Source organism: Silurus meridionalis, chromosome 4 (assembly GCF_014805685.1).
Source record: "Silurus meridionalis isolate SWU-2019-XX chromosome 4, ASM1480568v1, whole genome shotgun sequence".
In the NCBI taxonomy this organism is placed as follows: domain Eukaryota; kingdom Metazoa; phylum Chordata; class Actinopteri; order Siluriformes; family Siluridae; genus Silurus; species Silurus meridionalis.
The window spans coordinates 35090869-35235047 of record NC_060887.1 but is presented as its reverse complement, the minus strand read 5'-3'; the positions used below and the strand labels follow the sequence as shown (position 1 = coordinate 35235047).

At 39.3% G+C, this 144179-nt stretch overlaps 6 protein-coding genes across 9 annotated transcripts in view; 4 read left to right on the top strand and 2 right to left on the bottom strand.

The window, feature by feature from the left end:
- Positions 1 to 7412, top strand: part of agtr1b (angiotensin II receptor, type 1b) — a 17443-nt gene extending 10031 nt beyond the window's left edge. For both annotated transcript variants that reach the window (XM_046846169.1, XM_046846170.1), the window contains exon 2: positions 2353 to 7412. In XM_046846169.1, the coding sequence (XP_046702125.1) occupies positions 2409 to 3557 (1149 nt within the window). In that variant the 5' untranslated portion in view covers positions 2353 to 2408 and the 3' untranslated portion in view covers positions 3558 to 7412. The remainder of the gene's footprint in view (positions 1 to 2352) is intronic.
- Positions 7413 to 9016: 1604 nt separating this feature from the next.
- Positions 9017 to 16784, top strand: cpb1 (carboxypeptidase B1 (tissue)). Its single transcript, XM_046846167.1, has 11 exons — positions 9017 to 9156; positions 9263 to 9338; positions 10932 to 11056; positions 11245 to 11344; positions 11422 to 11523; positions 12144 to 12248; positions 12539 to 12649; positions 13620 to 13710; positions 14490 to 14692; positions 15412 to 15496; positions 16516 to 16784. The coding sequence occupies exons 1-11, from the start codon at positions 9089 to 9091 to the stop codon at positions 16698 to 16700; spliced, it is 1251 nt and encodes a 416-aa protein (XP_046702123.1). The 5' UTR covers positions 9017 to 9088; the 3' UTR covers positions 16701 to 16784.
- Positions 16785 to 20342: 3558 nt separating this feature from the next.
- Positions 20343 to 38638, top strand: gyg1b (glycogenin 1b). The gene is made up of 7 exons (XM_046846176.1): positions 20343 to 20528; positions 24637 to 24772; positions 28377 to 28551; positions 29294 to 29456; positions 35244 to 35370; positions 37067 to 37283; positions 37760 to 38638. Exons 1-7 carry the CDS (start codon positions 20522 to 20524, stop codon positions 37904 to 37906), a joined length of 972 nt encoding a protein of 323 aa, XP_046702132.1. The 5' UTR covers positions 20343 to 20521; the 3' UTR covers positions 37907 to 38638.
- A 5575-nt stretch (positions 38639 to 44213) lies between these two features.
- On the top strand, positions 44214 to 54071 carry bdh1 (3-hydroxybutyrate dehydrogenase, type 1). Its single transcript, XM_046846175.1, has 5 exons — positions 44214 to 44493; positions 48900 to 49010; positions 51072 to 51213; positions 51637 to 51789; positions 53412 to 54071. The coding sequence occupies exons 1-5, from the start codon at positions 44278 to 44280 to the stop codon at positions 53876 to 53878; spliced, it is 1089 nt and encodes a 362-aa protein (XP_046702131.1). The 5' UTR covers positions 44214 to 44277; the 3' UTR covers positions 53879 to 54071.
- Positions 54072 to 64078: 10007 nt separating this feature from the next.
- Positions 64079 to 129601, bottom strand: nck1b (NCK adaptor protein 1b). Of its 3 annotated transcripts, none has more exons than XM_046846172.1 (5): positions 129485 to 129601; positions 91085 to 91136; positions 89277 to 89520; positions 65453 to 66171; positions 64079 to 64999 (listed from the first exon to the last, which is right to left on the bottom strand). In XM_046846172.1, the coding sequence occupies exons 3-5, from the start codon at positions 89500 to 89502 to the stop codon at positions 64799 to 64801; spliced, it is 1146 nt and encodes a 381-aa protein (XP_046702128.1). In that variant the 5' UTR covers positions 89503 to 89520; positions 91085 to 91136; positions 129485 to 129601; the 3' UTR covers positions 64079 to 64798. The 3 variants fall into 3 exon arrangements, with proteins under 3 accessions (XP_046702128.1, XP_046702129.1, XP_046702130.1); XM_046846173.1 differs by lacking the exon at positions 129485 to 129601 and adding an exon at positions 117530 to 117572; XM_046846174.1 differs by lacking the exons at positions 89277 to 89520; positions 91085 to 91136; positions 129485 to 129601 and adding an exon at positions 81257 to 81442.
- An 11933-nt stretch (positions 129602 to 141534) lies between these two features.
- slc35g2b (solute carrier family 35 member G2b) overlaps positions 141535 to 144179 on the bottom strand; it is a 5433-nt gene continuing 2788 nt past the window's right edge. The window contains exon 2 of the mRNA XM_046846168.1: positions 141535 to 143079. Within this exon, the coding sequence (XP_046702124.1) occupies positions 141807 to 143057 (1251 nt within the window). The 5' untranslated portion in view covers positions 143058 to 143079 and the 3' untranslated portion in view covers positions 141535 to 141806. The remainder of the gene's footprint in view (positions 143080 to 144179) is intronic.

The window sequence follows — 144179 nt, the reverse complement described above, 5'->3', positions numbered from 1 at the left end:
TTATACTGCCTAAAATGAGACGTATTACTGTTGCAATTAAAATGGATCACCGGGTCCTGAAATGGGACCAGTAACAGCAGCTTGATCTGTAGCTGGAATGGATATGGATTGACACCGGTATGCAGGGTAGAGAGGGAAAAATGTAGCGGAGATTAACATTAATATTACTAATAATATTGTGTTTTTGAAATTAGGGCTGAAGGTACAGTGTGGAGTGAGTTTCAGGTTCTCTGTAAAGCTGCTCAAGGCTGCACTCTTGTGTTGTTTATTAGTAGCACAAAGCACACAGGCTCTCAGTCTCCTTACTGCTGTATTCTTTTATACCTTTAACGAAATAACCAAAAATGCGTACTATTATTATTAGTAGTAGTAGTAGTAATAGTAGTAATTTTATTATTATTATTATTATTATTATTATTAATAATAATAATAATAATAATTTTGTAGTACTAGCAGTAGAAATATGTGTATTTAGTGTATGATTATTGAATATAGTAATGTTATTACTAGTAGTAATAATAGTAGTAGTAATGTTATTACTAGTAGTAGTAATGGTATTACTATTGGGTAGTGGTTAGTGCTTTTGCTTGTATTATTATGATTGCTGGTAGTGGTATCAGTAGCAGTAATATTATTAAAAATTGTATTGTTATTTTTAGTAGTAGTAGTGGTATTCATTATATTATTATTGTAGTATTGGAAGTAGTAGTAATATAAGTATTTATTGAATTATTATTATAGCTAGTATCAATAGTAGTAGTATAAATAGAAATAATACAGTAGTAGTTATATACTACTGTAGCAATATTGTTATTAATTATTATTATTCTATTCTATTAATATTATGTCATAATTGTATTATTATCATTATTGGTAGTGGTAGTAGTAATACTAATTGTATTATGATTCATTTGAAGTGGTGGTTCTGATTGCATTATTATTATTATTTATTATTATTTTTATTATTATTAGCATTATTATTATAGGTAGTTTTTCCTTGTCACAGTCGCCCCAGGGTGTTCATCACGGATAAATACACATCATTCACTTTAATTCTTAAGTTCTGTAAAGCTGCTTTGAGTTAATGTCCATTGTGAAAAGCGCTATAGATATAAACTTGAACTTGAAACTTGAATTTGAAATAGTAGTAGAGAAATAATTGTAGCAATAGAAATAGTAATATTAGTAGTAATAATAATAGTATTATGTAGTAATAGTAGCTGTAGTATTACAATATTTTTCAAAAAAAATCAATCATTTCTTTATAACCACCAAATTAGATTCATTGTGCTTTATGTGCTTTATGTTGAAGTTTAAGGAACTGTATTGGAACAATACAATGAGAGAGTCAAAATCATTTTCCCTTTTATTAGTGTGGTGATGAAGGAGCAGGAAAGCGCTAACACTTCACTCCAAAATCTCCCCTAGATGTTTCAACTGAGTCAGTATAAAGGCCATAGCGTATGACTAACATCAAAAATTAACAACAGAATCGATTTTAAAGGGCACTTGCCTAATACTTACAAATCTGAGTGATTTAATTAAAACCTAAATTACAATCATTGAGAAAAGGGCAAGGCCACAATAAACACCATGTTTAGTCCAATTAACGCTTATGTGAGAAATGTTACACATTTTTTACACATTTTTGCATAATGTCTTTTAACGAGACATCTTTAAAACAGAGCTGCAGGCTGACTCTCCATGGTAAACATGTTGGATTTTCTCACAAGTTTCCACAGTCCAGACCCCTGGTGACCTGTTGGTTTAGGTGTGCACTGATTAGAAGCTCACACGCTGAGGCCCAGCTTCCACAAATGTGGAAATGTCTGAAATGTGCCACACATCTCTTTTTTTACATGTATTTCTTCTCTCTCTTGTTCTGTTTCTGTCCTCTACCAGTCACCTAAACCTCAAAACATTTCATGGCGTCGTTATCCGAGAATGTTTGTAGCATGCTGTACTTCATTAGAGTGGCTCATAACATCATAATTAAACTGTCGTCTTTTTCCCAGTGGCTGCATCCATGGACGACTTCTTCCATAAACAGTGTACAACTTTACTGCTGCCTCTTACTACCTGGAAATGGGAGAAGCTGTGAAAGGCCAAACACAAGTTCCTTGATGGCCTATTTATCATGATTTCAAAGGCTATTCTGTCCATTAAGCTTTTGATGGTGTCTTATTTTGCAAAAAATATATAAACTCTGGTTTTAATGAGAATACGTAGCCTTAAAGGTTTTTCCTACAAGGCCTTTCGGGGCTAACTTTTACAACCCATGACTGTCGTAACAATCGTTCTCCTTTTTTTAAGGATCATGATTGACATTTTTGTTGTTTTGTTTTTTTACAGGAGACGAGGAGGCCTGGGAACTGTGGTGAAAAAAAGGGAATAGCAAGACACAACCCATGGACCCCATGGTTTCAAACATATGCTCTTATAACCTTCAAATCCATAAAACAGAAATGGAGAACCAAACAACAGAATCTAGCGAGGCTTTGCCACTAAAGTGCAACATGACCGGGAGCCATAGTTTCATATTCACCTTTGTACCAGTCGTGTATGCTAGCAACTTCGTAATTGGGATGGTGGGTAACAGCCTGGTGGTGGCTGTGATCTACCGCTACATGAAGCTAAAGACTGTGGCTAATGTTTTTGTGCTCAATTTGGCCATATCGGATCTCACCTTCCTCGTTACCCTGCCTATGTGGGCTACGTTTACTGCCTTGGGCTACCACTGGCCGTTCGGAAGTTTCCTGTGTAAGGCCAGTGCAGGGTTGGCTATCTTCAACCTCTACACCAGTATATTCTTTCTTACAGCGCTCAGTGTAGATCGATACATAGCCATCGTTCACCCTATGGGTTCACGCCGGCGGCGTACGCTGCTCTACGCCCGAATTACCTGTGTACTAGTGTGGGTCTTCGCCTTTGTTCTGAGCATGCCTACTGCTCTCAGCAGGGACATCTACAGGGTCACTGATCATCCCTCGACACTCTGTGGAATCTTGCAGAGCAACAAGCAAATGAATCTTTTGGTGTCCCTTAGCGTCCTTAAGAGCGTATTAGGCTTCTTTGTGCCCTTTCTGATCATCATCACTTGTGACTGCCTGATTGGTTGCGCCCTTATGAAAGCAAAAGGACTGCTGAGAAAGAGTGCACGTTCCCAGGAAGACGAGGTTCTGCGCATGCTCGTTGCTGCCGTCCTGGCCTTCTTCTTATGCTGGGCTCCTCATCAACTCTTTCACTTCATGGAGCTGCTGGCAATGCTCGGAGTGGTGAAGGACTGCCATGTTCTGGATGTCATTGACACAGCCATGCCCTTTAGCATATGCCTGGCGTACTTTAACAGTTGTGTCAACCCCATTCTGTACAGCTTTGTGGGCCACAACTTTCGCAAGAACCTACTGAGGCTGCTACACTGTGAGTCAAGACGTGTTGTGAGAAACTCCAGTATCAGCACCAAGATGACTGCTCTGTCCACCAGAGCTTCTCAAGTGCTACGCCTGTCTAACAAGAAAGACTCAGAGTATAACGCTAACAAAGTGGAAGAGCCATAGAACAAGACATAAAACAATCAGACCACTGAGAAGGTCATCTTTCTTGTTTCATCTCACTTGCATTTGAAGGACTGCTGAGTTCCAAAGACCATCAAACTGCAGAATTAAGGCAAATTTAATCATAGAAGCTAAAAATAGTGTTACTGATCCATTTCAGTGTAAGTGTAGGTTGTTCCCATATTGCTTCAATGACACTTAATCAGACACACGCTTTGGGGAATGAATGAAAGTCTTTATTGAACGTTAATAGTTTTACACTGAGGGCCAGATGTACTGCGTTGTTGGTGCTTGATTTCATGTGTTTATGTTTTGCAACAAAACTTTGCTACTTATAAATAAAACTAAACTATCCGTCTAAACACACTATGAAAGACCAGGCACACAAGCATCTATACAGTCCTTTCCCACATATGCATTCATGCAAAAAGATCACGAGAAATGGGAGAGAGTCCAATGTAGGCCAGTTTTGTGTTTGATTTTTCTCCTCTAAATCCAGGACAATACATGTTGCTCTAAACTTTGTACCCAGGGTTGCCAGCTGTATGATTTCAAAGCAAATCTCAATCGGTATAAATTAATAGGACATTTAGGAATATATAGGACCTTGGTGGAGAAAATGTAATATTGATTGTCTATTAGGATCCATCTGGCAATCTTGGTCATTACACCTAAGTAATACAGATCAGTTCAAGAAAACTCCAAAACATTATTTAGAGCTATTGTGAGATCTTTCTGAATGTCATGCACACTGTAGGAAGAAATAAGGAGTGCAGTATAACTGCATACTTATTCATTCATTTAAATGACTTAATTTTTTATTTCCAATATGATGAGAATTAATTTTAAGTGTCGCTTTTGCAGATTTGAGCTCCTGACCAACCCCAATCCAGTTACAGTCAGTTTAACTCGATGTCAGCTCAAGGAACAGATAACAGTGATATTGTTAAAATTGGTCAAATATAAAAGCTAAATTATCCTCTAAAACAAAAACTGTCCTGCATTTCAGTTGATCATTTTCTATTTTTAATGCAAGGTCATGCACACACACTGCCAGTCTATCAGTGTTGCCACTAATCAGCATTGGCTAACCTGTTGGAAGAATCAATGTTTGCAACATCCAAAGATTATTTCACTTTCTAGCTATTGAACTAAGGATTCATCTAATGCAAAGGTTTACAGCTCACAGGCTTAAAATGTAAGGACCTCTGTTGAAAATTAATTAGGCATCATTTTTTAAAAACAATGAATCTGATGAATTTCCTAGAGTTCCACAATTTCTTTTAGATTCTATGGAGACTTACTCAAACCTATTTAAAAATCTATTTTAGGATTTTTAAATATCACATATGTAGCCTATTTATAGTCAGTTTGTACTAAAGGATGTGTTCTTAAAGGTTGTTTAAGCTCTATGCTCTTTGGAGTCATTTATTAACTTGTTGACTCCAGCCAACAGAGTTCATACATCCTATTTTGCTAGCTAGCTAATTCTCCCTTATCTCATTTCCCATGTTCATGTATAATAAATTACGCTATAATCACAACCTATTATAGAGACCTGTGCATAATTTTACTGAACATTTTACAATGAGTCCGTTTCTCCATAATGGCAAATTAGCAAGTAAAGAAATTCAAATATATCAAGTATTTCCTAATTTTATCAAATTTTATTTGATTCATAATCTCATACTAAGAAATCAATATTCAGAAGATTTTACTTATCTAGATATGTACATCTTGGAATGGCAGCTCGGTTGTCCTCTTGTCCATCAAAGTAATATCATGTGGTGATGCTGCATGTTATGTTTTAGTTTTTACGCAGTGAAGATAATGACATCTATACCTTATCACTAGGATGTTAAAACAACCAAAGCGTCTGGCAGTAGTGTTTTTCATCCCTTAAGTTTATAACTCACACAGTTTAATCACTTTTTGATGCAAAGTGCTAGCTTCATGGCTAAGACTTCAGACTTCTTTTTAAAAGGGTTTTAAGAGATCTTGTTGTTCCTTGAGAAAAGCTGTTCAGTTGTAAAAATTAGATCATTATATGTCACTCTGTATAAGGATGTCAGCCAAATGCTGCAAATGTAATGAATATACCTTCCAGCATAATGTCAAACTTTTCTCACTTTTATGTGTGAGATTCATTCAGCCACAAGAGTATTAGTACAGTTAGAAACTAATGTAGTGTGAGGTCAGAGGCCTGGGGTGCAGTCAGTGTTCCAATTAATTCCAAAGATGTTCAATATGGTTGAGGTCTATAACTGGAATCTTCCACTACATCCCATGTAAATTTCATGGAGCTGGTCTTGTGCACAGGGGCATTGTCATGCTGGTAAAGGGTGATGGTCTCCTAGTTCAATCCTATAGAGTTATGGTCCTATGGTCAAGTGTCTACAAACCTTTTCTAGATGTACTGCAGTACAATGTTTTACACAATTTTAATAGACATTATAACACACTGTAAGCTTTCCAACAGAGGTCGAGGTAGTTCACTAGCTTGCATGAATACCTGTGTTAAAGATGTGACGTTTGATTTTAACAGCTTTTACTCCACTTAATTTAGCAAACATAAAAGATTAATTAATACCTAATTGAAAATTAATCAAACAGAATTGTACAGTTATTATTATATATGTACAGTATATAATCAATCAATTAAGGATTGTGCAACAATTTTTTATTTTTCTTACACCAACGATTTAAAATACTCCATCATTTATGGTTGTAAAGTAAAAAAAACATTTAAAACTGTAAACTTCTCTTTGTGCCCCTTCACCCTCCCCCCCCTTTAAAAAGAAAAAGAAAAAATGCGTTTTTGACAAATTATTAAGCAAACGATATGCACTGTCCACAAAGTAGAAAATGAAATGAAAAATTAAAAAGAATTGATAATGACAAAAATAGAAGCCCACTGAAATGTGTATATACATATAAAATATATAATAATAAAATTCTAAAAATAATAAAAAATATTAATGTACACAGGTCACACAAAAATAAGAAATATATCTATAGAGCTCTTAAAAGAGCTCACAATAAATAGATAAATAAATAAATAAATAAATAACTTTTCTCTTATCATTTAATGTGCATGAAACTGTACAGTTCTTCTGTCTCTAAATGAAATATTTTCCAATCTGAATTATTAGCTGCTAATAATCATGGTGTTTGACTTTCAAGACTACACACATGCACATACACCTGCACACACACACACACACACACACACACACACACACACACACACACACACACATACAAAATCTAATTTGTAAAATATATCATATTACAAATTCAGAAGGTCATATCAGATTCTGAGATTTTGACCGAACTTCAAAATAAACTCAACCTACATAAAAAACAGAAAATATTTAGAAAAAAAAATGAACAGTTAATATATTCACCTAGACATTCTCTTTACAACTTCTCGTTGCTCTTTTATCTTTCTAATGCTAGTTAAATTGTGATGTGGTATAGAGATTGTAAATAAAGTTCTGTGGTACAACTGATTGTTGAATTAGATGTTAAATATTTATCTTACATGTAAATAGTCTGATATTTCTATTTGTACTTGTATCTGAAGTATGCTGTATTAGAAATGTGTATTTTTTTATATCTCTGTTTCAGACATTTAACTAATTAAATTGATGATGAATGTGCTTGATGTCATTGGTGACTTTTTGTAAATAATATATTTGTCACAACCTGGGAAACTATGTTGAATATTCACATGCTGAATATTCTTTTATTTTTCACAACCATACACAGTACCATGTACAGCGAGATTCTGAGAATTTGTGACATTAAAATGGTGTGAAAATTCAATTTACAGAATAAAAATGTACATAAAACGGACATCAGCTTCTAGTCTCTAGTCCTGCATAAACATGATTAAGAAAATAAAAGTTACAGAAATATAATGTAAATTCGTTATTTGTTTGTGTATAATACTGTATGCAATATGTGCAAAATCAGGCTGCTGATATTCTTTTGACAATAGTGTTTCTCAACCACAAGCAAAGATCTATTAGGTCAAAATTCTGGATGGAGTTTTCTTTCAATTGGAAACGACTCTCTGCTGCTGAGGATGGTTCCACATGAACAGTGTAAAGATCCTTGTAGTTACTGTTAAGGGTTAAACTCAATGAACCTGCGGATGGATTTATACTGTAATTAATATAAACCGTAGCTACAATAGATAATGGCTGTGAACAGTTTTGTTTTCAAGAGTCCATCAGTGAACAGTTGATAATGAAGGAGCAATAAAGAATACAAATCCAGATGTATATGAAGAGAGGATGTTTTTTAAATCTGAGTAAAGAAAGGATGGCATGAATAAATGTGTGTTGCTGTCAGGGATCCACCAGCCACACCCTCACCAAACCCTCCTATCACCCCAAGCAGCTCTCCTTCTTACTAATCATCTACACCTGGCCCAAATCAGTCATCACGCTATATAACCTCCGTTCATACACAAGCTCATTGTTGGTTCTACAGCTTAGGTTTATGAACATAGTCGGACTACCCAAGCTATACTGTTTGGTTCTTTATTGTGTACAAGATTCTGTTTGTTTGTTGCTCTCTCTAAGTCACAGCTTTCACCTGGTTAGTTTAACCTGAGTTTTGTTGCGGTTTGCCGTTTTTCTGCCTTGCCCTTTTGTTCCTCATTAAAAAGACCTTTGTGGATTTCACTTCGGTTTCCGGCACGTTCTTTTCACCTGACAGTTGCATTGAAGCTTTTAATTTGCCTCTTTTATATTTATGTATATTTTGAATAAAAATAGTCAAACAGAAATGTGCGCTGCATTAATTGCGTGTAAAAAAAAATATTGCCGTTAAAACAAATTTGCGTTAACTCGTTAATTCCGACAAAGAAAATCAGTTGTCCAAATACCTGTTTTCGAGGATTTTGCTAGCAAAAGTTTAAACACAAAGCGAACTGACTTCCTGTATCTCTGTTCTCTCAAGTAAAACAGGTTACAGACATAAACCAGATTGTTTTTGTCTTTTTGTGTGACAGCCAGACATTTAAACATGTATATATAAAAAGTCCCTGATAATTAAAGCTTTTCTTTCTTTCTTTAAAACTGATAAAAAACAGACCATTTGTTGAGAGGAATACGTTGATTAATACATGATTAAATGATAGCAATAAATATATTGTTGCTAAAATGTACATATTTTTACATTAAACAAAAGAAATAACTTTTTTTTGTAAAAGCTCTCCCCATATTCTTGTGGACCCTCATTTTAATAATAACAGTCATCAAATCCATTTTTAACCAAAACCTACAAATGTTGTACTCTCACTATCAGATACGTGCCGTGTCCTTGGCTTAAAACTCGCATGATCTTTTTTTAGAGCGTCTGTAAATATCCTTATTCACATGTTAATCATTGTTTAAACCCTACAAGCTCATGGCTGAACAAGTCCTAGTACATCTTTGTGAAGGTCTTCAGGGATTGGATGGCTCCTGATGATTAGGATTTATAAAAGCCAGTGATGGAAAGTCACTAGCAGTCGATCAGGCATGATGAAGGTTCTTCTGCTTTTGGGACTGGTAGCAGTGGCTCTCTGTGAGCCAACCCACTATGTTGGGTAATTTAGATTTTTATTAAATTTTTTTGTGTGAAGATGTCATTGTTTTAATACAAGGGCAATGCAAACCATATTAAAATCTTTCTATCAAACATTTTCCTGACAGGGATAAAGTTTTCCGCCTGTGGCCTGTAAGCGATACACACATATCATTCATCAAGGAGCTGGAGAGCAACGTAAAGGTATGTTTATTTATTAAGACCTGACACTTCATGTAATAAAAAAGCAAATGTAAAGGTTCTGATTCAGGACTTATGAAAATGGTGTTAATAAATGTATTCATAGCGATAGATAGATAGATAGATAGATAGATAGATAGATAGATAGATAGATAGATAGATAGATAGATAGATAGATAGATAGATAGATAGATAGATAGATAGATAGAGACAGACAGAGGTGGCAAAAGTACACACATCCTTTACTTAAGTAGAAGTACAGATACTCATGTTTTAAAATACTCGGGTAAAAGTTGAAGTACTGATTAAACTTTTTTACTCAAGTGAAAGTAAAGAAGTCTCGGCTCTGAGATGTACTTAAGTAAAAAGTAGTTTGTGTCGCCATTATGAGGGAAAAACCCACAAAACGCCACCTAGAGGGTTAATTGTGTAAAACATGGCGGATTTGGTGTTTGATTTGAGACTTGGCGCAGAAATAAAACAAAAGTTTACTGATTAAAAATATTTTTATCTGGAGTTTAATAATTTATTTTATATCTAAGTAAAGAAAGGACGTCGTGGATAAATGTTTTTTTTTCCGAAGGTTTTAATTTCGCCTCTTTTATATTTATTTATTTATTTATGTATTTAAATTTTTTATAAAAATAGTAAAAACAGAAATGCGCGCTGAATTGATAGCGCGTTAATAACATTTAGTGCCGTTTACAATAATTTTAATTTTGACAGCCAAATATACATATATATATATATATATATATTAATACAAAACAAATTTAAAATGTTACCGAATGAATGTGTCCAGGCTGAAGATCCACATATATAACACAAGCAGAGAAAAGATGATAATGATCATGAATGTGTCTGATCTCAGTCATGTTTACGTCACTGACTCCCTCTGTCTCATCCACATTAACCCCAAACTTCTTACTGCCTTCTGCCTGCTGATTCTTAGCTTCGTAAAGAGTGAGAGTCAGGACTTTATACACCAGCGGATTGAAAAAGACACGCAATGACAGGAAATCTCCTCCTTGTTAAAAGTGGTATCTTCTAAAGTAGCGACTCCTTAAAAAGTGACATCTCCTCATGAAATCAGAGCTCCTTATAAAGTGATAGTTTATAAGCTGCCTTGTAGTGTTTTCACCATCAAACAAAGTTTTTTAACCAGACAAGAGTGAGTTGTTTATTTCATGACTTCATCAATTTGCATTTACTTCACGACTTTACTTTATTATTTTGCTTATAAAGCGACGATAAAGTCAATCTTCATGAAGATCTCACCAGGCTCCATAATGAACCATTTTACAGAGATGGCAGGAGCTTCAATTTCTGTCATTTTACCTTCATTTACAAATACTTGCATTTTATTTAAAGCACCCTTAAGCCCACAACAGCATTTTGTCTGGAGTTTGTACCACAAATGATATAAAGAATTAAAATTCAACAAAGAAATGTAGGATCCTAAACGATAATGTTGTTAGGAGGTGTGTTTGGGTTCATCCAATCTACAAGACCTCCTCAGAGGAATTCCAGGCTTATCCAAGTTAGATCTGCTTTGAAGGCATAATTACAATGTGGTGTGTGTTGTTCCTTCTGCAGGTGGACTTCTGGAGCCCTGACAGTGCTGACCTGGTCGCAGTTCACACTGATGTCGACATCCATATCCCTGCTTCATACATAGACATGGTTTCCGTCATGCTCCAACAGAGCGGCATGGAATACCAGTGAGTCCTCATGGGAACTTTTCCGCCTTATGTTTTATCTTTAGTTTTTTTTTTCCATTCCAAACTAGGCTTAGGCTTACTTCTGAGTAGAAATGTAAAAGAAGGAGTTACATTCACCCAAGTATGGACTATTTTGTCCACCACTGTGTGGATGATAAAGTGGTGTTTGTCTCATTTGTGTGTTACAGAGTGCTGATTGAGGATGTTCAGACAGCTGTAAGACAACAGTTTGACAACATCAGACAGACCAAAGCCCATGACTACATGAAGTACAACAGCTGGGAAAATGTGTGTATTGTTTTTTCTCTCAGATTGTATACATGCTGAATATGTTCTAACTGCATGTTGATCAATTTGATGGACAGGTCGAGGCCTGGGTTAACTCCATCACCTCAAGCAACCCTGCACTGATCAGCAGGTCGACGCTCGGGAAATCATATGAGGGCCGCTCCATGCACCTGCTCAAGGTAAGTACAATTGGTGAACCACAATAGCAATGAGACAGTGAGATACACAGTCACCAGCGGTCAGTTCTTTGTATGTGGATTATTCAGTTGGATTATATTTTTGATGATTTGACATGATCCAGGATTGTCTGATTCTTTAAAGCTTATCCTGTAGTTGTTCTCACAGCAACAGGCTTGAACCCCTGAACTGCTGATCAGTAACCCAGAGCTTTAACACTTAGCTAACACTTCCCTTGGACTAGAGTTAATAAGGTTTAAATGTGGTATCATAATGTTTTGCAAATTTTTCCTAACCTTTGAACAATAGCTCATTGGTTATTGTACATTAACCAGCCAATCACAGCGGTGCTAGTCATGAGTTTTAGTGTGTATTATACGAAACTACTATACAATAAAATACTTGATATACAATATCTAACAATAATCTAATAAACATGAGATGGATAACCTGCTGCAATAAAACTTGTTATCTGGTGTTGGTTTAAATCGAGTTCATTCGAGTGGATGAACATCCTAACCATTAATGAAAAAACAAACACTCTATCATACAGAGATCGCTATCTGGCTAAAAGGGGTGATTTTTCCTTGGTAATTACAGCGCTCACCTTTTTCCCTCACAGATCGGTAAGAACACCGGCTCCACCAAGCCCGCCATCTTCATGGACTGTGGAATCCACGCCCGCGAGTGGATCAGCCCTGCGTTCTGTCAGTGGTTCGTCCAGGAGGTGAAGCCAAACTCACTCACAGATCAACAGGGCTCTAAATAATTCATAGCAGTACTAAAAAAATAAATCAAATGTAGTAAAAATTCAAATATCAATTAAAATGCAGAGTAAAAGTTCCTCATAATGAAAATGCATGATAAAATACAGAAATTTGTTTAAGTACAATAATGAAGTAAAAATATTTTCTTATTGTCCACTACAGGCCATTATCATGTTTTCATCATACACATGTACTTGTATGTGTGAATGTTTATTACATTCTGTCACACTGTAATGCTCTTTTTTGTAAGGCCGTGTCCACCTACGGAAGCGACCCTCAGATGACCAGCTTGCTGAACAAGATGGATATCTTTGTGCTGCCTGTGTTTAACGTGGATGGATATGCACACACCTGGAAGAGTGTATGTTCTTTACTCCTTATGTCTCTCACTGTACACTGGGGCTCAACACTCTGACCACTAGCTTTATCAAAGAGCAAACTTTCTAATTGTGATGAAATATTGTATCACCCATGTAATATAATATTAATATACAGTGGAAATATATTTATGGATGTGATGCTGATAGTTTGTTACAGAAAGTTTTTTTTAAGTGAATAAATAGAATAAAAATATTTTTATAAACAAACCTAAATCTGAACTCATATTTGTGGTTTAAATGAACACTGTGCTGCATGTATATATAACGTGTGCCATTCATTTACTTGTTTGTTTGTTTGTTTGTTTGTTTGTTTAGTTGTTTATTTTTAGTAGTTGGTTGTTTATTTGTATGTCGGTTTATTTATTTAGCTAGTTATTTGTTTGCTTGTTTATTATTTCATTTATATATATTTATTTGTTCAGTTAATTAGTTTTTTGTGTTTGTTATGTTATCTATCTATCTATCTATCTATCTATCTGTCTGTCTGTCTGTCTGTCTGTCTGTCTGTCTGTCTGTTTCTGTGTTTATTCATTAATTAATTATTTACTTGGTTATAATAGTTTATTTATTTCATGTTAGTTATATGTTTGTTTGTTTGTTTGTGTGTTTACGTTGTTAGTTTTTTGGTTGTTAGTTAGTTAGTTAAATAGTTAAATAGTTAAATAGTTTTGTGTTTGGTTGGTTGTATATTTATTCATGTTTTGTTTTTATTTAGTTAAATACTTACATATTTAGCTAGTTAGTTAATTGTGTGTTTATTTGTTTGTTTAAGAAAATAGTAAACATTTGATGCGATTTTGAATCACACTAAACATTCTCTTAGTTTAGAAATTAGGAATTTCTTAAACATTTATTTTTAATAAAGTTTCTTCTTTCTGATCACTCGGCTGAAACACTGTGTATAATATGAGGATGAGTAGTGAGCTGTGTTGTTGTAATGTGGGTCTGCAGGACAGGATGTGGAGGAAGACTCGCTCTCGCAAGACCGGGTCCAGCTGCATTGGTGCCGATCCCAACAGGAACTTCGACGCCGGCTGGTGCAGTGAGTACAGCAGCGACATTATAAACCTTATACATTATTTATTCATCTGGCTTTTCATTCAACATTATCATTTTTACTATTACACATTAAACTGGGCTTTACTTCAACTTTTCTACTCAGATCCACTAAACTTATTTATTTCATCACATCACCACACATACGATACATGAGTTTATTAGATATAACCCAATAAATAGAAATTATAAACATTAGCATTTTACATAAAAGTCATAAAACATAATGTTCTCCATATTTACAAGTTTATTTATTTATTTATTTATTTATTCACTTACAGACAATTAATGAATTGCTCAAGAGATTTTTATATATGTATTATTTAATGAATTGACTGATTGATTAATTGATTGATTGATTGATTGACTGATTGGTTGATTGATTGATTTTTGCTAGTGTTTTATATTTAATGAAAGATTAGCTTATTTTTATTTATTCTTATTAGCTTCACTATTGTACTTATATATTATAAATATTTTTGGGATTGTTTATTAATTTCTTGTTGTTTTATTCATTAATGTTTTACATTGTAAAGCAACTCTGAGAATGTGGAAATTATAGAACATATCACTTTATTCCAGTTTATTATTATTATAATTATTATTATTATCATTATTATTGTGTTATAGTAAAGACGACTTTTTTATATATATTGCAAAATACACTGTATATATATAGTTAATATTATATTATTAGTAATGTAATTTTGATCTCTCTCTCTCTCTCACACACACACACACACACACACACACACACACACACAGCATTGGGAGCTTCCAGTAACCCCTGCAGTGACACGTACTGTGGATCTTCTGTGGAGTCAGAGATTGAGGTGCAGAATGTGGCAAACTTCATCCGCAGGAACAAGTCTATCATTAAGGCGTACCTCACCATCCACTCGTACTCTCAGCTCCTCCTGTTCCCATACTCCTACAAATATGATCAAGCCAAAGACCATGCCGAGCTGGTATTGCTCCACACACACACACACACACACACACACACACACACACACACACACACACACACACCTGAGTTTCTGAAAACAGGCACAGTAACTGAGTGGTTTGAAATAGACACAAGAATAACTCCAGAAACTCCAGTTGTCTTGACTGCATACTGTACAATGCAAACAATCACATCACACAGGTTTATATGAGCTGCTATATGCAAGTCCAGGACTAGAAATCATTACCGTAAATAAAATTGGAAAGCAAATTCTCTTTTGTTTCACTAGGGGGCAAAATAGAGCAATAACTTTTAAGTATAGTCTCTGCTGTCAAAATGTTCTCATGATATATAAAATGTATAAATGTAAAATTCTTTCATATTCCCACATGATTGTTTTGTTTCGTCGATGCTCAGTAACTTTCAAATGAATGAGCAAAAAGTCCCATTCGTCATTACGTTCATTTCGGATTAAGGTTGTAACCTTGAAAATGTTAAATATACTGCATGTATTTGCCAATATTTACTTTTTTTTAATATAAAAGGTTCTAATTATAGTACCTACATAAAGTATATTATGTTATTAGTATAATTTGTAGAATAAGTTTTAATTTCTTTATTATATATTGAATACCAAAATATAAAACCATTGCTTTTGGAATTCAAGTTAATCTCTGTGTGTGTGTGTGTGTGTGTGTGTGTGTGTGTGTGTGTGTGTGTGTGTGTGTGTGTGTGTAGATGAGCGTGGCAGTGTCTGCATCAGAAGCACTGCGCAGTCTGTATGGCACTCGCTACACCAGTGGCCCTGGAGCAACCACCATCTGTAAGTCCACACACACACACACACACACACACACACACACACACACACACACAGGGAAACAAAAAAAAAATCTCCACCATCCATAAAATATAAAAAGTGATAAATCCATGGGATAAATAAGCCTTAAACGCTGCTTTATTATTTAGAATTATTGATATTTGTATTTATATTCGTCTTTAACCCGTATGATAAATGATTCTGCATCTACAGTGAAAAGAATGAAACCTACAGTAGATAAAACAGTGTATGTACAGGTTTCAAACTTTTTAAAGAAATCAAATCCCTCAGTGCAATTAAGAGAAATCCAAGTTCCAGCTACCCCATGTCCTATTTTTACTGGAAATTCGATTAATACTGATTTATACTGACTTTCTGTCTTTATTTTTTTTATTTTATTTTTTTACGATGAATCAGTGGAAGAGTTGAAGACATTCAGCACTTACAATGTGCTAAATTAGATATAATGCATAACTTTTTGGATTTTTTTTCCAACCCCAGAAAGAAAATCACAACACATCTCGATCGTTACCGCTTCATGATACTCGAATGTTAAATAATTTATGTTCATTGTCATTTCTATTTTCTTCACACCACAAGGGAGTTCCCAACTACTCTCCAAAACATAAACATTTTCGCCAAATGATCGTAAAGTGTGTGTGTGTCATGTATATGTATACATATATGGCGCCTCCTGGTGGTCTGGTGTCCCAAAATGACGATTAGACTAAGAAACAACATTAGAATTAACATTAAGGCATTATAACATTATGAGTGGTGAAGTGAGGAACACTGATTATCTCTTCATCATGGCACTTGAGATATTATTAGGCAGCAAGTGAACATTTTGTCTGTGTTAGAAGCAGGAAAAATGGTCTAGGTGGATTTGAGTGAGTTTGACGAGATTTTGACAAAATTGTTAAATGTTGGTTTATTCAACCTCGTGTGTGAAATACAGATAAGCAAACCATATAACATATGTGTGTGTGTGTGTGTGTGTGTGTGTGTGTTTTCCTCTGCAGACCCTGCTGCTGGAGGTTCTGATGATTGGGCTTATGATCTTGGTGTGAAATATTCGTTCACCTTTGAGCTTCGTGACACCGGCCGCTACGGCTTCCTGCTGCCTGAGTCCCAGATCAAGCCTACATGTGAGGAGACCATGCTGGCTGTCAAGTACATCTCTGACCATGTGCTTAAAAACCTGTAGTGAGAGAAAAATGTGCAACAATGCATGCATGCAAGTGCTGGAAAATAAAACATATAATAAAACAAAAGTGTAAGTTTGCCTTCATTTACTTTTTAAGACTTGCAATTTTTCTCAGTCGCTTCGGATCGTTTCTCAGATCAGAAATGAAATTCTCAAAACTACTTGTTCAGCCTCTACCTCATTTAGTCACTTATGCTCATCTTAAAAGAATTTTTTTGTTGCTTTGATCAAATTGCAAATGTTTTTGTATATCATTTAATTGATTGTGTACAAGTGACTGCTGTTTCCTACATCATCAGTTGTTTATGTTGATCAAAATATATTCTACTGGTTTCACCTGAATAGTCTTAAACCCCAAAACATCTCAGCATCAGTTCATTGTATACGTCATTAAATGCAAAATGGTTAAACCAGTTGTCATCATCTGTCATCTAAAATGTCTATTAAACTTTATTTATGTAAATGTGTTGAATTGATGAATCTTGAATGTCACTAATGAAGGCGAGTGAACGGCATCAAATCAACCAATGATCAACTGCTTCTCTAAAACAGGTCAAAGGTGAATCTCGTGAACCTTCAATTGGCAACAGAGCGAAACACAGAATTACAATTTCTGAAAATGAATAAACAACCAGGAAACGAACGAACACTATTACAGTACAGTTTAAGTGTGAATCCTGTCCGGTCTCAGGCATCAATACAAATCAAATTCTGTATGCAATCAAACAGAAGGAATTCAGTGCCGTGCATTTTCACTGCAACCAAAACCACAGTTTATATCAGGAAATACTGAAACTACACCTTCATACTGACAACATTAACAATAAACCAGTTGATCATTAGATGAACTACAGAACCAGTTGATCATTGGTTGATTTGATGCTGTTTACACTCCTTCACTAGTGAAGATTCGTCTGCACAATTCATCAATTCAACACATTTACAGAAATAAAGTTTAACAGATATTTTAGATGACAAATTCTGACTACTGGTTTAACCATTTTGCATTCAATGACTCCTGCAATAAACAGATGCTGAGATGTTTTGGGGGTTAAAACTATTCAGGTGAAACCAGTATAATATGTTTTGATCAACATAAACAACTGATAATGTAGGAAAAAGCAGACACTTGTACACAATCAATTAAATAAATGTGCCAAAGCATTCGCATTTTAATCAAATCAACAAGAAAATGTTCTTATGATGAGCACAAATGACTAAATGATGTGGAGGTTGAACAAGTACTTTTGAGAATTTTATTTCTGATCTGAGAAACTGCTCCAAAGCGACTGAGAAAAACTGCAAACCAACGAACTTCTGCTCAGATGTTAAACGTGATATCCACTGATCTGCTAGTGCTATTTGATTTGTCTAAGACTTGGAGAGTCTATAGACTGAAATATTATCATTTGAGTCATTTGGGTAGATATCAGATCAAATATGTCAGTAAATGTAATCATCTTTTCATAAACAAAGACCTGAGAGAAAAGAAAAGCAGGAAACTGTGTTTGCATGCTTGCATATGTGTGTGTGTGTGTGTGTGTGTGTGTGTGTGTGTGTGTGTGTGTGTGTGTATGCACGCATCTGTCCATCTGTCTTTGGGCCGGAATGGAATAATAATGGCTCAGTGTGCAGTTCAGCTACATCACTGTGCTGTTTTCTCGCTCTTTCTGTGTGTGTGTGTGTGTGTGTGTGTGTGTGTGTGTGTGTGTGTGTGCAAAAGCAGAGGAGGTTTTTCTGAAACCCTCTGTGAGCCTGGTGCAGGCTACGTGACAGTGGCATCGTATTCACTCCACAACCCACACACACACACACACGCACGCACACACACACACACACACACTTTCTCTCTCTCTCTTTCTCTTCCTCTTTCTCTGTCGTTCTCCCTCTTTTCTTTATAACAATGTATAAACATATATGGGAATGATGCTTGCTTTGTTCTCTGCTAGGACAGCTGTCAGCCAGCAGGAAGTGCTTTGGAGCAACACAATGTGACTCAGAAACACACAAACATCAGCAGGACAGAAAGGCACACAATCAGCACACTGTTATATAACGCTGTAATATGGGTCAGCTTACCCCCTTCAATTCGACCTGTAATTCAGAAAACTGACCACAAGGTGGAGCCAAATCACAGAGCGACTCTGAATAAACTTTCATAAACCCAAGTGTACTCAGTATAGATAGATAGATAGATAGATAGATAGATAGATAGATAGATAGATAGATAGATAGATAGATAGATAGATAGATAGATAGATAGATAGATAGATAGATAGATAGAATTTTATTATTATTATTATTATTATTATTATTATTATTATTATTGTCATTTTAAATGTTTGGATTTACACTTCCTAGAATTGAATATATTGTGGAAACAATTTACTACTACTTATAATAATAATAATAATAATAATAATAATAATAAAATAATAGTAATAATAATAATAATAATAATAATTAAAAGGAAAAGAAGAAAAACAAATGAAAACACTAATTATTATTATTATTATTATTATTATTATTATTATTTGTGGTGTGTATATATATATATATCACAGAACAAGGGACAATTTAATTTAATATAATTCAAGTCAAGTCAAGTCAAGTTTATTTGTATAGCGCTTTTCACAACAGACATTGTCTCAAAGCAGCTTTACAGAAATCAACAGTGATGGTGAATGGTGTGAATTTGTCCCTGATAATCAGCCGTGGCGACTGTGGCAAGGAAAAACTCCCTTAGATGTTATGAGGAAGAAACCTTGAGAGGAACCAGACTCAAAAGGGGAACCCATCCTCATTTGGGTGACATCAAGAGTTTGATCATAAATCTTTCAACAATACAGAACACTGGAGAGTGAGAACTAACATGATTACTGGAGTATAAGATTATAAGTAATGTTCTTTCTGCAGTCTTATACAGTCTATATGGTTAGTAGCTCCTAGTTTTATAAGCTCAGCATTTGTGATCATCACAGATCCAGCATCAGCTTCTCCATGCCAGAGCCTATAAACACTCCAGGAGGTCCAATGTCAAAACTCCACACATGTAGCGGGATCCAAATGGCACTGGTACGTCTCTAGATGGTTCAGGATGTTTGTGGGCATCTATTTCTTAGCGTAGCTGCTGTTCATGATATTAACAGCACAAGTTGATAATGTGCATGTGATCAGATGTTCTGGAGAACAAGGTTATGATGTGATGTGTGTTATGTATAGCTTTTGCTAAAAAGATATGTTTTTAATCTGCACTTAAACTGGGTGAGTGTGTCTGAACCCTGAACACTGTCAGGAAGACTATTCCAGAGTTTAGGAGCTTAATGTGAGAATGATCTACCACCTTTAGTGGACTTTGCTATTCTAGGAACTACTAGAAATCCAGAGTTTTGAGATCTCAGGGAGCATGACGGATTGTAGCGTGTTAGAAGACTGAAGAGATACATGGGAGCAAAACCATTTAGTGTTATGATATATATATAAAACATGTTTACATTTGTAATTATGATCAGCTGCATCATTATCCTTGAAGCCCAGGTTTGTGTCCACCATGTCCCCTGACTCTGTCCCTGTCTCTACACCTGATACACCTTTTTGAGCTATAAACGTGTAGAAAGGCGTGCTCACATGTCGATCCCACTGCAGAACGGAAGGCGAGTGGGCGTGTCAGATCACGTGACACCGGGAGGGGGCGGTATAAAAGCGTCTGCGCGCTCACGGTGTCTCTCCCTGAGTGTGTGTTGAGTGTGTGTACATGCGAGCTGTGGGTCCGAGCTCGGCGGCGGTGTGGCTTTGATCAGGCAGGAGGACAGAGACAGAGAATGGCAGGTAGGTGCGGAGGTTTGAGTGCGACACGGCGGATACACTGGGACACGCACATCAGTACAATGGTTCCGGTCCATCCTGGGCTCATCACATGCACACACACACACACACACACACACACACACACACACACACACCTGCCTGAAATCATTGTAGAATGTATCATGAACTTAATTGTAATTTCGCTCTTTTTTGTTGTCTCTTTAATCCAAGGCCTGTTTTTACCCCAAACACGGAAACTCTTTCTCCTGCACCGGGTTGTGTCCCAAACCGCTCTCTAGTGCACTTGATCACTCCTCCACTGCTTAAAGTTTTTACTGTTGAAACTGTGTCGCATCAATGTTTGAACCGGAAGTGACGTTTTTGCGCAATGCAAACTGTTTAAAATGGAAATAGAGTTATTTTATTGCCAGTTTCACGTAATGTGTAAGAACGTGATGGTTTAAATCGGTATCTCATTGAGGGGAAAAACGTGTATAGCTTAAAAAAACTAATTTTTAATACTTTATGGATTAGGAAACATTTTAATATTGTATTTATTGCTGGTAATTTTATACATGCGCACACGTGCCTACATTAATGAATGAACGTGTATGTTTATAAAAAATAATTTCAAATATGGCATTAAAATAAATAAATACAACGTAAAAACCATGCGTTCTGCTAATTGTAAAGAAAATTAATTTCTTCATATCTATCACATTATTTTGCCCAAAAATGTTGATTCCCAACCTTTTAAGGACACATTTATTTTTATACTACACGAGTTTTTCCATGAGTGGCTTTTATTTTGTTTTTTCACCCACTTATTGACACATTTAACATAGAAGTTTAACATAAAATTTAACTTAGAAGTGCATGGTGTTGAAGTATGGAATGGTTGCCATGTTGGTTCCTTTCACCTGGAATAAGTCTCCAACCTTCCCTGCTCTAAAACAACCCCAAACCATTAGCCTTCCACTTCCATGTTTGTCTGCCGGTGAAGCAGTCTGATCACATCTCTCCAGTTCTCCTTTTTGCACGATTTTTTTGTCATTCACTGTCCAATTCTTGTTTTTCTTTTAATTTGATGGTGTTTGTTGCAACAAAAGGCACATGCATGTGTTTCAGAAACAATAAGCAGCTCTGGACAGGTTCTGTAACTTCCATAAAGCAAGCGGGTTCCTGTTATCACTTGTTATAGCAGCTATGAGCTGTGATCACTTGTCTCTCAACATCCAGCCTGCCATGTTACAAAGAAACCCTCAAAATGCAAACTCGTTTGAGTTTCCCATAGTGGGAAAACTTGATGCTGGATATTTGTACTAAATGAGAAATGTCACTGTATTGATGAATTTGTTAGTAAATGACTCATGTTTTGTGTTAAATAGAAGTGTTTATCGTCCACAACAGAAAAGCCCAGGTGACTGTTGTTGCAATGGAAAAGACTCAATAGAAGCAGTGCTGCTGTTAGACGATCAGACGTCCATATCTATTTAGCTTTTATGCAAAATTTTGTAATTGTTTTACTTTTTTTGCATGTCTAAATTTAAGTTGTGCAGTACATAAAAAAATACTGTAGTTGTATATCTTTCAAGACTTGTACTTGGTTATTTTCTTCCCTTCAGATCTGCTTTGCTCAGTACCGTTTCATTTTATTTCTAAAATATTTTTTTTTGCTTTCGATCTGGATTTCTGTTAATCGTTTATTACCCAATCATGTTTAATCATATCCCTTGTGAAAGCAGTTGTCATTTAAGCAGGGATGTAGATTTCCTCCAAATAAAAAGGGGAAGAGTTCTAGGTTCAGGTCTGTTTTGTCTTTTAACAGCTGTTAAAATGCCTTCATTTAGGAAATTAGCTTTAATTTGAAAACATATAAATGAAACTAGCAAACTATAATAGCTAGTAGCTCAATATTCACTGCTGAATCGTAGTCCGTTTTATATAATGTTTATTTTTTTCCTGAATAAATTTTTAAGACCATAATGACATGGTTGCCATGGTGGTTGTCAACTGTTCAACTAGCAAATGGGGAAAATATATAACCATAATTTGTAGTAATTCAGCTTCTGAACAGAACTTGGAGAAGCTTCTCTTCCATCCAGGGTGGATATTTCTCCTCTTCATGGAACATTTTCTGTATGATTTGTAATATGTTGCTTTCATCTGTTTCCTTGGTTACGTCAAAAAATGCTCGTTTCTTAACTGATCAACTCGAGGTGATTATTTAGCGGATTGCTCAAAACTCTATAATCAGAGTAAAATCACTTCTCATTCACACAGTTTTAATTCTTGGAACTGCTCTATAAATCAGAATCACCAGATCTCAGCTGCATGTGAAGTTAAATGGTTTAGTAAGTAAAGTTAAAACCCTTACAATGGAGTGATTTAATACAATTCTCGCCTTTGTAATCTGTGTAGATTAGATGTAACTGATACTCCAACGGTGAATTTACCAAACTGTGCCTCATTCTTTCCTCCTTGGCTCGAGATTTTACTCTGCACTAAACCCTCAGTGATTTACAGAATGGTCCAGCACTCATGTGGTTGCCAAGATGACCCACAGCACAACCTGGCAACAAGAGCCTCTCAGGGCTCCTGGTGTTAACACATGGCTACTTCATAACTCAGAAATGAAGTCTTCAGTGTTGGTGCTTTGTAACAGCGTGTTCTCCGTCTTCACAGTGGAAGTTGTTTCTTAGATTCAAGACTAAATGTCACCAATGAAAAGTTTTGCTGTGAGCTTTTAAATTTCCTTTCTTTTAAATTAAGCCTTTTGATCCGTCATGTACAGCTGTAGTGCGATTGTGACAGGAAGTAGGTGGAGTTGGAAATCTTCAGACACCAGTATAACATCAGTTTTAGATCATCCAAATGATAGCCACCATGTTTTATCGCTTGGTTAATAACCGCCCTGTTTGCTCACGCATGTGACTGCTGCTATTTTGGATCGCCTATATATTTGGTTGCTCAAATGATTTGAAACCTTGTAACATGGCAGCTGATCACTTGATTACATCACCTGTTAGTCAGTCTCCCTTCATACAAATGATGGATGATTTATCTCCTTTTACAGTTGAGGTTTAAGGCCTTTGATCAAGGGCCCAGAAGCAGCACAATGATTGTGCTGGTATTTGAGCTCCCCTTCATTGTGACTGTGGTGGTCCCTTACTGTTGATGCTCAGGTAGAAAAGGCCTGAGTAGTTATTCACACTGTGTGAAATGGAGCCAGATAATAATGACTTTTTTTTTTTTTTCTTTTCTTTACACTTACTGGTATGAGTATAAATTCAGACCTCTCAGGGGTGTGAAAAGTTGCTGATTTATTGACTACAAAAAAGTGAGCGCATGGACTTTTTACAACAAAGGTGCTAGTAGGTGGGTTTATTTTTTTAGTAGACCTTTTCTCTTGATCAAGTTAAACTTCATAATACATTATATTCCCAAAAGTTAAGTACGGTATGTGCTTATTGAGCATCGCATTCCACATTTAGTCCCAATTTGCTCTTATTCTTCCACTCTTCTGAAGATGCTCCACAAGATTTTGGCTTGAACATTAGTGTTCATCAGACACCAGTGTTCGTAAAGGCAGGTACTGATAGACCTAAAGGTAGGTGAGGAGACCTGGGGTGCAGTTAGCATTCATTCATCTGAAAGGTGTTCATTAGGGATGAGCTCTATAGCAGGAGATCTTCCTTTCCAAACCATGTAAACCATATCTTCATAAAGCTGGCTTTGTGCACAGGGACACTGCCATGCTGTTACAGGTTCAGGTTTCCAAATTCAAGTGAATGCAAACTTATTATACAACATCCTTTACAATTGTGTGCCCCCAAACTTTGTAGTAAGTTTGGAGAAGAACCACATTTTAGGAAAGGTCAGATGTCCAAGTAATTTTGTCTTCATGTTCCAATGCAAGACTCTTATTCTGTGCTTTTAATAAGCTCTATATTAAATACAAGGGATACTTGTTCAATTCCCAGCTTTGCATGTTCTCAGAACTGGCACATCTCAGACCTAATTGGCCTTCAGTCATGGAAAACATTTCAGTTAACCAAAACAAGTCTGTACAAAAAGTCTTTTGTTTGTGAAATAGGTGTGATCGAAAATAAATATCTTCTCTTCGCAGACCAGGCATTCGTCACCTTGGCCACGAACGATAAATATGCTAAAGGAGCAGTGGTGCTGGGGAAGTCCCTGAGGAACCATAAGACCTCCAAGAAGCTAGTGGTGCTCATCGGACCTCACGTGTCAGAACCGTCCAGGTAGGCATCGGTCAGCGTGTTAATCATGAGTATTTGGATTTCTGGTTATGGATGTGTAAAATGCTAGAAAATTGGTAACGTGTCAACTTGTTCAATTCAGCCCCCTGTTCACCCATGAGCCCAACAAACCATATGACCAGAGCAATGATGCGCTTTGGTGTTAGACTGCGGATAATATTGATATAATTATTCCTGAATTGGTGTAGACTTTGTAAATGTACTGCTGGGGGGAGCTGGTTCCCTTACACTATTTGGGGAAATACTGAGCTTCAGGTTTCCCCTCCTTTAATAAATGTCTGAGTGAATTCATGGTGCAACTCTAGCTACTTTTCCTAGGAATAGGAATATAGGAATATATGGTGGCAGAAACTGATTTTCAAATTCTGACGTGTTGCATATTTAACCTCGTGTTTAAGTGCAAGCTCAGGTGTTTGCATCCCATGTGTTTATTAAAATGGGGTCATCAGACTAAAATTAGCAGAAGTTAGTGTAGCGTGAATCTTGGTTCCTGTGCTGAATTTTAACTTGTGCATTGTGGTGAAGTGTAACAGAACAGTGTACAAACTTGTGGTATTTGAAATTGGGCAATTTGGTGACTACTATATCCAACTTCCTGTTGATGGTTAATGGTAACATTTGGCAAGTCACTCCGCTGTATTAGCTTACACATTCAGTCTTAACACTGTTTTGGTAGCAATCATGCTGAAATATTCTACATTTCCATCTAGCTAGTCTTTCTTCCTTTGGCCCATATTTACAGTGCACCCTGAAGGTATTCACAGCATGTCACTTTTTCCACATTGTTGTTTTGTAGCACTGTGAATACCTTCCAGATGCACTGGAGGATGGTCTGTTTGGTAATTGTTTAAAATGGCTGAGCTAAATAACTTCAAACCTTACATGACACTAGCTTTTTGTTTATTTATTTATTTATTTTTTTTTTAAAGTGTAAGAAGTCCAGATGCTAAGGGTGTCTCTGAAATCTCAAGTCCTCACGTTTCAGTAGAATGGTCTAAAATAAAATAAAAAAATTGGTGAATGCCTTGTAACAAAGTACAAGCAGATGCAGTTAATCAATGTTATGCACTTGGGTCCTATCCGTCCTCTTCTACATAGATGAGCTCCTAGATGCCCATGACCTGCTAAGGGTTGTCGGTTCTTTCAATGGGGAGAGGGCAGTGGGGGCTCAGTGGTCAGTGTTGGACTGCTGGTCAGAAGGTTGAGCTCAAATCCCATCATTGCCAAGCTGCCTATGCTGAGCAAAGGCCTTATGAATGAGAGTCTGCTGTGGATAAATGCATCTGAAATATGGGTGGTTAAGACATTGGACTTGAGATCTGAAGGTTGAGTTCAAATCACAGCCACTTCCAATCATTAGCCCCTGAGCAAGACCCTTAACCCCATAGCTGCTAAAGTGTGTGAATGAGAGAAATGTCCTTTAATGTTTTTGAATCTTTTTTTTTTTTAAGGATGGATTTTTAGTGATTATACATTTTCATTTTATTCATTATTTTTATGCTTGTAAAACAAATACATACAGATACATAAAGATTATATGCAAGTCCCTCTGGATAGGGGCGTATGCCAAATGGCGTAAAGAATAGTGGGTGAGTGGTGCTTTCCTGGCCACTCAGAGTTTACAAATGGTAGTGGCCTTGTTGGGATTTGAGCTCTTAATCTCCTATTGTTTGCGGGTTTTTCGACGTGTGCTCATTTTAGAAATCTGACCATGAGGAACATAAAGCTTTGCAAGCAAGCTCAATCCTCGTAACACACCCTAGTCATTTCCCCTCCCTCAGTCATGAACTTCGTAACATGCAAGTTGCAAAAGAGGCCACTTTGTAAAGCAGGAGCTGGAGGAGAGGTTCATAGCTCCTGTTTTAAAAATTACCCATCCCCCACTTCGCAAACCTCTTCACACCAATTTTGCCAAATACGAAAGTACTTTTGGACAATTCAGCACCCAGCCAATGTTCGTGAATCCAGAGTACCCGGCGTCACCTTTTTATTCCGCTATAGTGCATGGTCCTGAGGCATTTCTGCTCCAGTGCTCGGTCAGGAATTAGTTTCACTCCAGTTTTCCGTTAGTGTACTTTTGCATATTAAACACACCACGATCCTTCTGCTCTGCAACCACTGCTCAACTGGGTCCACCATCTCTCTGGGTACTGGGAAGAAATCTTTCCAGACTCTAATCTGCTCAGGGGTGGAAATGAAATTCCAAATGATGCCCAAATCGCAGGTTCACTTGCAGATCTTTAGATGTCTAAAGCCCTCCACTTCCAGAGCTTCTTAAATTGGCACCATTGAATGTTACTGTAGATTTGTAATCACCTACTTTTCCTTATGTCCCATCAGTTATGTTGCTGGCAGGTTTTAGAGTAAGAATGTAATTGTATGGCAGGTTTCTCCTTCACCTATGACTTCAGTCCTGAATTGGTACACATTATTAGTTAATTGTATTGCTTTGCTTTAATTCAATTCTTTAAGATTTGCGTTTTGTTGCAGCAGCTTCCTCCTATTTCCCTGCGTTTATGGTGTACTGCTCAAATATTTGACTAATATTTGAAGGATGTTATGTGCAGTCTGCTGACATTAATCATGATTACTTTTGCCTATAGCTTTCGCAGTGACAAATCTGTATTGTCGCATTTAACCACCGCTGTAGGATAATCTCTAGGATTAATGTTCATCTGGATGCCGCAAAACGTCTCGGTTTAAACTCGGACAACACGATCTGATGATTATAAAACATTTAGTCTGTGTACTGAAGGTAAGCGAGCATAATCTTTCTAATAATGAGCAGAGGAAGATTATAAAGGCAATTCCTGACATCATTGACTTACTTAAAAAATTTATTTAATGGATGGGAATTAAACTTTATCATCTCAGGCTAATGCAAAAATTAAAAAGCACTTTATTTGGAGTTCTATTTATTTACTTCATTGATCTGTCTAAAATGAGGGTCACCATGACACTCAATTGTGTGGGTTTTATGGAATATTGGCAAAATGTCACTTCACAAAATCCTAATTTTGGTATAACCACTCAAGTATGCTTGCTTTTGTATAATTATATATTGGTGAGTAAAAAGTGAGATCTCTGTACACAATAATGTAATTTGGCTTTGCTGTTGGTTGTGTAGTTGTTGGTGGTGCAGGTTCCTGCTGGTTATTCCCTTTCCAAGACTTATTGTGTGTCTTGGCTCAAACATGGCCTAATAATACAGTTGGCACTAATTTGATGCTCCATGACATGCAGTTTAAAGTACATGAAGTGAGAGAAATAAGCGAGCAGACATTTGGACGATGCGAGAAGACATGCGTGAGTATCTGTGTTTGTGTGGGAGTGTTGTTCAACACGTATGCAGTCAAATCTCTGCTCTCAAGTCCTGACTTGTTCAATACAATATCGTTTTGACTCAAAATGACAGTTACATTTATATTCAGTGATCTTGTTTTACCTATTTAAGATCTATGGAGGTTTATGGCATTCAGCCATGTTATATTTTGAAAAGGCAGCAGGTTGTGTTATCAGATGTAAGCTTTGGATGATTAAAGATACCAGCATTACACTGACTCGTGTTTCCGCTCGTCTTCTTTAGGGCAGTGCTTCAGACGCTGTACGATGAGGTCAGGCTGGTGGACGTGTTGGACAGTGGGGACACCGCACATCTGGCCATGATGCAGAGACCAGACCTGGGAGTGACCTTTACTAAGCTCCACTGCTGGACACTCACGCACTACTCCAAATGTGTGTTTATGGATGCAGACACTATGGTAAGAGGCAGAGGGTTTGTGTGGAATGTGGTACATCACAGATCGTAGTATCTCAACTAAGGAATTTAATCTGCCATGTTTTCTGATCTCTGATCACGTTTACATGGTGTCCACATTGTCATTATACACTCTGTTGTGTCCATCGAGTGAGCAGCAGGTTCAGGGTGTTTTTTTTTTTGTAGAACACTTGGGGCTGCAACTAACTACTTTGGTAATTGATTAATTTGACGATTATATTCGTTTAATCACATTTTTAAATTAGTTTTTTTTGCTTATTATAACTTGAAAAATGAATTCAGGGTATTTATACAAGTGTACTTGTATAAAAAAAAAAAAAAAAAAAAAAAAAGCGAAAGCCACATTTAAACAACTGTTTAAAAAAAAAATCTGTAAATATAATGAAATTGTTTTGACACAGATTTTTTTCAGTTGTGAAGATATAGGCATCCAGTGTATATATAATTGTTATACATTGGTGTACAAAAATTTCGATTTTAGTTCTATAAACTTGTTTTTATAGAATTGTGAAAAATCGTATTGTATAGTGCATGAGTGTTCTTGGCGTATTTGTTGGTTTTGCTTGCAACATGGGTATAAAATGACTTGATAGTATTTCAGTGTCTTTAACTGTTAAATCATTGTATTAGTGAAACTCAAGGTGCTGTTAAAGTAATCAGACTATTGTTTGGATCTTCTTTTTGTTATAAGTGTTATGTACAGGTGTTTGTGATCTTGTGTTCAGGCAGTAGCGAACATTGATGAACTGTTTGACCGAGAGGAATTATCAGCGGCTCCGGATCCCGGATGGCCTGACTGCTTCAACTCGGGCGTGTTCGTCTTCTGCCCCTCCAACGAGACCTACGGAAAACTCCTTCAGTACTGTACAGAGCACGGCAGCTTTGATGGCAAGTAAACCCCTCTCCTTTCTTGCGTGCCTCTTCTGGATTGTAAACATGGTTTAGGACCTAAGCTCCACAGAGCCACTCTGTTTTTATATCCTTTATTACTTTGAGAGCTGAGCGAAGTGAAATTTAAAGAACGGATTCCAGGTTCAAAGCTGGAGAAACCTGTATACTAGCCGACTAGAACATTTTAAATGTTGGCAATAAAATGTAGACCTGCTGCAGACGTTCATAAAAGTTGTGGATTTGTGTTGCTTCAGGGGCTTGGCATCAGGAGTTTAACCTTTTTAGAGCTTTAAAGTGCTTAAGCAACAGGACTTTGTAGTTGATATGGGAAGATGAAGTCAGTGTAGTTTGATCAAAATTGAATGCTGATCTTTTCCTATATTTGAGACACTGCTGTTTGTGAACTAGCGAACATTTCTATGAACACACCATGCTAATCGGAGCTGATGTTTATGCAAGATATGCAAATTTCTTCTGAAGTTAGGCACATTCAAACTACGTTTAATTCTGAAATGGCATATTTTAATTGTAGTGCTAAATGGGCAATTGCGTCAAGATCCTTAATTCTCGACTTTACCTCTTTTTTTTTTTTTTTTTTTTTTTTCATATCTGGAGTCTAGGAGATGACTTGACTTGTAGACATGTCAGGAAATTTGGAATTGTATTTGATGTAATACACAGTGCCCTTGTGTCTGTTTCGAAATGTGAATAAAACCTTCCAAAATGCTTGAAACACCAATCGTATGAGAATGCGTTCATTGAAAACCCTGGAAAATTAGCTAGTGTGTCTTGGAAATGGTTTCTGCTCCTGGGCCAAAACTGTCAATCTGTCTTGTTGGGAGACTTTTATTGGTCTTAATGAGAAATTGGTCAGAAAATTAAACTAATCCAATATATTTCCCTGCTTTATCCATCTTGATTCAATCTATGACCTTGTGCAACAAAGAGTCTGGCAGATACCCAAATAATGACTAATACACCATATGGACAAAAGTAACCACCCACCCATCAGTATGTGCTTTTTGAACATCTAACAGCTTCCACTCTTCTGGAAATGTTTCGCTACATTTCTGAGTGTTGCTGGTGGAGATTTGTGCTCATTCACCCACAAGGGTGTTGGTTAAGTCAGTACTGATGTAGGTAAGGTGAGGAGGTCTGGGGTGCACTCGGTATTTACATTCATCCCAAATTTGTTTAATAGGGTTGAGGTCAGAGCTCTATAGCAGGAGATCTTCCACTCCAACCAATACATTGTACAATACAATTCCCCTCCCTGGACGACTAGTTGTCTAGTTAATTTCCAGGCGTCTTTCTATGTTTGGGAACCTGAATGAAACATTCTAAAACGGTAGAAACATGATGTATAATACATTTTGTTTAGATTTTTTTTTCTCAATATAAAGAAAATGTTGTACAACAAATCTTTTACTGTAGAAGTTTCCTTTTTTTGCCTTCACTAAGATCTGTGGCCTACAATTTGAGCCTTGTACAGATTTGGGAGCATCAGGTTCGACTTGTATCTTGATTTGTAAGTTGTTTAGGGGGTTGTATAGTGGATTACAGCACAAGTGGCCAAAAGAAATTACATTAATCTTGAGGAGTTCCAATGTATTTAGTCACACTTGATAAAAATGGGCTTGTGTGCAAGTGTCCTGGAAACAGCCGAAGTGTGAAGTGATCATGAACATGGCTTCATCATTGGCATTTAAAAAAATAAAAAAATAAATAAATAAATAAATAGTATGGCGAAAACCTTTAAATGTTTACCCAGTGTTGAATAGAGTTTTTTCAGGGTCTTTGCTGTGCCTGTGTCCAGCATTGGCATGTGGCCATCTTCTCCTTCCAGATTTATGTTCAGCCTGGGTGTGGTGGTTCTTTCTGAAATGGCTTATTCTCACCATGGACTAGAATCTCAGTGTTCTACATTCCTGCCATCTGTTCAAGCTGAAATCTCTCTGAACAGCTTTTATGCTTGGTGACCTAATGGGTTTTCTGTGTCTCATCCTGACAGGTGTAATTTTACTGTCCTGTTTCATTATGCCCCATTAATGTATGAAGCTTTTAAGTAAAGCTTTTTCCTCTCAGTGTTCCTTCTCCATGTGAGGAAATTGGACCAGAGTCAATGTGCAAACAAAAAGCCTTTTTCAGGCTGCTTCTGTACTGCTGTATTTAATGTAGTTGATTGTTAATGGGGTTAATAACCCTTTTATTGGTGTTTGTCTTGGCATAACTGCATGTTCAGCAGTCTTTTGTAAACTGAGCCAAAGGACAAAGCTGAGCTGCTGATCTAACTCTAACAATAGATATGGTAGGAACATTAAATATCTTGTTTTAAATCCAGTGTTCCTAGGCTAGGTTTTCTGTGTAAGGAGGTGGTAGCTCATTTGGTTAAAGAATTGGATCTTTTGATGGTTCATGAGTTCAAATCCCAGCACCAAAACATCTAAATGGAAGTCGGTTCAGGTTGTGATTGGATATTCTGCTTCAGGGGATCATCAACATAGGAGCTTTTATAGTTCAGAGCTTTACAAAATCCTACTTTATTTTAATCAGTGAAATGTGTTCGTGTAGCTTAAAATCACTGTTAACAATTTCACCAGTACACACGAGCAGTTTTACAGGAAAAGGTGGTCAAACAGGCAGCCAGCAACAAGTTACTGCAGATGTTTCTGCAAGGTTTCTATAGATATCAGGCACATGGTATGTACATACCCATTAGTCCACCTGCCTAATATTGATGCTTGATGGTTCAGGGCTGTTTTTGGCAGCAAAACGAGAACTAACACGAGCTCCTGTAGCTGAAATTGCTGAAGTCAGTCTGTTGGATCGGACCACACGGACCAGCCTTCGCTCCCCATGTGCATCAATGAGCCTCAGCCACCCTCAACCCCGTCACTGGTTCACCACTGTTTCTTCCTTGGACCACTATTGAGACTGACCACTGCAGACCAGTAACATCCCACAAGAGCTACAGTTTTGGAGATGCTCTGACCCATTTGTCTAGATGTCAATTTATCCCTCGTCGAATTTAAACAAGCGTAAGTGTAAGGGTTTGAGAATCAATTTCTTCTGCTTCTAAGCTTAACACAACCTTAATGTTAATGTAAGTTGAATCCTGGCTCTTCTGTGAACAGGAGCCAGTCTTGACATGGCAGTCTTGATGGACTCATGTTTTAATGACTTTCTCCTTCTTGTGGTTACAGATGAGTTTGTTTACTTTAAGTCATGGATTTGTGGAGTATCTGGTAACGGATACTTATGGGAATTAAACAAATATGGTCTGAAAGCATGTAAACTATTTTAATGGGGGTTTATTTTCAGTAGGATTGCTCTGTGGTATGCAAGATGAACACACTGACCTTTTTAAAGTTTTCTTTTCTTGCAATATTACCGGGTAGCGTGACGCTTACAGCTCGTTTGAAAGGAATCTTGCAATATTCTGTGAACCTGCACAATATTACCGTTGAGTCCAACATTTGACCTTTTTTGAGCCATTTCTCTGAAACCTGTGGATTTATTGAACTGCCAAGGGCAAGACAGGTGTGTGCATTTAAAGATTTCTGAGGTGATGAGTGGCAAAAGGGTTGGCTGTGTGTGTTTGGGCATGGGGGATTGACTAAACCCATGGAAAACCTGACCTCGAGGAGATTTTTGTTTTTCTTTGCTTATTTGCTTATAAGCGAAAGCTCTTGCGCTCATCCTCTGCCAGACTAAAGCGGCAGTTGGCAAGGTACATTCTTCCTGAACCCTGTTCATCCTCTCCAAATGAAGGCTGTAGCTTGTGTAATGTTTGTACAGCCTTGAGCACCCAGGAGGATTTTCTGAGCCGTGTCAAGCTTCTGATAGCGTGTCTATTTTAAACTGCAGGCTACACTTTACTGAGTGAATTATTAGCAAGTAGAACAAGCGTACACAGATGTAGCTGCTGGGGTGTGTATGCATCTCATAGTGGTCCTGTGGCATGGTGTCTGGCAAAGACTCTGCTTGTACAGATGAAGCTGTGCTTTGTTTAACGTGTTTGAGTAGTCACTCCTGTAGAAATGCATATCGGGGTGATTTGAGGACCTACATAGTTTAGGTGCATGTGGGCCTGGGTAGTTTATATGCTTGGGGATGCCTGGGGACTGGAGGGTTCTAGGTAAATTGGGAACATGGTTGTTGGTGGGTTTAGGTGCATGGGGGTGTTTAGGACCTGGGAGTTGGGGCTCTACAAATCTCTGCAAAAAAATTATACACCAAATAATTCTTACTAATGGGAAAGTTGTGGGGGTTCCTTTTTTTTTTTTTTTTTTTTTTTAAAACTGCATCTTTTTAATGTGGACCAGACAACTAATGTGTAAATTTAATTGTCACAATGTTCTATAGAATAACCTCTAATCGTTACTCTCCTATTTGTAGCCTGCACATGGATGCCATTAACATACAGCTGTCTGACCTGTACTGTGTCAAATAATATTCCCTATATAGCACATGTGTGGCGAGCCGGTCTTAATGTATGGGACTATTTTTAAAACTGGAGCGGTAGGCTGTGTGTGTGTGTCCTGTTGGTATTAAGGTCAGAATGTTTTGTAATGCAACACTCGTCTGTGGTTAAACAATTGTAAGGAAGACGATGGAATGATGAATATTTATGATGACTTGGAATTAAAAATAAAAGCTGTTCCAATGGATCGTGTGCAAGTTTGGATGTTGCATGTGAATAAGCTCTGGTGTCCGGTTAAGAGGTTCCTTTATAAAGCTTATGGAGAGTAATTGGTGGGATTTTTAAGAGGGAATTAAGAATTGGAAAGAATTAAAGACGTATAGACTATATACAGTTTTTAAGGTACGGTGGGACGACTAAGTCTAATGTCTGGCTAGATGAAAGACTTTAGTTTACCAAATTTGTTCCAGCATGGGGTGTGTACCAGATGCTCATACCAGAGTTTCTCTGCGCTCTGAAAAGCTACAGAGTGAATGAGTGCATTGAGAGTCTGACCTTGACTAGGAACAATGGACTTTTGGTGAGTAGCAGTAATCAAGGAGAAAGTGTTGGCATGTTGAACCTGATGAGAGCAAAATCTCAAATGAGATTATTCATCCACCAAACTATACAAATGTTTATTATATATTATTGTTTATCTATTAACAATTTTCTGGTTTTCAACTTGGTTAAGGTCAAATACATTGGGTGAGAGTTCTACAGTCAGCTGTGGTGCTGCTCATTCATCCCTCTAGATATCAGCGATATGGTTGTATTCAATCGACTCCAAAGCTTTAAAACCAGATCGCCATAATTCCAAGCAGATTACAGCACTTCATGCTTTTGTGACATGACTCATTGTCATGCTGGACATGTGCGTCAGAGCGGGAATAAACTGTAGCCATGGAATGATGAAATTATGTCTGCGTGGGGGGGTGCCAGGAAAACATTCACACCACCACCACCAAACTTTATACAAATCTAGCCAATCTTTCATGGTCATGTTGGTACAAATTTTGCAACGGCTTGTAAAAGCTAAGAATTGGGGAAATGGTGTGTAAAGCCTGGGTTGTGTTGCTTAATGTTTTAACCATGTTTTGTGTAATTGCACTACACTGGCTCTGCTGTAAATTGTTTCTTTTGGCTGGAGAATGATCTACCATTCAAGCTTTTGTTCAAATGGAATTTTGGCTCCATGATGTCTTGATCTTTCCATCACCCGTTGTCGCTTCATTAAATTTTCAACGAATGTTCAACTCCCTTTAAATCCACTGCTATGTGAGAAGGGCAGGTTTCTAAACGTGCTCTTGTCTGCTGTTCAGGTGGAGATCAAGGCGTGCTCAACGGTTATTTCAGCGACTGGGCGACATCAGACATCAGAAAACACCTCCCGTTTATCTACAACATGAGCAGCATAGCGATCTACACTTACCTTCCTGCATTTAAACAGTAAGTACACATGTCTGCTTTATAGCTTATTTACCGTATTTTTCTGTGTATAAGACTTACTTTAAAATCATTAGACAATTTTTAGGGTCTAGACTTGCACACTGAAGTAAGCCGAGGAGAGAACCGCACGGATGCGAAACTGCCCATACCTTGTTTCTGCAAATGGGCTTCCTCCAATCACAAGCCTTATGTAACTGACGTCAGCTGATTCTGAACAAACCAATAAGAACGCAGATGCGACAGGGACTGGTAATGTAAAGTGTGATGCACACTACAGTGTAGTACTGGTATGTAAATGTTGGCTAATTACTAAATATTTTTTTCTTAATTTTGGGGCAATTAAGTGGGAGTCGTCTAATACATGGGGTCGTCTTATACACGGAAAAATACGGTAGTCAGAGTTTAAGATTTGGGATTAGCTCGGCGTGTAGAGTTACAAGAAACCGGGGGTCACATGAACGCTGCCCTGTGACGACATGGCAGTAGGATCGGGTTTCACTGAGAGTCATGTGCTCCGTAGACACTGTGATGGCGAGAGGGCGATTAAATGTCCATGTGTAGGACTAACTCCACCAGCTGAAAATAGCATTGCTGATTAAAGGACCTCGGCTCGATGGGCTTGAGGAAGCGGGACACCCCTGTAGCTGCCTGGGTTTAAGGGCTCAGCCTAATGTCTATTTAAAAGTCTGTCATCTTGTCTCTAATGGAAACATGCACCATCTAGCAGCCAATCAAATGACTACTGGCCTGGTTTTACTGACTTTACTCAGGGTATTGTATTCCTTGTGCTGTGGATTGAGATGCAGGGGAGTTTTTGTCCTGGTATTTAAGCTCAATTGATACCAACCTGGCAAAGTGACGAAAGCTCTGGTCAGTGAATGTTAATCATGCAGCAGTTGGTTTCTTGTTGATATTGCGGCTGTGTAAACTGTTGTTCATTTGTTACCATGCTCATGACTTGATCTGCAATATCATAATCACCATCTCGAATTAGTTGAGGAGAATGCAGTTTCAGCTGGTCCTGAACATTCACATGGCATGGAGTATATTAAGGATGTAACACGATACGTGCAAGACATATTACAGGACATCGGGTTAAGTTCAGTGGGACTGTGGTTCAATTGGACCAAACATTTTATTGGCTGGATATGAAGCTTGTTGGACAACCAAACTTTGTTCATTAATGGTCAGCATTCATACAGCCTTAGCAACTATCTAAGGGCAAAGAGATTGTATTCTGCGATTTTTACAAAGCTGTTGGTATTAAAATGTTATGTTTAATCTGATTGGATTTTAACTTGGCTAACTCAACACTCCATATAAAATTGTACTGAACTTTATTACAAAAACAATCGGAAGATAAATATGTAAATCAGTATAATTATATTATCAATAAATTATATAGCGCTCTTCGTGGAATCTCCCATGTAAAAACGGCAGTGTCAGTAAATCGCCTCTAGAGGGTGCTCTCATAATGACCGAAAGCCGGAAAAACTATCGCAGTGGATTTTTGCCAATCGTTTTAGCGATCAACTATCTGTGCCGGTTAATTGACAAATGATCTCATAACCTTGACTTTAGTCTTTGTACTATTAGGTGAATGAAGTTCATGAAGAGCAGAGTATGTAGATAAACTTCACCTGAACTACAGTCTAGTGTACAAACTGTATCAGCTTTAACCACCTCCATTCCTCAGGTACGGCTCAAACGCCAAAGTGGTGCACTTCCTTGGAAAGACGAAGCCATGGAGCTACACCTACGACCCCAATCAGAGAAGAGTGCAGGGAGATGTGCAGGAGGCCTCGTCACACCCTGGCTATCTCCTGGAGTGGTGGAGTCTTTACAGCAGCTGTGTGCTTCCCCTGAAGCAGCAGCAAGAACTGGCAGACCAGCCTAGTGAATTCACAGTTCAGGTGAGCTTTCAACACCAGCACTTATGAACTGGAGAACACTGAAGCACTGAAGTTAGCTGTATATCTGCACTCTGCTATACAAGTGTGTGGTTTTTAAATGTGCTCAAGCACCAACCTACAACAGAGGTTTCCCGTAAACTACACCAAATCTAAGGAAACATGGCTTAATTAACATTTTACTTTTGGTGAAGGCTGAGTAAGGGTGTGTATGGAGGGAGGGAGGGATGGCTGAATAAAGAAATGTGGATAAATATATAGAGGGATGTAGATAGATGGCTATATAGAAATGTTGATGGATATAATGGAAAAAGCAAAGGTCCATGAATTCTCTTATGTCTGATGTTGGCAAAGGACCAGAGCCCATTCCTCCATAAAGAGCTGTGGATCTCAAGCATGTCATATTGTAATGGACACTAGGTTGTGTAAGATGTGAGAGTGCACGTTTTCACATTTCTTTGCTCGCTCTGTTCTGACAGGAGGAGTTTCAGCCTCAGGCTCTTCCTGGTCTGCCTCCTCTCTCCTCAGCAGAGCGTAAACAGCGCTGGGAACAGGGCCAAGCTGACTACATGGGAATGGACTCTTTCGACAACATCGAGAAAAAGCTTTCTGCCTTCCTGAAATAGTGTGAAGCGTGGTCCGGGGAGAGACGTCCTACAAGGGCTCCTTTACGTTATTATTATTTTTTTTTTTTTTAGAGTGATGTTTTGAAATGTGAGCGTAGATACCATGGCTACAGTGCCACCCTGCCTGGTTTTCCTTCAGCTATGCAGAACTGTCACTGCAGCGTGCCAACCAACCTCACCACCCGTTTTCTTTTCTTAAAACTTTTCTACACTGTGAAACTGCTATTCATTTCGCCACGTGCTGTTCACCAAAAAACTCTTCGTTTGTATTCCAGATTGTCATGTTTTATAAGCAAAGCAGAGTTCCACTGTCGTATACACAGAGGAGGTGATTCTACAACAGCACAGATTTCCATAAGTGTACATGTTTCACCTTCACCAGTGAGCAGTCTTCAAATCTGTCCACGCCGATCACATGACTCGCTTAGTAGTGACCTGCTCAAGCACTTTTGTTTTTTTGTGTTTATTTAAGCACTTAGATTTGAACATAGGCTCTTTTTTTTGCTTGGTTGTAAACTGTTGCCTTGGTATTGCCCTGAAAGTTTACAGTCGATCACAGTAAATCAGTGTTCATGAAGTCTATAGTTCTGCGCAATTCAATCATGAAGTCAATCAGCCACTGTCTACATAACCTGAGGTAAACGTGCTTTACCTCTTCTGAAGCTGTCTTCTGTCTCTCATTAGCGAGTGTCTTACATTTTCATCTGCACAATAAACATTTGTGAGATTAAATTGTGTTGCGTGTCTTCACTTTACATAATTACTATTTATACAGCATTGTGGCACTGGTTTCTGTGTAAACATGGGGCAAACCCCCAACAATTGTTTTTATTATTGAATATTGTAACCCTGTAAAGCCATTTCTACATTGCATTATAACCTCCAATAATGTACAAGTTTGTTTCTTGAGGTGGAATCAAAAAGGTGAGACCAGCTGTTTACTAGAAAGCACTTTTTATCTACCTTAATGCCATCTTCAAAATGGTCCCCTTGCACAGCTATAGAGCTCCCAGCTTACAGGACACAAAGATGTCAGAAGTCTTCTTTTTGAAGTCAAGCACCTTCTATTTGTGCTGGATCTCCACAATGGTGTCCCAGGCGACCTTCGAGCTTCATCATCTTCAGGAAGAGGGCGAAGTCAACAGACCAATTTAGCAAATAGGGTGAATGCAGAAGTGAACTCCTCTTTCAGTTACCCAATTTTGTTGCGTTTGCGCTTTGGTCCGACTTGCTGTCCATGATGAAATCGCAGACTTGGTCACAAGTAGTCAGATTAGCACCGGGCTCCCAATGTACACAGCACTGTCTTTTGGCAAACTGACTTATGAAGGTTGGTGCACCCTGTGACTGTGCCTGCTGCCATCTATTGGTGTATAACAACTTTTTTTTTTTTTAAATCAGTGAGCCAGTAGTGACCACCTTGTGCTGGCATGAGGAAGAAACTGTGAGAGGAACCAAGCTCAAAAGAACCCATCCTCATCTTGGTGGCACCAAATGTCCATTTCATTACACTTCTATCATTGCGGTATGGTGTTCACCAAGGCTTAGCAAAGTGGTTATAATCCTCTAAAGATAGAATGGTCCAGTCTAAAATCCAGGGTTGTGGCACATAAAGCCGTTATTAAAAACTGGAATCAGTCAGGTTTTTCTTCCAGGACACTCACTTGACATCCTTTCAACACTTTCATACACCATTTACATCAGGATTTACGATATGTTTACACCCCCCTGTCAGACCGCTGTTTTATCTGTGATTTATAGACTTTATCACTAGTATAATCTGATGTCATCCAGAGGTTCCTCTTCAAGCGTTCAATGATCTACATCCACGTTTCTATGACTTGGTTACCGTGTCTATAAAGGTATGTATTTTGCATGTGTAAACACACTGCTGATCGTTATCGGATTCGCTTCTCTAACAGCAAACAGGTGCTTGGAGTGTGTTTCTGTTGTGAAGGTCACAGTGACCCAAAAGGAGGTTTAATAAAGGTGTTTGATTACAAGAATAACACTGGTGATGCTCTTTAACATTCAGGTGTGAACATCCTGTCCCATGTAAGAACCTCCACTCTCATTTAAAGATGTTCCATTTGATTTTGAAGTGTAATTGGGGAGGTTTCTGTGAGACTCTGTCAGCTACGAGGGTGTTCATAAAGACAGGAAGTGATGTAGGTGAGGAGGTAGTCTGGAGTGCAGACATTGTTCATTCATCTAAAAGGTGTTCAATAGGGTTGAGGTCAGAGCTCTATAGTTCTATATATTGTTTATATTCGGTTCTTTGAATCTCATTCACCAAAATGAATGAATTTTTTTTGTTTTTGTCGTTTAGTTCATCTCGTTCCTTTGATCAGAAATAAAACGAAATGTTAACTTTTCCATAATTAGATCTCCCAACACGTCTACAAACACCAACTTTAATTATAGTTCCAATAATTTATATATACATATATAACTGCATAGCGTATGTGGGAGTCACATGATCAAAGAACAAACAACTCACACAAGAAAAGTCGAGAGATGAACTACTCCATTCTGATTTATGTACGTAACCTACAGAGATTTTGCAAATGCTTTATGCACGTCCAGTCACATTGAAGACTCTTTCAAAATCGTTTATGAAGGAGCCATCACTATTCTATAGCAGGAGATCTTCCACTCTAACCCATGTAAAGCATATCTTCATTGAGCTGGCTTTGGGGGCACAGTACAGTTTCGGGTCTCCTAGTTCAAGTGAAGGGAAAAATTAAAGACATCCTATACAGCTGTGTCTCCGACTTTCTGGTACAAGTTTGGGGGAAAACCTCAGATTATAGTGAATAGGATGACCTTTGCAGTTCCCAAGAATCTTGCCTGGAAGACCACTGAGTTAGTAAAGCCTTGTTTTCTCAATCAATTAAACCCCAACCGTGGAAATAGTAACGGCATTAGAAATGATTATCATGACATCACTTTGATTCCCAATATAAACACACAATCCAGCTTAGCCCAATTTTACATTATATATACAGTGAGGAAAATAAGTATATGAACACCCTGCTATTTTGCAAGTTCTCCCACTTAGAAATCATGGAGGGGTCTGAAATTGTCATCGTAGGTGCATGTCCACTGTGAGACATAATCTAAAAAAAAAAACAGAAATCACAATGTATGATTTTTTTAACTATTTATTTGTATGATACAGCTGCAAATAAGTATTTGAGGACCTGAGAAAGTCAATGTTAATATTTGGTACAGTAGCCTTTGTTTGCAATTACAGAGGTCAAATGTTTCCTGTAGTTTTTCACCAGGTTTGCACACACTGCAGGAGGGATTTTGGCCCACTCCTCCACACAGATCTTCTCTAGATCAGTTAGGTTTCTGGCCTGTCGCTGAGAAACACGGAGTTTAAGCTCCCTCCAAAGATTCTTTATTGGGTTTAGGTCTGGAGACTGGCTAGGCCACGCCAGAACCTTATTATGCTTCTTACAGAGCCACTCCTTGGTTATCCTGGCTGTTGGAAGACCCAGCCTCGACCCATCTTCAATGCTCTAACTGAGGGAAGGAGGTTGTTCCCCAAAATCTCGCAATACGTGGCCCCGGTCATCCTCTCCTTAATACAGTGCAGTCGCCTGTCCCATGTGCAGAAAAACACCCCAAAGCATGATGCTACCACCCCATGCTTCACAGTAGGGATGGTGTTCTTGGATGGTACTCATCATTCTTCTTCCTCCAAACACGTTTAGTGGAATTATGACCCAAAAGTTCTATTTTGATCTCATCTGACCACATGACTTTCTCCCATGACTCCTCTGGATCATACAAATGGTCATTGGCAAACTTAAGACGTGCCTGGACATGTGCTGGTTTAAGCAGGGGAACCTTCCGTGCCATGCATGATTTCAAACCATGACGCCTTAGTGTATTACCAACAGTAACCTTGGAAACGGTGGTCCCAGCTCTTTTCAGGTCATTGACCAGCTCCTCCTGTAGTTCTGGGCTGATTTCTCACCTTCCTTAGGATCATTGAGACCCCACGAGGTGAGATCTTGCATGGAGCCCCAGTCCGAGGGAGATTGACAGTCATGTTTAGCTTCTTCCATTTTCTAATGATTGCTCCAACAGTGGACCTTTTTCACCAAGCTGCTTGGCAATTTCCGTAGCCCTTTCCAGCCTTGTGGAGGTGTACAATTTTGTCTCTAGTGTCTTTGGACAGCTCTTTGGTCTTGGCCATGTTAGTAGTTGGATTCTTACTGATTGTATGGGGTGGACAGGTGTCTTTATGCAGCTAACGACCTCAAACTGGTGCATCTAATTTAGGATAATAAATGTAGTGGAGGTGGACATTTTAAAGGCAGACTAACAGGTCTTCGAGGGTCAGAATTCTAGCTGATAGACAGGTGTACAAATACTTATTTGCAGCTGTATCATACAAATAAATAGTTTAAAAATCATATATTGTGATTTCTGGATTTTTTTTTTAGATTATGTCTCCCACAGTGGACATGCAACTACGATGACAATTTCAGACCCCTCCATGAATTGGGAGAACTTGCAAAATAGCAGAGTGTTTAAATACTTATTTTTCTCACTGTATATCACTTTTTACACAATAGACATTGTCATAAAGCATTTTTGCAGAGATAAATATATATTTTCCAGGTTTTTTCATATCCAATAAAAAAAAAAACTAATTTCCATAAAGGATTACACTTCAGTAGCCAAATGCAGGCAGAAGCCAATTTAAATCCCAATCAAACAAAAGTCATAGTATCTAAATATGGACAAAAACATTGAAGTGTCCTTTCTAATAAACTGGTACTGTATATTATAAAAACAACATTAGGAATAACAAAAATATATTTGATCCTGTAATTTCTACCATTTTGACGATATAAAATAAATAAATACGAACCCAATGGACCTCTGCATTAGTGTATAATAAATGTTCATTCCTATATGGATGGACTTTCACCTCCTCTCATGTTTCCTGTATGTGAGAAGGTCTGAGATGTAGAAGCAAGTGAAAACTAGCAGATACTGCGAATTTGGATGCTACACCATATCGGCTTGTTTACAGCGTCTACCACCGATTTCCTGTCTCCTTCCTGAACCATGCATCACTGCCAGCCTGAAAATATAAATGATGATATTTAGAAGATTTGAACTGACAGCTTTTGTAATGGCTGAGACTTGGCTCAATGGCTGTTCTAATTCTGCCTCTCAGTGGATGTGATCAGGGCTGCAGATTCTACAGTATCATGTTTAAAGACTAATTTACACTATATGTAGATTAGAGAAATAGTGAGCTATTAAGATTTTATTGACAGTAATGTCACAGAGACTGATTATATCCTGAAGATCTTTTATCTATTATTAGTATAATTATTTATAAAAGTATTTATATTTTTATTATATGTTTTATATAATTTATTATCAATAGTAGTAACAGTATTTATGTATGTTTTATATAATGTATTATATATATATATATATATATATATATATATATATATATATATATATATATATATATATATATATATATATATATATATATATATATATATATATATATATATATATATGCATGTATATTTTATATAATGTATTATTATTAATATTAGTGGTTGTATTTTTGGAATTATGTTATATATTCTTTATTATTATTATAAATTATTATTAATAATGATTGCAGTTTTTATATTTTATATTATTTATAATTCATAGTAGTAGTAATTACACTTTTTATACAAATGATTGTTATGAATAGAAGTGGAATTTTATATCATGTATTATTATTTATAGTAGTATTTTTATATTTTAAAACTTAGTATTATTATTATTATTATTATTATTATTATTATTATAGTATTATTATAATATTATTAGTAGTAGTAGCATTTTTAGAATATTTATATTGTACACAATTTACATAGTTTAATTATTAATAACAAAAGAATTTGTGTTTTTATATTGTATTTAACTACTGTTATTATTATTAATATTAATTGCACTTTTATAATATAGTTTATATATTTTTGTATTTATAGTAGTAGTATTTTAGTAGTTGTAATTATATTTCATCATTTATTTATTTTATTTGTTTATTTTTTCATTTTTTGTAATTGTATAATTTTTTTATTTATTTTACTTTTTTACTTCTCTTATGATTATTATGATTATAATGATCATGGCACTTAACCAGGCCTCGTCCCAATCCTCGAAACCCTCCACTCAGTAGGCGGCCTATCCGTCGCGCGTATGCTCGACGCAGTGCACTAGGTGTAGTGTGTGGGTTGTGAGAGGCGTTGTGTTTAGGACGCGACCCGCAGTCTCAACCCCTGTTCTGTTGGTCTCCCGCAGTCAGTCTTCAGTCTTCTCGGAGCTGAAACATGGCTTCACGGCCGCTGCTCCGCGCCGCGCTGCTCGTCGCCTTCTCGCTGTTCCTGACGATGGTGCTGGCCTTCGGGCTCCCGGCGGCTCTGGCCTGGCTGGCGCACTGTGCGGGCTTCACGGAGGAGGCCGGGGCCACGCACTGCCTCGCGCTGCTTTACGCGCTCTTCGTGCTGTGCGTGGCCATGCCCCGGATCCCTCGCGGCTCGGTTTCGGTAAGCGCGCACGCACGCACGCACACACACACACACACACACACACACACACACACACATATATATATATATATATATATATATATATATATATATATATATATATATATATATATAAAAGTATATTCACGCACGTGCAAACCGCAGCTGCCGTAAATAGTCGTAAAAAAACTAATAATAATAAAACGTTGTACTGTACGTACTCCATCGGTTACTATAGTTACCATAGTAGCTCTGTATCTCAGTATCTCAGATGGGGGTCTTTAAAAAGGAGTTTATTTACAATTAAATACATTCTATTGCCATATTTCTATCCCAAAACATTCCTACTGACCCTTAGCTTCAATTCTTGTTTATTTAATACTTAATTTAATTCTTGAAATATAACAGAAAATGCACCTTTGTGTTATTAAGTCAATTTTATACTACAAACGAACAACAACAACAATAATAATAATGATAATAATAATAATAATAATAACAATGGTAATAATAATGATGATGATACTACTACTACTAATAATAATGAAGATGATGATGATGATAATAATGATAATACTACTACTAATAATAATGATGATGATGATGATGATGATGATAATGATAATGATGATGATGATGATGATAATGATAATAATAATAATAATAATAATAATATTATTATGATACAAACTCATTGTTTTAGTTTTTCCATTTTTATATATATATATTTTTTATTTTTTTGTAGTAAGTCGCTCTGGATACGGGCTTCTGCCAAAATGGCTAAATGTTTCGATGTCTTATTTTCTTTTATTTGGCTTTTCAAATGCTTTTTGTGCTCTGTATTAGTGATTTTAATCTCAATTATAGAATCACCCAAAATTAAATACGGGGTCTAATTTGAGGTTCGAACACGAGTCATTTTGCTCGAGTGAGATGTTTTGCATCATTTATAGATAAGGTGCTTGATAAGGAACCTGGGATCTGCCAAAATACAGAACAGAGGGTCAAGGGCCTTGCTCAAGGGCCCATGAGTGTCAGCTTGGCAATACTGAGACTTGAACCCCAGACCTTCCAGTAATCCAGAGCATTAACCACTGAGCTCCTACTTCACTAAACTATATAACTATTAACCACACTTACTGATCAGAAGTTTGGTGATTCAAGCCCCAGTATCACCAAGCTGACACGGTTGGGCCCTTGAGAAAGGCCCTTAACAACCCTGTGTACCATGGCTGATCCTGCTGTCTGACCCCAGCTCCATCCATCCATCCATCCATCCATCCATCCATCCATTCATCTATGCATCTATGCAGCACCCATAGAGTCAAACTTTTCCAGTTATAGTAAAAATCTGCTATCACCTTGCAGGCTGGATAGATGATGGATTTGTGAGCTGGAAATGCCTCAAGTGCTTTGATTTACACATGTTCTTGCTCAACAGTTGCAGCTCACTTCCCGTATTCATGATTCATGATGTTGTGTGTTTTCCCAAACTCGCTGCTTTTCTTAGGAAAAGTTTGTGACGTGTGTGAGTGTGTTCTCTGAAGCAATTTGCTATTCCATCTTTATACATGCTCATGGCTTCATTTAGAAGAGTCAGCGATATCGGTTTAGCTATGCTCAGACGTGTCAGGTATCTCCCCCAGTGAGCGTCTCTCTATCACTGTCAGCTCAGCATCATTCTAAACATGTCTCATAGAGAATACAGTGCTGGCTACGTGGAGAGATGGAGAGATGGAGAGAAATCCTCCAAAGCTCTAGTTAAACCTCAATGTTCAGTGTGAAGCTCTACATTACACATGCATCTAATGAACTAAGGAAATGTCAGGTTTTGTTTGGGTTTGGATTGAAATGTTTTTAGAGAAATCCCATCATGGTTTTGCCTGCTGTAAGACTGATTGGGTTTAATAAATTACATATTTACTTACTTTACTTCTACCTACCCACCTATCTACCTACCAAAACTTTTTCAAACCAACCTACCACCTTTTACCCACCTACCACCACTTCATACCCACCACCAACCTGCCACTTTCTTACTGTTTACTGTACAGAAATTTGGGAGAAAATTAGCGTAGTCCATGTTTACTTAGCAATAAAATAACTTATGCTAATATCGTCTAGTGTTACTTAGTATTGAGCTTTAATTTCAGCATGATTAATCTCAGTAGTGGTAGTCTAACAGTCTGTTGTGTAGAGTCAATTCTCACTTATGAAATAAGATTAATTTAGGGCAATAATATACACATTTATAGCAGAATATAACCTTCACTTTTTCACCAAGCGATATGTGAGCTTTACGCATTAAACCGTGTATAACGGAAGTAAGTAAATCATTAGTTGAATTCGAATGAAAAACACAAAAAGAGAGGTGTAAAACAGTAGCAGCTCGACATCAAAGGCCAGAAAAACTATTTGATGTTTTTAAACTGGGTATCATACAGGAAAAAGTCACAGGAACATGTAACTAGGACCGGCAGGAGATTAGCGAGACTTCCAGCAAAGAAGAGAAATTGATGCATTATACGAATATGTGAATGAGATAAAATGAGACTTTACAGGTAGAGGAGGAATCTCGTGGAAATTTGAAATTTGATCAAAGTATTCGTACCTACGATAATCCGCTGCTCCTTGTTCGGAACGGCGAGTTATCCTTGACCTACGAGTTTAATTTGTTCCGTGGCCGAGATCATATCTCAATTTGCTCGCACATCGGAGATGAGACGACTTGAGTTAACGAAGACGCTGGCGGAGGGGGGCGGGGACGGGGGTGGTGGGTAGAAGCGATAGGCGGAGGTGGAGGGAAAACTCGTTTTTTACTATCACTCCTGTACACTACGTATCCGTAAACTTTAAATGTTTTACTTTTTCTTCTTTGCTTATCTTAATTTTCATCACAGTCTTCGCTTTCTGGCTTCACTTCGCCATCTAGCAGCGGCGTCTTGAGCTCGTACCTCAATATTTTGCTCGCGTTACAAAGCAAAAAATCGACCGAGTGACCGATCGTACCTCGGAAAATTCATACATTAATTCACTCTAGGTCAAGGTAACACTGTACTTGCTTTCTGCTACCAACCTACCTCTTCCTTAGCTAACTTTATTTCTACCTACCAACGAACCTACTAAATTATTTACTTGCTTCTTACCAACTTATTTGCTTCACCTGTCTGTCAACCATCCTACCAGCTTTCTTACTAACTCATTTGCATGCTGGTTTGTTTTCAGTTCCTACAGTTCATCGAACTAAAGTTTGTTCCAAACGTGTAGTCAGGCATGATCGATCGATGAATCATGAATCCTCAGCGCAAAACATCTGATTATCATCTTGTCTCGATTCAGAATGAAGCAAATAGTATGATTTTTTTTTTTTAAGTCACTTCAACTGCATTTTGCTCTACAGACACATTAACGTTTTTGTGTGTGTGTGTGTGTGGATTGTTTTGGGCCAGTGTGTAATAAGAGAGCTGTAGGTGTGTTTGGGTCAGAGTCCATAACAGGGAGTTAAAGAGAAACACAGATGACGTCAGTGTGAGATGTTACATAACAGGATTTGAAACGTTCTTATCTTTCTTACTTTATCAGTGAATCTTTCTTAAAATGTCATTTCGGTACAGTTTTGAATTCGCATCCTGTGATTTTTACTACATATTGAGGGTGTGGCTTATGTGGGAAAATCTGAGAACCATTGCATTCATCTAGCTGACAAACGACTGGTACAACTTTTCAGAGACTGGGAAAAGAGTAGTTCATGTAGCTAACAATTATTGACCACTATTTAGCACCTAAATCTCATACTGTCTGGATTTTCATTCGCACTCTTTCAATCATTTTCGTTTCAATGCTGGATTTTTCACAAGAGTTTAAATGAACATTTGGAATCGACACAGAGTTTCAATTGGGATAAATGTGAACGCTGACTGCACCCCAGGTCTCCTCACATCACCTACATCAGTACCTGCCTTTCATAATACCCTTGTGGTTGATGAACACAAATATCCATAAGCACACTGCAAAATCTAGAGGAACATCTTCCCAGAAGAGTGGAGGGAATTATAAGAGGAAATTTTGACTAAATGTGGAATGCGATGCTCAAAAATCACATACCGTACTTATGACCAGGTGTCCCAATACTTTTGGCAATATATTGTGTATGTATTGTGAAGTTAAACTTTTTAGGATTTTCTGTTAACCTGATTTTCCTTTGCTGCCTTAATGTTTATTACACATTTCACTGCTCTTGATGCTTTTAGCAACTAGATTAAAGCCATCAGTTTAATAAAAAGCTCCTTGTGACATAAAACAGTGTGTGTTTGAGGAGTAGAAGAGTAAAAATGTGGTCTAGAGGAACTGAAGATCAAACTGCCAGTCTAACAGGAAGGTAAGAAAGTCAGCGAGTAACGTTATTGTGTAATTTCCTCCCACAGGTTGAGGGGAAGCCAGTGTTCATCACGGGATGTGACAGCGGATTTGGCCATGCTTTAGCCAAACACCTCCATAAACTGGGCTTCACCGTATTTGCCGGATGCTTCCTGAAGGTACGTGTTGCAGAGCTGCTTTGTTTTATCCGAATCATAATAAAAGCAAGTGCGCAGGGATATTCTGACCATAGATAAAATATATTTACCAAAATAATATTAAAACTTATTTAAATGGATGTAATTTTCACACACAAATGCAGAACTGTGGCTTCAATTTTCCTTTAAGTGTGTAGTGTGCATGTGATTGATGAATGTTAAGGGTAGAAATTCAACTGAAATTGCATTAAATCTAGTCGTTTTAACCAAAATTATTTTATATTTAAGTTCCCTGTTATAGTCCAACCTGAAATTTTGTAAATTCGCAGTTTATTCCCATTCATTCCCTTTAATTTCCATATTTTTGTTCATTCCAATTGGAAAGTTTTCAGTGTTTCGAAAAGTCCTGGAATTTTAAAACCCTAATCAGGAGACGGATGATCCACTGTGGAGACACCTAATGAGAGCAGCCAAAAGAAGAAGAAGATAAACTTTTATTGTTTCCTTCTGCTTTTCTACTAACTAATTCTCCAAACTTGAGAATGAATCATTCCTGTGATATTGTTGAAAATGAGTGGATGGAGGTGTGCAGCTGTTGTCTGAGACATGGTGAGAGTGTGAGGCGGTGTTGAGTGTGTGACTGGTTGTTGAGTGTGTGAGGTGGTGTTGAGTGTGTGACTGGTTGTTGAGTGTGTCAATGGTTTTTGAGTGTGTGACTGGTTGTTGAGTGTGTGACTGGTTGTTAAGTGTGTGAGGTGGTGTTGAGTGTGTGAGGTGGTGTTGAGTGTGTGACTGGTTGTTGAGTGTTTGAGGTGGTTTTGAGTGTGTGAGGTGGTGTTGAGTGTGTGAGGTGGTGTTGAGTGTGTGACTGGTTGTTGAGTGTGTGAGGTGTTGTTGAGTGTGTGAGGTGGTGTTGAGTGTGTGAGGTGGTGTTGAGTGTGTGACTGGTTGTTGAGTGTGTGAGGTGGTGTTGAGTGTTTGACTGGTTGTTGAGTGTGTGAGGTGTTGAGTGTGTGGTGGTGTTGAGTGTGTGACTGTTGAGTGTGACTGGTTGTTGAGTGTGTGAGGGGTGTTGAGTGTGTGGTGGTGTTGAGTGTGTGACTGGTTGTTGAGTGTGTGACTGGTGTTGAGTGTGACTGGTTGTTGAGTGTGTGACTGTTTGTTGAGTGTGTGACTGGTTGTTGAGTGTGTGACTGGTTGTTAAGTGTGTGACTGGTTGTTAAGTTTGTGAGGTGGTGTTGAGTGTGTGAGGTGGTGTTGAGTGTGTGACTGGTTGTTCAGTGTGTGAGGTGGTGAGTGTTTGAGGTGGTGTTGAGTGTGTGACTGGTTGTTGAGTGTGTGAGGTGGTGTTGAGTGTTTGAGGTGGTGTTGAGTGTGTGACTGGTTGTTGAGTGTTTGAGGTGGTGTTGAGTGTGTGACTGGTTGTTGAGTGTGTGAGGTGGTGTTGAGTGTTTGAGGTGGTGTTGAGTGTGTGACTGGTTGAGTGTGTGACTGGTTGTTGAGTGTTTGACTGGTTGTTGAGTGTGTGAGGTGGTGTTGAGAGTGTGACTGTTGAGTGTGACTGGTTGTTGAGTGTGTGAGGTGGTGTTGAGTGTGTGAGGTGGTGTTGAGAGTGTGACTGTTGAGTGTGCGACTGGTTGTTGAGTGTGTGAGGTGGTGTTGAGTGTTTGAGGTGGTGTTGAGTGTGACTGGTTGTTGAGTGTTTGACTGGTTGTTGAGTGTGTGAGGTGGTCTTGAGTGTGTGACTGGTTGTTGAGTGTGAGGTGGTGTTGAGTGTGACTGTTTGTTGAGTGTTTGACTGGTTGTTGAGTGTGTGAGGTGGTCTTGAGTGTGTGACTGGTTGTTGAGTGTGTGAGGTAGTGTTTAGAGTGTGACTGTTTGTTGAGTGTGTGACTGGTTGTTGAGTGTGTGAGGTAGTGTTGAGAGTGTGACTGTTTGTTGAGTGTGTGACTGGTTGTTGAGTGTGTGAGGTAGTGTTTAGAGTGTGACTGTTTGTTGAGTGTGTGACTGGTTGTTGAGTGTGTGAGGTGGTGTTGAGAGTGTGACTGGTTGTTGAGTGTATAATATGGTGTCGACCCACAGGACCAGGCTGGTGAGGGGGCGATGGAGCTGGAGAACATGCACTGTGACAGGCTGAAGGTGGTGCAGCTGGATGTGTGCAGTGATGAGCAGGTCTCTAAAGCTGTGGAATTCATTAGGGCCAACCTGGAGAACCCAGAGAGAGGTGTGCAGTCATGTTTGTACTTTCTATCCATCCATCCATCCGTCCATCCGTCCATCCATCCGTCCATCCATCTACACACATATTATTTATATTGTACATTTTATCTTCACTTGAACCAGCAGACCCAAACCTGTTCCAGCATGACATTGCACAAAGCCAACTCCATGAACATATACTTTGCACTGTGATTTGTATAATTGCATATTAAATTTTTACATCTCATCAGTTGAGGGTTAAGGGCCTCGCTCAAGGTCCCAGCAGTGGCATTTTGGTTGTGCTGGGAATTTAACTCATGGCCTTCTGTTTCAAAGTCCATCACCTGAACCACCAAGAATCCTCTTCCCACTAACAGCGTTGGGGTCAGAGAGTTTATAGCAACAGATCTCCACCACTGAGCTTCCACTTCCCTTTCTTTCTCTGCAGGTTTGTGGGCCGTGGTGAACAACGCCGGTGTTTCCATGTTCGGGGAGGTGGAATTCACCACCATGGACACGTACAAGCAGGTGTCAGAGGTCAACCTTTGGGGAACCATTCGAGTGACCAAAGCTGTTCTGCCTCTCATCCGCAGAGCGAAAGGTAACACACACTTTTACAAACAAAACAACACACACACATTCAAGCTGGTTAGCATGAACTTCTACTCAATGCATGGATGTAGTTCGGTTGCCAGTTCCTTCAAAACCTCTGAAATTTGTTTGGAAAGAGTTCTGAAGGTCCAAAAACATTTTCATGAATCTGATTTGTTTGTTTTTGGAAATGTACTGATTTGAGCCGTTTCGTTGGAGCTAAGAATTTTTAAACATTGAAGATCTCTTGAAGAACCCTTCTCTAAAGTGCATCTTGTCATGTTATTACATGTTTTATTAAATGGTTCTTTATTGGTGCTTATTCTTCCAAAAATATCTACTTGGACATGTTTATGATGGCACTGTTGTAGAAACAACTAGGAGCCCCTAAAAGGTTCCATGTACCCCATCAGAAATTATTCACAAATGTCAGACAACGTTACAAGTAGAACATGTTTATGGAAAGCTAAGAACCCTTGATTGTTTACTGAATCCCTGAAGAGCATATTCTCTTTAGAGAGTATGTTCCTCTGGGGTTCTCTGTAGTCATACCGGATGGATGGATTCTCACCTCCTTAAAGACTTCTACATGGAAAGCACACAGATAAAAAACACTATTGTAGAAACCAAACAGGAACCCTTGAAGGTTCTGGATAAGTGTGTGGTACAAACTCCTAATTATTGGTAATTATTTACATTTTAATAACAAGAGCCTGGCAGATGTTCAGCTCATTTAGAAAACCCACCTTTGTAAACTCTTGGTACACTCTTAGGTCTTGGAACTCAGTGTACTCAGGTTCCTCTAGGGTTCTTGAAGGATTTAGTTAATAATTAGGGATTCTTGGCTTCTTAAGTTATGTTTGAAAGTGTTTCTGAAAAGAAACCCTTAAAGACTTTATGTAGAACCCTACAACGTGTTCGATCACAAAGGGATTCCAAGAACACCCGTGGAGAACCTTTTGAAGAGCATATACTTGGTACACTGTTTTTATTTTGAGGTTTATTGTACATACACGCATGAATTAACTCTAAGTTATTGTTGTTCAGGTCATCTGGAAAATAGCGTCATACATTTCTATGGGTTCTTTTGCGTTTGTAGGATAATTAAGATTTAGAACCTTTAAAAAAATAATAGTGTGTTCTACTTACAACTTTTAATAATAAACCTAAACAAACAAATAAATAAATAAGACAGAAAACATCCTACTTATATGGAAGTCCTCCATTATATTTCCCTTTCTTTTAATTTTCTCGTTATTACGACTTAAATTAGTTGATTAATTAATTGGTTATTATTAGTTAGTTAGTTAATTAATTGATTGTTATTTAATTAATTACTTGATTGTTATTATTAGTTAATTAATTGATAACTGATAGTCACCAGTGCTTAATTTTTCCGTGTACTGGGCGTAAGAGCATGTTCTAGAGGCAGCATGATGGATAATAACCATACGCACGTGTGAATTGAAAAATTCATTCGAGATCACAAAAATTGATAATGCATGTCCTCTTCGCACCTCCATGTACTTACGTTGAAAATGGGAATTATTTTCGGTATTTTGAAAAACTCTTTTTGTCATTGACCAGTTTTTGAACAGTCAATAAAAGCTGAAAGTTGCTGCTGTGTTCCAGGCCGTGTGGTGAACATAGCCAGCATGTACGGGCGGATGGGAAACGCTCTGCGCTCCCCGTACTGCATCTCCAAATACGGTGTGGAGGCCTTCTCCGACTGCCTCCGGTACGAGATGAAGGCCTGGGGGGTTAAAGTGTCCGTCATCGAGCCCGGGAACTTCATCGTGGCGACGGGAATCCTGACCCGCGACATCGTGGCCTCTACGGCCGAGAAGCTGTGGAAAGAGGCGCCCCCTAGTGTGCAGGAGGACTACGGAAAGCCCCACTTTGAGCAGTACATGGCCTTGATGCGCTCCTATTGCAATAGCGGCCAGCGCGACGTCACGCCAGTTTTGGACGACATCACAGACGCCGTCGTTTCCAGACGGCCGTTCACGCGCTACAACCCCATGGAGCCGTACTGGTGGATTCGCATGCAGGTCATGAGCCATCTCCCAGGAGCCATTTCAGACCGGTTGTATTTCTAAAGCTGATTCCTCCCTCGTTCTCTCTCTCTCTCTCTCTCTCTCTCTCTCTGTCTCGCGCTTTATCTATCTATCCACATGATGACTGAGGGTTGCTCTCACATGATCATTATCAAACTTTGCTCACACTCGCATTCGCAAAACTTTACATCATCTTTAACACGCTGTGAAATTAAATAACACGTTTTTTTGATGAGTTCTGTGGGTCTGCTCAGGCATTCCAGATATTCATGTTACATATGATGATAACCAGCATTCTGATTTCTAGGAATTACATCTGATACGAAACTCAACATGTGGTCTCTCCGATTAACTAAAAAAGAGACGCATAGATCGCAATTTTACATCCCTAATCAGAGAGCAAATAGTACTCTCCTCTGCGCGTGTCACGCCGTCCTGTCTCGACGTCCTGGTCTCTCGTGTCCCGGGGAAGGCCTGGGATAGCCTTCAGATTCCCAGTTGGGCTCTGTTATATGATGGTAGAGTGCTGATTGGGGAGCAGGAGATGAAGAGAGCCATAAAACGATTCCTCTTAACCTTTTAAAACCACAATGTACAGAACATCACACACAAACTCAATAAAGACAGACAAATGAATAACTGCAGAAAGGCCACGCCGCAGACAGGATTTGCATTTCACACATCGGAAAAGCGAATTAAATCGTCCAGATCGCCCGTGCAGGAGCTCTTAAAGTACAGCGCAACATCGATGCACCGAAAAACAATCAAAAATACATTTACAGGAATAAATAAGAACAGAATTGACCTTTACAGACATTGTTAAATATTTCAATCCCTGCCGCCAAGATGCTCATGTGTTGTTCACGGATCATGGGAAGTAAAACTTTCTGTCACCGGCGGTCGGATTTATTCACGCACGTTAAAGATAAAAAAGTTTATTTTTTTTAAACGCACGATGATGCCAAAAGATAAACTCCCGAGAGAAATAGTTGTGAAAGGAAGGAGGAAGACAGTGAACAATGACTTTCTTGCTCGGCTACTGTTTAGATACAAGCCGTTGTAACGTGTTGAGTCTGGGTGAAGGGAGAGCTCGCTAACTCCAGTTACAACAGAAATCATATAAGCACAGACAGGTTTCCAAAACTCGTGCTTTTTTATTTTTCTTGGCAACAGCGTTACGAGTTAGTCAAAGAAACTTAGAAATGAGCATCAGAAAATAATGACATATTCCTCGGTCTTGCACACATGCAGTAATAGCGGAAAAATGCGGCGGCAGGCTGTTCCCAAAATGCCGCTCTGCTCTTAAAGGAAGCGCAACATATTTAACCCGTTACACCGTGTAACAGACACTGTCTTTCATTAAAGCCTGTGTAAAGTTCATTACTTTCAATGTAGACACCTGCGGTTTATACACAGGTGCGGCGTATTTATGTTCAAAATAAAAATCTTTGTAAAATTTAGTGGGTGCCATCATGTGACCCTTCATGGTCATATATGGGTGCTCTTAATAGTCCGGAAATTACGGTAATTAAAAGCATCTTTCTTTTCACTTTTTTATTAAAAGTTAGGGCTGGTTTTAATTCGAATTTACATTTTAAAATGATTAAGATTTTTTCTTAAATCGAGGTTTATTTTTAATAAACATGTTGACGCACACATCCAATCAGATACATCGTCATTGCACCAGTGGCAGAATAGTTGAGAGACAATATCGTCCGACCACATGATGGCGCACCTGTTTAACCACTCACGTGTGAGAGCCTTCTGTAGAGGAATGTAATGTAGAAATACCCTCATGGAGACGGACGGTTCTTCACGTCAGGGCGACATTGTGCCTGAGAACGTAACGTTTCCTCTGAAATCAGACATTGAGCACCCCCATATAACCAAAATAGCACGATCATATATATATATATATATATATATATATATATATATATATATATATATATATATATATATATATATACACATATATAGACTTATAGATATAAACTCTAAAAAGCTCCAGAGCAATACATAAGGTATGTGGAAATAAAAATAAAAGTAAAAAATCACAGCTAAAGTGAAAACAAAACTAATTTTTCTTTTTTTTTAACTTACAATTGCACAAATCCGTCACAAATCACTTCAGCGATATCGGTCTTTTGACATGGTTTAAAAGAGGAGAGTTATATGTAATTATTGAGATCAATATTATCGTCAATACTCCCCCAGTGTTATTGAGTATTGATCTCCTTCATTGTTCTCCCTTGCTGACAAGAGCCACCTTGTGTCTTGTTGCTGAGCTCAGTCCTGTCACATGATCCTCGTCTTCCACAAGCTCACTTCAGTAGCAGAGTTCAGCTGTTCCTCACCCAGTGTGAAGCTCCTACACAGCTGTTTGTTTCAGTTAATGTCTGGGATTCACCCTGCGTATGAAATTGATGATCGGTATCACCTGCTTTGTACAGTTGGTTGATCATTCACCAGACTCTGTTCTCGCAAAATCCCTGACTGTGCAGAAAATAAGAATTGAAGGCCAAAGTGTTGTCACACCAAATACTGATTTGATTTGAAATTAATTTTCTGGTTTTCATTTTGTTAAATAAATTCTTGACACTTATTTTTTTAAAGTGTTCTGAGTTTACAGCATTTTTTATCCCCACACCTGATTAAAAGTTCTGCACGGTGTTTTGGTCGTGTTTTGCGTACGAGGAGCAAGCAGATCTGCGTGAAGCGCCTGCTGTCAAACTGTGGTCTGTTTTCAGTTAGACAGCAGACCACCACGGGATAAAAGGGGCTGCCTGTGGTCGTGTCCGAGTCCAAGTCTGTGTAATAAAAGTGAAGTGAAACTGAAATGTAGAGTATCGAAGAGTTCAGCACTCTCGACGGCGTTCTTTCACACGATAGGAATTTGATTCGAGCGCTTAATACGATGGAAATCACCACGAAGTCTCACCACGATCAAACTTTGAGTCAAGTTCTAAAGTGTGAAACTGTTTTCATGGGACAAAAAGCTCAAATATCTAAAATAGCTTTTCTGTGAATGATCTGGTTTGATAAATGAGTCTCAGTGTTTCCTTTTGGAGGTAAAAACCTGCTATAGGTATTAAACCCCAGTGTTCAGTGTTTTTTGGGGGTTGGCCACTAGAGGGAGTAATTGTCTCTTGTGCTTTTAAAATCTAATTTGTTACGCTTTTTGGGAAATTTCTATTTGTAGTTTTGCTACAATAAAGGTGCTTTGAGAAAGAAGTGTCTTGTTTGCTTACTGTATTCATCATGTCGTCTTCACACGTGTATTTGTTCCTCATTCGCCAGAATGTAAATCTGCCCAAAAACAACTAACAATTAATTCCTGATATTATTTTTTTTGCATGTTTGTCACACTTTAATGTTTTAGATCATCAAACTAATTTGAATATTAGTAAAAGATAACACAAGTGAACACAACATGCAGTTTTTAAATGAAGGTTTCAATTATTGAGGGAAACAAAATCCAAAACTACATGGCCCTGTGTGAAAAAGTGTTTGCCCCCCTGTAAAAAAATGTGGTTTATCACACCTGAGTTGAATTTCTCTCACCACACCCAGGCCTGATTACTGCTACACCTTTTCACAATCAAGAAATCTTATAAATAGGACCTGCCTGATAAAGTGAAGTAGCCCAAAAGATCCTTAAAAGCTAGACATCATGCTGAGGATCAGAGAAATTCAGAAACAAATTAGAAAAAAAGTAATTGAGATCTATTAGTCTGGAAAAGGTTATAAAGCCATTTCTAAAGCTTTGGGACTCCAGTGAACCACAGTGAGAGAAATTATTCACACATGGCAACAACATGGAACAGTGGAGAACCTTCCCAGAAGACCAAAATTACCCCAAGAGCACAGTGACGACTCAAAGAAGAGGTCACAAAAGACCCCACAACAACATCCAAAGAACTGCAGGCCTCACTTCCCTCAGTTAAGGTCAGTGTTCATGACTCCACTATAAGAAAGAGACAACAAAAATGTTCTGCATGGCAGAGTTCCAAGATGAAAACCGCTGCTGAGCAAAAAGAACATTAAGGCTCATCTCAGTTTTGCCAAAAAACATCATGATGATCCCTAAGACTTTTGGGAAATACTCTGTGGACTGACAAAACAAAAGTTGAACTTTTTGGAAGGTGTGTGTCCCATTACGTGTGGCGTAAAAGTAACACCACATTTCCAAAAAAGAAAATCATACCAACAGTAAAATATGGTGGTGGTAGTGTGATGGTCTGGGGCTGTTTTGTAGTGCTGTGCAATTTGCTGAGTACCAAAAAAATCCTGAAGGAGAATGTCTGGCCATCTGTTCGTGACCTCAAGCTGAAGTAAACTCGGGTTTTGCAGCAGGACAATGATCCAAAACACACACCAGCAAGTCCACCTCTGAATGGCTGAAGAAAAACCAAATGAAGACTTTGTAGTGGCCTAGTCAAAGTTCTGACCTGAATCCAATTGAGATGCTGTGGCATGACCTTAAAAAGGCGGTTCATGCTCAAAAACCCTCCAGTGTGTCTGAATTACAACAATTCTGCATAGATGAGTGGAGCAGAATTCCTCCACAGCGCTGTAACAGACTCAGTGCAAGTTATTATGTTGCCCAAACAGTTATTAGGTTTGGGGGCAAACACTTTCACACAGGGCCATGTAGTTCTGGATTCTGTTTTCCCTTAATAATAAAATACCTTCATTTACAAACTGCATGTTGTGTTCATTTGTGTTCTCTTTTACTAATATTTAAATTAGCTTGATGAGCTGAAACATCAAAGTGTAACAAACATGCAAAAAAAAAAACACTATATGAAAGCCTGGATTTGAGGTTTTCCTCAGAACATCACATTGCCTTCAAACACTTCTTCCCATAGTGTATCATAGTGCATAAGGCTTTAAGGGAATGGCTGACACGGGTTCATGCTTGTTGAATAAAATGTCAACATTGTACACCAGACAGACTGTGTGTCCCTGGACAGAAAATGAGAGATCTCCATGTTCAAGCAGGTGAATCGAGGCAAAAACGAACTCTGCCCAAAAACATGACTGCTATTGACACCATTTGATTGCAATGATCTCGTACCAAATCCAGTGCAATGCAATAGGTTATCATTTGAAAAGACTGATGAAACTGCAGTGTAACTCTGGACTCATGACGTCATCACTGCATCATTTAAAGTCACCTGTAGAAGGCGCTCTTCTACTCTTCATACCCATCTCCTGCGGTGACCATGTTGGATATTAAGAGACGAAATGTCACCTTTAAAGACAGAATATTACAGCTTCATAAATGAGTCCCGAGGGGACAGTGGAAAGGAAAAATTCCTTGAGAGGAACTTTAAAAGGAACCCATCCTCATCTGGGTCACACCAAATATCCATTCAGTACAGTTTTTATCATTGTTGAGGTTAGAAGCTGTTCACTGATGGACACAATTTGCATTGAATGGGTTCCATTTAAAGAGAACTTTACCTAAATGTAGGTTTCGGGGTCCATCAGGCAGGTCCAGAGAGCAGAAGGTGGATGAAGCAGGATCACTAATGCTGATATCAATATTATTCAGGTCTAAAATAATAAACCAATCAGAAATTAAACCTCAGCGTATTAATGCTCGTTTAAGGAATGAACATTTTGTCCAATCCGTTCACACGAATCACGTATGGTGCGAAAAACAAAAAACACCCAACATGATCTGATGAGAGATCTGAGGGGTTTCAGACAGTGAAATATAAATATATATAAAGTATACATTATTTTCAAATGTACTTTAGAACACAGTGAAAATCCCAACGATGTTAGAAAAGCATGGTCAGAGTGCAGGGTCAGCCATGATACACAGAGGGGTTAAGGGCCTTACTCAGGGGCCACAAGAGTGGCAGATTGGGATACTGAGACTTAAATTGTGAATAAACATGACATGGCTGTGGAATAAAGATAAACCCTGCTTTCCAATAATAATATTTACACTCCATCATCAGGAGAAATTTCATTCAGCTTTTTCATTCCATGTTTCAGAAACTGTTCTGTGGTTTCTGTTTTTGTTTAGTCGGTATGAGTAGTGATGTACATCCAGGTGTGGGTTCAAGTACAGGTTTGTGGGGAATGTTATTAAATTTCCACTATCACTAATGAAAGCGAATGAAATCCTGAACTGAATCCTGACGCGAGGTGTAAACTGTTCGTGTACTGTGTATATCGTCTTCCTATTTGATCTGTATAGTCTCATATTGTCATTTAGTCTAAAATAAATGTAGTGTTATTCATGTCTGTACTTTTGAGAGTCACCAACAGCTGGAACCAAATTCCTTGTGTGTGTGTGAGAACACATTCGGCCAATAAACCTGGTTCTGATTTTAAAAGATAGAGGCGTTGTTTTTACCAATAAGTGCACATCATCAGCATTATCTTCTTCTTCTTCTTTCTGCTGCTCACGTTGCCACGGCGGATCATCCATCTCCATACCCCCCTGTCCTCTACATCTGCCTCTTTCACACCAACTACCTGCATGTCTTCCCTCACCACATCCATAAACCTCCTCCTTGGTCTTCCTCTTTTCCTCCTTCCTGGTGTCTCCATCCTCAGCATTTTCCTACTGATATACCCCATGTCCCTCCTCTGCACATGTCCAAACCATCTCAATCTCACCTCCCTCACCTTGTCTCCAAAACGTCCTACATGTGATGTCATTCTAATAAACTCATTTCTAATCCTGTCCATCCTCGTCACTCCCAACAAAAAGCTCATATATACACACATATATACATATACATATATATATATATACACATATATATATATATATACATATATATATATATATATATATATATATACACACACACATATATATATATATATATATATACACACACACACACACACACACACATATATATATATATATATATATATATATATATATATATATATATATATATATATATATACATATATATATACACACACACACATATATATATATATATATATATATATATATATATATATATATATATATATATTAACGATCTTACATACATACTGTATGAACGATATTACGATGGCGATATATTTTCGTACGATATGTTGGGACCCCACCAGGATGTACGCAGGATCTCCCGCCTTGTGAGACGCCTTACTTTTACCATTTTACATACACTGTATAGTTTATATAGTAAGCTACTGTAAACGTCTCCATTTTGCTAAATGATATACTGTAATTAGTAAAATTATTACGAAATGTCAGTATACTACCCCCATACTGATCATTCTTTAAGACTCCTGGGGAAGAAGGCCATGTCTCGAGGTCACACACTCCGTGTCGATGAGGTTCTCAGCCAAACAAAGCCGCTCTGAAGCCGAACATCCGAGATCCGATCAGTCTTCCGTGACTTATGACCTCCATGGAGCACCTGTGAGGCCACAGTGTGGAGTCTTCGATAAAATCATGAGGACTGTTGCTTCAACTACGATAAAGACTGGAATTTCCACCGAACAAGCATTTTTTTCAGATCCTGGGTGATTTGACTTTTACGGCATTGGCAGAAGCCCTTTTTCCTGAGCAGTTGAGGATCAAGAGCCTCGCTTAAGGGCCCAGCAGTGGCAGCTTGGTGGTGCTGGGCTTTGAGCTTGTGACCTTCAGATTCACAGTCCAATGCTCCAACTATGACGAACATGAATATTTTTCCTGCCTCGAAAAAACGATTATCCAACAGCGCAGAACAACCTACATTTATCACATTTATGCAAATGAGCAGATTTGGGGATAAGGGCCTTTGCACAAGGGCCCAGGAATGTCAGCTTGGTGTGGCTGTATATCTCTCTTTCTTACCCTCGTTTTCTTTTTTTTTTTTTTTTTTTAACACGACATGAGAAATGGTTTGGTTGATGTACTTTATTACTTCCTTTGCACAGTCTAATAAACTTCTATTATTAGATATGAAGACGAGTCCATGTAGATAGTGAGCATATAAGTACAGTTTCTTTTTCACAGCATCGTCTCTCGATCGCCTCCTCGAACAGCCCAACTCTCGGCGTCGGCCCGGGAGGAATCTCTAATCGCTACAAATTTACATCGTGAAGCAGGATTTTCGAAATCGAGAGGAACCGTTCGAGACCAGGCGAGGTTTGGAACCTGTGGTTTTCATCAGGAGTGAATTGATTTAATTTATAAAAAAAAAAAAAAAAAAAAAAATCACAATTTGCACTTTAAAGGAACAATGGTTTTAGTGCTGAGATTTTTATTTCCGGGAAAAAAAAAAAAAATCTGACCTCCTGTCCTTTGAGAATATTTGAGCTGAAAACTGCTCCAAGAGAAACATGGTGTGAAAGTGAGACGTAATCTGTAAGGAAGTAGATCTGGATCGACGGGATCATCACGTTTGGTTTCTGTGTGGGCGAATCAAAATCCGAATACGGTGCATCACATGGAGCAGAAAAAAAAAGAAATAAAGAAAAAAAAAAAAGACACTCCTGTGACGCAGCCGTGCCTTTAAACCCCGTGAGGCTCAGTCTCCTGTTACAGAGAGTAGCGGGTTAACTTGTTAGTAGATTAGACAGCATTAACAACGACGACAACAAAAATCCGATCCACACTACAGTGTTAAATATCACAAGACGAAATCGGACTGAAGTGATTCTCACACAGAAAATAACAAACAAACAAAAAAACCCCACAATAATAAGGACGTGAACGAGGAACCGTGTAACTCTCCCGATTTATAAATTAATCTGTACATCCACGCCGTCCTGAATCCAAGCGCAGTCGCTAGACGACCCACGGCACGTGTGTGTGTGTGTGTGTGTGTGTGTGTGTGTGTGTGTGTGAGTGAGAAAGAGTGCTGTAAAATAAGGTCACTTCATACCATGCACATGAGTGATTGAGCCTTATTTGTGTTTTTAAATATCGGTAAAAAAGGCGGTACGGGGACGCAGAAAATCGCATGCAAAGCAATGCTGAAATCACAGAAGGGCGTGGCCAGCCGGGAGGAACGACAGAAACCTGGTGAAGGAACACTAAACCTTTATGGTTAAGAGAGTCGAGGAATCAAGGCACTTTTTTTTTCCCGCCTATATTTTTTTAAATAATGAGAAAAAACAACCACTGCACAACATCCGCTCCTTCTACAACCTCTAGGCCCCGGGTGTTTCAGGATAGATATTCCAGATCGTATTTCACCCGGTGTTCACCCTTGACTCAGATCTCGGAGTGCTTTTTTTCCCCCTGTTCGCTCTGCGAAAAAAAAAAATCCCCCTTCGACTCATCACAGCTGGGGAAGTAATCATCAGTTGCTGATGTTCCCCCTGGAATAAGGCCTCGGCAAGCCGTGACGCGCTCGACCCCTGATCTCACTACGGAAAATAGAATAGAAAAGAAAAAAAACATCCTCTTATTAGCTGTGGCTTGAAATATGAATCCGGGAAACATCCACAAAACAACAGGAAGTGCACATCATCGACAGCGGGGGCGTACACCGCGAGGGTATCCGCGCTTCCCGTTTAACATCGCAGACGTCCCCATTATGGCGAGCTGCGGATTTTATATAACACCACTGGCGCCGTTCGACCTGCTGTTTAAACTGCGGCCTCGTGTAAACATCAGAACGTAATCCCGGGATTCTCACACACACACACACACACACACACACACACACACACACACACACACACACACACACACACACCCCTGTATGAAGATCCGTAGCACACCTGATGGCCATGTGCAGGACTGAAAACAGGCAGAATCCTGAATCTCCTTACGGATGGGGAACGTTTTCTGTCCAACATCTTGTGTTACAAATGCGGCTGCTGTCACTAGATAGATTTCAAAAACAAACAAACCGGGAAAAAAAAAAAAACGGGTGGGAAATCTCCATATGTCTGGTGAAGGCTTCGTGTAGCGTCATGATCAAATCCTAATGAAAGGATTAAAAAAAAAATAAATAAAAAAACTACGCAGCCGTCTTGGATTTCCGCCCAACCTGCACCTCGAGTTCATTCTACACGATGCAGGAACCTAAACAAGCGAGCGTGAGATCGGATCTTCGGTCATCCAGAAACGAGTCGCGCATCGATGCAAAGTGTGAATGTTCCGTTTCGCAGAGAACGCAGCGAGACCAGAGGAAATAATTCTCATGTAACCAAAATCAGGACTCAGGTTAAAATAAAAATCACCCGCATCCCAAAATGTACGACTTTTTGCACAATAAACAAACACAAAAACAAAAACACATCTCACCACACACAAAAAAAAAAGATCCACTTTATAAATATAGAACAGCTTCCTGTCGCCTTGGCTTGAGCCTGGGCTTGATGCGAGGGACAGGAAGAATGCAGCCGCTACATCCTGTTAAGCTGCAAGCAACTGTTTCTGCTGATATTCTTCGTAAACATTGAGCTACGTTTCTAAAGAAAAAAAGAAGCCACTAAAACCCTTACGAGGTGATACGCTTTGGTCGGCGATTTTTATTCTGCAAAAGTGTTGGCCCCCGAGAGATGCAGCACGTTAAGTCATCTTTGAGTTATGTGGGTGATTTGAAAAGCAGGTGGCGGTGTGTAGTAAAAAAAATATTTAACGGTACGGTGCGCTTCGGCGGGTTTGTGAAATTCAACGCTACAAATGTAATCCGACGACGCGATTACCGAAAGTGGCTGACGGGGAAATAAAATAAGGATATATATGAAGAAGAGAAAACCTAAGTTGTAACTCTAATACATGTTAACAGCAAAATACATCACCTAGGCCCTAAACATAATTGTTTTTGTATTGATACACATCCATCCGTGAAGCCGAGCTCTGAGCGTGAACACCATGAATCCAAAAAAAAAAAATAATAATAAATTTCCGTCGCTCCCCCACCCCTTTCTCTTCTCCCCTCTTCCTCTCCAATGTTGGAATGCTCTATTTTCCAAGTCTTTCAGTCCTGCCACGTGGCTCGAGATTTCCGATGCGAGTCACGGTCCGGATCAGGAGGCGGCCAGGGCCTTGACCAGGTACAGTTTGTCGCCCTGCTCGCTGGTGAATATCGGCGCCTTTTTGTAGTGTTCCACCAGCTCCTCCATGGAGCTGAACTTGCGTTGTCCGATGCAGTACAGGTTGTCCTTCAACTGCACTTTGAAATGCTTGTTTTTGGTCTGGGCCTTCAGCGATATGGAGAAATCGTTAGGCTACACGGGACACACACACACACATTACAGGTTTAGAGCGTTATGGGGACAATTACAGAAAATCCATCGAATATTAATCCAACCATAATAAAATACAGATCATCGGTGTTCTATTTTTTCCACAAAACGCCAGTGTGGGTGCAGGTTTTCATTTCAATCAAACACCACCAGATTCCACTTGTTTAGATCTTCATTTTCAGTGGATTATCATGTGTGGTCCTTGTTTGCCTGGAATGAAAATGTGCACCCACACTGACCCTTTGTGGAAAAATTGGAAAATTTAGAAAACTGTGCAACATTACTTCGACGTTGTTCGTTTTCTGGTTTGTTTATTTGTTTTTCGGATGTATTTTGTTTTCGGATATGTTAATCTGTTTTTGGAATCTTCATTTTGTTTTCTAATTAGTTTTTTTTTTTTTTTTTGCATCTCGGCCATTGTAGACTTCCACTCACCGAAGACTCGCTGTCTCTGATGAGAAAGTCTCCCTCTGTGCCTCTCTGGTTGAGCGCCACCTCCGCCTGGTGCCGGGTCACTTTGCCATAGTACCACTCCTTACCCGCGAAGCGCCCGCTTCCGGAAGGCTCAATGTAGTCGAAGTCGGGCGTAGGAGGTCCGGCCATGCTCCCCGAGTTCTGCGACTCCTGAAGTATGGTGACGTAGTTCTTGGGCACAAGGCCGACTTGCCCATCGACTTTGCGGCACTTCCACCACTCCGGATCGTTCTCTGGCTTTTCCAAGACGTCCATAACTTCCCCTTTCTCAAAGTTTAGCTCCTCGTCGTTACTCGAGCTGAACGGGTACAACGCCTGGACCGTATGGAGCACCCTGTTGCCGTTTGCGCTGTGCACCACGGCGGCCAGCTTCTCCGACAAGCCCATCATGTCATTACTGGCTGAGCCGTCTGCGTCTTCCGTCACGTAGTTGGAAGGAAACCAGCCGGAGCGCCCGCTGTAGCTGCCTCTCCACCAGCCGTCGCTGCACTTCTCCATCACAATGACCCTGGAGCCTTTAGTCAGAGACAGCTCATCCTCACGCTCAGCTGTGTAGTTAAACTTCACCAGCGCCGGCAGGTTCAGGTCGTACAGCCGCTCACCATTGTCCGGGTAAAAGTCTGCCTCCGCGTTTGACGCCGTATCCCTCATTCCTGTTTTTCGCTTCACCTTCCCGATCCCTGCGAACACACAAACACACGGATCACTCGAAAGCCAAACATTTAGATCTGATGTCTGATAAAATATTTGGGAATAATATGAATAACGTGCAGCCTAAACACATCCTAGGACTTGGCTCAATACGCTGGCTCCTAAAGAGACTTTGTAATCGGTTCAACATGCACACTTTTCAGGATAATAAACAAAGCAGATTCTGGGGAAGAGACGTGACTCTTCCTGACCGGGCTTTAGGTTAAACGGATAAAATTTTGCCTGCACAATGAGTCCATTTAATTATATTATGTACAAGGGATAGGGCTGTGTATCGGTGATACGATATGCATCACGATACAGGGGTTGCGATACGACACGTTGCGTTACTGTTACTGTAAAGCTGTCATAAGAACACACTACCATATGCAAACCTTAGCAAATGAATTCTGCATTTGCAGTAATCAGTCCCAGAAATATTCAACAGGGGAAAAATAAAGTGCTTGCAGGATTCTGCAGTTAAATCCCTCAGTTAGAGGGGCGCTGGAACAATTCTTTCTTCCTCCATTACTAGTAGTGAAATATCCACGGTTTCCTTGGGGGCGCTGCTGTAACAACAATTATGGGTATAACTTCCGCCGGAAGTAGTAGCAGCGTTGACTGACAACACATGCTGTTCGTGGTTGCACTTATAACCAGAAAAATCTTAATTTGCAGCATAAATAAAAGTGCAGTATACACACACAAAGTTAGAGTGGACTGCATTTGTAGGAGTGTATGACATGCCTGAGTTTTCCGTGCCTGACTGCATTCCTTTCTTTTGTAGAAGAAATAATAGTCTTTCTTACTCTTTATTTTCTTGCCTTCCTAGGATTGTAGCTTTTCTGGCTAGCACTCAGATGCTTCTACTACTAGTCTAATACAAATGTTAACACTAATAACATAATACAATCATCATCCTGCTTCATAACGACTATGTACATATGCTTAAAAACAATCTTTAAAAAAAATGTGCATATTAATGCTAACATTACGTGACGTCCCCTTATGCAAGCACTTTCCGTCACTTTTTAAGTTCAGAGATGAGAAGACCGCTATCTGTCTAGCGCTCAATATAAATTTAAAAACTAATTCTTTTTTTTTCTTTTTCTTTATATCAATATTGCGAATCGATACTGTATCAGCAAAAAAAAAAATTATCATGATACTAACCAGTATCGATATTTTCTTACACCCCAAACAACTAACATTATGCACGTTCAAAGAAACTGCATTCGGATCGAAAATACCTTCCGAAATTACAGCATTGGCGTTCGGCTTTAAAGCCAGACACATCAAACGTGTTCAGTGGTCTGTGCTTATGCCAGTGTCTGGTGCAGAACTGCTTTAAGTATCTCGTTGCAGAGTGAACAGTTCAAAGTGGGAGGGTGTAATTAGCGGCGGTGTCTTTGTGCGAGCATGTCGGTGCACATCCCTGAACATACGCCGTGCACGTAACGAGTCAAACGCTTGCTCCGTAGTCCTGAGTCTTCTTGAGGCGCAACCAAACAATGACTAATCGCTGGTGAAAGCTGTTGCAAGTCATCTGAGTGGTTAAAGAGCTTCGGCTGGATTTAATCAGTGATATCACCGTGACTGATCCTGCATGGTGTTCCATGTTCACACGCCAGATGAAAACAAATGCAAAAGAATCCATTAATGGCAATTTATATAACAATAAGGATGCTTAATTATTTTTTCCGGTTATCCTCCTTCTCTTCACCGGGTGTTCCTGTCCTTTTCCTCTCCTCAGGTCTGTCTGATTCATCCCAACACCCTGCATCTGGATGCCTCTTCGACTGGAGGCCACTCTCTGCAACTGGGGATGGTTTCGCATCAACGTTCTGGGAATCCATGAAACTACTGAGCACCTCAAGAACTTTGAGGAATGATTTGGACTGTAAGATCATCAGTCTACTACAATGGACCACAGGTTGCATTGAATGGACATTCTGTGCCACCCAGATGAGGACGGGTTCCCTCTCAGTCTGGCTCCTCTTAAGGTTTCTTCCTAATACCATCTCAGACGGACGCTCATGAAATCGTCTTTACGCACACACACATGCACAGAAATCATTTTTCGCACTGGGCTTTTGTTACAAGCTCCAGCAGGCAGAACGTGAGAGAAATAAGAACTTGCCCAAGCACATGCTTTGTTGTGCTCAGGAGTGTTTTCTTTCTTTTGGGGCTGGCTGGCTGCATAGAGAAGCAAACTGCTTACGCTCGCACAAACACGGAACGTCTTTCCTATTTCCCGGAGATGAGTCAAAGCTGGAAAGATCCCAGATTTTGAACTCGTCCAGCAAATCATCATCGTTTCGCAGAGGTCAGGGTTCTGTAGGAATTCCTGGCCAAGATCAAGGTTCTGGATACACTTTTTTGTTATCGGAGGACCCTGGTCTGTTGCACTTTGTGGTTCTGGGATAAAGATCCAGCACAGGATCTGTGGTTGGTGTATAGGATTATATGATCTGACTGGCAAAGCTAGAAAACAAGCAACCCGTAACGATGGCCGCAAATTTCTGTTAATTGTCCCCGTAATCCGCTCCCAGGTTCGGAGCCAAAGGTGTGGTCTAATTATGTTTTCGCAGCGTTGCGAAATTATCCTGGGAATCGATTCCTCGTAAAAGGCATGTCGCTGGAATGATCGCCACACCCGCGTGTCATTCTTTTGTATGGAGCGAGGGGAAAGTTGAAGGAGTAGAATTTAGGGAGTGGTGCATAAAAAAAAGGACGTAAAGAGAAATGAACGGGGGAGATTTGAAGGATTTCTGACCCAAGCTAGGTCAAAGCCGAGTTTGAGGATTACTGGGAAGAGAGAGCGGCGCTCTGGGCTTCCACAACTCACCGCTGGGTTTGGCAAGAACCTGAAAATGGTGTTACCATGAAGGAATGTCCACTTGGCAGGGAGATGCTCCACAGCCCGAGACTCGAGAAGGCGAGAGCTGGGATAGAAATGAATCATGTTCTATTTTTCTTTTCTCTCTTCCTACACAGAAAGAGGTGCTAAGGTTTGACAAAAAAAAAAGGAGGAGAGATCTTGATATCCAGTATAGTATCACTTTTTTCCACACTTCTGTTACAAATGTAGAAATGCAGGCAGTCGGTACTTTAGATAAGATAGTAAACTTTCTTTGGCTTCTCCCATTAGGGGTCGCCACAGCGGACCATCAGCATGCTTGATTTGGCACGTTTTTATGCTGGATGCCCTTCCTAACACAACCTTCCCCATTTATCCGGGCTTGGGACCGGCACTAAGGCTTGTGCAACCCTAATGGCTGGGGTTGGTTCCCTGACCGGTGATCAAACCCGTGCCGCAGCGGTGGGAGCGGTGAACCTACTTTAGATAAGATAGTGATTGTGAAAATCTTCTCAGCAAATACTCATCGTGGGCTTCCATTCATCTCATCCCAATAATCAAATTCTGACTGGCTTTGTGCAAGAGGGTGAAAGGAAGCAACATTAGGTATCTGACCACTTTAAAACCACTGAATGTGAATATTAAAACCATGAGGCTCTTTTCCCTTTTCACCTGTAAGAAGAGAATAATACAGAAGTCCAAACAAAAGGAGCTGCATTATCATATTTACTTTGTTTCCTCGCTATCACAACTTAATATTCTCACCGTAACGAGTTGTTTTTACAACTGTTATATAAACACAGAGAACACAATGTTTATCCTATGTCTGGGAAAAGGCTGCATAGGTAGGCATATTTGCTGGACAAGTCGTTCCAGTTGACGTGCTGACAATGAAAACCTATTGAAGATGTCCTGAATATAAAGATCCCACAATTCTGGTCAACCAATGTTCTGTAACAGGGAGTATTCAGAAACATGGTAAACAGTCACAGTTTGTCCCCCCCGCAAAAAAACATAATACATCAAGTAAACTGGGATGAGTGCAGTTTTTGTAATGTAAAAATGAAATGTGTAGATTTAAAATTTAATTGTTCCAAACAAATTCTTGTGACCACGACACGTTGTTTTGTCGCGATCTCGACGTGAAAGACGACGATCAAATCGCCAGAAAATCTCACGCCTTGTGAACGTTTCCGCTGTATATTGTGGAGTACATGTCGGTGTCTGAAACCTCTTTCATAAAGTTACGAATTTCCCCTTACAAATATAGACTTTACCTCTGCACTGAGAGAGGGGTGTCCCAGAGGAGACCTCATGTGGAAGAGCTATTTCGGTTTGAGTAAATCCCCGAGCAAAGCAAAAGAGAACGCGATCATCCATGATGCTGCCCTATGGAACATGCTCACGGATTAAGTCGTGATCGCAAGAAAACGAGAAAGAATCTGGTGTTATAATGCGTGGTCTCTTAGGACTTCTGAAGATCTATTGTCTGAAATGTTTCGGATAAACTTCCCAGAAAAGTCCCAAACACACTGCAGGTGAGTGAGCGGACTCTCAAAACATACACTCCCACACAGTTATATAGAAGATCGGGGTGTGTGTTACAATTGACTTCACTGGAACTTAGAGGCCCGAACACAGTTCCTGCGTGACACAGAGCGAGCTCCATGAAGACATGGTGTGTTAATGTTAGAGCAAAAGATCTCAAGTGTCCTGAACAGAGCCCCGACCTTCTCAACTCCACTGAAGAACTTTTGAATGAACTGGAATGCTGACTAAACCACAGACCTCCTCATCCAACATGTTCTTGTTGCCAAATGATGACAAATCCCCACATCCACTAAAATTCTAGTATTCCATCTAGTTCTTTCTGTTTTTCCTATGCATTAATTTTACTGAGTCAAGAAACGAGTCGTCCAACAACACTGATGTCCTTGCGGCAAAATAAATGCAATATTTCTAGGAATGATATTATACTATTCTATTATTGAATGTTATATTAAATATGATATAGAAATGAAATATTAAATTGTAATCCATGATGAATTGTGTTAGGGAAACGGAAGCTCACTTACTGAATTGAAGGCTGCAGGTTCAAGCCCCGGTATTGGCAAGCTGCCACTGCTGGGCCCCTGAGCAAGGCCCCCAAGTCTCAGTGCTCCATTCTTTCTTTCTTTCATTCTTCCTTCCATCCTTGCTTCCTTTTCTCATTCTTCCTTCCTTCCTTCCTTCCTTCCTTCTTTTGCTTCCTTTTTCCATCACTTTTCCTCCTTCCTTATTTTCTTCTTTCTTCCTTTTTTTTCTTTCCTTCTTTATCTTTGTCTTTCTTCCTTTTCCTTCCTTTCCTCCCTCCCTCCCTGCATTTATGGATCTTGAACTGATTATATAGTGTACGTTCTGCACAGTTTTTTAGAATAATCTCGGAGCACAGAGGTAGAGATGCCATCTAGTCTGTATGGCTGTACGGTTTATTCCGGAGGTTAAACATGAAAATGAAGGAAAACAAAGCCTGGGCTCTGGCGCTTTCTGCTCTGGCACTTATACACGAGTCTGATTAAATCAATTCTCAACTTCCGGGTCGTTTGTGACAAACTGCTTTGTATTGTACAAATCCACCTGAACCACTGTATTTGCCTAGGACACATGAAGCATGAGGATGTGTTCGATGGTGTCGGTGCTATTGGTTATCAAAAAGGCTCCTGTTACAAAGCAAAATATAAAAAAAAAATGTAAAAAGTAACCGAGGTGAACTTGAATGGAAATGCTGCCTTATTTCAGGGAATAAATGCACAGCACCCCAGTGGTGGACAGTAAGGAAGTGAATATGATTAGGTTCTGTACTTAAGTAGCTTTTTCGTGTATCTGCACTTTACTGAAGTATTTCCTTTAGGGGAGATTTTTACTGTAACTTCACTACATTTCAAAGTCAAATACTTTTTACTAAATTAAGTTTTTTTGTAATCAGTCGTTCCTTTTTAATCATGAGGATAAAAACCTAACTGTTGAAACACGCAGCGATCCACCAATCAGGGTCGAGCGCAAGCTCCGTTTTAAACTCGTTTTGATTGGTGCTTTGTGGTTTCCTCTTATCACCAACATACAGTTCAGCATCAGTTCAACAGCAAGCAGAACATTTTGAGAGGAATAAATAATGAAGAAACTCCAGACTCGAACTCGCCACAACACCCGTGGCCTTAATTATGCGATTTTTTAAAAGTAGTTGAAAAGAAGCTTTTGGGCTCGTGATATTTGTAATAGAAGTCAATCAGTGTTTGAGTCATTAATATCATTTTATGAATAGATCAGTGTGCTGAGAGTCACATTAGAGTCTTTACACATAAACTGAGTTGATTGATAAAAAACCTTGTACATTTGAAAGCAAATACTTTTGTACATTTACTCAAGTAAAAGTTTAAAAGGACACATTTACTGGAGTCATATTTTACTGAGTAAATCTCTACTTTAACTCAAGTATGGTTTGTGTACTTCGTCCACCACTGTAACGCGCAGAGCAAAAAGGTTCTGATCTCCACCTCAAGCGCTCAGGGGAAAATTCTCATCAAATGCTGTTTAGATTCAATTTAATAACTGTAAATGTTTGTCGAAGTTTTTGGTGTGAAAGCGTTTCCTACAGCACATCCACCACAGCAGTTACAGGCAACAAGAAGGATATTTTAATATTAAAATCCTGATTTAAATTTCAAATAGGTTTCCTGTTTACACTGTAATAAAACACTTTACTCCAATCCAACAGCATAATAGAGACGTGAACAGATTTTCCGAGTTTAAAAATAAGCGGCAGTCACTTCAGTGCACTTTCTCACACCACATAAAGAGGTCCAAACAGCCCGTCTCAGTTCGGTCAGGTTTCGAGACCCCTGTGCTGGAAGAGTCAGAGCTCTGTGGTGAGCTGCAGGGTGAAAGGCAGCGGTTTGGTTTCTCGCACCAGTTATGAGCATGTAGATGAGAAATCAGACCCTGTGACTGTACAGCATAAGCGAAAGCCAAGGTGGCCGTGTTTGTTTTTACAAATCGCTGTCCGCACAGGAAGAGTGTGATGCTAACTCTGAAGTGTGGAACCATCTGAAAACAACAAGCGGCAAGAATCGGACATCTGCTCGTCACTATGGGGGTTTCCTTATAGCTACATCTTACTGCCTTCACTGTGCACCTTTAATACCACAGTGTTCCAGTGTGTGCAGCTTGTGGGTAATGGTACATGGTGTAGATGGATGGATGGATGGACGGACGGACGGAAAAAAGAAATAAAGTTTCTCTCATTCATACAAACGAGCAAATGAGAGTTAAGGGCCTTGTTGAAGGGCCCAGAAATGGCTGCTTGGTGGTGCAGGAATTTGAACTCATGACTGTCCAATTAGATGTCCAACATCTTAACGGTCGAGCTCCAAGTTCCCGGGGAAATAGTAAGAACAGCTAAGGGGCACATTCTCCTGGTCAGGATGGAGGTTGATTGGGAAGGGGAAAGACTTTCTGGATGGGGCACGTTTTTCTCCTCATTCATACCGAGGGGCAATTTAGCGCATAATAGCACACACCAGTGAGGAAACAGAGCTAAATAGCTGAAATTAAACAATGCACTATACGGGGAACTTATTTTCATTTACATGTACATTATACAATACACACACACACACACACACACTCTCTAAATATAATTTTTATATTATACACTGTTACATGCTAGGTTTTGTCCTAGCATTCTTTCTCCTAGCAGAGCTCAACGGAACAGTGTACATGTTCCATGTACGCCATATGAAGCTTTCCTTCCACTTGTACATGTTGCCCAGTAAACAGGAAATAACTGCAGTTGTGAGAAGGGAAGTGAAGCAACTTTCAGGCCACGTTTCAGAAAGAATCAGCTCAGGGATTGCCCCGAGCTAATTTGTCGCTTTACAACATCGTTCTAATAATCGTAAACACTCCATTCCAACTCTGCATTAAAAAAAAACCTTAAGAAATTTGTAGGCGTTTTGTCAGCGTGTTCTTTCTTTAGCGTTCCTCAGGCGAGGATGCTCAGAAAAGAAGCCATGTTGGTCCACGGGTCTGTAAATCAGAAGTGTCGTTTGAAGTGTTCGGTTCTCGCTTCTCCTTCTCGTTCGACTTTCATTTTGGATCAGCGTCTGGCTTATTAAAGCTGAACGAGCAGAATGCTCTCGAGCCATTTTGGAGGGTCTTTTGTTCCGTCTCTGGGTGGGTTTCCCGTCCATTAAGGTCTTTCCTCTTAGAGAAGTTTAGAGCATGCTGCAGAGGAGCTCAGATTAGCCACTTCCTCAGGGCTGAACATCCTATTGTTCTCTGACATGACTCCGTAGTGTGTATAGACTCTATACACACACGCAAACACACACACACACACACACACACACTAACACACAAGATGAGCAGTTTACTAGTAAGGAATAGTGTCTTATGGTGAAATACACACACCGCAGGACAAATAAAGGTTAACAGCAGGTAGACGGACGCTGTCTAGTCCTTGCAGGTGGCGAAACTTTGAAAAGGTCAAAAACAAAAACACATCTAAGGGGAGGAATAGATAGATCCGAAGAATGTCTAGTTGAGACCCTTCATTTCTTTTTTTTTACATAAGAGTTACATTTTAAAAACAAAGCACAAAGGCGGTAGTCTCGGTGGCTTTCTGATAACGTCGCTACAAATAGTCTTTCAACCGCAGGGCTTCCAAGAAACGTCGTTTTTTCAAATCTGAAAGTGCTGCACAAGAGTTCTCGTATTCGACAAGGTTTCCTCTTTGTTTCCCCTCTCGACAAAGTGAAACGGTGAAGAAGTGAGTAATTTATCTGTAGTGCATGTGTTATCAAAGGTAGGAATGTGGGCAGGGGAGGGCGCGAGACGACGAGGACTGTCATCACTTCGCTCCATGCTCCAGGTACTTTGAACTATTCGGCTGGTATAAATAACCCCTGATGAACATCTGCGCCATAATGTAACGACTGGACGAGCTCGAACACTGCTTTACCATCACACAATACGGGGTGCGAAAAATATAGTGTGTGTGTGTTTTTTACCATGTTCTCCCCAAATACTCGACTCTGATTGGGTTAAAGGTTCTCCTGGTCATTCCATTGTTATTCTAAATCATCATTCTCTGTTTATTAACAGCTGTAACTATTCATCGTCTGCAATAAAATCCTAATTGTTGTTTTAACAATGTGCGATTGTATAGATACATTACATTGCCAAAAGTATTGGGTCACCTGACCTTCTTTTCCAAACTGTTACCACAAAGCTGGAGGCACTCAATTGTACAGGACGTCTTTAGATGCGCTATAATTTTGCATTCACTTAAACTTGAGCTCCATAAAGATCTGGTTTACATGCTTTGGAGAGGAAGATCTTGAGTGGCCTGCTATAGAGCTCTGATCTCATCCCTACTGAACACCTTTGGGATAAATGTGAACGCTGTCTGCATCCCAGTTTCAATCAGTACCTGACTTTCATAATACCCTTGTGGCTGATGAACACAAATATCCATAAGCACACTCCAAAACATACCGGAACATCTTCCCAGAAGAGTGGAGGGATTCAGGAAATTGGGACTAAATGTGGGATGCGATGCTCAAAAATCACATACCGTACTTATGGCCAGGTGACCCAATACTTTTGGTAATATAGTGTGTGTGTGTGTGTGTGTGTGTGTGTGTATCTATTTATCAAATTAAATTGAATTTTATACAGATGATAATCAATATCACAAGAAAAGTGATATTTCTTTCTCCAAAAATCAGTTATTAAAATATATTGCAAAATTGATAATATATTTAAATTATATTAGAATATGATGAAATACTGATTTTATTCGTTTGGTAACAACAAAAAAAACTGCTGTAACACAATTTCCCTCACCAGATCAATAAAGTATATTTAAGTCTATTATTCTAATTAACTGATTTAATGTTTTTAAATTATTAAAAGAAAGGAAAAAAGCTTTATAAAGGTAAAAATGGCAATAAAAGGTACAAATCAATCAAATCTTATTAAGAAATGTAAAAAAAGAATTGTCTCTATATATTAAATATATATTATATAATTAATTAATTATTTATAATATATCAAAGCACGCAGTCTTTAAAAAAATAAAAATAAAATTAATATATATAAAATAAAAAAATTATCTGTAGGATTTTTGCTGGTAGCCGATTAATAGTTCAAGCAATCAACCACCAGTGCTGATTATGTGGCAAAACCGATGATTATCTCTCATATTATTTCTAGTTTATACACTAATTATCTGATTATCTTCTGATTTTGACATCTCGTTATCATTTAAAAGTGAATGGTCATATACTGTACTAAAGAAATAAAGCAATCCATAGTGTGGTGTGACGAAGAAATTTAAATGATTTGCATTTAAGTCATCAAATTGGAAATGATTAGTTTATATTTACATGAAACAGGAAATCGGGTTAGTTCCTGTTACAGTGGCGGCTATAAAGAGCAGTTTGCTCGCTAACCTTCTCTTGCTGTCAAATGAGGCACAAAATAACTCCAGATTATCATGACAGAGAAAAACCTGAAAGTGCTACAACCTCCACTGTGCAGACTGTCTGCTGTGTACAGCTTCACCACCGCCTGAGACCGGAGACTCCTTCCCTAGAACTTACCATACATTCGAGTAAATCTGTGCACGGGGTAACTATGGCAACGCTTGCACCAATAACAAGGGTTATTAATGTATAATCCAATAGACAGCTGCATTATAATAATTAAATAGAGAATGAATAAATACAATTAAAAATAATAATAATATTAGACACTATCTGGCAATTAACACCCAATCAGAATCGAGAATTATGGCTTTCATGCATAAATTATATTAAATTAATAAAATTAACGATAGCACATAAAAATAAATACTACCAATAATTAAATTCTTGCTAATGAAAATAAAAATCAGTTTTAAAAATAATGCCATGTATTGCAGCCTTTTATAGGATGTTACAGGTTAAGATGGACTTCTAATCAGAAGTGTTCAAATCCCAGCTCCACTTCGGGCCCTTGAGCAAAGGCCCTCAACTGCCCAGCTTTTTTAATAAGATAAATATACGAAGCTCAGGATAAGACCGTCTGCCAAATGCCAAAATGTAAAATGTTAGAAGGATACAGAAGCTGTGGCCTGAGTGCGGGTGAAAGTGGGATTTGAACTCATTCAGACTTTCAGATCTGCTTTTCAGGATGAGAGTAATCGAATCCTCTCGGTCTTTATGTTTTTCCAAACTTAACCTGAGAAAAAAAGGGTCTCTCTTTTCAATTATTCCTCCATCATTAGTCTCTCTATTTCACTTAGAAAAAACATGGCTGTATAGAACTGTACCAGAGAGGACGGTCTAATCCAGAGGTCTAATAGATACTTATTGCTGGCGATCTCATAACTTTCTGAAACCTTCGTTCTCCATAGGATGAATTGGCGCCAGGTCCTTCGCTTTGAGATGTGTTATTGCATTTATGTCTTTCCTTTTTTTTCCTTGTCGAATGAAAACGATAGATTGTAGATACAGTTTGGAATAAAGCTATAGCATACACAATGTAAAAAAAAAAAAGCGTTTTTGTACAAATTTATTTTAAATATCCCTTTTTTTCTTTATCTCTTTTTTGTATTTGAAAACACTACAGTAATTATAGTATATTATAATTATAGTTTATCTACAGTATGACTATGTTCTTTCTGGTGTATGTGTCTGAATGTTTTATGCTTTGGCAAATGTCCAGATTTGTTATGCCGGGGGGGTGAGAGGGAGTGTTAGAGAGAGAGAGAGAGAGAGAGAGAGAGAGAGAGAGAGAGAGAGAGAGAGAGACAGGAAACTGTAAATGTATGTAATGTGTGAATAGAGCTGAATGAAAGTGTGTGTGTGTGTGTGTGTGTGTGTGTGTGTGTGTGTGTGTGTGTGTGTGTGTGTGTTTGGGGGAGGCAACCTTAAGCTTGTGTGTGTTTGTGTCTTTGACATTCCTCTCACTAATCCTGCCAGATCTCATGGCGCCTTTCTGAAAGATAGTGTGTGAGAGTGTGATAGAGAGAGAGAGAGAGAGAGAGAGAGAGAGAGAGAGAGAGAGAGAGAGGGGAAGTGAAAGAAAGGGGAAAAGAGTGAGAAATCTTAAATCTTGAGTGAGAGAGCAAAAGAGAGAATGAGGGAGTGTGTGCAAGAACAAGAACGAGAGAAAGAGCAAGAGGAGAGAGAAAAAGTGCAAGAGGGAGAAAGAAGAATATCTAGAAAGAGCATGTGGGAAAGAGAAAAGATAGCATGCAAGACACACAGAGAGAGAGAGAGAGAGAGAGAGAGAGAGAGAGAGAGAGAGAAATAGACAGCCTTTGACAGAAAGAAAGAAAGAGAAAGGAAATGGATAGTGTGCAAGAGAAAGTGAGAGAATTAGAAATAGCTAAAAAGAGCGTGTGTGTGTGTGTGTGTGTGAGAGAGAGAGGGTGGTAACGCGAGAAGTGGAAAGAGACGGATGGACGCACAGACTGACTGACGCTCAGACGTTTGTGAATCAGTGGTCCCTGTTTCCTCATTTCCTTTTCTCTGTGGCTCGGAGGAACTGCAGAGAAAATCTGTCCTGAATTAGAAAAACTTCCTCCCAAAGTAGGGGCTGAGTAACAGGAAGAGAGAGAGAGAGAGAGAGAGAGAGGGTGGGGGAGAGAGAGAGAGAGAGAGAGAGAGAGAAAGAGAGAGAAAGGGAGGGAGAGAAGGAGAGAGAAGGAGAGAGGAAGAGGGGGAGAGAGAGAGAGAGAGAGAGAGAGGGGGGAGAATAAGAGGGAGGGATGTTTTTAATATGGCTTGTGAAGATCACACTGGAGTGTTGGTTCAGTTGGGTTTCAGAGACTCATATTGCACAAGCTAAAGCTCTGAACTGACATCAATATACATTTATTCACTTCACAGATGCTTCGATCCAAAACCAGGACCAGGACCAGGAATATATATTTATACTCAACCTCGACTCCAAAGTCTTCAGCCGACATCCTCAAACCCGAGTTGTGCGAAGTGCCAGTGAAACAAAATGGCTGCTCACAACAACGTATGAAGTTTTTTTTTTCTTTGGACACGCGCTTCATCGCCAGCTTGCTATATAGTTCTCCGAGGACATATGGTCGCTCATCGCAGCTAGCTTGTAGAGAAAAACGTCTGCACCGTGTGACAGTTCCTCAACCTCAGCTCCATCATTCCTGGTTACTTACGCTCCTTGCAGTTCCTTATACATGCCCAGTTCTTATATTGAGTCCCAGGCGATATATTGATGTATATCGAAATGGTGATAAGCAACTCCATGATACACTTTACTGAGATATCGGTATGGTGGTAGTGTTTTGTTTTGTTTTTAAAAATTACAAATGAAATACCATTCAGTGGTATTTCCTTTGTTTTACCAAACCACAGTTTCATCATTTTTTGCCTTTTTTTAACTCTTCTTTAGTGGACAGTTTAGAGGCTTTATGATATTGCAAGTTCTCAAATACCGCAATATCGTATTACGGTCAAATCGATCCAGCCCTACTAATCATCCAGTCCAAAGTTTTGAAATGGAAGAGTTCTTACATACACCATATGAACAAGAATATTGGAAGAACCAGCATTTCCAGCCGTATGTGGATCTTCTCCAAAGTGTTAGGACAAAATTACATTTTTCCTTCACGTGAACTACGAGACCTCAAACCAAGCTCCTCACCCCACCTACATCTCAATCTGACTTTAACAACACTTCTGTAGCTTAATAAACACAAATGTCCATTAGCATACTCCAAACTCTAGTGGAACATCTTCCCAGAAGAGTGGCGCTTCTTAAACTTGTATCCATAGACAGAAAAAGAGCGTTGATAAACATTCCAGAGCTTCTGCAGACTGTAAATCAGTGGCATTGTAGCAAACTGAACAGAAGGGTTGTGTATAAATAATAGTTTTCTTTGTCTCTTTTTTGTTTTTTTTTGTTGGTACCTGCAGAATTTAGTTGGTTCTCTTTCACAGAACAAACCCTGACCAGGCTGTTACTAAAAATTAGTGAAGGAAGTCAAACACTTTCCTGATTGCACAACCTTTTCCACTGTCTTAATGGGATTTAAGATTTCGTGCAAAACTCTCAACCAGTCTCAACCAGTTTTTGAAAACTTCCTATTCGTATCTTTTATGTAAATTTTTTTTAAATACACATCATCGGGGCATTCTAAAGAAACATTTTCCTATTGAGGACCAAAACATGGAACCCGGGAAACGCCGTCACGGTATCTACGGAAGGCCAAAACGGAAACGTGTGCATGTGGACTTGTCCTGTGTGAATCGTGTCAAAGTAATGACATTCCGTAACTCCCCTCGTACTCCCCTCGTACACCCCCCTCCCGGCAGATACGTGCGCCCTGGGCCTCGTCAATCAGCCGGGACAGTAAAGATGACACAATGAGTGTAGTGTTCGCTCGAGCTCCAGAGTTGCACAACTGCACACCCACTTATGACAGGAAACCCCTCAGGAGAGGCGACAAAACATAAAGCTGGCATTCAGGATGGAAGTGGCCTAACTTCAAAAGTGTGGAATTTAAAAATGTTCATCAATATCTATATATATATATATATAGAGAGAGAGAGAGAGAAACATGCATACACACACACACACACACACACACACACACACACACACACACACACACACACACACACACACACACGCACACACACAAAAATAAAACTATCGGGACACCTGACTTTGGGAATTGCTACCTGACTACTGGGACGCCTGAGTGCGAGAGGGGGCAATTACAGGGTCCCACAGGAGCTCTGCACAGCCCTACCCACCCAGGTTTAGGCCAAAAAAAAAAAAGTGGGGAAAAAACTTTTCACCAACAGAGAAAACACTTCTGTCATAAACTATATCCTCAGAAATCTCAGAATTTCTCTTTCTTCTGCTTCTACACACACACACACACACACACACACACACACACACACACACACACACACACACACACACACACACAGAGGAAAAAATACCGCACAGACAGTTGAGGGGGAGGGTGGGGGGGAGCGTCCTGACAAGTTCCCACCCAAGCAAGACCTGCTAATCCTTCAACTATGAACACGACAAAGACTGTAATAAAATTCTCGAGGAATCGGCGATTCCTGAGCCACGGGAATGAAAAAGGAAAAGAAAGGACAGGAGAGGAGAGACGAGACGAGAAGAAGTGGAAAACTCACGGAAGAAGTGTTTAAATAGGTTGGCCATATCCATTTCGGGCTCTCCCGGCGACTCTTCCTTCTGCAGCTGTGCAGTTATTCCATGTGAAACGCCCACAGGACGAACGGCTGCACAGCGAGCAGGAGCTCCGCCCATGTGACCGCTCTCAGCCAATGGCACGAGGCCGGGGCGTTGTTCGGCTCGTCTCTCATAGTCTTTTTCTCTCTCTCGCACACACTCACGCACGCATTTGCACACTAACGAAAACACACACACACTTCCTCCAATAATTACCCTGGCAGTCGTAGAGCCGGATCACAACTGATTCATCTAAATGACTCACTGAATCAAGTCTTGTGAGCGTGTCTTCACTTTTATTACACAAAACACCAAGTCATAACCTAGCAACCCGACACCCCCCACCACAGCCACCAAATCACACACACTTCTCCATTTACACACTACAAACTTCATTTCCTTTCAGCTTTTCAACATACCACATGTATACCTTTATCCTAAAATTTTATTCAATTAAATTTTATTTTTCTAGCACTTTTAACAATGGACAGTGTCAACTTTTTTGTCGATTTACAGAGATAAATAGGTTAAAAAGTTTGAATTTGGACTTGGTAGCTCAGCGGTTAAAGACGCTGGACTTTGGATCGGAAGGTTGCGAGTTCAAATCCTAGCACTACCGAGCTGCCACAGCTGGGCCCTTGAGCAAGGCCCCGAAACCGTTTCTGGCTTTTTAAAAAAAAAGAATTTATAATTACAATCTTGATTTTAGATAGCGTCTTCAAAAGTTACATCTCAAAATGCTTTCCGAGCATAGAAGGAGAAATAAAAATTGAAAAAAAAATAAATATGATAAAATAAATATACATCACAAAAGTAAAAAGATCACATAAAAGCTGTCCTGAAAAAAAAGAAAAAGAAGAAGTGTTTTAAGAGCAGATTTAAAACCACAAAGATTCAGACTGTCTCATTCCGGTGGGGGGGAGAATTCCACAGCTTTGGTACATAAGAGGTAAAATCCGGATCAACTAAACAACTAAACGAGCAGAATCAGAGAAGAGGAGATCACGCCCTGGAGTGTAGACAGTTAAAAGTTGTGTTAAATACCGAGGTGGCGTCCCGTGTAGGGTCTTAATCAATAATCAATCCGGAATCAGAGAGGGAGCGAATGCAATGACTGCAAAACCGGAGAAATATGCTCATCAGACCTGCACTTAATCAGCAGATAAATTTTGGACAACCTGTAACTTGTTTGATGTAAATACTTAAACCCCAACAAGCGAAGCATTAAAGTAGACAAATCGTGAAAAGAAAAAAGTAGCGATTTCTCAACAACCGAAAGATAAAATTGGGCGCAGTCTTGCAATGTTTAAGATGAAAAAAAAAAAGTATTTTAACTGTACTGTAAATTTTTTTTTAAACAAATAAAGGGACCCTAGGCAAGATTCCTATTGATCTTAATGGCTCCCCAATGGCTCCGCCCTCCTACCACCCCAAATCTTACACGTTGTTCGCAAGATTCCATAAAAAAAAGGTTAAAACACCTTTAACAATCATTGCAAAACTACCTGAATTTAAGTATGTAAACATATAAGTGTATATTAAACAGAATGGGAGGTAAACGGGTAAATTTAAAAGGTGAGGGCGGGGGGGGGGGACCGCCTAGATGGATCTAGTACCTAGTACCTAGTATCTAGTACCGCCTAGATGGATGACTAGAAACAGCGCTGCTTTTAACCCTCAACTGCTCAGCTGTAAGTTTTTGGATTAGGGCATCTGCTAAATTCTGTAATTTACATGTTAGTGCCTGTAAGTTTATCTCCAATGATTGAGCCGATGGAGACTGTGGAAAGACTCCCTGAGACTTCATGAGGAAGAAACCAGAAACCCATCCTCATCTGTCCATTCATTCCAGTAGCATCATTATCGAGGTGGACTGTTTAGAGAAAGGTGCTGAAATGCAGAAGTGTTCGTGCAAACTGAGGTCCTAAAGCACTGTAGCAGATTTTACATGAACGCACCATGCTGTTCTCACATTATATTTATTGCTTTCCTTCTGCGCTATTCCTCTCTTAATGTAACACTTGAGAGGCAGAAAAAAACAAACAAGCCAGCACACAGTTTATTCGATTCCAATCTCTAGATTTTTTTAAACGTTTTTTTTTACCTAAGCATACACGACTTCATACGGCGCTACAGAAACGACTCACTTTACAACATCGATTCGTTCCAAGACTCGCATTAATAAGCCCGCCCAAAAAAACAAAACAACCCAATAACATCGCTGATATAAACGGAGCTCTGACGGCGACATTTTTATTTCGTGGCGCTTTTTACGTTCTTTTATTAACGCTTTATCTCTGTAAAGCTGCGTTGAGACGATGTTCATTGTTAAATGTGGTATACAAATAAAAATGAACTGAAGGTTTATCATGTGCACCTTAGCTTCTAGTGGTACAGCCTTTTTTTCAGCCTTGGGGACAATTAAAGTAAAAAATTCTATACAAATACGTTTTTTTTTTTTAAACATTAAGCTTTTAAATAATTTTATACATTATATTATTTTACATTCTAACATTTATTTGTGTGATTTCTCACTTTTCTTGCTTTAGGTTATTCTTTCTTTCTTTTTTTTTAAATCGACTGTCACTTTTTGTTGCTGACCAACAAAATCAACCAAAAAAAGCAGTGTTAAGTCAAAAGAATGTAAGTGCTAGTGAGGGAAGTGGTAACTTAGTGGTATCGACGTTGGACATTGGCAAGAAATGGCTGCAAGTTTGAAACCCAGAACTATTAAAGCCATCGCTGCTGGGCCCCTGAGAAAGGCCCTTCACTCAGCTCAGTGTATAAAAAAGAGATAATTGAAATTCTGGTTACACAAATACACATTATGTGACCATGTAATACACAGTAATAAAGGGAATTATTTATTATCTGAATGTTATCCTGATAAAAATTGGTTCCTTTTGAGTCTCTCAAAGTTTCTTCCTCATGAAGTCTCAAAGTTTCTTTTTTAACGTGCTGAGATCATCTCTGGCTCACTCATTAGGGATCAAATCAAACACATGAAACATATTCTGATTCTCAAATGTATATTCTGAATTTCTATACAGCTACATGGTGACAATGTCTTGTTTCTATAGTAACAGCTCTTACACCTGTGCCCATGTTACAAAGTTACAACGCTTTATTTTTATACCAGCAGAGTCTGGATTGTGTTACGGTTTTTAATAGGCCGCCATTTAGTAGTGATTATACTCTCATTTATTAACAAACGAGTTGTCACAGGTTTCAATGATGTGAAGATCGAGATTTTGAGGAACATCTCAGAGACAAGATACAGCTGAAAATAATGATAAAAAGGATGGTGGTGACACTTTACTGAGAAACCAGAAAGCATTAATATAACTGTGTACACACACACACACACAGAGAGAGAGAGAGAGAGAGAGAGAGAGAGACAGATATCTATCTATCTATCTATCTAAAATTATACATACACACACACACACACACACACACACACACACACACACACACACACACACACACACACACACACATATATATAAATAAACAGATGTATACAGAGAGATGAACAGAGTTTCAGAGTTCAGGTTTGAAATATTCTAAGGTCTAAAGCATATGTGATGAACTCACATCCGGCCCGGCGTACAATTATATCCCGCCCGCCAGATCATTTTATAGATCTTTTTTTTTTAATGGCCCGGCGATATGAAGCGCCCAGAACACACACACTACAAGTATCAGTACATTTTTCTGACATTGCCGGTAAACCCGTGTCTTATTTGTGGAGCTCATGTGGCTGTAATTAAGGAATCTAATCCAAGACAGCACGACAAGAAAAAAAAAAACATCAGGACAAGTTGAAGGAGTTGAAGAGGAATCGGACGTCAGAGCAGACGTTGTCTGGGACCGCATGACCACCGAAATGCAGGATGCAGTGAAGGCATTTCATGCAACTTGTCTCACTTTCCCTGTTGCCAAGTAATGCAAAACCAAGTCAGCGCCACGGAGATTCCCCAAATAACACTTTGCTTTTAATCTGCGCTTCTTTGACACAGAAAATCGTTTCGCAACCCATTTGCCATGAAAACTGCACCTGTACAGATTCAGATGGAGCTGATTGAGCCGCAGTGTAATGGGACACTAAAGGAACAGTACGACGCTGCGGGGTTCCACAGTTCACTCGCTTCGCTTCTGAAGCATTGCTCCAGCTCAGTCTACATGTGTATGCGTGGCAGCACACGTCCGTGCGAGAAGCTGTTCTCTATGATGAAGATCAACAAAACATCACACGGGAGTCGACTCACTGATGAACACGACAATGTCCATCCTGAGAATCTCCACGACACAGAATCAAACCCCAAACATAGACGAACAGGTGGCCAAGAAAAGACACCAAGCATCCAGATCTGACAAAAATGGTATGAGAGCAAAAAGTAAAAAAAAAAAAAAAATGGGAAGTTCTGATTTGTTATTATTTTAACTTTGACGTCAAAGCAGTTTTTTATTTATATTTAGTTTCAGTTGCTTTTTGTTTTGTTTTTGAATTTGTACTATTTTGACAGGAGATATTTCTGATGGAGAGCAAAATATAAGTTATTTGAAGTTTATTTATTTTGGAATCATGACTGTTTCGATTTCATATTTATTCATTTTTCTGTTCGGCCCGAGACCTAAAATGTGAGTCCAAACCAGAGGTGGAACTTGTGGTTTTAAAAATATATTAGGTGTGTGTGTATGTGTGTGTGTGTGTTTACACAGACTGTATATGAAAGGGCAGCTTTTAAAACCTTATTATAGCAAACAAACCTGTATGTAGTTTCGTTTTTCATGCGGAAAAAGTCCAAACAGACTGGGACTATTTTCACATGATCTGCCTGTGTTTGTTTCGGTTCAGGCGATTGTGATGACGCAGCGCAGCTAAAAACTCCACATTGCAAAATATCAGAATTTCCAACAAAACTGATGCGATCACTTTAGTGTTCTGCTTTTGAGTAAATGTTCTGGTTCTGCTTTTCTCTTCAACCACAGAAAATATGAGTTGCGTGTTATTTCTAACCCGCTACAGCCATACACGACATGTTTTGAGCTTTTTACAGAGAGAGATACACTATCTAGTCAAAAGTATGTGGACACCTGACTTTTCCAGCTATACGTGGTTCTCCTTCAGAACGTTTGAGTCGCACACTCGATGCAGGAGCATTAGATCCCTTCACTTAAACTAGGAGACACAAACCTATTCCAGCATGATGATTCTTCTGTGCAAAAGTTCTATTAAGACATGTTTTACATGTGTTAGAGTGGAAGATCTCCTGCTATAGAGCTCTGACTTCACCCCTATTGAACACAACTGGAACGCTGACTGCACCCCAGGCCTCCTCACCTCACCCACATCAGTACCTGACTGTACTCGCACCTTTGTAGCTGAATAAGCACAAATCTCCACAAGCACACTCCAGTAGAGTGGAGCTTGTTATTAGAACAGCAACTGGGGAACTAAACGTGGAATGGCATGTTTAAAAAGCACACAGACTTTTGTCCATGTTGAAAAGCTGAAAGGAACTGAAGTTTGTCATGTGTAATTGAAGAAGTGTGTGAGATATGTACACACACACATATATAAATAAATATATATATATATATATATATATATATATATATATATATATATATATATATATACATACACACACACACACACACACACACACACACACACAAACTGAAGACTCGGGACTTGATCCGGTGAGTGGTGAGATGCGATCCAAAGTCAAGTGAAGTGTGTTAATGTTTAACAGCAGAGTCTGGAGTGTAATTTATTAATTGTATTTATTTGAATTATTATATTTTTTTATTTATTTAGTCCAATTTTATGTACTTATTTAATTCGATTGAGCAAAATTCATTTATTTTTGTATTTTTTTATTGATAAATTGTGTGTTTAGTTATTAATGAGTTAAATAAAGGCGGGCATAATCGCAACTTTCATTTTGTTTCTTTTTACAAAATGAACTTGTGTGATTGTAGTTTGATCAAACAAATTTCCTGATTTCTTTAACACCCCCCTTAAAAAAAATAAAAAATTATAATGATAAACGTAATGAATAATAAAAAAAAAATATAAAATAATAAGTTGAGATTATTAGTGCACCGATGGGCTTTATCTTATCTTTTCATTCTATTCTACAACTAAAAGCACATCAGTTCCACGTAAGAGATGACGAAGTGATAAAGATCGTAAATAACAGTGCGGCGACACACGTCGAGCTGCAGGTATAAAACAGCACTGATTATACAGAGCTCAGGGGAGATTCATTACTGAATAATAATAAAACTATACTGAAACCTCCTCCTCCTCACAACTCTTCACCCTGCTTCCACATACAACAACTTCATCACAGAGAAGTGTTTACATTAAACACTAGGGTCCTGAACTGAAGCAGAGGAACAATAGAATAAAACACATCCTCTGTAACATGAAGCGAGTGGCCAGGATTTAAGATAAAAAATAAATAAATAAAAAATTTAATTAAGAGGTGATAAAGAAAAGAGCCACAGCTTCAGGATGAAACAAAGAAAGAATGAAACTAAACTTCAGGAGAAAATTATTTAAAGAAAAAAAAATAAAACCGAATGAAAAAAAAATCCCTTCAGGAGAAAAAAAAAAACTAAGCAAACAAATAAAGCAAGAAAAAATACAAAAAGGAAACAAATGTCTGAATGAAGAACAAAAAAAAAAAAATAAAAAAATAAAATAAATTATAAAAAATTATATCTGCTCTTGTGACGCATATTTTAATAAAAGAAAATAAAAATTTTAATAATCAGTATTAAATAAAAAAAGAAAAAAAAAAGAAAAAAAAAAAGAAAAATTATAAACAATGCAATAATTGTTCGGAGCATTCCTTTGTAAATGTCAGAGTATTTTATATTTAAATCTATTGTTTTTTTTTTATATTATAAAAAACAAAAAACAAACAGAAATAAACGTGTTTTGATATTAGTTGTGCGGATCTGCTGCGCAAATAATACAGATAAAAAATTATCCATCTCTTTTCTATCAAAAGAAAAAAAAGATTAATAAGTGTTTCTCTCTCGCCACGTTCCTCTCACCCTCTCAGAGCTCCAGCCATCGGCCCCCTGTTTGTGATTAAGCGCTCGCTTCCAGCCACCAAATCTCTCAGATGTTTATAGCCAAATAAAGTCATTATGCTCGCCATATGTCACTTGTTTGCTGAATTGAAACGAAGCAGATGTGTTTTTCTTACCAGGATAATGAACACGAGGCTCTGCTGACACACCGCTCTACAGCTCTACACCTGCAGCTCTTATCGTTTAGCCGAGTTATTGTGCGACTTCTCTGCAGCTACATCAGAAGACCTCTTCCTGTGTGCGTGTTTTTGTTCTTCACTCAGTACACACACACACAGTTGCCAAAAAAAAAAAAAAAAAAAAAAAAAAGGGCTATGGGTGAAAAGAAAAAAAAGCTGACCTACATGCAGTGCTGTGAGCCGAGCGATCCGATAGTGAAGCAAAGACATGAAGAGAAGTGTGTGGACACCTGAGCATGAGATCGTTTCTGGAGATCCCACTTTTAGTCCCTCGTATGCAGTCATAACATGCTCCACTCTTCTGGAGATTTGTGTGTGATTTATTCCGCAACAAGGGTGTTAGTAAAGTCGGGTAGTGATGCAGGGTGAGGAAATCAATTCCCATTCACTTTCGTCTATCACTCCTCGCATTGCCTGAGATCCAGCACTGCTCGCCAGCTTCTCTCACAGGAAGACCTTCTGTTCTGACACCGAGGTGGTGGAATGAACTTCATCTAATTCAAATGAAGGGCGAAATTCCTGTTCTAGCATCCAAAGGCATCTTATACAATTGTGTGCCTCCTGCTTTGTAATAAAATTACGAAAAAAAAACAAACAAACAAACAAACACACAAGAACAACCGCCCCGGGTGTCCCAATACTTAGAGCTGAGTGAATCGTGCTTTACCTAACGTGTCTTTGAGGTTCTTGACGATCGAGGCTTTCCTGGCGCTGTTTTTCCGCTCCACGTAGTTGGACGGGACGAAGCCGGTTTTGTTGGTAGCGTTGCGGACGCGCCACCACGACTTCGAGTCGTCCAGCAGCCAGAGACGCTCGTTCTTCTTGATGTCCAGCTCCTGGTCCTGCTGGGCCATGTAGTCGAACTTGGCAATAACGATCACCTCTTCCGTCATCTTGGACCGTCTTCAGGACTGAAAACGGACAAACGGAAACGGTTTACGTCGTTTGTTGATGCGCACGCATACGCACACACACACACACACACACACACACACACACACACACACACACACACACACACACACACACACGCCTTGTTAGGATCAGAAGTTTGCCTGCATCACGGTCAAACCAAGTTGATACGAAGTGAAAGTAAGACACAGATGTTTTCACCTCCACCACTGTTTCCCGTTCAATATCTCGCCTTGAACACACACACACACACACACACACACACACACACACACACACACACACACACACACACACACACACACACACACACACACACACACACACACACACACACACATACATACATACAATATCCACCAGGAAGACAGCATGCAGGATTGTCTATAAGACTATAGGAGGAAAGTAATCAAAGCAGTGGACTTTGGATCATGAGTTCAAATCCCAGCCACACCAAGATTCCACTCCTGGGCCCCTGAGCAAGGCCCCCAACCCCATAGCTGCTCAGTTGTATAAATGAGAGTCACTCTGGATAAAGGGGTCTGGCAAAAAAATAAAAAACCTGCCTCTTATATTCACATTAAAACCACCTACTGCTTACTGACCCATGCAGACCTTGACCTTCACAAGATCTCTGAAGATGCTCAGTGGTGTCTAGAACCAAAGATGTAGCAGATGGATTGCTGAGACTTGAACTCAAGACCTTCTGTTTACACCTATGCTTTTATCCAGACCAAACAAAGACATTGGTCAAAGGTCCAGACTTTTTATGAAGTGAATTATTTAATCCTGATTATAATTTTTTTATTTATCTAAATTATTTTAATTTTTATTAGGTTAATTATTTTAATTTAAATATGTTTTATTTGCTGGATTATTTAATTCTGATATTATTATTTTTATTCAAATTATTCAACATTTTTATTAGGTGAAAATATTTGAACCTGAATTTTATTCGCTGAATTATTTATACCTGATTTTTTTCATTTTATTTAGATTTTTCAAGCTGTTTCTTTCATGATCTGGATTTATCTAACTCATTTCAATTTCTTATTTTATTATTAGCTGAATTATTTAAAACTGATTCTGACAATTATTTTTTTTTTATCATTTGTGTATTAGATTTTTTTATTTTTCATTATTTGTTCCATTTTAAACTATTTTCACATCATTATTTTAACCTGAAATGTTAAATTGCCTCAATATTTTAACCTGGAAGACAACGTTTGAGTTACTGAATTATTTGAACGTGAACATTTTACCGGAAAACTATTTAACCTCAATATTTAAGGTACAAATTCTAGCCTTCTGCATGTACTTTTAATGCATGAATTACTGAAACCTGAATTTTTGAATGCTTTTTTTATTTACCTTTTTTTTATTTATTTATTTATTTTTTTAAAGTATTCAATAATTTAACCTAAATTAAAAAACTCTTATTTTTGCTCGATTTCTTTTTTTAATCCCTGAAATGGAACCTGACTCATATTCATGTTATGCTGACTCGGAGTTGACTCTATAACGATTCGATTAAAAGTAGTTCCCAATGAAATGCGTTCTCACCCGTGCTGCATCAAAGCCGTCCACTCCAATACTGAAACGTCTTAATGGACACCTGAAATAGAAAAAGAAAAATCAATTATCCACTCTTTATTTCAAACCCTTTTTTTAGTCACAGTTTTTAGATTTAGTAGGTCAATAAATTACCTAAATGTACTTTTTTTTGTCATTGAGGTAACTAAGAAAAACAAACATGGACCTCTATAGAAGCTGAAGTGTAAATATTTTTACTGCTAACATTTCAGGGGTTTTAATCCATGTATAAGTATGACATCATCAAATCCTAAGACATCATGTGTCATGAAAGCTCTTATATATGAAATAGAAATAAATACACACAATTATCTACAACAACAGGAGCAAAATAAACCATAACGGCCATGTTTCAGCTGGAACTGCTAGACGAAAATACTTTAAACCACCTGACCAATCAGATCAACATCAAGACAACAAAAACAAAAAGACGAGAAAGATTAAATAAATAAATAGGACAATGATAAAAACAACAAAGATGAAAAAGGTAAAAAATAAAATAAGATGAAAAGATGAAGATCAAAAAGAGCAGAAAGGTTAAAGAATAGATGAGGAAGATGAAAAAGAAGATTAAGAGAAGGAAGGAAGGCGAAAGCGTTGATAAAGATGACGTTGAGGACTCGGAAGATGAAGATGGAGAACGGATGAAAAACAAGGAAAAGGAAGATTTAGGATGATGAAGAGAATAAAGATGAAGGCAGAGATAAAAAAATAAAAAAATAAATGTGAGAAAGATTATCAAGACAATGAAGACAAGGACGTTGCTGAAGTGAAAAAAGTAAGGAAGATGAACATGATCAAAAGAAGATCAAAGGAAAATGAGCAAAACAAACAATGGCAATGAACAAGACGACGAAGACAAAGAAGAAGGAGAACGTGATGAAGATAAAAAAAGATGAGGAGAATAAAGAACATGAAGATTAAACAGACCAGGAAGGTTAGAAAAAAAAAAAGGATGGCAATGAACAAGACAATGATAAAGACAAACAAAGAAGAAAAAGACGATGAAGAGAAAAAGCAATTTAACAAATAAAAAAAATAAAGATTAGAAAGACAAAAAAATGAAACCACCAATTAGGGCAAAGATGAAGAGGACGACAAGGATAAAAGACAACAAAGACAAAGGACAAGACGATAATAAAGACAATAAAAATCCAAAAAGATTAAAAAAATTCCGTTAGTTTCAGTAAACTTTGTTGCACTTTTCTTGGCCCCAATCAAATCCTTGAACCTCAAACACTTCCTTCCTCCATTATCCTACACACACGTGCGTGTATTCCTGCAAAAAGCACGTGAGCTCAACGTTACACCTCTATTTGTTCATCTCTTCATCCAAAACATGACACAAATTCAACTTTTCCTCTTGAACTTCGACATCGAAGCCGCTGCGTAACGAACCGACTGAACTCATCGACCTCCACATCGTGTCCTCTGGGTCACGGCACTAACGGGCGAGTGAGTCGAAGCCATAAATGAGTCTTCCGTGCGCCAGATGTGGGAGACATGTGGCGGGATAACGAGGTCCGGCCCTCCTGAAGCTCACAGCAGAAATCCAGATACACAAAACAAAGATCAGGTTCACACTGGGACCAAAAAAAAACCCCAAAAAAACTAATCAAGTTTTTGCTCAATTTCTGGACAAATCACAGGTCCTGCTTCAGATAATTTTTTTAATTTCCTGCCGAAGTGTTCAGAAAAAAGTCTAACAGTAGCTGTCTGAGGAACCACATTTGCCTTGTGCACGAAGACCGAGAATGACCCGGTATTTAAATCTAAACATCTGATTCATCCCCATACCTCTGAATTGAGTTCTCTTCAACAAGAGACACTCCGCAGTTGAAGATGGTTCCACCATAACAGCCTAAAGATCCATGAAGTCACTGAGCAACTCAAGAACTTTGAGGATGGATTTAGACTGGAACAAATATCAATGGTTGAGGAGCACAGTGTGCATTCAATCGCCCGTCACCGCACACCATATCAATGATGGAACTGTAATGAATGGACATTTGGTGTTGAGGATTAGGACTGGTTCCCTATTGAGTCTGGTTCCTCTCGAGGTTTCTGACTCGCTCTAGGAACAAACTTACTTTATTTAACCCTTTTTTAATAGCGTCTATATAATTTCTGGATGATTATTTCTGTATATAAATGGTGTCTTGATTGTACATACACTGTGTATAACTTGTACAGCTGTACATACAATGTATATAATCCATATCAGGTATGACATTAAAACATTATGAGTGGTGAAATGGAGAACACTGATTCATCATGGCTCCTGTTAATGTGTGGATGTATTTATTAGGCAACAAGTGAACATTTTGAAGCAGGAAAAATGGGCGAGCGTAAGGATTTGATCAGGTTTGACAAAATTGTGAGACGTCTAGACGTCTGGGTCAGAGCATCTCCAAAACTGCAGCTCTTGTGGGATGTTCCTGGTCACGGGATTCATTGATGCCTGTGAGGAGTGAAGGCTGGTCCGTGTGTTTTGATCCAACAGACGAGTTCCTGTAGCTCAAACTGCTGAAGAAGTTAATGCTGTTGATGCTCGATGGGTCAGAACTGTTTAGCAGCAGAAGGGGGACCAACACAATGTTTGCTACAACGGCACAGGGCTCAGTTTTGCACTCGTGTCTATCAGCTTTACACTGGATGAGTATCCAGATGTCACCCAGATGAGGATGGGCTCCCTTTCGAGCCTGCGTTCTCACAAGGTTTCTTCCTCGTACCATCTCTGAAGGTTTGCTCCCTTCGCACTGTTGCAATTGTCCTGTTCGTAAGGGATAGAACTTTATAAAGTGATGCTGGAAGCTGCATTCGAATTGCATTTCGTTTCTGTAAAGAACATGGTGGGGAGCATTTTGAGATTGTATGCTCTTTAGTTTTCTCCAAAACTTCCTCGAAGTTGATTCCCTCCTCTGTCGTGATCGAGCATCATGGGTCTGTCCCGAGAGAAGATCTAAGATCAGATGTCTTGTGTAAAGCTATTCATTAGGACCCAAACCAACCCGCAGATTAGCACCTTGATCCAGATGCGACTGATGGATGTGTCGCTTATCTAGAAGGATTACGGTGACTCGTTCGGGATGAGTTTGTCTTGCACACACAGACGCCGGGTTTGAGCTCCGAGCTGGAGATCGCGTGGCTTTAGGGGCTCTCGGATAATATTCCGTAACATGGCTGACATCACAGTGTGGAGATCAGGGTTACTTTTGTGTGGGGTGTTTTTGCTTCGAGTGCATTTTCTCCTTGCATCTATCATCTCTCCCTCTCTCTTTCTCACACACACACACACACACACACACACACACACACACACACACACACACACACAGTCGACTCTAATTAAATTAATTGACACTGGGAGGCAACATTAACAACATCGCTGCTCGGTAACAAAGACCTGATTAACTCCAGATAGAGCAGAAAAAGCAACAGGAACATTCCCTAAAGGTCACGGTCACACACGCACACACACGCACACACACACGCACACACACGCACGCCTCCTACACACATATCTTCTCACTGTAAACATGTTCCAGTGAAGAAGTCTTCACATGGGCAGCACATTTTCCTGATCGGAACCATGTATGCGAATATGTGTCTAAAGTACTGGAACGACAAGGAACGGTTTAGTTTTTCCTGCAAAAAAGTGGGAGAAAAAACGTGGGTTTGACATCAAACACGATCGATCAGACTTTCAGCATTGGCTTCCTGATATTCAGAAACATTTTGATTTTGATTGATCGCTACCATTTTTTTAATGGGCAAAAATATTGGAACGTGTCTATCCGAATTATTATTTTTATTATTATATTTATTTTATTTGTTTTTACACGTATGAGTCATTTGACCCAAAACTCTTCAGTGTATTGCCGTGTTGTGTCCGTACAGACGCTAATGGAGGTTTTTGAAAGCAGCAAAGGGACACGGTAGCATTAAGGGGACCGGTTACGTCTTTAACAGATAGATACACTATATCCACCAAAAGTTTGCAGACAGGTGACAATCACACGTGTGCTCGTTAAACATAATAATAATCAGCTCAATCGGATCTATTATTTTTACTTAACCGTTAGACTTTATTAGATAATCGGATGCCCTGATTTCTAAATATCGTCTAGAGTAAAACCCGTATCAGTCGAACTCTACTTTAGAGATTTACACCGAACTCGATGACCCCAAAAACCCGACACAGCGAGAGAGCAAAACTGTGAAATATTTTAAATATAGAAAAGGAAGAAAGACCATCATACTCATTATTATGTGTGCATTTTGGCTCTAACTTGTAACATAATCATCATGAATTATCTTTTTTTTTCCAACTGACACACTTATTATTTGTTGGTTCCTGCCTGCAGTAATATCTAATCAATTTGGTTGCACTTGTTTCCAATTTATTAGTAACCACACCAACTTTGGAGACTGAAGGAGCTTCGTGTGATATTATACAGTCTGGACTGTAGGTCCTGTCCACATTAATCCATTTAGATCTGAAAACTGTGCTTTGGAGGAAGGAGTGCTTTGGAGTTTGTACTACTCTCTGCTCTTAACCGTGACCGGATTTTGTGGATAAACAGTAGATGTACAGCAGCTATGGATTAGTGGGATCATAATACAACATGTTCCTGAGGTGTAAATGCATGTCTGGATCCATAATTAGTGTTCTTCAGAAGTACTGAAGGAGTTAACACATGAACAATCAAAACCCTCAGACTCCCCCAGAAGACAGAATCTGCTTTTTCAAGACATTCTCAAGAAACTGCTTGACAGAGAGCCGATATATGACCACTGCTGGTGACTGCCTCAATCCTGGGAAACAAATTCTCTTTGATGAGGAGCAGAAGTTTCCAAAACTGCCCTCGGTTTCATTAGCAATTCTACAAAAAAGACAAATGGAAAAGTTGCAGCAAGGGGTTCCTGGTCCTAAGCCAACCAACACCAGCTATGATTCAGTCCATGAGAAGTCTGCGGCTAGTTACTTACTGTAAGTCTATGTAAAGTATAATCACACACACTGATCAGGCAGAACATTATGACCACCTGCCTAATATTGTGTTGGTCCCCCTTTTGCTGCTAAACAGTTCTGAGCATCAACAGCATGAACTTTTTCAGCAGTTTAAGCTACAGAAGCTCGTCTATTGGATCGGACCACACCGCCAGCCTTCGCTCCCCACGTGCGCCAATGAGCCTCGGCCGCCTACGACCCAGTCACCGGTTCACCACTGTTAGTTCCTTGGAGCACTTTTGATGGCCACTGACCACTGCAGACCAGGAACATTACACAAGAGCTGCAGTTTTGTAGATGCTCTGACCCAGACGTCTAGACATTTTGTTAAACTCGCTCAAATCCTTACGCTCTGCCATTTTTCCTGCTTCAAACAAGTCAACATTTAGGACAAAATACTTGCCCACTAACAGGTGCCATGATGAAGAGATAAATAAGTGTTATTCACTTCACCAGTCAAAATGTCATAATGTCAATGTTATTCCTGATCAGTGTCCAGGGGAAAACGGAAAACGACTTGCCCCGCAAAAGTGTGCCATGTAGTGAAGTTCCCTGGTGCATGAAGTACATTACCAGTAGGGGGCAGTCGTGTTCCCACTTCTACCGTTTACTATATATGCAGGTGCGTTCTGACAGCAAGGGACGGAGCTTGAGAAGCACTTTTTGAAGTGCTTGTACAGTTCAACGAGAAATAAAATATGAATAATTTAGTTATTAATATATTATATATAGTTGCCAGAGGTGGCAAAAGTACACACATCCTTCACTTATATAAAAGTACTCGTGTTTTAAAAGACATACTCGTGTTTTAAAAGACTCGCCTAAAAGTTGAAGTTCGGACTACACTTTTTCACTCAGGTTAAAGTAAAGAAGTTTGAGCTCTGACATGTACTTAAGTAAAAAAGTAGCCATTTCTACTTCCTGTTTTAGTGTCACGCTGCTAACTGGACGTCCCGTCGTATTAATATTAGGGCTGTCAATCGATTATAACGTTTAATCGCGATTATTCGCATAATTATGTTTTGACTCGCGATTAATAGCAACTTAATCGCACATTTTTATTTGTTCTAAATGTCCCTTAAATTCACACTTTTCACGTATTTAATACTCAAATATTGAGCTTTCTATACATATATTTATTTAGTCTGTGAGGAGAGAGCGCCCCCTGCCTGTTTTCTCCTTTTTACAAAAGCACAGCGTTTTGTTGTGATTATGAGTATGTACAAATAAAAGTAGACCCTTTACAGATTCGAATGATGTATCGCCCTCTCATCTGTACGATCAAATAAAAGTTTGTTTCTAAATATTTCTAAATAAAGAATGGACGTCGTGAGTAAAACGAATGATTCTCTGAAGCTTTTCGTTTCTCCTTTTATATTTATTGAATTTTTTATGAAAACGGTCAAACAGAAATGCGCCCTGCATTAATCTCGGGTTAATAAAAGTCTGTGAAGTTTAATTGAATGTGTGTTGACGCTTTTATTTCTGACGGCCCTAATTAATAAATGGATACAAAACGATTTAAAATATTGTTACCCAATGAATGTATCCAGGCTGAACATCCACCATATAGAACACAAGCAGAGAAAAGATGATGATCAGGTGATCAGGAAGGTGTCTGTTCTCTCTCCTCTGTCTCATCCACTTTATCCCCAGACTTCTTGTTGCCAGATTTGTAAACTAGTCTACGTCTGTGGTGTGTGAGAACCTGGAAATGATACACCAGTGGCAGACTGAAAAAGCCGCACATTGACAGGAAATATGTTGATGGGCTGAAAAATATTGACATTTCACCAAATAGATTAAAACTGAAGTAATGTTTTGAAAATGTAAGAAGTAGAAAGTACAGATATTTGTGTATAAATAGGAATGAAAGTAAAAAGTAAGGGGCCGAAGCCCAACGCCTGAAAAACAACCACACATCATAATCCCCCTCCACCAAACTTTACACCAGTTAGAACAATGCAGTCAGACAAGTACTCGGACCCAGACTCGATAATCGGATTGCCACACAGAAAAAGACGGAAATGTGAGGGGAAAAAGACAGAAATGTGAGGGGGAAAAGACGGAAATGTGAGGGGGGAAAAAGACGGAAATGTGAGGGGAAAAAGACGGAAATGTGAGGGGAAAAAGACGGAAATGTGAGGGGAAAAAGACGGAAATGTGAGGGGAAAAAGACGGAAATGTGAGGAGGAAAAGGCGTAAATGTGAGGGGAAAAAAGACGGAAATGTGAGGGGAAAAACACAGAAATGTGAGGGGAAAAATGACGGAAATGTGAGGGGAAAAAGACGGAAATGTGAGGGGAAAAAAGACGGAAATGTGAGGGGAAAACGGAAATGTGAGGGGAAAACGGAAATGTGAGGGGAAAAGACGGAAATTGAGGGAAAAAGACGGAAATGTGAGGGGAAAAGACAGAAATGTGAGGGGAAAAAGGAAATGTGAGGGGAAAAAGACGAAATGTGAGGGGAAAAGACAGAAATGTGAGGGGAAAAAGGAAATGTGAGGGGAAAAGACGGAAATGTGAGGGGAAAACGGAAATGTGAGGGGAAAAGACAGAAATGTGAGGGGAAAAGACGGAAATGTGAGGGGGGAAAAAAACGGAAATGTGAGGGGGAAAAAGACGGAAATGTGAGGGGGAAAAGACGCAAATGTGAGGGGAAAAAACGGAAATGTGAGGGGAAAAAGACGGAAATGTGAGGGAAAAAAAGACGGAAATGTGAGGGGAAAAAAGACAGAAATTTAAGGGGGAAAAAGATCCTACAGCATCTCAACAACCAATATCATTTTTGTATCGATTAAAGTCAATACATACATACAATTCATCATGTCTTTTTTCCTGTAAATTAATAAGACCGATTGAGACACATGGACACACTCATCATAATAAAAAAACTCCTCTATCCTGAAGATCTCCACGTTAGAAATGTGTGTGGACACTGGAGACTCCTTTAATTAACGCAGTCTTTACAGAAAACAGTCATGTGGACCACGACCCTGTGAATCGCACGTTACTATAGAAAACAAAAGCATTTATATAAACCCGGCCCTGTCAACAAGAGATCCACCAAATATCAATCCTCCTCCCCACTCCAGTGTCTGTGTGAGATATACATTATGTGGAAAAGTGAAAGCAAAGAGAGGGAAAAAAAAAAGTCATTTTCTGTTCTCTATTTAATGTCTCCAGCTTCTGCTGCGTCAGCAGGATTTCAGTCCGAAGCTGGAACACATCAACGGGTTACACACGGGACAGTGAGACTCAGACTGCATGAGAAAAATCCTCTCTCTCTCTCTCTCTCTCTCTGCATCTCCCTCCCTCTCTCTGTCACTTTGTTTCTCTGTCTCTCTCTGTCTCTCTCTTCATCTTCCTCTCTGCATCATCCTCTCTCTCTCTGTCACTTTCTTTCTCTCCCTGTCACTTTTTGTGTCTCTCTCTCTTCATCTCCTCTCTGTCTCCATCTTTCTCTCTCTCCTGTCACTTTTGTGTCTCTCTTTCTCTCTTCATCTCCTCTTTCTCTCTCACTTTCTTTCTCTCTTTGTCACTTTCTCTGTCTCTCTTCTCTCTCTGCATCTCCCTCTCTCTGTGACCTCATTTTCTCTCAGTTTGTCTCTCTCTGCATCCTCACACTCATCCCCCACTTTCTCTCTGCATTTCTCACTCTCTTCTCTTTCATCTCTCTGCATTTCTCACTCTTCTCTCTTTCGTCTGCCAATTTCTTTTTGCATGCCTCTATACATCTCTCACTCCCTCTCCCTGTATGTTTCTCTACATCTCTCACTTTCTCTTTGTCTCTCTTACTATACATACTTCTCTCAGTACTTTCGTGTCTATCTCCTCTCTTTCTTTCTCTCCTCACATGTCTATCTCTCAGTAAAAACCCAGGAGACAGCTGAGAGTAAAATGAAAGCCCTCGATCGCTGCCTCGTGTACAGGTTTACTCCGCTTGCACACAGGAAACCTCCGGCGAGAGGCGCGACACCATCCACGTAATATTACACGACTCTCTATACGTCTTTGTAGCATGGATGCACTTTGAACTGTTTATTTGCAATAACCGCATGCCCTGAACATCTGGCAACCTTAATCATTACATTCACACCTCGTACTCTTTCCATTTACAGTGACTTTCTATAACTGCTGAATTTATATTGTGGAATCAGTGTTCAGTAGTATCTCAAGGTCAAGATCTCACTAAACAAAACACTCGGCTGTTATTGTTTTTCGGGGAAGAGACAGGTCTCCCGATACTTTTGCCCGTATGGAGTATGTTGGCTGAGAGAATTCATCAGGTTGAAAATAAATTCAAAAATTCAATTTGAATTCTAATTGTATTTGTCACATACACACTCATACAGAGTACGACATGCAGTGAAACGCTTTTTTGTCCGACATTTAAACATGAAAAAGAAATAGAATATAGGGATAAAAGAAATACAAAAATTAAGTAAATAAATAAAAAAGTAACATCAAATGATTGAACTCTCTTTGAAGGATTTCTTCTTTCGATACCGAATAGTCCTTTTTTCATGCTAATTTGCCTTATACCACTTATTACCACTTATAGGCTGACTGAGTCACATGGTTCTGCTGGAGGGGATCCAACGCTTGATCATTGTTGGAGTTCATTCATTTGATGGGTTCAATTTCAACCTGATGAATTCGATCGACCGAAGAACTCTCTGCTGGCAAAAGTATTGGGACACCCGTTTCGTCCCAAAACTGTTACCACAAAGTTGGAGGCGCACAATTGGATAGCATGACCTTTTCCCTGCATCTGTTCCAGCATGACGATGCTCCTGTACACAAAGCCAGAGCCATGAGTTGGAGTAGAAGATCTACTGCTATAGAGCTCTGACCCTAAACCCTGAGCACCTCTGGGCCTCCTCACCTCACCCACATCAGTAAATGACCTTACTAACACTCATGACTAAATCACAGACATCTCCACAAGTCCACTCCAAAATCTAGTGGAACTTCTTCCCAGAAGAGTGGTAAGTTATTGGTACAGGAAATGGGGACTGAATGTGGAATAGGATGGGAAAGCTCAGACTAGGGTGTTGTACCAAACTTGGACCTTTAAAAAAACAAACAAAAAAAAAAAACAACCCACATACAAATAAATAAGCAACTCAGTCAACTCAGTTAACTCAGTCCATCTAATCAATAATAAAATTTGTATTGTTAAATTATAATTTTTTTTAGATTTATTGTTCCGTCAATACCAAAACCTTCACGTCGAACCATTTAAAAAAACTGACGCTGGAGAGACTCCAATTTTTAGCATCAGTGATACTTTAGCAAACTACAGAAACTAAACAAACAATTACTGGAGACCTGAGAACAATCAGACACGCTGTGACCAATCGAGGCTTTAACGCCACCACCTGACCATATGATAAACCACAACCTACTGAGAACGCGAGTCCTTTTGTGTAGGGAAAAACTACACTGGTGTAGCGACTCTCCTTACATACAAAAATCACACAAACTCGTCACACTCAAACACACAGAGCTCTCGCGTAAATTATTCAGGAATAAAACTTCACTTGTTGTTGAATAAACCAGATTCACTGAGCATCTTGAGGAGGAGAACTTTTTTTTTTTTTTTTTTTTACGAGAAACGCCCTGCGGTTTTCTTGTACGTTAGTGCGTTAGTCCTTCGTACGTTGTAAAAACTTCTCACGGAAATTTAACCTGGAGCTTTAAATAAAGGAGTAATGTTTATTATCTATATTTATTAAGAAGAAATATGTTACTTATTAAGTGGAAAAATGTTACAAAAATGTAATTCTTCACTTAACATTGTTTGTATTAATGAGATTTAAAAAAATTATAAAAATTAAAAAAATCTAATAAAATTGGTGTATGTATACATATGAATAAAAAAAAGATTTAAATAAATATAAGAAATTAATTTCTAAATAATACATTAAAGGAGTGTGATTATGCTCAAAATGCTCATGGATTCACTATTGAAAATCGCCTTTGAATTAAAAAAAAACAATTATCGGGGGATTAGGAAATACCTTCCTAATAAAATTCTAGTCCACACACACACACACACACACACACACACACACACACACACACACACACACACACACAAATAGGAAGCGTCCTACCTTATCTAAAAAGCTCAGCATCCCGACTGAGGCTCCAGCCGAGGGTCAGAGGTCATCTCGTGACATTATCTCTCACACACACACACGCTTCTTCACAGAGTTCCGCTGTGTTCACACACTCACGAGATATCTCTTTCACAGAACATGTACATTCTGCTCCTCCTCTTTTAATAGTCTTTGTGACTCAACTACATACATACACACACACACACACACACACACACACACACACACACACACACACGCACAGCAAGGAAAAGAGTGTGCTTTTGCAAAGCAAAAAAATCGAGGTCTACAGCTGCATTTATAGTGTTGCAACCCTCACCACAACAACTCCTGACTCCACCTGGTATATACATACACATGCGCATGAACACACACACACACACACACACACACACACACACACACACACACACTTCCTCCTCCCACTGATGCACTGAGACTGCACAAGTTGAACAGAACAAAAGACTTGAAGGATGGATGTGGTGAGAAATTGTGTGTGTGTGAGTGTGCTAGAGAGAGAAAGAGAGAGAGATTGAGAGATCAATAGACAGATAGATAGATAGATAGATAGATAGAGATAGATAGATAGATAGATAGAGATAGATAGATAGAGAGAGAAAGAGAGAGAGATTGAGAGATCAATAGATAGATAGAGAGAGAGAAAGATAGAGAGAAAGAGATGGAGATAAAGAGATAGATAGATACTGAAAGAAAGAAAGAAAGAAAGAAAGAAAGAAAGAAAGAAAGAAAGAAAGAAAGAAAGAAAGAAAGAAAGAAAGAAAGAAAGAAAGGGGTTGGTAAGTCAGTAGGAACACGAGAGAGAGAAACAGACACTAAGACAGATGGAAATGGAGAAAGAAAGAAAGAAAGAAAGAAAGAAAGAAAGAAAGAAAGAAAGAAAGAAAGAAAGAAAGAAAGAAAGAAAGGTAAGTAGGAGATAGACTTCTATCAGTAGGTACAGGCTATTTGTTGGTACCTTGTATAGTCTACAGCAGGGGGCAGTGCTTGCTCTTACAAAGTCCCACAGTTATGGATCAGCCTTGTAATTAGTGTCCAGGACTCAGACATGCTCTTATTGTTTAAGTCCAGGTTGAAACTATTTGTTCATCAAGTCTTCAGTGAACAGGTTTAATGGTTGTATAGTGTTTTCACAAAAAATCCGATTTGCGATTTAAATCGATTTTTTTCCCCCTGCTTAAAATCAACCAGCATATGACAAAGAAAATGTTCAAAAAAAAAAGTTGTAACTTTATTAAATGGGTTAAAGTGCAATCAGAAACAACAAGCCATTGTAAATTGTGAAAATAGAACGTAACATAACATAAAATGAGCAAACCTACAAAGAAAAATGTTTTATGAGTGTTTAAATGTGGAACATGATTGAAAATTCACCTGAGGTTTGGAGTGATTTTGCCTTTACCTTTCTTAAAAACTCCACAGTAAAATATAATAGACAGGGAGATTCTAAATAAGAATTATTTAAAAGATTGAGCAAACCTCAAAAAAATGTTTTATGAGTGTTAAAATATGGTGATTCAAATGCTCTGATTGTTCTGTTTCTTAACGGAAAGGCCGTTCTGAAGCGTCTTTACAGGTATTTTGACCGCTCCCACCACCCATACCGGAAGTGTACGATTAGACGTGCAACACTAAACAAAGTGCGGCTGCTTAACCGTGTATTTTCAGGATGCGGCTGCTTAACCGCAGTCTAATGCTGTCGCTGTCTTGTTCACTTTGTAGGGCACTACATCTCTCCCACTCGACAGCATGCCTCTGTTTGAGATGCTGCAGTAAATTGATGCTACTGCTACCTTTGCTTGCTCGCTGCCATGTTGTTTGTGTATCTCTATAGCAAACGCGCGGGGGGTAGTTCGTTCGAAACTATGGGAGCCCAGAGGGGAGCGTCGGCGGACATTAAAGAGAAAACCGATTATTATTAAAACATATCGATGTAAACTACACATTCGAGTTAATCGATAAAATCGATTTATCGCCCAGCCCTAAGTCTTGCTCAAGTCCCTGCTTGGATCTGATCTGATCATGCCTGAAGTAGGGTGTCAAGATGGATCATGCAGCTTCAGAGGGCAGAAAGGGTGAAGGGGTATGGAGTACTCTTTAATTGGAAAGCACTCACTGCTCTGATGGTGGCTCCACGTGAACCATGAAGACGGACGTGCACTGCGATTCATATGAACAGTTCTTTTGCATCGGATTCAGTACTACAATTGTCAGGAACAGCTTTGAAATCAGCTTTGGTATAACTCTTGGCTATTAACCAATAAAAAGAGAGCATGCAAAAGATATGGAAAGAGAGAGAGAGAGAGAGAGAGAGAGAGAGAGAGAGAGAGAGAGAGAGAGAGACTGACATGACAACGCGTGCGAGAGAAAGAAACATATAGTGAAAAGAAAGAATAGAGATGGAGAGATACAGAGACAGAAAACCTCACCACATCCTTTCAGCACGGTGCTGCAAACTGCTTAGCTCCGACTCCATTACTACGGCGACCCAACTCGAAATTCAAAATGTAGTCAAGTAAAGAATGAAGTCCAATGCAATGAGGGATAGAAAGAAGATGGACAGACAGACAGACAGACAGACAGACAGATAAATATAAATAGAGAGAGGAGAAAAAAAGAGAAGTGAACAAGATATGTAGACAGACTGTAAGAGAAAGATATCGAAAGATACACAGACAGACAGACAAACAGACATGGTTATGGTCCTCTGTTGGAAATATGAGAAAGGGAGAAAGGAAAGGAGGGACACACTCTCACACACTCTCCATTACTTTGCACCCCAGGTACCTGAACTCCTCCACCTTCTCCACCTCTTCTCCCTGCAACTGCACCCCTCCACTGCCTTCCATCTCATTCACACACATGTACTCTGTCTTACTTCTACTAACTTTCATTCCCCTTCTCTCCGGAGTATATCTCCACTTCTCCAGGCTCTTCAAAACCTGCTCACTACTCTCACCACAAATCACAATATCATAGAGTATATTCTATATACAGTGTTATTAGAGTCTATTGTTATTTCTGTTATGTGTCAGTATGTTTGATGCTTTGGCAATAAAATGTCCATATGTGTCATGCCAATAAAGCAACCTCTGATTCTTGAGAGAGAAACAAATTAAGATCTGTTACTACAGAGAACTAAGTCAGCAGCTAAGAAGGTCTTTAGATAGATAGACAGATGGACAGACAGATATTTATAAAGGTTATTTGTCAGATATGAGATCTATAAAAGAAATTAAGAAAATAATAGAGGGGGGGGTAACTCGTAGACAGACAGACGTTTATAGAGGTTATTTGTCAGATATAAGATATATAAAAAGAAATAGAGAAAATTAAAGAGAGAGAGAGAGAGAGAGAGAGAGAGAGAGAGAGAGAGAGAGAGAGAGAGAGAGGGAGGGAGGGAAGGAGGGTAGGTAAGTCGGCAGGTAGATGGACAGACAGAGGTTAGTCAGATATGAGATATATAAAAGAAATGCAGAAATTAGAGAGGGGGTAGGTAAGCCAGTCAGTAAGTCGGCAGGTTGACAGACAGACAGAGGTTAGTTAGATAAGAGATATAAAAGAAATGCAGAAATAAATGAGAAAGAGAGAGGGGGTACATCAGTAAGTAGGTAAGGAGATAGACAGACAAACAGATAGATGTAAGTTTATAGAGGTTTTATATATAGATATAGATATATAGATATATAGAGATAGATAGATAGATAGATAGATAGATAGATAGATAGATAGATAGAATAAATAGAATAAATAGATAGATAGATAGATAGATAGATAGAATAAATAGAATAAATAGAATAAATAATATAATAAAGATATAATAAATATATATATATATATATATATATATATATATATATATATATATATATATATATATATATATATATATATATATATATATATATATATATATATATATATATATATATATATATATATATATATATATATATATATATATATATATATATATATATATATATATATATCAGACAGATGTTTATAGAGGTTATTTGTTAGATATGAAATATCAAATACTTTTACTCCAAAATAAAAGGGGGAAAAAAAGAAATAAAGAGACTAAAATTGAGATATGGTGCTACAAAGAACTCAGTCAGTCAGTCAGTCAGTCAGTCAGTCAGTCAGACAGACAGACAGAGAGACAGAGAGACAGAGAGACATCAGATATGAGATCTATAAAAAGAAAAGAATAAGAAAGAAAGAGAGAGAGAAGGGTAGGTAGGTAGGTAGGTAGGTAGGGAGACAGACAGACAGAAAAAGGTTAGAGGTTATCGGTCAGATATGAAATATATAAAAAAAGCGATGGAGAGAATGAAAACGAAAGAGAGAGAGAGAGAGAGAGAGAGAGAGAGAGAAAGACTGACAGATGCATCCGAGTCTGTGAACGTTGTAGGATTTCAGCACTTTTTTTGCCCTTTAGTTTCATCTTAAGCAAATATAAAGCAGAGAGATTTGGAAAACACACTACTTTCCATCTGCGCTGTAAGATGGTATGAGGGAGAAACCTTGAGAGGAACCAGACAGGTGGGCGAAACTGAACGTCCATTCATTACAGTTCCACCATTATTGATAGACACTGATGAAGACTCGAGTGTAAAACCGTTCACGGTGATTGCAGTCCTAAAGCATTGTAGCAAACTGTGTAGATTAATTGCAGTCTTAGATGGTGTGGAACCATCCTCATGTGGAACCAACCTCAGCTGCAGCGAGTGGTCTCCAAATTCTAAAAGAACCCCATCCGGAGGAAGAGAGGGACCAAACAGGGATATTTCTTGTTCCTTGGTTTGGGTGAGAGACAATGGAAAAGACATCTTTCTGAAGAACCTTGATATAGTTCAGTGCAATCTTGGCCAACATGTTGATTCAGACATGCTGTATGCACATTCCTGAACATGCCACCCACTGGCTTTGTGTCCTGTACTGTTCTAATTCACTGGAAGTGAGAGATCAAGTCCAAAACCTGTTCCAGCATGACAATGTCTCTGTGCACAAAGTGAGCTCCATGAGGACATGGTGTGTTAAGGTTGAAATGAAAGAGCTCAAACTCCTCTGCCCTCCCCCCTGTGCTCCTCAACCCCAATAAACAACTTTGTAAAGAACTCTGAGTGAACTATTAACCTGACTGACTAAAAGTGGATACTTGACCTTGTTATGACCCTGATTTTTTTTTTTTATCAATTCCAAAATCGTATGCATTCATCTGCTTATTAAACATGGTAATCCATATAAATTCTACACACACGCAAACCCCTTGTCCACGTTAACCCAAGTAAATCTTCATGGGGTTTTGCTTTGTGCACAGGAACATTGCCATGAAATATAATTCCAAGACATCTTATATAATTGTGTGCCTCCAACGTTGCTGTCTCGATATTTTAGTCCATACAGTGTATTTTCTTTATCCGTTCATGCAATAAATAATCGAAATGTATTTAGAGGTAAAGATCATCACAGGCATCAATATCTTTTTTTATTTAAAAATTTTAGAACTTTTATTTTTTAACTTTAAGACTTTTTCACGTATTACTTTTACCACACTGCTGTGCATGATAAAGGAAATCTGTTTACCATAAAAAAATAAATAAAATAAAAACAGCTTCAGTGGGTTTCAATCCCATCATTCCATTCAAAATACCAAAGAAAATCATATTTTCAGCAAGGCCACTCAAGAACAAAGCTGTTTTCTGCCCTAGAACTATGTTTGAGTGTGTGTGTGTGTGTGTGTGTGTGTGTGTGTGTGTGTGTGTGTGAGTGAGAAATCCACAGTCACTTTCCATACACCAAGAGATCTGGAAGAAGCGATGAAGAGCGAGGGGGAGCGTAAGGAAGGGAGGACCAAATAAAAGCTAAGAGGAGCTAGGAGGAGTGGGGAAGAGCCAGAAGCAGCGATAAGGAGTGTAGAGGAGCGTGAAGGACAGGAAAGGAGCGATGAGGAGCCGAGAGGAAACGGGAGCGGGGAGGAGTGGAGAGGAGGAGGAGAAGCGGGCGGAACGGAAAGGAACGGAGAGAAGGAGGAGCAATGGGGGCGGAGAGGAGGAGGAGGAGGAGCAAGCAGGGAGGCGGAGAGAAGGAGGAGCTGGGAGTAGCGGGAAGAGCGAAAAGGAGGAGCGGGAGAAGCGGAGAGAAGGAGGAGCTGGGAGTAGCGGGAAGAGCGAAAAGGAGGAGCGGGAGAAGCGAGGAGGAGGAGGAGGCGGGAAAAGAGCGGAGAGGAGAAGGAGCGGAGAGGAGAAGGAGCGGGAGGATGAGAGAGGAGGAGCTGGGAGGAGCAAGAGGAGGCGGAGAGGAGGAGCAGCTAGGAGGAGGAGGAAGGAGGAGAGGAGTAGGGAGGAGGAGGCGGGTGGAGGAGGAGCAAGGAGGATCAGAGAGGAGAGAGGAAGAGGATGAGTGGAAAGAAGGAGAGGAGGAGGAGGAGGAGGCGGAGAGAAGGAAGAGCGGAGAGGAGAAGAGGGAGAAGCGGAGAAGCGGAGGGGAGAAGCGGAGAATCGGAGGGGAGAAGCGGAGAAGCGGAGAGGAGGAGGAGGAGCAGAGAGGAGTGGAAAGGAGGAGGAGGCGGAGATGAGGAGGAGCAGGGAGGATTGGGGAGGCGGAGGAGCTGTGAAGAGTGGAAAGAGGAGAAGGAGCGGAGAGGAGATGGGGCAGGGAAGGATTGGTAAGGAGTGGAGAGGAGGAGGCGGGAGGAGGAGCTGGGAGGAGGAGCTGGGAGGAGGAGGCGGAGTGGACGAGGGGCAAGGAGGATCGGAGAGAAGGAGGAGCGAGAGAAGTAGGGAGGAGGAGCGGAGTGGAGGAGGAGCAAAGAGGATCGGAGAGGAGGAGAGAGGAGGAGGAGGAGCCGAGAGGAGTGGAAAGGAGGAGGAGGAGCGGAGAGGAGGAGGAGGGAGGATTGGGGAGGAGGAGGAGCGGTGAAGAGTGAAGCGGTGAGGTGAGGAGTGGAGAGGAGGGAGGAGGAGCAGGGAGGATTGGGGAGGAGGAGCAGTGAGGAGTGGAGAGGAGGAGGGAGGAGGAGCAGGGAGGATTAGGGAGGAGGAGGCGGAGCGTTATTCACATTCTCTCCCTCCACACGTTATTCACATTCTCTCCCCCCACACGTTACTCACATTTTCTCCCTCCACACGTTACTCACATTCTCTCTCTCCACACGTTATTCTCATTCTCTCTCCACACGTTATTCTCATTCTCTCTCTCCACACGTTATTCTCATTCTCTCTCTCCACACGTTATTCCCATTCTCTCTCTCTCTCTCTCTCTCCACACGTTATTCTCATTCTCTCTCTCTCCACACGTTATTCCCATTCTCTCTCTCTTTTCACACGTTATTCTCATACTCACTCTCTCCACACGTTATTCTCATTCTCTCTCTCCACACGTTATTCTCATTCTCTCATTCTCTCTCTCTCTCTCTCTCTCTCCACGTTATTCTCATTCTCTCTCTCTCTCTCTCTCTCTCTCTCTCTCTCTCTCTCTCTCACACGTTATTCTCATTCTCTCTCTCTCTCTCTCTCTCCACACGTTATTCTTATACTCTCTCTCTACGTTATTCCCATTCTCTCTCTCTCCACACGTTATTCCCATTCTCTCTCTCTCTCTCCACACGTTATTCTTATACTCTCTCTACACGTTATTCCCATTCTCTCTCTCTCCACACGTTATTCCCATTCTCTCTCTCTCTCTCTCTCTCCACACGTTATTCTTATACTCTCTCTCTACACGTTATTCCCATTCTCTCTCTCCACAAGTTATTCTCATTCTCTCTCTCCACACGTTATTCTTATACTCTCTCTCTACACGTTATTCCCATTCTCTCTCTCTCCACAAGTTATTCTCATTCTCTCTCTCCACACGTTATTCTCATTCTCTCTCCACACGTTATTCTCATTCTCTCTCTCCACACGTTATTCTCATTCTCTCTCTCCACACGTTATTCTCATTCTCTCTATAAAAACTGCATTATATATACCCAAAGAAAACTATAACGCAAGATTAAGAACGGAGGATAAGAACTTAAACACCAAGCTGACAGTCGGCCAGAGTGAAATGTTGCGTGGTTTTTGAACGTCGGTCGGCTGTAGTTTTTTTCCGCACTGTCGGTTCTGGTCGGACGCAGTCAGCTGTTTTTCAGCCGATTCTGCATGTTGATTCGGAGGCGGAGCTCATCAGCATTTCAAAGACCTGCACACTACTGCCACCTGCAGGTTTGGGAGAGTAATGTTCTCTCACACGATTTGGTGTGTCAGATGCGCCTGCATAATAATAAAAGCTTCGTAACTTTACTGTCATTTGGCGAATCATTCGGAATATCAGTGATCTGTGGAATAAAAATTCACGCTAAAATGATCAGGACACGCAAGCTGTCGATCGGAGAGGCTCAGCGCAAACGCTTCAGTGATTTTAATCAGATTTCAGGACCAGGAGGAAAGCAGGATTGGGAGGCCCCATACCTCTCTGACTCTATCTGGATGCAGCCAGCATATACACACCACACACACACACACACACACAGATTGTTATGCAACCACACAAGATGGATACTGCTACCTGTACTGCTTTACAAGCTGCACACTGACTACTCTAAAATATTAGAAATTAAATAACATTTATTTCTCTAGTATTGTTCCTTGAGAAGATATAACAAAAGGGGGGTGAGGGGTGTACTCACTTTTGTGAGATATTGTACAATTGTGTGTTTTTAAATGTAATATTTAATTTTCCTCAGATTTAAAGATGTTTTATACTTCACTGTTCTGCTTATTTCAGCATAACAAATGTCTTCATTCCTTCCATCCTTTATTTATTCACTCCATTGGTATATTTTCTCTTATTCCAACTGTTCAAAGGTCAGTGATCACAAATTTAAATAATATAATAACTTTCTGTGTGTGTGTGTGTGTGTGTGTGTGTGTGTGTGTGTGTGTGTGTGTGTGTGTGTGTATTCCCTCTGTCTCCCTGACAGACACAGCCAGTGCACACTTCCTGTCAAATCTGGGGCTGCAGTTCCTCTACACTACATTTCATCATGCAGGTGTGCTGATGTATATCGTGGCACAAAAACTGCAGCAGTCATTGGGTTTCGCCTTCACGTCCTCCATAAAAAAAAATGTATAAATACCCAGATACGGAGAGATGGCAGCACTATATCATACCCAGTGACATTTTATGAAATTCCACATTCCATCTGCTGGAACGGGTAAAAAAATAAAAGATATATATTATAAATCACAATTTCTCCTCTCGTCCATACAATCATGGCTTCACTCGATCTAAGTGGTTCTAGAGAAGTGTTGGCCTGATCGTTCTGAGTCGGAGAACTGGCAGGAACCACAGTTTCTCACAGGAACTCTGTGTGGCAAGGTGTAGTTGAGATGCGATGGTGTGTCTATTCACATTGAGGGCGTTTGTTCAACGCCCCTCATCCAGGTGGGCTTACAATGATCTTGTTTATAGCTAGAGCTAAAGTACAACATGTTCATAATAGTAAACGTAGCTACTGCTCCTGAACCCAACAGCTCCAACATGCACTATAAGTTAAAAAGTATTGGGACAGCGGACGTTTCCAGCCATATGTGGTTCTTCTCCAAACATATTTTAAAGCAGAAAATATGAAAATAACCCTGTGTACAAAGCCAGCTGCATGAAGATATGCTTTACATGGAAGATCTCCTGCTCTAGAGCTCTGACCTCAACCCTCCTTATCACCTTTGTTCCTCCTCACCAACATCAACTTCCCAGAAGAGTGGAAGTTCTCTTTACGGTACAACGGAGACTCAATGTGGAACGAGATGTTCAAAAAGCACATCTTACTCTCAGGTGTCCACAAACTTTTGTCTAGACAGTGTATTTAACATTAGACGCAGTAAGCTCCGCCTCCTCTCTGTGTTACACGTTTGGAACCGTTTCTCTGATTGGCTGCTGTTAGTCGGAGAGCGTCTGCGCTCATAAGGATTAGTGATCCATCAATTTCCCACCTTTGACTTGGAAAAATATTAATAGTAATTTCCCCCGAAATTTCGAATAAATTCCCTTAACTTCCTAGTAAGTTTCCAACTCTGAATAATTCCAAAATTCCCCAGATGGAGTTACCATTAGATGCAGTAAGCTCCGCCTTCTCTGTATTTATTGGTCACATGATTGGTTGTTAGTCCGAGAGCGTCTGCACTTCAGAATAAGATTTAATGATGCATCGATTCCCCACTTATGACTTGGACAAAATAAAAACACCCCCCACAGAACTCCCCCAACACCCAAACCAGAGTTGGGTGTAGTTTTCAGTGAGATACCGTTAAAAGCTAGTCTGTTAAGTTTCAGTGCTCTAAGCACAACACATTGCACTCGTTCACAGAGGGGTCCTTGTTCTTTCCCCCACCTTTTAGTGAACGCAGGTGACGCTGTATCCAGTTCAAACATCTGTTGGTGTGAAGAGTCGAAGTGCAAAGAAATAACCGCAGCCGAAACCACAAACCTAAAAACGTGATAAATGTACTACTCAGAATAAAAGAGTGTGAGCTCCTGACATCTGGGATGATTAGTGCAGGAGGGTCTGGACTACACTACACTTCTTTATAATGTGAAAGTAAGATATATACTACACTTCCCATGGAAAAAGGAAGTGAAAGACTGACGGAAAAACTTTAAATTCCCCGTGATGGGTCCTGCGAGACATGATTGCGTGTGCTGATGTTTCTTTTGGAAAGACCGACTGACTGCGTGTGATGGATCTGAGCGAGTCACATGAAAGCCAACAGCATTCAAGCTGCAACAAACGCTTATAGAGTCTGAACAAACCTGATAGCAGCTTAATAAGATCAAAAATTATATTATATTAAGATAAGAGCTTGTTGAACTAGCTAAGTGTGCTGTGCTAAGTGCCAAGTGTTTTGAACTAACTCAACTACCTAAGCATGTTAAACCAGCTAACCCAAGCGTGTTTACCTACCTAAGCGTGTTCAACTAGCAAACAGTGTTGAAATAACTCTGTTGAACCAGCTAAGTGTGCGGTGCTAAACGTGTTGAACCAGCTAAGTGTGCGGTGCTAAACGTGTTGAACCAGCTAAGTGTGCGGTGCTAAACGTGTTGAACCAGCTAAGTGTGTTGAACTAACCGTGTTCAACTAGCTGAGCATGTTAAACCAGCTGACCGTGTTAAACAAAGCGTGTTAAACTAAGCATGTTGAAATAGCTAAACATGTTGAACCAGATGAGCGTGTTAAACTAAGCATGTTGAACTAAACATGTTGAACTAGCTAAACGTGTTGAACTAAGCGTGTTTATCCAGCTGAGCGTGTTGAAAGAAACGTGTTGAACCAGCTGAGCGTGTTGAACCAGCTGAGCGTGTTGAACCAGCTGAGCGTGTTGAACCAGCTGAGCGTGTTGAACTAAGCGTGTTGAACTAAGCGTGTTGGACTAAGTGTGCTAAACTAGCTAAACGTGTTGAACTAAGTGTGCTAAACTAGCTAAATGCGTTGAACTAAGCGTGTTGAACCAGCTGCGCGTGTTGAACTAAGCATGTTGAACTGAGCGTGTTGAACCAGCTGAGCGTGTTGAACTAAGCGTGTTGAACCAGCTGGCGTGTTGAACCAGCTGAGCGTGTTGAACTAAGTGTTGAACCAGCTAAGTGTGTTGAACCAGCTGAGCATGTTGAACCAGCTGAGCGTGTTGAACTAAGCGTGTTGAACCAGCTGAGCGTGTTGAACTAAGCGTGTTGAACCAGCTGAGCGTGTTGAACTAAGCGTGTTGAACCAGCTGAGCGTGTTGAACTAAGCGTGCTGAACCAGCTAAACGTGTTGAACTAAGCGTGCTGAACCAGCTAAACATGTTGAACTAAGCATGTTGAACCAGCTGAGCGTGTTGAGCTGAGCATGTTGAACTAAGCATGTTGAACCAGCTGAGCGTGTTGAACTAAGCGTGTGGAACTAAGCGTGTTGAACCAGCTGAGCGTGTTGAACTAAGCGTGTTGAACCAGCTGAGCGTGTTGAACTAAGCGTGTTGAACCAGCTGAGCGTGTTGAACTAAGCGTGTTGAACTAAGCGTGTTGAACCAGCTGGCGTGTTGAACTAAGCGTGTTGAACCAGCTGGCGTGTTGAACTAAGCGTGTTGAACCAGCTGAGCGTGTTGAACTAAGCGTGTTGAACCAGCTGAGCGTGTTGAACTAAGCGTGTTGAACCAGCTGAGCGTGTTGAACTGCGTGTTGAACCAGCTGGCGTGTTGAACTGCGTGTTGAACCAGCTGAGGTGTTGAACTAAGCGTGTTGAACCAGCTGGCGTGTTGAACTAAGCGTGTTGAACCAGCTGGCGTGTTGAACTAGCGTGTTGAACCAGCTGGCGTGTTGAACTGGCGTGTTGAACCAGCTGGCGTGTTGAACTGCGTGTTGAACCAGCTGAGCGTGTTGAACTAAGCGTGTTGAACCAGCTGAGCGTGTTGAACTAAGCGTGTTGAACCAGCTGAGCGTGTTGAACTAAGCGTGTTGAACCAGCTGGCGTGTTGAACCAGCTGGCGTGTTGAACCAGCTGGCGTGTTGAACCAGCTGGCGTGTTGAACCAGCTGAGCGTGTTAAACTAAGCGTGTTGAACCAGCTGTGCGTGTTAAACTAAGCGTGTTGAACCAGCTGGCGTGTTGAACTAAGCGTGTTGAACCAGCTGAGTGTGTTGAACCAGCTGAGTGTGTTAAACCAGCTGAGTGTGTTGAACCAGCTGAGCATGTTGAACTAAGCGTGTTGAACTAAGCGTGTTGGACTAAGTGTGCTAAACTAGCTAAGCGTGTTGAACTAAGTGTGCTAAACTAGCTAAATGCGTTGAACTAAGCGTGTTGAACCAGCTGCGCGTGTTGAACTAAGCATGTTGAACTGAGCGTGTTGAACCAGCTGAGCGTGTTGAACTAAGCGTGTTGAACCAGCTGAGCGTGTTGAACCAGCTGAGCGTGTTGAACTAAGCATGTTGAACTAAGTGTGTTGAACCAGCTGAGCATGTTGAACCAGCTGAGCGTGTTGAACTAAGCGTGTTGAACCAGCTGAGCGTGTTGAACTAAGCGTGTTGAACCAGCTGAGCGTGTTGAACTAGCGTGTTGAACCAGCTGAGCGTGTTGAACTGGCGTGCTGAACCAGCTAAACGTGTTGAACTAGCTAAGCGTGTTGAACCAGCTAAACATGTTGAACTAAGCATGTTGAACCAGCTGAGCGTGTTGAGCTGAGCATGTTGAACTAAGCATGTTGAACCAGCTGAGCGTGTTGAACTAAGCGTGTGGAACTAAGCGTGTTGAACCAGCTGAGCGTGTTGAACTAAGCGTGTTGAACCAGCTGAGCGTGTTGAACTAAGCGTGTTGAACCAGCTGGCGTGTTGAACTAAGCGTGTTGAACTAAGCGTGTTGAACCAGCTGGCGTGTTGAACTAAGCGTGTTGAACCAGCTGGCGTGTTGAACTAAGCGTGTTGAACCAGCTGAGCGTGTTGAACTGGCGTGTTGAACCAGCTGGCGTGTTGAACTGGCGTGTTGAACCAGCTGGCGTGTTGAACTGGCGTGTTGAACCAGCTGGCGTGTTGAACTAGCGTGTTGAACCAGCTGAGGTGTTGAACTAAGCGTGTTGAACCAGCTGGCGTGTTGAACTAAGCGTGTTGAACCAGCTGTGGTGTTGAACCAGCTGGCGTGTTGAACCAGCTGAGCGTGTTGAACTAAGCGTGTTGAACCAGCTGGCGTGTTGAACTAAGCGTGTTGAACCAGCTGGCGTGTTGAACTAAGCGTGTTGAACCAGCTGGCGTGTTGAACTAAGCGTGTTGAACCAGCTGGCGTGTTGAACTAAGCGTGTTGAACCAGCTGGCGTGTTGAACCAGCTGGCGTGTTGAACCAGCTGAGCGTGTTGAACCAGCTGGCGTGTTGAACCAGCTGCGCGTGTTGAACTAGCGTGTTGAACTAAGCGTGTTGAACCAGCTGTGCGTGTTAAACTAAGCGTGTTGAACCAGCTGAGCGTGTTGAACTAAGCGTGTTGAACCAGCTGAGTGTGTTGAACCAGCTGAGTGTGTTAAACCAGCTGAGTGTGTTGAACCAGCTGAGCATGTTGGAATAGCTGAGCGTGTTGGAATAGCTGAGCGTGTTGGAATAGCTAAACGTGTTGAAATAGCTAAACGTGTTGAAATAGCTAAACGTGTTGAAATAGCTAAACGTGTTGAACTAAGCGTGTTGAACTAGCTAAACATGTTGAACCAAGCGTGTTGAACCAGCTGAGCGTGTTGAACTAAGCGTGTTGAACTAGCTAAACGTGTCGAACCAAGCGTGTTGAACCAGCTGAGCGTGTTGAACTAAGCGTGTTGGAATAGCTAAACGTGTTGAAATAGCTAAACGTGTTGAAATAGCTAAACGTGTTGAACCAGCTGAGCATGTTGAACTAAGCGTGTTGAAATAGCTAAACGTGTTGGAATAGCTAAACGTGTTGAACTAGCTAAACGTGTTGAACCAGCTATGCATGTTGAACTAGCTAACTTCCAGCTCCACCTCCACTGTATTGAAGCAGCACAATAGCCATGGCGGGAAACTGCAAAAATAAAACCACATGCTTGTCAAAACACGTGGAGTTACACACCCCTGGTGGTGGGACATCCAGTACTCTGCAAAATTTTTAGCCGCTTGTGAAAAAAGTGCAATTAAAAAAAAAGTTATTTAAACACTGTTTTCAATAAATAAACTGAACTGCAGTAAAAGAATAAAGAACTGAAAAGTAAATGGAGTAAAACTGTGATTAAACACTAAAAATGCAGGTTATTGAAGCAAACAACAAAACTTTTTATGGAGAAAAATAAGTATCTAAATAAATGTAAAAAAAGTGCCACGACCAATCAGGACCCGAGGGGAAATGTACAGTTTTGTTCAGGTGTTAAATTTAAACAGAACAGTTATCACCCCAGTTCGTTACTGTGCAAGAAATAGTGTGTGAGCTAAAAAAATACTAAATAATCCACCACACAGCAGTGTGTTGTGACCCTGGCATGAAGTGAGCTTCCTGCTCTCACCTAGAAGTGGATTCTTTTCCTGTGACCCTTTCAATTCCTTACATGCTAAAATGCTTTTAACCCTTAAATGTGGAGTCTTTGTGAATGATCCATTACAGTCACACTACATGAATCAGTACAGCTGAAGAGGAAACGTTGAGCCGGGCGCATTATTAGAAATCTCAGAACCTCTTCGCATTCTCTACCACAAACAGCGCTAAAATCAACCTCACGCCATAAACACGTGCCAACGCTAGAGAAAGCAGTTACCTGGGCTCCAGAGTTAAGAATATCCAGCAGGATGAACCCCCCTTTTGTTTACTCCGTCTTGTCTGCCTGAGTAACTTCAAGTGAGACAATGTGAACATTATTACCAAAAAATGGAGAAGTGAAAGTTTTAAATGAAGTAAGACTACATAAGCAATGCAGTAGCTCTCTAAACCCACAACTGTTATATTTTGGTGTTTCCCCTCACTTCAATCATTATAAAAATTAAGAAATAATACAAAATTGAGGCACTGGTGTCCTAAAAGTGTATAAATAACCCCTAAAATGATCAACTGGTGTCCTAAAAGTGGATAAAAGTACCTAACCAGAAGCACAGGTGTCCTAAAAGAAACTAAACAGAGATACTGTGGTCCTAAAAGTAGAAACAAGAACATAAACATAGCCACTGGTGTCCTCAAAAAACCTCAAGAAAGGCACAGGTGTCTTTAAAGAGGCTAAACAGAGGCACCAGTGTCCTAATAGTGGATAAACCTACCTAAGAAGAGGCACTGGTGTCCTAAAAGAAGCTAGAGAGAGACACTGTTGTCCCAAAAGTAGATAAAAGAACATAAACATAACCACTGGTGCCCTCAAAAAACCTCAAGAAAGGCACAGTGTCTGAAAAGAGGCTAAAAATAGACACTGGTGTCAAAGTGGATAAAAGTACCTAAAAAAGAGGCACAAGTGTCCTAAAATTGGATAAAAGTACCTATAAAGAGGCACAAGTATCCTAAAAGTAGATAAAAGAACCTAAAAAGAGGCATTGGTATCCTAAAAGTGGATAAAAGTACCTTGAAATAGGCACTGGTGTCCTTAAAGTAGATAAAGGTACCTAAAAAGAGGCACAAGTGTCCTAAAAGTAGATAAAAGTACATAAAAAGAGCCACTGGTGTCCTAAAAGTAGATAAAATAACCTAAAAAGAGGCATTGGTATCCTAAAAGTGGATAAAAGTACCTTGAAATAGGCACTGGTGTCCTTAAAGTAGATAAAGGTACCTAAAAAGAGGCACAAGTGTCCTAAAAGTACATAAAAGTACATAAAAAGAGCCACTGGTGTCCTAAAAGTAGATAAAAGTACCGTATTATCTGGACTATAAGCCGCTACATTTTTTCCCACGCTTTGAACCCCACGGCTTAAACAATGAAGCGGCTAATTTATGGATTTTTCCTGGTTTTACAGCTTCAAGCCAAAAAAACTGAGCCCCAAAACATTAGACCAATGAAATTGCGGAACGGGTTCAGGTGAACCAATGAAACTCTGTATTTTAAATCAGATGCGCTCCCACTGAATCGGGCCGCACCACATCATAAATATGGATGATGATCCTCTAACGTTTGACCTGCCGCTCACTCGGACTGTCTACAGGAAATGCGAATCATTCAACACGCTGAAAACAACCGGGCATTAAAACACACTTCACCTGTGTTCTGAGCTGCACGGCATCGGGAGAAAAGCTTCACAGATGGTGATTTTTAAACGCACAATGATGCCAAAAGATAAACTCCTGAGAGAAATTGTTGTGAAAGGAAGGAGGAAGACAGTGAACAATGACTTTCTTGGTAGGCTACTGTTTGGATACAAGCCGTGTTACAGACACTGTCTTTAATTAAAGCCTGTGTAAAGTTCATTAGTTTCAGTGTAGACACCTGCGGCTTATAGACAGGTGCAGCGTATTTATGTTCAAAATAAAAATCTTTGTCAAATTCAGTGGGTGCGGCTTATATTTGGGTGCGCTTAAAAGTCCGGAAATTACGGTACCTAAAAAGAGGCACAAGTGTCCTAAAAGTAGAAAAGAGAGACACTGGTGATTTCTGCAGTGATTATATGTTATATTACATCACAATTCATTGCACTACACTATAAGGATATGCATACAGTGATATTTATAGCATTATCTCTCAATCTGTTGTGTTGCTAAATCAGAAAAAGGAAGTGGCCAAGAAAAGGCATAGTGCAGACATGAGTGGACATGAGTCAGTGGGTCAGTGGGTCAGAGGCAGGATGTTGATATAATATACAGAAGAGCCATTATCCAATAGCATCACCATGTGTCAACATTCTCACAAACTATGTGTTGGATGCATAAGAAACAGGCAGACATGAAGACCTGCATCCTGACAATCCCTCAAGCAGCAACAATGAATCATGCAATGCAAAATGGATAAAGAGCCCTCCTACAACTCACATCCCCCCCGCCCTCCTACAACTCCTACAACTCACACTCCACCCGCCCTCCTACAACTTACATCCCCCCCTCCCTCCTACAACTTACATCCCCCGCCTCCCACAACTCCTACAACTCACACTCCACCCGCCTCCTACAACTCACATCCCCCGCCTCCCACAACTCCTACAACTCACACTCCACCCGCCTCCTACAACTTACATCCCCCTCCTCCTACAACTTACATCCCCCGCACTCCCACAACTCCTACAACTCACACTCCACCCGCCTCCTACAACTCACATCCCCCGCCTCCTACAACTCCTACAACTCACACTCCACCCGCCTCCTACAACTTACATCCCCTCCTCCCACAACTCACACTCCACCCGCCTCCTACAACTCACACCCCACCCGCCTCCCACAACTCACACTCCACCCGCCTCCCACAACTCACACCCCACCCGCCTCCTACAACTCACAACTCACACCCCACCCGCCTCCTACAACTCACAACTCACACCCCACCCGCCTCCTACAACTCACAACTCACACCCCACCCGCCTCCTGCCCTCCTACAACTCACAACTCACACTCCACCCGCCTCCCACAACTCACAGCCCACCCTCCGTCCCACAACTCACACCCCACCCACCATCCCCGCCTCCTACAACTCACACCCCACCCGCCTCCAACAACACCTACAACTCACACTCCACCCGCCTCCCAGCCCTCCTACAACTCACACCCCACCCGCCTTCTACAACTCACACTCCACCGCCTCCTACAACTCACACTCCACCCGCCTCCCACAACTCACACTCCACCCGCCTCCAACAACTCACACCCCACCCGCACTCCCGCCTCCAACAACTCACACCCCACCGCACTCCCGCCTCCTACAACTCACACCCCACCCTCCCACAACTCACACACCACCCGCTCCACCCGCCTCCTACAACTCACACCCCACCCGCCTCCCACAACTCACACCCCACCTCCGTCCCACAACTCACACCCCACCCGCCATCCCGCCCTCCTACAACTCACACCCCACCCGCCTCCAACAACTCACTCCACCCGCCTCCCAGCCCGCCAACAACTCACACCCCACCCGCCTCCCACAACTCACACTCCACCCGCCTCCCAGCCTCCTACAACTCACACCCCACCCACCCTTCCAGCCCTCCTACAACTCACACCCCACCCGCCCTTCTACAACTCACACTCCAACCGCCCTCCAACAACTCACACTCCACCCGCCCTCCCCGCCCCCACAGTCACCGGACCTGAACCCAATCGAGATGGTTTAGGGGTGAGCTGGACCGCAGAGTGAAGGCAAAAGGGCCAACAAGTGCCAAGCATCTCTCTGGGAACTCCTTGTTGGAAGACTGTTGGAAGACCATTTCAGGTGACTACCTCTTGAAGTTTATCAAGAGAATGCCAAGAGTGTGCAAAGCAGTAATCAAAGCAAAAGGTGGCTACTTTGAAGAACCTAGAATATGACATTTTTCAGTTGTTTCACACTTTTTTGTTATGTATATAATTTTATATATAATTCCACGTGTTAATTCATAATTTTGATGCCTTCAGTGTGAATCTACAATTTTCATAGTCATGAAAATAAAGAAAACTCTTTGAATGAGAAGGTGTGTCCAAACTTTTGGTCTGTACACACATATACACACACATACACTGTGCACTTTATAAGTAGGCAACTTCAGATGCATCATCATTCTTTGACAAAAATAAGTCAATGCATAACACTGACACACACACACACACACACACACACACACACACACACACACACACACACACAGTTGTAATTATTTTTGCTCTATTCCTGCATTGCTATTTGCATGGAAATCAGAAAGAGAGAGAGACAGAAAAAGAAGGGGGGGGACAGAGAGACACAGACAGACAGAAAAAAAGGGAATAGAGCTGAGAGATGGACAGAGATAGCAAGACAGAATGAGTATAAACAAAAAAAAAGAAGAAACAAATGGCAAGACATGAGGGACAAAAGAGAGAAAAACGAGAGAGAGAGAGAGAGAGAGAGAGAGAGAGAGAGAGAGAGAGAGAGAGAGAGAGACAGCAAGACAGACAGACAGTCAGATAGCAAGACAAAGAAAGAGGAAAAGAGAGAGAGCAAGAAAAAGAGTGACATAGCTAGACAGACAGAGATGAGGAGCTAGAAAGAGAGAAGACAGATAGCAAGTCAGAGAGAGAGAGAGAGAGTGTGAAAGAGAGAAAGAGAGAGAGAGAGAGAGAGAGAGAGAGAGAGAGAGAGAGAGAGAGAGAGAGAGAAAGCATGTGTGGGGAAGGCAGCAAACAAGTGCCACGTCAGAGCAGCGTCCTGATCAGCTGCACAGAACAGGATGTGAAGTTCAGCCTACAACCTGAGCGAGAGAGTGAGTAAGAATGAGAGAGAGAATAAGAAGAGAGAGAGTAGGAAAAGAGAGAAAGAAAGAGAAAGAGAGAACTAAGGAGTACAAAACATTTACAACTATCGATCACTAAGATAGTTAGTAAAATTGGGTTGCGGTCAGAAAGGGGGGGGGGATGGGGGTGATAAAAAAAAAAAAAAAAACAGTGACACTGAAAACAAAAATATAAAAATAAATAAAAATTTATTTAGACCCAAAAATTTTTTACTTTTTAAAAAAAAAAAAAAAAAAGAAGAACTTGGACATGATGTTTGATGTTGGAGATGGTGGACCCTAAACAGCCCATGAAGCATAGACATGATTTTTTTGGTCACAGTGGTAAAAAAAAAAAAAAGAGTAATATTTATGTTATGAGTTTTAGGAGTCCAAGCATATGCTACTCTTGAGCAACTATAGAGTAGTGTTGCATCCCTCATATCTCCAATGTGTCTTTAGAAATCTACAGCTGAGCTCCTGGAGGTCTGTCGAGGGTGGAGCTAAGCTTTTGATTTTTTTAAGATTTTAAGATTAACATCAAATTTTAACATATAACAATAACATTACATAATCACAATTTAACATAACCGTATTAAATTAAAAATAAAGAGTAGGAAAAAAGATTCATAACCTTTCATTCCTTACAAAGATCAATGTTTTAATCACATATTAATTAACTTTTAGATTTTATAAAATGAAGTGAAGAAATAAAGAACATCGGCCAAACATATTGGCCAAAAATATCGCTCATCGGCCAGAGAAAAACCCGTATAAGGAGATCTACAGACATCGCTATGAATAAAACAGCATCAAAACCTTGATACAGATCCAATCAGATCCATGTGAACATATTTGATCTGGAATCGGATCCAGAGTTGAAATTGAGCATCCTGAAAAACAGCAGTAATGACGACTACAGCAGGACAAGCCTAGATGTTAAGTACTGAAAAAGGTTCTCCCTCGCATCCAGAAACACACTTTTTCCCCGAATGAAGCATGGTGATGGGAGCGCTCTTGCTCTTCCGGGAGAAACGCCCATATAAGAAGAAATTCTGCCGTTCATAGCATCATGTAGAGTCATACTCGAAAACCCAAACTATTCCAGCATGACAATACCCCTGTGCACAAAGCCAGCTCCATGAAGATATGCTTTACATGGTTTACAGTCGAAGATCTAATGCTATAGAACTCGAAACCACACTGAACACTTTTGGGATGAGATGTGGCTCAATGAATGAGGCTGAATGAATCTCATACAAATCTCCCAGAAGAGTGGAGGGTATTATAACAGCAAATAAATGGAGACCGAGATGTTTAAGAAGCACATACCAATGAATCTGAATGATTATTTGCCCCCTCTCTCTTGCCCCTTGCCCTTGCTTTGGCCTCACAAGTTAGATTTAGGGCCTCAAAACAACGTCTCTGTGTGTCTCAGTCTGTCTCTCTCACCTTAATGAGAGGTTGTGGAGAGACCTGTCAGAGAGATGATGATTACAGAAACTACAACCTTCACCAGCTGCAACAGGCCTCAAACCCCCTACACACACACACACACACAGTCATTTCTGTTCTGTTATTAGTGTGTAGCTACAAAAAGGTGAGGTTTTAGCCTTTAGACACTCTGACGTTATAAGGCAACGCTTTAAGTTAATGTTCCACCATTACTGCACCATCAAATGTTTAAAAATGAACTGAGGAATCACTGATGTTACTGAGGAATCACTGAGAAGTAACTGAGGAATCACTGAGAAGTTACTGAGGAAGCACTGAGTAGTTACTGATGAATCACTGAGAAGTTACTGAGGAACCACTGAGAAGTTACTGAGGAACCACTGAGAAGTTACTGAGAGACCACTGAGAAGTTACTGAGGAATCACTGAGAAATCACTGAGAAGTTACTGATGAATCACTGAGAAGTTACTGAGGAACCACTGAGAAGTTACTGATGAATCACTGAGAAGTTACTGATGAATCACTGAGAAGTTACTGAGGAAATTTGAGGTAAAAATTATTTAAAAATGAAGATTAAGTAATGATTCTGAAATTATGAAATAATTTTTACCTTACAGTTTCTCACTAGGGTTACTCCAGTTTCTTTATTTCTCACCGTCTGTGAGAAACACTTGGCTCCGGTCAGAGATATCCCAAATAAATAACACCATTGGGAAAACAGGGCTTTTAAATTCTGGATTCTGATTGGTTGGATTTTACGGATTCTTGGTTTCTATAACAGCAACTTGGACAATAATTGTTGTTCTTGCATCCTGGCTGCAGGTTTATATTCATATGCTTGTTTCCTGAACGAGTCCCCAGTGTCAGTTTTGAAAGTCAGTAGGTTTTCACCTCAGAAAAGTCAAGACAAGACTTTCTGGTTTCTCTTTTTTTTATGTCTTATTAAATTCAAGAGAAGGACAAAAGAAGGCTGGTGTGGAAATGACTTTTTAACAACTATAATATCAGTGAGAACAGGAACAAAGTTTCCTCACAGATGTTCCACAGTATTAACTGTAACTACAAACCGGTAGAGTGTAAAATGTTTATTAAATAAAAGTGTATTAGTCTTTTCCTGGTAACTGTGGTGTAAGAAAAAACTAAATTTGTAAATAAATATCTAAATGATTTGGGGAATAAACAGCAACTTCATTTTTATTACTTGCGTATAACAGAACATCCTGTGTTGTTTTATTCCTCAGTTTATTCAACTCAGTATGCTGTCAGTAACTTCTCAGTGGTTCCTCAGCAACTTCTCAGTGGTTCCTCAGCAACTTCTCAGTGGTTCCTCAACAACTTTATCGATTCCTCAGTAACTTCTCAGCGATTCCTCAGTAACTTCTCAACGATTCCTCAGTTCATTTTTAAACATTTGATGGTGCAGTAATGGTGGAACCTTAACTTCTCAAAGATTTATTGTTTCTCTGCAATTACTTAGTCTTTCCTTAGCGATTCCATAATTGTTTCTCAATAATTTCTCAATAACTACTCAGTTACTTCAGTGATTCCTAAGTTCTTTCTAAAGACTCAACAATTTTTTAATTGTTTCCTCAGCAATTTTTTAATCGTTTCTCAATATTTTCTGAGTGATTCCTTAGTAAAGTAGAAGTTATTTCTCAAAGGCTCATTAGTTGCTTCTCAGCAATTCCCAAGTCGTTTCTCAGTGATCCCCAAGTAGCTCCTCAATAATTTCTCAGTTACTCCTCAATTATTTCTTAGTAATTCTTCATTTATTTCTAAGCAAATTCCTTAATATTCCATTAATGATTTCAGGGATTCCTTGGTTAATTGTCTGTAATATTTTATTTCTCAATAATTCCACAGTGATTCCACAGTTGCCTCTCAGTCATTTCTCCCAGCCTTTTGTCAGAAATTCCTCAGATTTCCCAGTGATTCCCGATGTCTCAGTGATTTCTGTTATTGTGCATCACGCTGTGAACTTCCTGTACCGCTCATTTGGTGAACAATTTGTGTGAAATGAGTATTTACCAGGAAGACTCATAGATTTCCTCCCTCCTCTGAAGAGCACAAATGTAGGAGTCTGATAAATAAGTACCGCTGCTTCAGGGGGAAGTTCTGAGCGCTTGCCCAGTCACATCGTATGGAACACCAGATAGCGTACTAAAATAAGCACCGCGTAGGCTGCAGCCATTGAACCTCCAATTAGTAATGGGAGGGGAATTATGATGTGCATGTCAGATAGATAGATAGATAGATAGATAGATAGATAGATAGATAGATAGATAGATAGATAGATAGATAGATAGATAGATAGATAGATAGATAGATAGATAGATAGATAGATAGATAGATAGATAGATAGATAGATAGATAGATAGATAGATTCTGTGCTGATGGTTGAGAAGTTATTTAGAAAACATTGTGTAATTCTGTGCATTTTATCAAAAATATAAAATTAGGGTTTGACCAATTGATCGTCCAACCGATTAATCGGGACGATTTTTGGCATTGTCCGATTGTTCTACAAATTAGGATATTGTGAAAGAGCATACATCTCCCATACCAGCAGGTGGCGGTAGTGTGTATTTGGTGTCCAAACAGGGATATCGGGAAGAGTTAGAGCTGTAAATATATAAAGCAAGAAACGTTTCTACCTGCTGCGATCATTGCCAACAGAATCAGGTCTGCCAAGTCGCAAAGATCTGCAAGAATGACAATAAGCGTGTTCCATTTTTTTCCGTGTGCTCATTCGCTAAGCTATTTAGCCGATCGGATTCTCTTTCTTGGCGGATCAGCCGAGAAACAGTTGACGGGCTCAGAGCAGAGTCAATGGTGCAGAAAAAACTAAAACCGGCCGACACTGATTGGAGAGGCTTGTGTTCAATAAATGTTCGATTTAAGCAATTTTCTATATCATGTATTAATAAAAAAAAATATTTTATTACATGAAATGGGGAGAAAAAGAAAATCGACGAAACATAGCCAAAAAATTAATAAATTGGCATCATATGTGAGCCATCGGTTGCCCTGATTTCTAGGTTTTCTATAATCATAAATTGCAAAAAGGGCATATTTCTCACTGTTGCATGCTCAGCTAGCAGGGATTTAAAATCTAGGTATTTTAATGTATAGTCTGGTCTGATCCAGGTCACCTGACCCAGCTTTCATTCGAGGGGGGAAAGTAGGCCCCAGACTCCGAGGATTTTTGAAAAGTTACCCAAGACGGTGCAGGTGAGAAAGTGATGTACAACCACAATCCAAAAAAAAAAAAAGTGTGTCAAATGTAAATAAAAACAGATGCAATGATTGAAAATAAATCTAATAAATCTGACGTCACTAAATAAGACGTCACTGCGAGCTGGAGATTTCGTAAGGAACGGTACAGGACTTGCTCCGTGTTTTCAGCATCGGATGGCAAAACAAAGACAACATTCCCTCTTGTCCTTTTCCACGAAAGGTTTGTTCTTGCCATTTGTTGTGTTGAACAGGATCTGCTGCTTCTCTGAACACGACACAAGAACTCCGATGTGTCTGTGGAGATGGCACTGATAACTTATGATTAAATGAAAAAAACGCTGACGTCTTTAATTGGTGCATTTCCTTTGTTTAAATGTTAATCATTCCAGTTCTATGATATGAACTACAATAACACTGTACAAAAGACTAAAATATGTCAGCACCTCCCCAAAATATTTATGGGTGCGTCTTGAACGTGCTGGTCCAGTTATTATAAATAACCTCCACTCTTCCGGGAAGATGTCCCACTAGATTTCTGTGGGCTGAGGTGCAGTCAGCATGATACATTTAGATCTATTTTATTATCCCAAATAAAATCCCAAATATTATAATCCAAATCGACTAATGCAACCAATAGCTAGCATTGAAAAAATTCCAGGAATTTAAGACTGGAAATTTTCAATGGGATTTAAAAGGGAAAAAATGGGAATGAATTAGAATAAATAGGGAATTTACTAGAAAAAGGAACTGAAATGTAGTTTTAAAAAAAGAAAATCTTGCTGGTTAATTTTGTTTAAAACATGGGGATTGAATGCAATTTCAGTCGAATTTCTCCCTCTGCACAATTATCAATCACAATCGACACTTACTGCAAGGTTACTGAGGCCACGCCCCCTACGTGCACCGCCAATTCCTCGAATCACAGAACACGCATTACTTCCCGAATCCCGCACACGAAATAACGTCGGTCGTGGAGAACGGTCGCATAAACGACATCAACATTGCGTACGTTTATGTTTAAAACGTGAAAGGAGTCTCTTGTGCACATAGTGCGTTTGATGGATTTGAAATACGTATCGGTTTGCGTGCATGTCAGATTATGATCAAACTAAATGTTTGTTTTTATGTTTGATCCCAATTTTTGTAATAATTCCCGAATATCCTTGTGAGTTTCCAACTTGGCATATTCCCCAAATTCCCTGGATTTGGACTGAATTTTCTGGAAATTTACCGGAAATTTTCATCCTGTTTAATAACGATAACGCTAATGCAGGACATGTGGAGGCCATGGCTGTGAATCCAAACCTCCAGATCATCATATAAATTGTGTGCGTGTGTGTGTCTTTCAGAGACGCCGACTTTAGTTACCAAGAGGAAACAGAAACCTGTATTGGCAGACTAGGCACAGAATTACACGGGTTTATCAGCTGGATAACAAAATAACATCAGCACGAATGAACCCGGTGTCCGGTGTAACGGATACGACCGCGGGGTTCTCAGAAATCTGAGTAAATACAGAAACCACGCTGTGACACTCGGGTGGAGGAAAACATGGGTCACATTCCTACTTCCCGTAGATGCAGAATCCAATGTGACTCACACGATATTCGTATTATTAGATCTCCACTATTAGTGAGATCTTTTTTACGCTCCATCATGCACACAGGAATCACACATTCATTCAGCTACAAGCGCGTTCGTAAAGTCAGCTACTGATGGAGGTAAAGGTGTTCAACAGGGTGGAGGTCAGTGCTCTATAGCAGGAGATCTTCCTCTCCAAACCCATGTAAAGCACATCCTGATGGAGCTTCGTGCTGGGACGTGTTCAGGTCTCCTAGTTGGAGAAATTTTTAATCCTACCACCTCTAAAGAACATCTCATCAGTGACCGACTGTAGAAGTGAAACTCCAGACAAACTACAGCAGAAATATTAAACAATATTAAACAGTTCAATTTAATCACTTTCGATCAGGGTACCTCGAGCATCAAAATATCCAAATACAGATCACAATTATGGCGATCATATGGGACCTACAATTAAACATTTTTATATTTTTTAAGGAAAAACATTAATTTGCAGTCATCTTGAGCAGATATGAAAGTATGACCTTTTCTACAGTCTTTATGGTCACTTGAGCCTATTTATTGATTATTATAATCATTGCTGCTTATTATTGAGCAGATTGAAGACACTATATAAATAATATATTGATATTTTTATTAAAACAATGCCTGGTTTATAGAACCATGGTAGGTGGATCTATCAAAAACAAATCTCATGATGGTAGCTTGATTTAAAAAAAATCCTCAAAAAAATCACAATTGAAAACTTTAATTCACCCCTAAAAAAAAGATTCCCTGAACTGAAATCATGTGAATTTTCACTCCCATTTTTACACTCAACATTTCCACTCGTTTGTCCTAGCAATACAGACATTTCCACGTCCCGTATCCGAAATACCCAACACTTCCCTAAGTAGTGCACTAGATAAGGCGAATACACCATTATAACACGGCCTCTATAGTGCACTTGTACACTAATAAAGAGGGCATTTGTAACACAGCCATTACACATTACCTGTTAGCATTCCAGCGCTTTTCCAGAGCTAGCAACTCATAAAATTCCAAGCCAAAAAACCCAAGGTTTATTAAAAATAATAAAATAGCACTCCTCTTACCTGCAAGATGATCGTTTTTTATGTTATTTGTCCGCTTTTTCTGTCCAATTCTGTGTATTATACATTGATCTGCACTTCGCTCACCGTTCGCCTTTATGGAAAGCTTTTCCAACGTTATTCACCCAGTCCCACAAGTCCCGCCTCCTGCATTACGATTGGCTCGATTTGCACCGTCTGTAAAGTCTTAGCCAATCAAAGCACAGAAATTGCGAACAACGTAGCCAATCAAATAACGCAAAAAGCAGTACTTGGGGGAAAAAACGGCTTTTCCAGTATCCAGAGAATCCAACGTAACAAATCCCGCCCCCAGCTAGCAGTTCTCGATTTTTATTGGCTGTCGAATCAGAGCCGTTATCCTTATTGGCTGAAATACACGTCTGTCATTTTCAATACTTGTCTATTAGTAACAATTCGATGTTTTTCATACTTGTATTAGAGTTAATGCTCTTCACACGTGTATTTAAAAGTCTCAACGTGACATTAGTGCTTACAGCACGATAATGACAACCATGTACAGTTTCCCCAGGACCCAGGTGATCCATCGTACAACATAAATTAACAAAAGGAACGCAAAACTACACAAAACTCTAAACAAACGACACGTGCAACATCTAGTACAGTACAGAAAGTTGTGCAAGTGGATCTTCTGTATAAAAATCCAAAATAAATACTGTACATGTAAACATTTGGTTCGACAAGAAGTGTGCAAACAGGGTTTTTATGTCGTTGATGTGTGTGTACATATGTGTGTGTACATGTGTGTGTGTGTGTGTGTGTGTGTGTGTGTGTGTATCATTCCAGTTCCTCCATATTGATGGTCTTATGCCATGATGGTTCCTTTTACACAGAATAAGTCTCCAAAACAACCCTAAACCATTAAGCTTGTCTGTGGGGTTGAGTCAGTTTGATATCATCTTCTCTCCTGATCTTCATCTTATATTACGTTCTTCTGTTAGAGACAAATTTGGACTCATCTTTCCAGAGAACTTTCTTCTACTCATTCACTCTCCAAAACTATAAAAGACTAGGTGTTTCCACACTTTTGACAGAGACTATGCATTCAATTTATGATATATTTATAATTAATAGTGACTATAAATATATACAATTAAATAATATAACTTATAAGGTCCTTTTAGGCTGTGATGAAATATATGAAATAAATGATAAGAAGAGTCATATTGAAATTAGTGCTTATCTGAGACTAAAATATAAAACAAATAGTTGATGTTAAAATACTAAAATTATAATTAGGTAGAATAATTTTTTTTTTCCATGTTACAAAGTTGTGATATATATTAATATATAAATATTTTCCCTTAAATACCCTTACTAAACAAATAAATCATAATAAAATAATAAAAACACAAGCATAAAAGTCATTCATATAAAAATAGCCATTATTTAGAATCACTGTAAAAACAAATAAAGGGACTTTTTCCACCTCTTCAAATCTCTGGTCTTTCGTTTTTACATTCTGACCTCCAGAAAGCATTAAAGAAGCTTTAAGTAATATTCGTCTGAAAAATTATATATTAGGTTTGCAATGGTGTCGTAGGAGGAATCAAAGAACTTAAGAAAACTAAGCTCCGCCCCCCAGAAACAAATATAAACATTAACATAATCATGGACTGTCGTGACATTTTCAGGCACGTCTGGCCATTTAGCTGCTATATAATAATAATAAGTTATAATTCTATAAAAGTGTAAAATTAATTTTTTTTCTTCGTAATAAAAAAAGTGCATAAATCCTGAACAGTTTATTTAGTTTCGACTTCAGCTTCTTCGTCGCTAATACCTAACTCCATCATGAAAAAGTGTTTATTCTGAGTGTAAAGTTTCTTTAACATAATTATGCGGATTCACTATGTGGAGTTTCATTGTGCTTTAAAGAAAAAAATCAAGGGTTAGATGTTTAATATTCAAATCAAAATCAGATCTGTCAGAATTAAAATTGAACAATTGAAATCACAGTGAAGAAGTGACGGGCGGTCAGGGCCAGCAAAGTCTTCTCTGCTGTCCTAAACACTATCAGAAGCACTGACCTACATTTACAACCTAAATTCTAATATTTGTTGCATGAAATTGTATTAATTTATTCCCAACAGTTTATTTTCTTTATTTCGTAGTGTTTCTCTTGGCAGCACTGCTTCCAGTACGTGTATGTGGATGTTCTATTTTTTTGTCCAATCAGATTTCAGCCTCTATGTGCTGCCAGGTCAATCTAATCTGCGGAGGGCCTTCAAAGTCAGTACTGCTGGCCTTTTTTTTTACCATAGTCTCTATTATAAATTCATCTGTTTTTTTAACCAATCATATTTCATATTCTCCTCACAGGGCAGCTCGCTGGCCAAGAAGAGCGTCAGCATTGTTCTGTCTTCTGATTGGTTGGTCAGAGGGAAACTGTTACAGCCAAGTTCGACTGGCAAAACACGTGTGTAGCGCTGCACACATTTATACATCTGAGTTAGACTTTTTTACGCTTACGGTGGAAGAGAAATTGATTTGGTCTCGGAAATACTTAAAAATACATTTTAAAGAAAAGCTAGACATCATGAGGAGGTCGGCTAACCCTGCAGCTAGCTAGCTAGTCTCAGCCTGGGAAAGGGTTTGATCTCCACCTCCAGACCAGTGAATACGAGCGGTACCACTGGATTACAGCCTCTGAGGAGCGGTGCAAATTATGAGTCTGCATCTCTGGTGAGTAGGTTGTATTTTATTAACATATGAATGTTTTTTCATGTTATCAAACAAATATTGATTCTGAACTGCTCCAGAAGATGTAGGTGCACGGATGCAGTTGTAGTGTAGAGGTTTGAAGTCTTAACTGGGTTTCTTGTGTCCACACTAAGATGCGATTTCAGTCAACAAAAACGTAGCTTTTCGAAAAACACTATCCAAATTTGCTTGGATTTAAACTCACAACATACAGATCCAAAGTCCAATGTCCATGTATGTAAAATTAAAACCCTATTACTTATTTTCATATTTACATTGGTATTTAGCAGAGGCCTTTATACAGTGCTTTAAAATCTTTAACAATGCATAGACCAACACTTGTTTACTAGGTTGCAGACTTAGAATACCATCAGCCCAAAACTGAATTATATCTCTTTTAAAAAATACTTAAATACATAAAACCAGCATGGAAAATTATTATCATTATATCATAATTATAAGAGATATATATTATTACCTATTATCTATGCACTAATTCCTATTAGCTAGAATATCGGTAAATTCAGCAAATGATAAATAAGTATATAAATCTCTTGATTTAAAAAGATTTAAGTCAATTAAAATGCCATCATTACTTTAAAACATTTCCAAGAATATTTTGTCTTCATGCTGTATGTTGAGTTTGGTTTCACTTATAATTAACATACATTTGCATAAAGCATTTATATTTGTTCATGCCCATGTTGATTAGAGTATTAAAAATGTGAAAAGTATTAATTTAAGGTACATATAGAACAGATAAAAACGTGTGATTAAGATGTGATTAATCACGAGTCAACTCATGTGATTAATAGCAATTAAATATTTGTATTGACAGCCCTAATATAAATATAAATATATATATTTATATACAATATAAATTATTATAATTTATTATAAATTATAAATAAATATTATGTATAAATAAAAACATTATTATATTATTATTTTTATTATTATTACTATTATTATTATTTTTATTATTATTATTATTTCTCAACATGATTTCATTTTTTTTATGATATTGCAATTTTCTATTCCATCTTATTCCTTTTTTAATTTCCTTCATATAGCAGGCATTAATCATTATAAGAATTTCACTGCATCGTTCTCTCATGTACAGTCAGTAACAAATCAATTCTGATTCTGTTTGTGAACTGGATCAAACTGGAAACTCTGTTGGGATTAATCGTAGCACTTTAAAAATACATAAATACATAAAAAAAAAAAAGGAAATGTATTGTCAGATCATCATTATAACTTATAGGCAAATAATTAATATATATTTTTACCTTTTACTTGCCACTACTTCCTATTAGTACCTACTTGTATATAATATCTGTAAATTCAGCATAATTATTATATAATATTTAAACAATATATAATAATATTATTATTGTTATTATTATTATTATTATTATTATGACTGCATTTTCTAATTAATCATATGTAATTATATTGTTTAGTTTAAATTTTTTTTCATACATCATGTATTAGTTATAATAAGCAGTTCACTGCACATTATACTGTTATGTATGTAACAAATAAATTCTGGTTCAGATTCAGAGCGGTGCTGTCTGGGCTGACACTGAGACCTGAGTGTGTGTGTGTGTGTGTGTGTGTGTATAACTAACTCATTTTGAATGCTTTTTGTCCATGTTTAATAGATGCTTCAGTGGAAACATGCACTCCTGTAATTTGTTTTGAGTCACAGTCGAGGGAGCTGAATGGAGGGCTGCATGACACACTTCAGGATGCAATCTGTTTCCTGCACAAACAGATGGAGCCACTGTACTTGTGCTACACCATGAGCACCCCTCCCTTTCCCTTTCATACTGCTCACCACACACACACACACACACACACACACACATGCTTTCATACACACACATGCTTTCATACACTCTGGTACACACTCTGTTGTGTGGTTTAGTGTATGAAAGTGCTAACTGTGTTACATCCTTTACCAGAACAAGAGAGATCAGATATAAAATATTGAATTGAATTGAATCTGAATTACACAACACACATACTGTGTCTATTCACACTCCAGCTATAGAAAAAAAAACACCTGCTGTACGCATTTAACACGCCATTGTGTTCAGTGATTAGTTTACCCATCACATCAGACCAAATGTTGGAAGGCGCCACCTGGTGGAAGCATGTGGAGATCCACTATATTGCTTCCATCAGGATGGAATAGATACACTTTATGAATGAAAGTATTAAGACACCTGACTTTTCCAGCCGCATGTGGTTCCTCCAATTTTGAAAGTTGAAGGCACACAATTGTATTGGATGTTTTTGGAGGCAGTAGCATGAAATTTCCTTTCACTTGAACTAGGAGACCAAAAAATCTGTTCCAGCATGACAATACCCCTGTACACCAAACCAGCTCCATGAAAATATACGCGGGTTGGAGTAGATCTAAGATCTAATGCTATAGAGCTCTGACCTCAACTCTAATGAACATGATGAATGCTGACTGCACCCCAGGCATCCTCACCTCATCAACATCAGTACCTGACTTCACTAACACCACTGTAGTGGAACGAATTTCACACAAGGACACTCCAACATATAGTGAACATCTTCCCAGAAGAGTGGAGGTTATTATAACAGCAAATGAGCATATACAAATCTAATGCTCGACTTGTGTGAAAAGACAAGTCAAGTGGCTTTTATTCAAGTCATGCTACCCATACAGTTGGTACAGTACACTGAGAAACAAAACAACGCTCTCCTACGACTGAGGTGTTTTTATAAAACACAATTAGCAACACTAACGGAAATCTCAACCCTATGGCAGAGTGAATTCCATCGTGGTTTCAGGGTTGTGGGTCACTATCCAATCCACAGCATGTGTGTTGGAAGCAGTAAAAATTGGCAAGAGTAAGTATTTTGATGTGAGCCAAACTGGGTATTATGATACACACACACATCTGGATGTGTGCACATCTCATCAACCCCTATAGGGTCATCGATAATGAAAGAGCCATTAGCAACCGTGGTGCGGAAAAACTCCCTGAGATGGTATGAGGAAGAAACCTTTAGAGGAACCAAACTCCTCATCTCCTCAACTCCTTCCATCATTATTGAGGTTATCAACTGTTCACTGACCGATGCTTGAATGCAAAACAGGCTATTGTAGCCCCAACCAACTGTACAAATGGTTAATATCAATTACAGTCCACATCCATCCTCATGGTTAAGTTTAACCTTCTACAGCAACCCTGTGGATCTATAGGCTGTTCATCTGGAGCCTCAGCTGCAGAAAATGTTTTCCAACTGAAGAAACTTTATCCAGAAAGGTAGGACTTCAGGATAAACCAGGCAGGCCCTGAGAGGATCGTTGGTACCTCAGGACATGTGCAGCTCGACACAAAGAGAATATTTTATCGATCTAAACGTTATTTCTTCCTTATTTAAAACAAAACGAGATATGAATAAAAACCTGTTTATATCTCCATTAAAAAATCAGTGCGCATGTCGTTACAAAACCCCGGCTGTTTTTAAGAAACTTTGAATGATTTATCAATCTTTTGGAGAACGTTTTATGACGTTTGAGGAACTAAAGCGCACTCCTGTCCCACCTGACTGACATCTCAAAGCCTTGTGAAGCTGAATGTTCATCATTTTTTATACTTTTGCTTCTCACACATACAGGGTGTCCTCACGGCGAGGTTCATTGTTTGGTGCTTCAAAACTGTGTTTAATCAGTCTGTAATTTGTTCTGCACTGATTGGACTGGACTGATCTGATATCCACACACACACACACACACACACACACACACACACACACACACAGACACATACTCAATGAACACCTTCTGTACAATTTTTTACTAAATATGGTGCTGCCAAAGTCACTAATATGTAAACAAAGGTGGAGGTGGGAGGCTTTGGTCTTGAAGGTTGTGAGTTCAAATCCCAGCCACACCAAAACTGCCACTTCTGGGCCCCTGTGCAAGGCCCTTAACCCCATAGTTGTATCAATGAGATAAATATAGCCCCCCTGGAGCCCAGAGGGTTAGGGGACTTGCTTAAAGTCCCAACAGTGGTAGTTTGGGGATAGTTGCGCTTAATCCCCTGACCTTCTGATCAGAAACCCAGAGCCTTCACTAATTGCCAGTGCTTATACACAGTATTTAACATACTTATTATACTGTAATTATTTTTAATAGTACAGCACATTTACACTTTATTCTATATCCCTAGTAGTCCTGTGTACTGGTCTGCTCTGTACTGTCTTTTGGATCCAAAGGTCATGAGTTTAAATCCCAGCCACACCAAACTGCCACTTCTGGGCCCCTCAACAAGGCCCTTAAACCCATAGTTGCTCAGTTGTATTAATGAGATAAATGTAAGTCACTCTGGGTAAGGGTGTTTGCCAAATGCCATAAAGGTGAATGCTATTGTTTTTATTGTGTTGTGTTGTTTGCACACATACACTATGTAGTTCTGTGTGTAGGTCTGCTTATGTCTTGGGTAGTTTTGTTTAGTATTTTGTAGCACCTTAGGTCATGGAAGAATGTTGTTTTGTTTCAACTGTATATGGTTGAAATGCCTTTAAAAGCCACTTGACTTATTCAGATGTCAACATTGAGTTGAGATCGAGGAAGAACATTGTACAATTTCATCAGAGACAGTAATCTTCCAGCATTAGGACTCCAACAGAATCTATAAAACAGATTATTGAATCGAATCGTTTATCTCATCTGTGCCATCCATCATCCGATCTGGAGCTAATGAGCAGCCTGCGAGTGTCTGATTCACCCGGTGTTCTTTGCTTGTATTACTTTGCTTGTATTACGTGTGTGTAATTAGCAAATGGAGTTATCTGTCTGCAAATAAAAAATGACAAACGTTCCGGTGTTCACAAGAATCTGTGACAATTTCGTTCTTGTCTTAAATATGGAGTGGAAGTGGAAGATTGGCAGAAAACAATTGGTTTCTGCCATTTATTCAATGGTTACAGCACCATATAGAGCAGTGGTGTAAAGTATTTGAGTAAAGTATTTCATTACTGAAGTACTTTTTTTTGGCTACTTTCTCATTTGACTTTAGTTTCAAAGATATAAGCAACTTTTACTTTTTACTCAACTACATTTATGATTAAATATGTGCTTTTATACTCCACAATATATTGATTGACAATTACCATTTTCAATTAAATGATAATTTAATTGATAATTAAATTACCTTTGTTGAAGATGCAATGGTGGACAAACTACACAAACCCTGTACTTGAGTTAAAGTAAACTTTAAATGTACTTACGCATCCAAAGTACTATAATTTATTATGGCTATAATATTCCTGTTATCATTTTTGTTACAAGACTCAAGTTAAATACAATCAACTCAGTTTATATGAAAAAGACTCGAATGTTAATTTTAGCACACGGATCTATTATTAGAATAATAATAATGAATCAAACACTGATTGATATCTATTAAAATAATCATTCAATTCAATTCATTTTTATTTGTATAGTGCTTTTAACAATGAACATTGTCTCAAAGCAGCTGAACACAGATAATGCAGTGATAAAGAATGAATAAGATGTTCTTCATAAGTGTAAGTTTGTTCCAAATGAGAGGACCGGTGGTGACTGTGGCAAAGAAAAACTCTCCGGAGCCCAAAACCTTCTTTTCAACTACTTAAATAAAAACACAAATAAGGAGTTTCTTCAATTATTTATTCCTCTAAAAATGTGAAGTTAAAGTGAAAGTTTTCCCAATTGGAAATATACTCCAGTAAAGTACAGATAAGCAGAAAAGCTACTTAAGTAAAATAAGGAATTACATTTACTACATTACTGTCCACTACTGTTGAAGATGTCATTAATGCTCAACACTCCCCTACCCGTATCTGCTGCCTGCGAGCGACTTTTTAGCACCCCTGGCCTCATTTTTAGTCCAAAAAAGAGCTCAAATTAATTCCAAAAACTTGTAGAAGCAGCTTTTGTTAAAGTCGAGTAAAAAATATTGTCCCTCTCTGAGACTTAGAGGTGCATCAAATCACAGTCAGCTCTAAATATTCGGTTTTACTTCATCTTAAATTATTTACTTTAATTTTATTTGTCTATTAAATACTAATTGCTCTTCTACTTTGTGACGTAATATTAATTTTATTCCTTAATTCAAGATACCTTTTTGAAAGATTGCTTTACTACTGTCTTTTTTCTTCTTCATTCTGAAGTAACTGTTGTGTTCATTGTTAAATACAGTGTTCAGGAGTACAATTTGATTTGTATTTAAGGAAATAAAACCTCACAAATCAACTGTTTTTGTCTTTTTACTAACTAGTGCATCTTTGAGTCTACGTTCAATATGAGTCAAATACTCAAGTACTTTTAATATCAGATACTATAAAACTGTTAGTCATGTTGGAATTGGTGACTTTGAACATGGAGTAAGTTCTGCAGTAAGGTATTTAGATTTTTACTCAAGTATGATTTTCGGCTTCTCTTTACACGGATGGAACCTACATCTTGAAGTTTTCTTTCCTGGACAGTTTTTAGGTATACAGTGCAACCTCGATACTCGCAGGGTTGAGGTTCTCTGACCCCTCGCTTGTAACAAAAAATCGTGAGGTTTTGACTCCTTTGATTGGTTCCTTTTTTCAAGGGGAAAAAATGTACTTGTTATAAATGTTTCATTTACTACTTTAAATGAATAATACAATAATAGAATAGTTTTTCACACATTTTTATGTCATTTATTAGTACAAACTCTGTTTTGAAATGTTACTCTGAACATTCGAGTCACTCGCGGCTTCTCATGAACTATCAGATTTTTCACGAGTTACTCTACTAGTCCAGGTTCCAAAGGATAAGTCCTGAACTTTAGAGGTCATGAGTGTCAAGGTCACGAATATCGATGTTCCACTGTACATACGATAATGCTGTATATAGATTTGTTTGCATTTAATGTTTATTAATCATTAACTATAAAGTGTACATACGATAATGCTGTATATAGATATGGAAGTTTCATGTTATTCAGTAGGCCTACATCAGTACTCTGTGTTGGAGAATTGTTTACCATTACAGTCCTGTGGTGTTAAATTCTCAATTCTGATTGGTCAGGATGTTTTACTTTTACGTTGACCGCATTGGGCAGACGCCCTTTTTCAGACCTACTTACAACCGAGCAGCTGTGGGGAAAGGGCCTTGCTCAAGGGCCTAATAAGGGCCACTTGGAGGTGCTGGGATTTGAATTCATGACAGATTCATATACCTTAACCACTGAGTTACCACATGGGTTTATATGGCTTAAATCTTAGGTTTGGTTAACATTTGATGGCAATAATGGAAGGAGCCTCCAGCGTCAGTGCTTTGTAATGACACTTGTCGAGTCACAGTAATAAGCTGCAATTTTTAAGAGAGAGAAAAAAAATGTGGCTAGCGACCGAACGACTGTTTGTAGCTGCTAGGTACTGACATTCAACAACATGTAATGCAACCACAAATTTATAAAAAAATATCTTGCCATTCACTGTCACGAAATTAAAATATAAATTAAAATTTATATTTTAATTTCGTGACAGTGAATTGTTGTCTTATGAAATGAATTAAATCCATTTTGACACACTGTCAGGGAAATAACTGTACTAGTTTCATGTTGAACCACATCACACCACCTCATGGATGATTCTTTTCTGGTTACAGCACACCTGGTTTTGCAGATATATATCAGTTTGAGCTTTATCCTGAAACCAGTGCAACCAGTGGTTAAATAGTAAAATGAGCATTAAAACCAACTCTATAGAGCTCTGACCTCAAGTCTATTGAACACCTTTTGATGAAATAAAACTCTGCACCACAGGCCTCCTCACCTCACCTACATCAAATCTCACCTCACCTACATCAATACCTGACTTTACAAACACCATGAAGGAATCTCACTCAAATCTCCAAACGCCACTCCATAATCTAGTAAAACCATATCACTGTTCCCAAAGTCAGATCCTTGAGGATATAGTTTACATCATTTGGAGTGGAAGGTCTTATATAAAACTTATACACTAGATACATATTAATTCAAATTTGGCTCTTGTCAAACTCAAATCCTTACACTTGCCTATTGTTCCTGCTTCTAACATGTCAACCTTGAGGACTAAATGTTCACTTGCTGCCTAATAAATACCACCAACACGTGTCATGATGATGAAATAATCCGTGTTATTCACTTCACCGCCCATAATGTTATAATGACATTTCTTTTTTTCTTTGTCTGATTGGTGTAGATATTTATACCACACTTATATATTGTCAATATCTTGAAAAATAATGTGCAATAATCTCAGTGCAATAATAATAATAATGATAACAATAATAAAATAATAATAATAATAATAATAATAATTGTTACTGTACATTTGCAATAACTTTTGTTACTATCATTGTAGTTTGACTTTTCTGCTTTTCTGTTTCACTGCTATTCATTTAATTTAATTTCAAGAAATTTCATTTATTTTAATAAATAACTCAACATGTATATTTATTTATATTTTCTTTTCTTTCTTTTTTTTTATTTAATCGTTACTTACATTTTTTACTGTGAGCCACAGCAACCAAAGATTTCCCTAAGGGATCAATAAAGTATTGTGATACTGATTCTGATGATTTACATACAAATGAATTAAACTGACTGCACCCCAGGCCTCCTCACCGACATCAGTACCTGACTTTAATAACACAACACTCCAAAAACAGTCAAGTGTCCACATATTTATGTGCATATAGTGTAGATCATACCTTATTCATATGTTTATGCTTTATGTATATAAAGCCTTTTTGGTATATCGCTGATGTTGAAATAATTCTGCATTGGTCTTTGTAAAAAGAGTAGAAAATGTTACAAAAACATAACAATTCTAGCTTTTTTTTTTCTATTAACACTCTGTAAAAACCTACCACACCAAAAGCCTTAGCCGTACGAATGCCCCTTTCCTTTTATCTTCTTCACCTTCTATCGCTCAGGGAGTGCACTGATCTCTGATTGTTTTGGAAGTCTCCAAGAATGTCAGCGAAGAAAAAAATCAATGCCGATTAAGGCTAGAGCCGGCCTTTTTTTTCTACTGAGACATGCAGGAAAATCCTCGTAATCGTTTTCTTAGATCCGTTACATCACTCAGGATGGAGCGGGGAGGAGGTAAGAATTTCCTGAAAATACTGTCTGGAGAAATTTTATTGTTTTAACTGAAATAAGAAAAGGGGACCTTGAAAAAGGGGAAAATGCAGAATATGTGTCTAAGTGTGTAGAAAAAACAGAAATCAAAACCAGAAAAAAAAATCAATGCTATGAGATGAAAACACCATGAAGCTTTTTTAAATTTTTTTATTTCACACATCAACACTTAGCAAAGACATAATATCATTGGCACTCTTTCAACAACACAATACAAAATAAATAGAATATTAAGACATTCATCGATTGCACATTTAGAGTGCCTGTGGATGTGGGGATGCCTGGGGAAACACTGTGATACACACACACACACACACACACACACACACACACACACACACACACACACACATACACACACACACATAGTGTACAAACAAACACACACAGATACGTCAGTGGCATCCTTATTTGATCGGCGAGTCCAAGATCTCCTGGTAATCCTGTCGAATGGCACGTCCCACCCAGTAAAGCTTGAGGCCCGTGAGAACAAACACACTGATCATGATGACCAATGCGCCGAAGATGTCGTAAGCAGATGGCACCATACGCAGCACGACGAGCTGCAGGAACATGGCCACGACAATTTCCAGGTGCTGCACGGTGCTCACTAGGGCAGGATGAAACTTGTTCAGGGCGTAGTAAACCCCAAGGAACGCCACGGTCGAGCAGATGCAAATGCCAATCAGGTAGCCCCATGTCTCGCCATCCAAAGGGATGATTGGCTCCTGCATGGCAAACATCGTGGATGCCCCCCACACGGTTCCTGTCCAGCCGAATGTGAACAGCGCCGTCCACATGCTGACACGCTCCTTGATGGCACGGTACACGATCATCGAGAGGGCCGCCGTGAGCCCGGCCATCACCGTCATAGTGTACCCAAATGCCTCCTTCCAGAAACCAAGGGGTGATTTCTCCTCGTCAGCAATGTTAGGGATCATTACCAGGCACAGCCCAAAGAGGCTGCCCACCACTGTGATTATATCCGTGTACCCAAGGCGCTCATCCAGAAGCAGGAAGGCCAAGATGGCGCTGAACACCGTTGTCGTGGCTCTCCACATGATGGTCCCATTGCTCGGTGGGACGATAGCAAACGACGTGTATGCGCAGGTGATTGAAATGACGTTGCAAACCCCGTAAAAGAAGAGTCGCAAACGGTATCCCTTCGGGCCGAATGGGGCTTCCTTGTTGTACAAGACCACCACTATGGACAACACTTGAATTACTGAGCGGATGAAAATGAGCTCCAAGGAGGGCACTTTGGAGCGATCGGCTGCGAGACGTGTAATCAGAGCTACGCAGCCGTGAGCTACCGCAGCGCCAAACAGCGCCCCCCAGGTGACCCGCGAGGCTAAAACCGAGGCTTCGCCAAAACTCGCCAGCTGGCCGCCTACTCCTTTATCCTTTTGCTCTCCTGAGGGTTTAGGACGCACATCCATAGTTCCAAAGAAAGTCCTGCCATGGCCAGAGTCTGTCACCAACTTTTTGCTGGGATTGGTTTCCAGAAAGGAGCCAAAGTCTTCAAAAGAAGGTGCATCGTCATAGCCCTCATCACCCGGCTGGGGGAAGTGCGTGGCATATTTTACCGTGACGGTATTTGGGTGTATTTTGACGCGTTTTTTGGTACCATACTGCTGACTGCTTGGCGATGAATCCATGTTTGTTGGTTCAGGTAAGTATCTGTAAAACAAGCAAAACAATGCTTAGTCGTGCTATTGTGGAATTATTACTACTATTGTAATATCACGCTACATGACAATGCATCAAGATAAACTTTTGACTGATTTTAAGAATTAAGAGGACCAAATATGTAATTAAACTAGTATAAAAACCATGTCACATGAAAAAGGTGTAAAGCAGTGATCATATCTGTACTAGATTCATATTTTAAAATCTGCTGTGGGTGTGGCCTAAACTGTTTTACAGAGGTGGAAATTAATGAATTACATTTACTCGCGTTAATGTAATTGTGTAGTTTTTTGTGTACTTCTACTTTTTAAAGTAGTTTTTAAAACCTTAAATTTTATTTAAATAAGTTTTTTTTACATTATGGGATTAAACCCATATGACTGGTGAAGTGAATAACAATGATTATCTCTATTATAGCACCTGTTAGTGGGTGGGATTTTATTAGGCAGCAAATGAACATTTTAAAAATTGACGTGTTAAAAGCAGGAAAAATGGGCAAGCGTAAGGATTTGAGCGAGTTTGATGAGGGCGTTCCCGGTCTGCAGTGAGTGATGGGTGAAGAAAAAAAACACTCTAAACTCACATGAAAGGAAGATGTAGATGAACAGCTGAAAGCAAAATGCAGCTGAATCGAAAGTTATTTAGTGCATCCGATTACTGTCTGAATTCTAAATCTGCATTTGCGATTTCTTTCATTTTTATAAAAGACATAACAGGACTTTATTTTTTTGCTATGAAAGTGAATAACTCACATTATGCTCAAAACATGGACTTTAGAGTTTTAACTTATTTATTTTATTTATGTAGTTTTCTTATATTGCACAAGGTGATCCTTCAATTAAAAACAACTAATTTGAGATTTATGTTCCCTTGTCCCCTTTGAACTACTCTAGGAAAAAAAACTAACTCTGTAAATACAAAATTAGATACTTTTTACTTTTACTTGAGTAGATTTTCAGACCGATAACTTTACTTATATTTAGGTAAAATTTTTATTGAAGTTACAGTAATTTTACTTGTCATGTACTTAAGTAAGAATTTTTTTTCTTTGCACCAATTTCATCCACAAAATTGCAAAATGTGGAGTTGAT

Bases quoted from the DNA above. Each gene is read 5' to 3' on its own strand.
- cpb1 (XM_046846167.1), top strand. From the start codon at position 9,089: ATGATGAAGGTTCTTCTGCTTTTGGGACTGGTAGCAGTGGCTCTCTGT. The intron at 13,711-14,489 runs GTGAGTACAGCA...ACACACACACAG, and splicing joins CTTCGACGCCGGCTGGTGCA to CATTGGGAGCTTCCAGTAAC. The intron at 15,497-16,515 runs GTAAGTCCACAC...TTTCCTCTGCAG, and splicing joins CCCTGGAGCAACCACCATCT to ACCCTGCTGCTGGAGGTTCT.
- gyg1b (XM_046846176.1), top strand. The intron at 29,457-35,243 runs GCAAGTAAACCC...TCTGCTGTTCAG, and splicing joins AGAGCACGGCAGCTTTGATG to GTGGAGATCAAGGCGTGCTC. The intron at 35,371-37,066 runs GTAAGTACACAT...TCCATTCCTCAG, and splicing joins TACCTTCCTGCATTTAAACA to GTACGGCTCAAACGCCAAAG.
- bdh1 (XM_046846175.1), top strand. From the start codon at position 44,278: ATGGCTTCACGGCCGCTGCTCCGCGCCGCGCTGCTCGTCGCCTTCTCG. The intron at 51,214-51,636 runs GTGTGCAGTCAT...CTTTCTCTGCAG, and splicing joins CCTGGAGAACCCAGAGAGAG to GTTTGTGGGCCGTGGTGAAC. The intron at 51,790-53,411 runs GTAACACACACT...GCTGTGTTCCAG, and splicing joins TCTCATCCGCAGAGCGAAAG to GCCGTGTGGTGAACATAGCC.
- nck1b (XM_046846172.1), bottom strand. From the start codon at position 89,502: ATGACGGAAGAGGTGATCGTTATTGCCAAGTTCGACTACATGGCCCAG. The intron at 66,172-89,276 runs GTAAAGCACGAT...GTGTGTTCGCAG, and splicing joins GAACCTCAAAGACACGTTAG to GGATCGGGAAGGTGAAGCGA. The intron at 65,000-65,452 runs GTGAGTGGAAGT...TGTCCCGTGTAG, and splicing joins TCAGAGACAGCGAGTCTTCG to CCTAACGATTTCTCCATATC.